Source organism: Festucalex cinctus, chromosome 2 (assembly GCF_051991245.1).
Source record: "Festucalex cinctus isolate MCC-2025b chromosome 2, RoL_Fcin_1.0, whole genome shotgun sequence".
NCBI lineage: Eukaryota > Metazoa > Chordata > Actinopteri > Syngnathiformes > Syngnathidae > Festucalex > Festucalex cinctus.
In genome coordinates, this window is record NC_135412.1 from 14,520,517 (window position 1) to 14,663,532 (window position 143,016).

The following is a 143,016-nucleotide window of genomic DNA, read 5'->3' on the forward strand; positions in this document are numbered from 1 at the left end:
TTGCAGGCAAATTCTGGGAATGAGCGGAATCCCGAATTACTGCAAGGCCTTTTCAGCGTTCCAGTTAATCTCCTCAAGGAGAAATGCAAGATGACAATGGCACAGCACCTCCAATAATTGGTTCCAACAGGCTTACCGTATTAAAACCTGAAATGAGTTCTTCCCCTTTTAAGTGTGATCCTTTATTTCAATCCGAGGGAGAAAATTCTGGCTTTGAGAATATTAATAACTCCCAAGCAACATGAAATAAACCCCTGCCCCTGCTAAAAGCTGTGTACCTGGCGCCCCGGCAAAGGTCCCACCAAGGACGGACACTTGAAAGCATCACTCTCTTCCTCTTGAGCTTCAGAACCATCTTGAAGAAGACCTTGAGGCCCCCTTTGTCATCTCCCCTTGAAAAAAATAAAAAAAAACAAATAGAATTCAGGTCTTTTGATTGGCTGTAGTGAGCGGCTCCTTGGTATCGTGTCAGCCAGAAGTTGTGACTTGAGGGGAGCCCCGGCGCTCCTGCTTCTGCATGGAAATGAGAGCGGCAGGTCTTGAGAGGATGTCTGCTAACTTTGTTCCACATCCAACCTTGTTGCAAAATAGAGAACGCAGTTAAAAGTTAATGCGCTGGCTGCTTTGACTTCACGGCGACAGGAGCTGGCTTGTTATAGCACTCCTGAAAAGTACACCTATCCCGCAGCATTCTCGCGGTGACTGCGGGAACGTTTGAATGTTTTTGATTACATCTTGCACAGAATATAGCACACAGTAGCACAATCCGCTCAACCATCCCCGGGGAAATTTGCAAGGCCGAGACAGAAAGAGCAGATGATACGTTTCAGTGCCGGAATTTTCCTTTGCAGCTCCGCAGGAGCAAAAACAAAGTTGCCCCTGTGTTTGGATCCATATGAGAAGGGCTGATGAGAAGCTGGAGGAGGGAACATTAATAAAAACATCAAGCGCCGGCATTTGTTGTTTGCCGTGTGCATCTTTACACAAGCTTGCATCATTACAGTTTGTTTAGTCTGCAGATCAAGCCAAAAATTGTTCTGATCACCAGGCATCTGAAAAGCTTTTAAGCACTTGATGCCGATAAGCCTTCCTGATAGAAGATCCATGCGTGGGCGCCGAGAAGAAACACCAAAACTGACATCTGCTAAACCAACTTTGGAGGTATTGTTGCCAGCATAAATTACTGTTTGTGAGGGGGGGAATGGGTAGCGCTGTGACTGCTATGATTGCAAACATGAAAACTTATCGGAGGTTAGCAATTGATTCTGAAACAACTTTGACAAAAAAAAAAAAAAAAAAAAAGAACATTTTGTATTATCTGATAATAGCATAAAATTCACTATGAGAGGATTTTAGGATTTTAGACTTATTGCATATACTTTTAAAAGACCCTTAGCTTTCCATCATAACCCACATCCCACATGCACTATTTTTTTTGAAGATGGATGAAGACTCACAAAATTGTTGAGACAAGAGCTGATTGATTAAAATGTAGAAATAGTGATCCATTCTGTGTCATTTGTAGAGGTGGGTAGTAACACACTATAGTTACTCAAGTAACTTTTTGGATAAATTGTACTTACACAGTAGCTTTAATGCAATATACTTTTTGCTTTTACTTGAGTATTTGCAGTACTTTTCGATGAAATGGTACTTTTATGAGACTACATTGAGCTAGATTCTGCTCGCCACATTTATTTATCATTTAACAATTAGGGCTGAGCAGCAACCGCTGCAAGATCGAGATGTTTTTGTAGAAATATTTGCAAAACCAAGTCCGCCATTTTGAATTATACTTTTAGATTTGCCATTACCTTGAAAACAAAAGGTGGTTTAATTACCCAAATTATTACATTTCATACATTTGATGAGTCCAGGCCTGAAGACATCTGCAAATGTATTTTACATTGTAGTGGTCGCACCATTCACTGGCTAAAGTAAATATATGTTTTAATCTAATCTTATGAGTTTTTCCTTACAGTTTAACCAGATCTACCACATATTTCTCAGAAAAGTATTTAGGTTTTCATGATGTTGGACCACGGAATTTGTGATTTTCTGTGAAACGCTGTTTCTGTGTGCGCTGTTAAAAAATAAAAATAAAAAATAAAAATAGAATGCTAATTTTGAGGGTCTAAACATGGACGGAAACGTGAAAATTGCACACACACATGCCAGGCCTGGTAAAATAAATAAACATTTTAATAGTTTATTGCGAGATGTTAAAAAAAAAATAAAAAATAAAAAAAAAGAAAGAAAAATGGCTCAGTAATGCCCCCTACAAGTTTTTAACAAAGCAGCCCCGGTTGTACGTTGAAAAGTTGGACTCATATATAACAGCCAAAGACCGACTCATGTTTACATCTCAGACTATTAATAACAAAAGTTTATCCTCCATTGCCTGTCTGTCTCTATCCAAAAGTACACGTTTCAGCAGCCCACTTCTAACTTGGGGGATATAAAAAATAAATTAAAAAAAATAAAAAACACCTTGTGGGAAGTTGTTTTGGCTGTGCTTAGCCTATTTTATGGTCATAAATAACTGTCAAGCAAGGTTCTTTTGGGCGAAATACTGTACCGTGGCCTCTGTCTCTCACTCTCACCACTCACTCCCACGTATGGCATGCACACACATGCACACTTACTGTTGTTTTGCAAGTACCATAAAACCTAGCTATTAAATATACCTAAACTTGATCAATAAATCTGGTCAACAAAGTAGCATGTGATTTGAACGTGATTGGTTACATCTGAGTACAGCAACACCCGAGTGTGTAGACTTTTTACATTCATCATGAGCCAATTGAGCAGTTTAACCAATGGAAACAAGATATTATTAACTAGACAATTTCTTGGGGCTAAATCCATCGTAATTTATCTTATTTTAGAAAGACTTAAAAGAAAGATGATTTGCTTATTTCATGAAGATTATTTATTAATTAATTTTATGTTACATTGTTCGACAATAGCTGAATCTGCAAATTTATATTTGATTTCATTATTTTTAAAAATGTTTGACTTTCATGCACTCATCAAAAAAGTAACTCACTACTTGAGTAGTTGTTTTTTTTCTCTGAGTACTTTTTTTTTTTTTTTTTTTTTTACTCTTACTCAAGTAATTATTTAGAGAAAGACTTTATGACAGTACTCATACTTGAGTACAATTTTTGTCTACTCTTCTCACCTCTGGTCATTTCCGAGTCTTCTTCACACGCAGCGCAGTGTTTACCCGCTTATTCCAGCCAAGACATTTCCAGAAAGTTTTGTTTTTGACCGCTCCCACCTGGCAGCTGGCTGCAGCATTCGTCACCATTTCACCAGGCACATGAAATTGAAACACTCCTAACGCAAGTGCATATTAACGCCCGGAGAGCAATTAAAAGCAACATGGCGGCACGCTATACGCTGCTGTTTGCCAGGTAGGGGATGAGACAGACGCCGGAGGGTAATCGGCCATGTTATGTGCAGACAAACACTGGGAATGTAACACGCTCAGGTGCCATCCTCGGCTGTCGCACATCTGAGCTGAGCAAACACGGTAGATGTGATCCTTCCCTGGGGCATGAAAAAGGTCTCCACCTCCCTAAACATCAACCCGCTCAACCAAAAACAGAAAGCCGAAAGTGTATAAACACGCTGCACCATCATCAGCAGGCCTCGGTTATCACAGAAACAGGACAAAAAACCCACTCGGCGGACAAAGCGTCTCCGATTGTGCTGAATTATCCGCCACCTTTCTTCTTTGACAATACACTCTTGAAGCGTGAATGTTGAGGAGGACGGAGCCGAGGCGGACGGGCTGTCATATCACATCAGCCCATCGCAGGAGCAAGATAATATGTCAGATTAAATATGTATGGGCGAATTAGGGCTATCTCCAGTATCACATCATTTAAATTCAAATCACTCCTCATTATGATGCTTGAGAAATTATAGCATAAAAACACTGTCATGTCAGGATGAAGTTTAAACCAAATTGGCCAACCTTCTTCAATTGATCCTTTATACCTCTCAGTTCAGAAAATAGATGCAAGGAGATCATTCTTTCTTCTCCAGCAACCTAAGTCAGATGAGAGCAGAAGAGGGAAAACTACACCGTCATTTGGTAGAATTCCTCAAGATCAATTTTTCTAGTTCAAACTAACTCAACTGACTCAGCCCATAATTTTAACAGACCATGCAGGCCCAATGTCAACAAGAATCATCATAACAAAGCAGGAAGGACAGTCACCTAACATTCCAAGAGTCTATTATGTTTTTGAGAACATTGATCCTCCTCGCTGAAGGTCAAACGGCATGTGTAATGGCTTAATAAGAAAGTCGGCAAACAGCCACCAAGGGGTTTGGCCATGGCTCCTTAAGGTGAGGTATTAGCCCAGCTTATTTATTTTCATTTCCGTGGATTTTATTTGCTTCTTTCCCCCGTGGTATCACCAGGGCTGATTTCTGCCATGATTCCCTCCTTAATTTTAATACGCTTTTTACACCCCACCTCCTTTGTTCTTCATCTGCAAAATAATCTAAGTTGGTCTCAAACAGGAACACAAGGCGACCACTGGGAGGACTGTAAACTAGCTCTCTTTTCCCTTTTCCCTGCTGCTTTGCAATTAATTGATGTACGGCCATGTGCTTATATGATAACAGTAGATTTCTTCCTGAAACAGTACACCCCCTTCCCCCAAATCACACCTCCCCAACAAGGAAAAAGGGAGGTTAATTAATGTAAGGGGCCGCATGTTCACAGAGATTCAGTTTACTATCCTGCCATTGCCACCCCTCCTTCTCCCCTCCATCACCCCCCTTCCCTCCCCAACATCTCAAACCCCGCATCCCCTGCCGCCTTAAGAGCCTTGATTCTTTGCTAATGACCTAGTTCTTTTAATGAGCGGTATTAACCCCTGGCTACAGTTGCCCAGGTCTTAATTGTCAAGCCAGGCTTAAAGGCGGTCCCTCGCCCATCAGCAGGTAGAGACGGCTCGCTATATTAGCACGCCTCGTCACCAGGACCCCAGGACTAAATGATGGGGAAAAAAACAGTTCATAAATACAGAGGTTGCTAGGACAACTGACGGCCAGCATCATCAACTATTTTACTCTTGATCTTATGATGACAGTGATGATCAGTATATATATATATATATATATATATATATATATATATATATATATATATATATATATATATATGAGACCTGTAAACTCATTAGGACAAAAAAAATTACAGACACAAAAAAAGAGAACGAAGGCACGCTGGGTCTTTTCATTTACAGACAATGTGATTAAAAATTCCCCTTTATGTTGCACCCAAGAGGTATGTTTTAAAATTCAAACACTATTTACTATTAAGCACAATATAAAATAAATCCAATAACGAGATATAGAAATATAGACACCCAATTAGCACAAGGATGCTGCGCCTCATGAAACACTAATGGCTTTAATGAAGAAAAGTCCAAAATAGATTCATTCACCACCGAGGCCTGCACACTGAGCTTTTATTGTAATACGCCCGAAAGTCAGAGCGATCATCAATAAATAGTAGCGTGATTTAACGCTTTCAATTATTTAAATTTTATGCAACGGGACATGATTCCAAAATCGAAAAAGTACTAAAATGAATTAAATGGAGTTTATTTGCACTTCCTGTGGCTACTGAGGGAGACGCCCTCTCTGGCCTCTGTTTAGTCCCATGAAATTAGCCCTTCTACAAGCGGAAACGGCGAAGAGCTCGACTCGAAAGAAATACCAGAAAGCCAAGGACAGACAGCGATGGCAGATTATGGTTGACCAAATGTGGGCGTGTGCCGCACCCTCATTGTGTTAGGAAATGAGTCAATTTCCCATTAGGATGCTGCCGCTCAGCCTCTACAGCTGCAAGCATTAGCAGCAATAAAGCTCGCTGTCAATCTACAAGAGGGGCGGGGGCTCATGTGCCGGAGAGCGCAGGCTTTACACGGAGACAGCGTGTGATTGTTGACGTGCACGCGCGTACTCGTGCACGAGGAAAAGCCTACGGACTGAGCCTGCTCCACCCGTTGACGTGACAGCCCGTCGGTCAGAGCAGGGGAGGGGAGACCTTGACCCGAGCTGTCCACCCGGCATCCAGCCCCGCAGCACTGGGACCAATATGACAAGGGCAGAGGGAAGGACACACATACACACTTGCATGTGCACACTTTGCCATGGTTGGAAAAGCCGCAAAATGTAACTTCTGAGAGCAGGCAACGGAACACAACTGTAAACCTATGGGATATTAAAACGGAATTGTTTGTGTGCCCTCGTAGCCACTTGACTCATGCAGAGCCACAAAACATCTTCATCACTCTAGAGTCATCCTCAAGGTGTTGGCAGGTCATCACTTCAAGCGAGCTTTTATATTAATGGTACTTGGCAGAAGAGGTGACATGCTGCAGGTGTGAAACATCCGCTCCTGATTACTTCATTCAAACATAAACAACCTTATGCATGGTTCGTTATGTTCTGCATCCACTTTCATTTTATTTTTCGTGAGCCCACACAATACAGGAGCTCTTAACACTCACATTCACTTCTTTGGGGGAAAATTCAGGTGACCTTTACGTAATAATGATGTCATAAAAACATGTTTTGGTTTCTTTTACTTTGAAAAGTACAATGATTGTATGCAGAGGTGGGCACGTCAATGAACTTTGATGGTCCATTGTCAACCTATCATTTTTTAAAGCTGACTCAAACTATAATTATCAATTTGTCAATCTGTCAACGTTATTTCTTCAACCGTTGATATATTGCAACCGCTATTTTAGGACCGTCAGTAAATTTCACCGGTTGCCGCTATTGTAAGGAAACGTTCTCGGTACCAGAGGTGATCGGCCTTCCAGATTGCATCGGGGTCACCAAAAAAAAACACGTAAAGCTACAGGATTTGCTGGGATTATCCAGTTGACCTCAAACATTGGAAAGAAACTATTAAAGATGTTTAATTTATGTTAAACTTTTACATTTTTACAATTTTAGTCAATACATTTTGTTATTTAAATGAAATCTTAATATTCTCTTTCCAATGTTTTGGTGTCAACCATCATTTTTTTTTTCCATATAACTTTATTGAACAATTGTAATCGGACAATTTCCAGGCAATCCTGTAGCGTGACGTCATCGGTAGGCAACCCCAGTAGGTGACCCCGATACATTCTAGCAATTTGATCACATCTGGTAGCAACAACATCAGTAAATTTCACCCTTCTGTTCGTCTGCCACTCCGTCATTATTATTATGTTGAACTGGCGAGTGGTAAAATAATGTTTTAAAATAAACATCCTTTTTTTTTTTTTTTTTTTTTTTTTTACAATTTCCAGTTCTTCTTCTTTGTGGTGTATGGCTTTAAGCCATTATTTATGGTCGCAGGGTTGTGATGTCACGGCGACCAGGCCCAAGTCAGGGTGATGAGAAAATAAAACGTTCAGTGAGCAAAGCCGTCGTCCGTTCGTTATTGGGGCATAACATTCTTTTTCTTCTTCTTCTTCTTCATCCCAATCTTCTTCTTCATCTCCTTCTTCTCTTTAGTTTATTGGCAAAAGTTGAGTGTTACAAAAGCAACACAAGATGGCCATGAGATTCAGCCACGAGAGACAACTAGCAGTCCAGTTTATTATTGTAGCGTTGCAGGTCATCAGGCCAAGTGGCGAGCTTGCAACAAACTATTTAATGAGAATACAGAAAAAATTACTGTCGCCCCTAACCACACCAAGACAACAGTCACGCTAATCTGTACATTGGTCTGCCTCTCTCTCTCTCTCTCTCTTCATCTGTGCTTGTCAACATCCTCACTCCCTCTGACCATAGGAAACTACACAACTTATGAACTACAGACAAAGTTGCTATACTATGTACGTCTGTGGTCCGCGAGTTTCAAATTCTTGTAGATGCACTGCGTGGGAAATGTGGGCAATGGGGATGCCGTGCGCAGGGGGGCGTGGTTGCTGAAATGACCTAATTTTGACGTGTGGACCTCCCGGACATGTCAAACATAAATCAAGCTTCAGTCATCAGTGAAGCGGGAGTCCATCAGATGGTACTGACCCGGTTATTGATTATTACGTTGATGGACGAAAACCCACTTCCGTTACCCATTATTCGTCAACAAAACGGGCGTCTGTCATTGACGGATTGATGGGCCTTCTGTCAATATTGATGGAATTCCCACCTCTGGTTTCAGTATAGACTGTAGGTGATGGCAATAAGCACTCTTTTTGTATATTCACGAAACAAAATGGGTAAACCATCTTAACCTGGATGGGCACCATCTTCAAACATTTTGGAAGGAACGTTTTAAATAGGCGGCCATTAAAAGTGGTATATTCTGCTCAGATAATTCTAAGATTATACCTACTTTGTTGCTTTTATACATAATTTTCATGCTGAAGGCATTTTCTATTGAGGTTTACAAAAGTTCAATTTCAAAGTAAAAGACACAAAAGCAAATTGATTCCATGCTCTGTTTTCATGCAGTGTCAGCGAGTGGAGCAAATATTTCGAGGTGAGAACATTTATTCACTTCTACAAACAGAGTAAAGCAACTTAAGAAACCTTTGAGAATGAGGCTTGGCTGCTTTCTGTGCAACATGGTACATAATAATTCCCGGCGGCAGAAAAAGCCTCAGTGTTGTGCTCTCCAGAAGCAATGACACTGTACTTTGTGAGCTTGGTCTTCTAAAAGCAATAAAGGAGAATATCCCGCCTGAATGGGACTCCAAGATCCTTCACGGTAAATTTAAGGAGGGGAGATCCGCGGATGCCTCAGGAGCCACCAAATGCCTTTCCTTAAGCTCTCGAGGAGGGAGAGGGGTAAGGGGGACATTGGGGAGGAAGAAGAGAACCATATTTCTTTTCATCACCCTTTCCTTACTTCCATCATTTCTTCCGTCCTTCGGATACCTTTTCATTTTAGTTCCACGAAGCCAAGCAAGTGTCCTCATTATGGCCATCATCATCGCCACTATCATCATCATCATCATCATCATCATCATCATCATCATCATCATAGATGCTGCAATATTCGCCGTCATTTACCCCCCGGTTGTCAGCGCAGGTTACAATCTGTAATCCATGAATGCTTCGGAATAAGAATGGCCCCTGCGAGTTTTATTTTTCGGCTCGTTTCTCTTCCTACGCGGCCCAATCTTCCTCCTCTTCTTCTTGTTTTTTTTTTTTTTTGTGTTGTTGTTGCCCTGCAGGCTTTACCGATGCTCCGCGGCCCCAACGTTTATTCCTCCTAATCTCAGCCTCATCTCCAGGCGAGCTGTGACAGATGGTTATAGGCACACAATAGTATTAAGACTTTTTCCTTTTCCTCACCCCTCTGCCTGTACCTCTCTCCCATACTGCCCCCCCCCCCCCCCCCCCCCCCCCCGTCCTCTTCTGTACAACACACAGCGATCAGTCGCCCCGGTCTGAATCCAATGTAGGTAAAGCAGGCATTAAATGCCTCCCCCTTGCCTATGCCTCCTTCATCTCCTGTCACTGCTGTTTATACTCCAAGGTAAAATATATTAACTCATTGACTATTATCAACTCATTCACTGCCATTGACGGAAAAAGGCGTCAAATGATGCATTTTTGCTGGGCTGGCAGTGAATGTGTTAATGTATTTCCATATATATGTTGCATTGAGGTTCACACATACACGCGCACACATACAGAACAGGCAAATGCTCATACAATATCATGAATACTCCATAGTGGTCTAATTTAAGTCCCACCTTCACTTGTGTCTGAAGAGACCATCTGGATGATGTATCGGGCTAAATAAGGAGGGTGAAATTACCTCGCCTATTCCCTTTCCCACCCCCGCTACTGTCACTCCTTACCTTTTGAACCACTCCCCCAGGCATCCTGGGAATTTGACTGATTCCTAGATTTGGAAAATTAGCCTCTTAATGTTGGTTGGGGCATGTCTCTCAGGTGCCACATACAATGGATTAATTTCCATTTTTCACCTCAATATTCACGCCTTTAGCCATAACACAAAGCTGGAGTGAGAGAATAATAATATATTCAGGTTGCATATTAACCTAAGGCTTTGCTATATTCACATTTTCATGAATCACCAATAAAAAAACAACAACAACAATCAGTGATGGCTAACATTGCATTAAACAGCAACCTTTCCACACAAATCAAATTCATAAGAACAGCAGTGACCAGCGGGAGTTAAACTCGCCCTCAGATGTTGTGAGACCTTTGTCATCCTTACTAACAGCATTGAAAGAAAGAAAATAGAAATAGGGGCACATTCAGAGACTGTTTTCTGTTCATTACTGAATCCGAAGATTTAGGGCTTATTTTTAAATTTTCGAAGGAATCTCTCTTTCCTAAATGGTAAAAAGCCCTCTATGACCAAAATTGCTCTCAAAGGTTCAGTCCTCTTCTACATAAGGCACGCACCATGAAGGTCCCTCAGAGAGTGTGCCCTTCCTTCGTATGTCAAAACACAACTTTGCCAACTATTCTGAAAACTTTGCTTTTCCTGCAATGGATCCAGGAGAAGAAGAAAAAGTGGTTAGAGAGTCGGAGGTTTGCAGGGGTCGCAGAGTCGGATGTGGGCCTGCCGGGACCCGGCGAGGATTAACACAAGCGCTGTGCTCAGGACATATGGTATTTGTCATCTCCCACTGGGGAAGAGACTCTCTTGGCCCCCCCGAATCATCACATCTCTTTCCCTCCCTCTTTCTCCCTCTTCCTGTCAGGATTTAAAGGCCTTAAGTGATTTTAGTTGTTTACTGTAAATTAAACGGTCCTCTTGTACATGCCCACCCCCATTACTACCACTACCTCTGCACCGCCCTCCCCCCCTAAATGTTATACGTGTGTAAATATTTGAAAAATATAATTAGCAAAGGAAAGACTGCTGACACCAGTGAGTCCAATCAGAAAGATTTTTTTTTCTTAATCCAGATAGAATAAGATTTATTTGCTAAGTATGTAAACACACACAAGGAACACAAAAATTAACAAAAAGCAGCAGACAATGGGGGCGTCATTTTCCGATAATTTATACGTGCCACATGCACACTATGCATACATCAACTTCGGAAAATATATTTGTAATAAATGATCGCACCAATAAGGGTGAGAAGCTCGGTCATCCGGGAGGGACTCAGAGTCGAGCTGCTGCTCCTCCGCATTGAGAGGAGCCAGCTGAGGTGGCTCGGGCATCTGGCTCGGATGCCTCCTGGACGCGTCCCTGGAGAGGTTTTCCGGGCATGTCCCACCGGCAGGAGGCCCCGGGGACGACGCAGGACACGCTGGAGAGACTATGTCTCTCAGCTGGACTCACCGCCGGAGGAGCTGGTTGAAGTGGCTGGGGAGAGGGAAGTCTGGGCTTCCCTGCTAAAGCTGCTGCCCCCGCGACCCGAACTCGGATAAGCGGTAGATGATGGATGGATGGATGGATGGATGGATGGATCGCACCAATAATTTGTACTTTATGAATGAATGATGCCGTTGTCGTCCTCCCTGCTCTGTACATCTTAATGGCGCTATGAACGCTTACTCTCGGTCCAACCTCACTTTCTGATGTCATCTTTCTCGCAACTGTTACTATAACAACCATGTTCTTGGCGCAAATCCATTGCCACGTGTGGTAAATCAGGCGCAAATTTGCTGCCAGCTGTCAGAATTTGTGGGCGTGATTGCGCCAGTATATGATTAGAGCAATATCCTTAGTGAATAGGTTGGTAACTGGGCGCAGACGGCGGGTGCAGTTGTGATGCAATATTTTGCGCTATTAGCGGATTCAGCGCATTCTTACTGAATATACCCCTGAGTTTCTTAGATAAAAAAAAAGGAGGCATGAGGAAAGAGGTAGGGGGGAAAAAAATCATGGGAAGTTGGCGGCACAATCCACCGTGGATTGTGACACTGTAAAACTTCTTGCGGAAAGGACCTATTGTTTTCATTTTGACAGAAACAGTTACAGAAACCTGTAACAACAATGCGTTTTCCTTTTTTTTTTTTTTTTTTTTTTTTTTTAAAGAGCTACGGTCGTTCAAACATATTCTTTACCAAATCCACTGTTAACATTAAGTGAACAACACTTTTGGTGCAACGTTTTGTTGTCACCGTTTTCCATGATTTCTGATTTCAAATTTGAATTTGTCGCTTAAAAAATACCAATAAAATGCGAGGCTAATGGTGTATATGTAATAATATGAAAATGTGATTATATACATTTATATGATTTTTGCAGTAATGTGAAGGGAAACCAGTGCGTCTTAACAGCCAGGTAAAAATATTTCTGGTGCATAATGACCCAGTCTGTCCTTGGAGCTATTAATCACAAATGCAGATCGACAGAGGCCCAACGAGTAAAACGCTTCAAATTTGTAAGACCATGCCCCTTATTCCATTAAAAGCAGGTACAAAAAGAGCCACATGGGAGCAGCACCTTGTTATGGCGTCCTGTATTGTGCCAGGAATCAAAGCAAGTCATTTGCGAGTTTATTATTGTTCGCAGCTTGATCAGCAGCATGTTGTAGCAGCAGCATAAAAAAAGAAGGCTCTGGTGGGAGCCTGCCAAAATAGACCCTCATTCAGCGCAGCTAGCGTGTGAAAATACCACCCCACCTCATATTTCACAGCCAGAACGAGCGGTTTGCCGAGAGGGCCCGGTGATGAATTACACCAAAGCGCGTTCCTTATGGGAAATGTGGATGGTGCAGGAGAAAGAAGGGGGAATGAGCTCCAGCGACAAATTGCCTTCACTGCCAGTTAGTCCGTCTTGCTTTCTTCTTAGTGTGTTGTCAGGCGAAGGTGGTTGGGGGCTTTATTGTGTTAGGTGGAGGTTATTTTGTCTTGTGTTAGACATTTGAAAATCCCTTCAGGTAGTAGAATCTCTGCATCGGGGGCCGCCTGACCAGGAATTTGAGCGCCTTGGGAGGAAAAACAAGCGAAGCAAGACTTAAAAAAACCCCTCTTAGATGATGATTCGCCCCATCAGCTCTGTCGATACCTGTTAGCAGCAGCAAGCAGACGGTGGGCTGGAGGCCAGATGAGCTACCCGGCCGCTTGGAATCTTGCCAGCTTGAATCTTTGGGATGAGTTCAACGGGAATCAGTGTACGCCATTTTTCATCCCACAGGCCGGAGCATCAGCGAAAGCCCAAGGCCACGAGGATGACTCGCAAACTGGAGGATGAACAGCGGAAGGACGAGTGAGAGGGAGACAGGCAAACCTTCTGACCAGGGAACTGTGATCTTTGACCTTTCCTGTCTACATTCTGCTCCATGAGCATTTCCATTAGATAAACACCAACATAAAAAAAAAAATATTCAGAGATTATTTCCTCTCAGCCTCAGTTGCATCATTCCTCGGTTCGCCAGCCGCCATTTTGCATGTTTACCACACACACGGATAAGACGCAGGGATTACCGGGCCTGAGCGCGTTTGCCTTCGATCTCAATTTACCTCTGAATAAATCCCAAACTCTGAGCATGTAGCAGGCGTAATCCGGCCTCCATTCTCGCATTCCAGGGACGGGAAGAAGAGCGAGATTACCAGCTCGGTTTTAACCAGAATAGGTAGACGACAAAGTGGTGGTCTGATTTACTGAGATCTTTCTGTATTAAGCTTTGTTTTCTGTCAGATGGCGGGGGGCAGAACATTGACAAATGCAGGGGAGTGGCTTTGGGTATGGCTGCTGATGGGGCATATTTTCTGTCAACAAGTGCTGGTATGTGCAATAATGCTGCACAATTTTACCTTTTCACCCTCTAGAAGATTAGTCTTGTCTCACTCCGGGTTAGTACCTCCTTCAAGCATTGTTTGAGCCTTGAATTTAGGCTCTGGAAATCAATAAAGGATTATTTTATTTTCAACCAGAGATTATGCTATATCATTTAATTTTTTAAATTCTGTCTGTAACTGAAAATTCCTGGATGTAGATCTTAAATAGACCATTTATGATGCTTTTTATTTTTATTCTCTAAATATTCTTTTTAGAGAACTGAGCTTAATGGGGTCTCTTGCTGCTTAGGACAAACAGCTGTAAAGTCTTTGATGAACTAACAAATATAAAACACAATCAGTGGAATCATGAGTTGACTAGTGTCCAGTGGATTGCACTTGAACTCCCTTTTTATTCACTCGTCTGATGCCGTTCACACCATAGAGATGTCCTGCAGATGCCGTCTATCCAGGGCAGTTTGTGAGTCTTTAGGAAAAAAAAAAAGACCATATAATGCTCGTCTCCTTGAGAGTTTGACCCGATTTGTTTGTGCTGAAGTAATTTCATTATGTCTGTGTGATTCCCAGGAGTAGTGCTTAAATGCACACCAGAGAGCGGATAAGTATTTGGCACAGCGTCAGCAAAGGCAAGCATAGTTGCGGAGCTCAATTTCACATGCTTTGGAATTCTATTAGGGCACAGAGGTTACTTAAATTCAGATCATCAAGTGTTGATGTGCCACCTAAAGAGCATGCAGCCACCCAGCCTGTTTTTTTTTTTTTTTTGCTGGATTTCATTTAGTTTAGTTTATTTATTTAAAGTACAGTATTAGTGTTTCCATGGATGCAAAGTGTTTCATGGATTTTTTTTTTTGTAACCAAATTTCAAAATACATGTTTAATGTGAATAAATGTTACTGGTGATGTTGTGGTTAGCTCAGATGGGTGCATTTTCCAATCACTGATGGTGCAACTATTAGTACAACTGGTTGTCTGTCTCTATATTTGACCTGTGATTGTCTGGTGACCAGTCAAGAGTGCAGTCTTCTTTTTGCCTGAAATCAGCTGAGGTAGGTTTCATCTCCCCGCGACCTGAAACTGGATACGTGGTTGTATAATATGGACAGATCTATGAGAACAACTTTGCAACAAGACTCGACTGTTATTCAAGGCCTGACTTTAGAATGTGACAGTTGTTCCCATTTGAAACCACAAGCCCAATTTTTCCACTAGTCAAGAGCGCATTTTAGAAATCGCAACAATTTAAACCTTAACCATGATTCCTAAACCAAAGGATCTTGATCATCAACATTGTTATTCTTTCAGTGGCCAATATCCCAGAGATGTCACATCAACAAAATTACAAGAAAATATGTTTTCTTGAAGGACATTGTATTTATTTATTTATTTATTTATTTATTTATTATGATTTAAATTAAGGGGCAGCATGGTGGCTGACTAGTTAGCACATCCGCTTCCCAGTACTGAGGACGCAAGATCGAGTCCAGGCTCCGGCCTTCCTGGGTGGAGTTTGCATGTTCTCCCCGTGCCTGCGTGGATCCCCTCCAGGTACTCCGGTCTCCTCCCACATTCCAAAGGCATGCGTGGCAGGTTAATTGGGCGCTCCGATTGGTTGGCAACCAGTTCAGGGTGTACCCCGCCTACTGTCCGAAGCCACCTGGAATAGGCTCCAGCACCCCCCCCCCCCCCGGACCCTTGGGAGGAGAAAGCGGTTAAGAATATGGATGGATGGATGTTTATGAGGGGGGGTTCGGATCTTTGGTGCATGCAAGCACTAATACCCCTCCCACCACATTACGTCGACATCATCAAACAATAAAGTGCGCTAAGTAGCTAATACAGTTAGCTTTTGCCATTGTGTGCGTCTAATGATATTAATTGCAGCTCTGCTTAACCTTTGGCTTTTGACAGTGCTCAGTGTAGTGCAGTCCAACCCAACTGCCAAGTTATTGCCAGAGAAACTTGGTGTCGAGACGGTATTATGTAAATTAGCTGAATTGTGTCATCACAATTGGGGACAACTTAGAACCGTTTGCTCTCAGACACATTTTCAATAAGCTCACAAAATATTTACTTGATTGTGTAATTTCACACTTACAGTCCAGAGCCCGATCAAATTTTCCATAAAGATATCCCATTTAAATTGACTTGCAAAGTGTTTAATTTGTAGAGAAAAGTCTTGCCTAGAAAGTTGTTGGCATCATAGCTCAAGAGGATGACGCCACATACTGTGAATATATAAATTAATTTGCTGTGGTGTGTACAGTTAAGTGCATTCGGACACACAACACTGAGGTTGGAAATATTGTGATGTCAAGAGAAAGAGAAAGGAATAGAAAACACATTTAAATCTCTGGCACTGCAAACGACGCTCGGGAGCCAAGGATCGCCGGGCCAGGCATTGCGTGTGACAGGCTGCATCGTGGGATGGCGCACAAAAGAGCAACTCAGCGAGGTACATCCTATCTTAGGGCAGGGAGTCAGCACAGGTTGTACCTATTAAAACAGCTTAGTAACTCAAGAAGCAGCAATTTAAGAGCGAGGGCGGAGGCGGGATTGAGGAAGAAAGCTCAGCTAATGCCATAACTCCGAGGGCTCCCAAAAGACAGCTTTGAGGATTGGACTGGATGACAGCGAGGCTCGTCATCACAGAGGTGGCTGGGAGTGCTGGTAATGAGAGGACGCGCTCCATGCCAGGCACGATCGTGCACAGATTGCACCCGGAGCAGGAGGGGACAGCCCCCTTTGTCTGTTTAAAAAGTGTCATCGGCACCAGTCGGAATGAAGACGGCCATCCTGAAACGCATATTTGGCACTGTCGTTTTTTTACTGACTTCTTGTGGTTAAAACCCAGCAGATTCTTTGTTGCCCCGCAGATGATGGGAGAGAATGCACCAACCTTCAGTAATTTTTCCCTCCTCTGTGGTTGGCAGCAGCAACCAAACCATGCACGAAACAGTATCCTATCACTTAAATGGTTAAGTATTTTATGAGTAAAATGCTTCCAAATGTCTCTGAGAAACCTTCCAGACCACACCAAAGACCAAATGAGGTAATATTACGTTTCTGAAAAGTCCCCGCGATGATACCCTGACTTTGGTGTAATTGCATCAGAAAAAAAACGCTGCACGAGTCTCGCTGCGTTACATGTCAGGCCATTTGACTTGGCAAAAGCCGAGCTCATTAAGCGAGTGGGAGAGAAAACTTTACAGTGTTTTGCCGGCCCAGGGCGTTGTGCACGTAGAGGCCAGCACAACATGCAGATGCACAATATCAAAAGAAATCATCCTGTGTGCTGTTGGCTCCTGTTTTTCTGCAACACGGGAAGAAGCTTGCACATAAAAAAACATGAGCCCTACTACACATGCTGCAATCATAGTATCGCCTCGCAGCTCCTAAATGAGAGCGAACATTTTTTTTTTTTTTTTAAAGGGCCGCTTATAAGTTGCACAGTGCTCCAATTCATTTATTATTTGAATCATGACGGTAGTTTTTGTAAATCAATGCTTCTTTCCATTTAATGTTTTTACCTCTGGAAAGCCAATTTATTTCCAGTTCAAATGATGCTTTATTAAAAAAAATAATAATAAAATAAAAAAAATAAAATAAAATAAAACATCAACATGTAATCGCAGGCCAACCATGGTGAAGTGCATGTCAAATTTCAACTATTTTTTTAAGTCTTGTTTTGCAGTTCCAGTAACCGAGTGTTGCCAATCAGCCTAATTATATATATATATATATATATATATATATATATATATATATATATATATATATTTATATATATAAGTGATGAGTCCATGACCCATGGAAGTTGGAACTTAGGGTCAGCTAATGTGGAGAGGATAGGAAGAACGATATTCTGATTGCTGCACGGCTAGAGATGATCTGTGACGATATATCAGTGACAGGAAAAATTGGGCTTGACATCAATGAAGACGATGTCAATGATTTTGTATCCTACAAGGTGACAACAGTGACCCCCACAACATTGTCTTGCCAACAGTTGTGACCTCAACCCAAATGTGGGACCAGAAGATGGTTTGGCTCTGCCACATTATACTAGGGGGCCTGAATTGTATCTTGTGTCTTGCGCTTTGCCTGGTCCCTCATCCAAGACCTGTTTGCCCGGGGTGGTCCCTTTTCCTTTTTTTTTTTTTTTTTTTTTTTTTTTCTCTGACAAAACTTTTTCTGTTGCTTTGCAGCTTCTGCCATGAAAGCAGCAATCGTGCATTGACATTCAAATTGACTTCCCATAAAGCACATTTGTAGTTTTTTTGTGTGGCAGTGTTCCTACATAAGCTACCATTCAACTAATTTTAAGTTGTCGCTTCATCAGAAGAGTTATGAAAATAATATTGTAAGGTTCAAAAGTTCCTTAGTGCTACTTTAAAGGGGAAGTCAACCTTAAGCATTTCTTGACAACAATATGTTATATGTGACCTCACTAGTCTAAACATGACATCCTGATTAATATTATATTTGTGGGATATAAGTTATGAAGCAAAATCCAGCCATTTTTATCCATCTCAGGGGGCGACCATTTTGCCACTTTGCTCAGGTCTCAGGTTGCAACCAATCACAGATCAGCTTCAGAAAACAGGTGAGCTGTGATTGGCCGTTGCCTGAGCTCTGAGTAACTTCGATGTCATCTTCAGTTGATAGCAAGTGGCAAAATGGCCGTCCCCAAAGATGGATAAAAACGGCTGGATTTTGCTTAATGATTAATTTTACACAAATTTAATATTAATCAGAATGGCATGTTTATACTAGTGAGATAACATATAACATGATCAAGAAATGTTTAAGGTTGACTTCCCCTTTAACTCCTCAGTTCACCGGGATACACAAACACCTCAACCATGATAAGGTGACGACTGAGGGAGGGGTCAACACAACTCTTTCAGGTTAGTTAAGGTGTTAGCATGTACATGCTAATATATATGTTATGTTCCAAGTCTTTGGAACAAAAATATCCAATGCTCATTTCAGATGGTCCTCCCGAGTGAGGGAACACTCACAATGTGTCTCGTGCTAATTTTGGCTGATACATGGACTCGCGGCCCTTAAACATGGTTATAGTATATGAAGCTTGAGAAACTGATTTGGGGGCTCTGCCCCCCGCCACCATCCGCGCTTCCCTCTCCTCAGCTGCCTAATCTTGTGCAGATTAAAACATTGTTATCATGAAACAGGCTTTCCCTGTAAGTAATCCCCTCCTTTTTGAAAGCGGGGGGAGGGAGTTGTGGTGGGGGAAGAGGTGTTATGAGGAATCTGCAGCAAAGAGCCTTTTTTTTTTGCTTCTTGTTATGTCAGGCTGTATTTTAAACAGCGTTAATCATATACCTTTGTGGACACTTAATTAAAATTACAAAACCAATTTTAATCGCGGGTCCAATTAATATGTAAATATATGCAAATGTGGTGAAACAAGGTGGTGATTAAGTTAAGGACACTCTATTTCATGTCGTCTTTAAGTGTAAAAACAAACCGTCTCCACCTTAGCCACCATGAACAAGTGCGTGATGATGTTTACTGAAAGAAAGAATAATTCCAGTCGGAAATCTGCGTTATTACATGCATCATTATTTGAATAGACTGTCGACAAAGTTTTCCAGGCTGAAGGTGAGAGTTGACAATTCTAAATGAGCAGATTCGCCCTTCTAATTAGGCCTTGGAGATATGCTAGTTGTTCAAAGTGCCGTCTGCAGGGAGGTCGGGCAGGAGCGTGAGCATTGTTGGGGGGGGGGTTAGTGAGCGGGGGGCAATCAGGTAATAATTAAGGGATATTATGCAACGTTGGGCTAAAAGACTATAGAGTAGAAATAGCGGTAAAGAAGATTAATTCCAGCCTCTGAGTAAAGCCTGTAGTGTCAGTGCTGTGGAGGTGAGGTCCTTATCACTTGGGTAACTTTATGATAAAATGTGGAATTACAGAGGTTTTTATCAATCTTGAGGCCTTTGACTATTTGTGAATACATTGTGTTGTCCCTTGCTTGTCAGGGGTGGACATATTTTTTTCTTCGCAAAGCCACATACAAGAAAATGTAACGATGCAATGGTCACTTTGACGTTCTTCACCTTTAATTTATTTATTGTTCCCTACTAAAAGTAATACATCCATGTCAGTAAAAATATGCTCAGCAATTATATATTTATTAAATAATGTTTGTATTTATTTAAAAAAAAAATCAGACTATCAGACTTTTTTTTTTTTAAGGATTTTTATTATTCAGGATTCACACTTTATGCTTTATAGCAACACATGTAGTGAATAGATACAATACAAATTGTGTTACTATTTTAATTGAGACTAGTCAGGGGGATAACAGTAAGCCAAGTGACACATCAATTGTAAATTTTAGTATGTGCCGAGAGCTACTAAAAAAAAAAAAAAATGGAGTTTGATCACCACAGCAATAGACATAACATGTGAGTCCAATTTCTGTGAACCTGTTAGCGATAGGGCAGCCTGCTGGGCAAGATTTTGGAAACAGTTGTGTGATCGGATGTTAGTAACCTGTAATCCCATCTGAGCCTCCAGAATGTCGAGAGCTGTGAAGCACTGACACCTCTGCTATATGCGCTTTCAGGTGACTTAACACGCACAAACCTCAGTAAGGAGTCAGAGTCACTCCCAACTATTAGGTAACACAAGCCCCGAAGTGGACGAGGATGATGAGCAAAATGGGCAGGAGCTGATTATTGCAGGTAGAACACAAACAGGTGGAAGGCAAAAAAACAAAAAACAAAAAACAAAACACCAACACAAAATTGTGTGCAATGAAACCCAATGGTAATGCAACTGTAGTGAAAAATAACGACATTGACAATTAAGACACTGGTTTTGCTTAGTTCATTGTCTCTATTGAATCTTTGCATCAGGATACTAGGACTGTTTCCATTTGCAAAAGAATCATTGAAATGTCTCACTTGGCATCATTTTCCCTAGCGTAAGCAATGAATTCCAGGCATGTGTCGCTTTTAAGACGTTTCTAATAAGATCAAATACTTTGACGACAAAGAATGTCTGAGTTAATGATCCGTCAAAATGCAGAGTCCCAGACAGAATTATCACCTGCTCAGAGATGTGTAGAATTGCTTTTTTTTTTTCTTCCTCCTGACAAGTGTTGAAATGTTTTTTGTTGCCTTTGAAAATTAAATATAAAATGACAACACTTTTTTTTTTTTTTTGCTGCAATGCTGTGAGCAATCGCACCTACCTGCTTTGTCTGTACAAATATCCACTTAGCTCACGTTCTGCATTCATTCCAGACATGCAACTGAGGGATGGATTTTATGTGCCTTGAGGTGCATACTGAGTGCCTACACTGGTGTGATTTGGATCTTTTGACAAATAAATTGCACAGAATGTTTTTAGCCGCCAAAGGACTAATGCGTGGCAGACAGGGGACACTGACACTTGCCCATACATGTCCGCAGAGATATCCACCAAATAGGCAATTTTATGGAAAGAGGTGGTTTGGCTAAGCAATACAATTGTTGCACTGACACAAGAGTGCCGGCGTGAGCCGCAGCAGCTGTACTCCCCAATTATCTTATTTATAAATCAACAGCAATTCCTTTGAAAACTTGATGTTAAATTTGATCAAGTTGCTGCCTTGGAAGTCGCCTAAATAAAATAAAAAAAAAAAAGCATTAATCTAATTCCCTTTATTGGTCATAATCAGGAGGTTGCATTTGGCCTCACTTAATCACAGTCACATTGATTTTCCACTGGTCCTCACCGGCCAGTGGTCTGCCGCACTGCTCAACGAGAGTCCTGGCAAGGCCGAGCTGACTGGCTGCTACTTCACAAATATTCACTTGTGATTGTTTAAAAAGGGTGTGGAATGACAACTATTTGCAGCTGTGGATGAACACACATTTAAGTGAGATAAAGTGGGACTAAATCATAATAAACTTGTTGTGGAGCTTTTATGGTTTGTCCATGTGACAAAATATACAAGAGCTAACTGGTATTTTGTAGCCCTGTGATTGACTGGCAAACAGTCCAGGGTGTACTTGCCTCTCACTAAAAGTAAATTGGGACACTTAAAGTCAATTGGGAAAGGTTACAGTAATCCCATGACACTGAATAGGAGAAGGTGTAGATCATGCATGTATGTATGTACGTATGTATGTATGTTATTTTGTATTAAGTAAACATCCTACATTGTGGTCCAAACCCAAGAAGAACCCCAGGTCAAAAAAGACCTTTGAATTACCGTAAAATTCCATCAATACAACACATTTTTTTTTCCATTAAAAAAAGATCCAAAATCATCTCGCAGTATTCAGATGCATAAAAATAAGATAAAATTCATATATTTTATAGACGTTACAGGTACCAAGGTGTTGTAAAATAAATAAATAAATAAATAAATAGTAATGGCATACTTTCATTCCAGTATAATATTTAATGTGTAATGTTACTAATTTGTATACCGCAATATAAAGTGCCTTGTTTCAAAAAATTGTTCAAAGTGGTGAGGCCAACCTCAAAATAAAATCTTTCCAAACACAGACATCTCTGCCTTGGTATGCTTTTATTTTGAAGTGGTTCTCGGCATCATGTTGTGGCGTAACGGCTGACTCATTTTCACGACTCATTGTCGCTGGTGAGTTTTATATATTGCCGTAACAAACTGTTGGCATCAACGTCAACAACATGTCTTCCCGAAATTAAGTTCAATCACTAATTAAGGATGCAAAAAAAAAAAAAAAAAAGCTGACATTGTAATACATTAACTTGTATTATATGGCGCCTGTTGCCAGAGTTTACCATTTAGCGTTAGTAGCTAGCAACTAAGCAAGTGCTCTTAGTGTCAGATATTTGTTAGCCAAAGTAATCAAGGATGTCAGTAAATCGGGCGACCACATTCTATACAAGCACTGAGATAAAAAAACAAAACAAAAAAAACCCAAGCTTTTGTAAGTGTGATTTTACGAGGGCATATTACACTAAGCTCTGTGTTCTTCTCTGAATTTTACAGCAAACTACCATCATAATAATTTTAAAAAATTAAAAACATGTTAAATAAATATTCAACTATAATTTAGGCTCTAACTAACTCCCAATAAATAAAATTAGGTTAGCGGGTTAGTGATGTCATCGCGGTGCAGTGGTGTGTCACTCCCTCCTATCATCAGGATTCTCATTAAAATGATCTCCTTCCCAGGTGAAGCACACGGCGGGTGAAACGTCCAGAATGAAGGCGTCCAACAAGACAAATAAGACATCATTAGAGCAAATTAAAATCCACATTATCACTTTTGCTGCCTCTTTAGAAGTCAAACGTGGTGGCTGAGTCACGGGCCAGTCCACTAGCTTGTCATCTTGTGGCCAATGGCAGGTCGTGTTCATGCCGGGGCAGCAGCGGCTATCTCAACTCAAGGAGATACTGAGATACTGAACATTGGACCGACAAGATAGGGCTTCTATCCTGAATTGACCCTGGCTCAGCAGTCATCAACTCATGTCAGAGCATGCAGAGCATCTCTGCTAAAAGGCGTGTTTTGATGCAGACAACTTCCTATATGTGGGGGAAGTTTTAAGTAAAGAATAATCCCACTATGCTTATTTACTTTGTGAATGTTAAAAGAAAATAACTATTCATACTTTGCTATCTTTTTGTCCAAAAAAACTTGCACCTTTTCAATGGAATTCAAAGAATAAAATGTATGGCTTATTCCTTGTGAACCTTGAGGGGGCTGATGGGGCCGCAAACAAACATTATGTAGCTTGTTAAACAAGCCAACTGGGACTTGTTTGGCTCACTTGCACTGCCAAACAGGAGAAGTACAGTTGCTAAAGGGTCAAAAAGGCTCAATACTGGACTGTTGGAAGACATCCAAGGACTGCTTCAGGTCCACGCATTAGGGGGCACAAAATACCCACGCTATGCCACAGCTTTTTACACACAAAGGTGAGATCATGAAATTGAGAAACTGTTCACTGCTGTTGCAGTGAAGTCATTACTGAAAGTCACAGCAGCTATTGGAATGATACGGAAACTGTAGGGACTGTCGGATATTGGACCCCAAAGCAGGCTTAATAAATAGAGCAGGTCAGCAAAGTTTATTCAAATAAAAGAGCACCAACCAAAACTACACACAGGTTGATGCAAATAAACAAGAAAAACAGTATACAGTGCCATAGCAGTAGGAAGATGCCAATTAAGAAGTACGCAAATGGGATCGAGACAGCACAAGGCTAGAAAACTAAAAGAACAAACTAATGAAAGTACTCAAGAAGAACAAACAAATGCTAAACAAAATTTGCGGTGCAAAAGTCCAAAAAGCATGAGCAGCAAACAAGACACCAAATAATGGTGGTATTCTGGAATGTTCCTTCCTTAAAAAGCAGGTGTGCGGACAAGGCACCACCCAGCAAAGCCGAAAATGTCCCTTAAACGTCATGACATCGTTTGTGGGGTTTTATCCAGTCTCTGTAATTCTCCACTGATTTCTTTTCTCTGTGTTCTTGCCGACCGAGAAATCGAGCCGCAGCAGCCAGGGGGATCTGTTTTGTTTTTGTTTTTTTTTCTATTGTTAACCGTGCCATCTTGTCTGTGGTTCAATAAAATAATAAACATGGTGCTTCAAAACACTGTTTCCTGATCGTTTTCAAATTTACTGTTAGACAAACATTGAAAACACAGTTAATTATTTAATTAGTTGTTCATTGGTAGTTAAATTAATTTGTCTGTATTCTTCAACGATAAAAAACAAAACTGGTATTTCATGTTACACTGGATTCACTTCTGATTTCAGAGAAGCTTCACTCCTGCTCAAAGTGTTAAAAAATATTGGGTATGGACTAAAATGGAAAGAGTCTACAAAAAGTACTTTGTGATGCTGGATTGTCTCTGTGACAAATACTGTACATGGTGCAGTGGGAAAATGTGTTAAGCACTGAAGCTGGATGAACAACATAACTTTAGTAAAACAAATTGTATGATGATTAAAATTCCATACAATTTTCAAAATTCTCAAGTAACAGTCAGTTGGCTAATTGATTTCCAAATTTTGTGATTATTTAACCCTCAGAGCGTCAGTCTTGTGAACAATACTTTTGTAACTTTGTTCACAAAGACACGTCCTTCATCTTTAGATTAACACAAGTAGAAATGTTTTTTTTTTTTTTGACAGCTCATAAAAGTGAAAATATAAACATGTGGGAGAGTTATAATACAACACCTCTCTGCAAAACACATACTCACCTCATTGACTCAAGCAACCAAAGTTTCCATAGATACCAAACATGTCACTTTGGTGCAAATATGTTGAGAAAAGATACACAAGACATTCCAAGAAAATTTCCATGTGATGTCACAGCACGACCGCAAAATGCACGAGGTCTTGGGTTGAGACATTTCACTTGACATCAACATCATAATGCTCAGAACTTTTGAGGTGAAACTTTGGGGTAAGGGCACTAAGGGATGGCTTCTTATGGCGTCTACTGTATAAATGCAGCTGAACTTAATTGCATTATGAGCTTGGGGCACGCTTAGCCCTCATCGCTGCACCAGGGGTAACTCCTGCAGCGGCAATCCGCGGATCAGAGGGAGCGGCTGCGCTCTCGCTCTCTTGTGATAAATGAGTTTGTATTGTCTGTCAGGCTGGCTTCCTGCCAGTGCAGGTCACTGCTTATTAAATTACCACTTGTCAATGTCCTAAATACGGATTGATGGATGAGCATGGCAAACCAAGGGCTGCTGTGACTTTTGCTCCCCCTCCGCCACAATTTTCTCATAGTGAGGGGAGGCCTCCATCACATTGTTATTGATATGTATTGAACTCGGGCTGGTGGCCGCCTTCTTGAATTCTTCTCACCAGTTTGGATAATGTTGAATTTTGTTGCATGATGTTTCACAGTCATCAAGGTGACCTTTAACGGTTTCCGTAGTGAAACATTTCCTGGAGTCAAAACTTCACCTTACAGGGAGTCCTCGAGTTACGGACGAGTCCCATTCCTACGCTGGCCGTGTAACCCGAAATTCGACTTAAGTCTGATTTCACCGTTAAAGGCGATATTTACATCAAAATACTTACTACATTAATTTAAAAAAAACTGTGTGAACCGGAAGATGCCGGAACCAATGTTTCGTGTTTCTGCATGGACATTCTTTTTTTTTTTTTTTTATTTCAAACATGTATAAAAACAAAGTAATTATAAGAATACATACAGAAAAAAGGAAAAAATACAAAACAGATAAAGCAACAAACACAACATTAGAGCCACAAAAATAACAATTTTGCAATAATTCATCCAGTCATTGGCTACACATTTACACATGTTCGAAAAGGAGTAGGAAGAAGTATAAACTTATCAAGTCCTACCCCCTTAACGTCCATTACACAATAAATAGTAGATACATATATACATACACATGCATATACACACATACACATATATATACCTACATACATATACACATAAAAGAAAAAAAAAACTGCTAATATACAGCTGATGTATATTTGCTGTCATTGCTGACGGACGGCAAAGCGGAGCTCATGGAAACTTAAACACGGAAATGTCACGCGCCTGATGGCGAGCCGACGTGCTTGATGGACATCCGTTGCTGGAGTAAACAACAACAACACAACTATAAATAGCTTTCAAATGTCGTGATTACCGTGGGAAATTAATGAAAAGAAGGTGTTATGGATGAGGCACAGGTGCCGTAAATTCAAAATGATGTAGGTCACGTATGGCTTAACTCGAAGTCCCTGTATTAGGTTTCCAGAGTTCAAGTCCACATCCTTCGTTTGAGACAAATTTAGCCTTGCTGGACCTTTTTTCCTAACTAGTGTTCCGATACCGATACTGGTATCGGCAGAGGTGCCGATACTGCATTAAAACAGTGGTATCGGTATCGGTGACTACTCACAAGTAACATGCCGATACCATTAATTCCAACGCTAATATAGGATTTTGGATGCAGCATCTTGTGTCTTGCTGGTGCACGACATTCACTGGTATGTGACATGTTCACTGCATGCTGATCTAAGATATCCTATTGGCCCTTGAATGCTCTGAACCAATGGCAGGACAGCTTTTTAATGTTGAGGAAAAAAAAAAACTTAAGTATCGGTATGGTATCGGTATCGGACGATACTGCAAAGCTGGGTATCGGTATCGTGAGCCAGAAAATGGTATCGGAACAACACTATTCCTAACCCACTGATCTTAAACAACCGGGTCATAAACTGGGCAAACAAAGTTCTGCTCATCGGCCACCGGTTAAATTAATGAATTGAATGTTCTCGTATCATCCTCCTCCAAGCATCGCTGTGCAGTCGTCCCTGAAAGCCGTGACGCCGGGCCAGTGGGCACTCATGTGCGTGTGTGCTTGTCTCTTGGGTGTGCTCAGGGTTGGGGGCATTGATGAGTCTGCACATGATATTTGAACGTGATTGAGGGTGAGAGCAGATCGTATAAATCACTGCATTGTTCCCGCTGTCACTGTGACCCGTCATCACTGCACTTTAGCACGTTGCCTAAGGAGCTAATAAGCAATTAAAAAGCAGCACCGAGGTGCTCAAACTTCTCTAAAAAGAAATGTTTGCAATGATTGTGTTTTTATTTGGCAGCCTTGCATTTGAAAACTTAGGGCACTTGCGCCTGTTTCTTAGCGGCTGTTAACTATGCTATGTTTGTGTCCAACGATAAGGTAAATGAAAGGATGTTTCAAAGGGAGGCGGCTTGTCTCAACACTTTCCTCACTCAAAGACCGGACAAACTAGAGCAGTTTGGAAAAAGACCGCAGGCGTGCCGAGTGATTGTCAGCCATGCAAATAATCACTTACTTACACTCAGTGAGTTTGCTTCGGATAAGGCAAATTACCATTTGAAAATGAGCTCAAAAACACTCTAGGCAAAAAGCTTGCATCATGATTCTTAGTAATATTATCAAGGATACGTAAGCACTCACACACACACACGCACACACGCACACAGACACACACGAGCAGGGGCAAACATGCAAAGCAGCCTCCCCTCCGCCGCCTCTCAACTGGCTGTAGGGACACAGTGCACTCACATCTGATTTGCTGTCTTGCTGCTGCATCCAGCACTAATTGGTTCTCAGCCAATCATGTGCCACCTTGGCTTTATTTCCTGCATGTTGATAGTTGAAGACATTTAGGAAACATTATATATAGTGGGATAAATCGTGGTGGCGACTGGGCAAGGCTGATATTGATGGAGGAGGCACTGAAGTCATCAAATGAGTCAAAGTGATTCAAAGAATTCAATGAATGTTAAATTCTTCTCTTATTTCATTGTTCTTAGAACATTGCAAAGAACATACTAACTTTCATTTGGTTGGTCAATGTAGTAAATTCCTCCCACTGTGGACATGTGAGCGAGTAGACTCGTGATGGCTTGTTCAGCAGCTATGGTTTTAGTGCAAAATCCTTAGTTTGAAGTCAGTAATTGAGCATTTACGGAGTATAGAAGCTTCTTGACTCTCAGGCAGGTGATGAGTGTATCAAAGTGAATAGCCAGGTTTGGAAAAATGACTGAACTTTAAGCTCATCTTATCCATTTAGTTGCTGAGTCTATGGTTGAATTCAGCAACAATATGAGGACTTCAGCTGGGATTGGGAGCCAAGTGAAGTTTAAGCTACAGTGTCAAACTAATACCAGTTTGATTAAATGCTGCACACACGAGCAGCGGGAGTTTCTGATCCTGAGCTCCATGGACTGTGCCACTCTCTTTCAGATGTTGTTTAATGGACTCCATGGCACGTGTGGTGGTTCTAGTGCCTTGAGTGAGGATTAATATTTATTAATCAGTTTAAACATTTTGGCGGTTTTTGACCTGTGACAGTACACAGGGTGGGCCACACATTTGCATACATAGGAACAATTCCCATATAAAAAAAAAATAACCATATCCAGGGTTTCCCCCAGTGCTATATAGGGCTGGCGGGTCGCCAGGCAGTTGTAACCCCCCTCCCCACCACCGCCAGTCTAATATTAATCGCCACATGTTGCTGGCGGCCTCGACGAACGACGAGTAGTCGTCCGCCGCCTGCCCCACCCCGTTGACAAATAGGATTTGGCATGTTGTTTGTGTTCTGTTTTTCATGTTACAAAACTGTTGCTGAGCAGATTTAGTTAATTTAATGTTTTAAAATCTTACAGCAAATCTATAACAACGTACACATTGCTCACAAGGAAGGAACAAAGGAGGGATGTCAGCGTGACGTGGAAACCCAACAATCTCACGGACGTTATCAGTTCGAATTGAATTTTTATATTAAGTCATTAGCTCCCAAAAACGTATAAATCCGTTCGATTTTAAATTTATTAAGTGCCCCAAAGATGTATTTATGTTTTTTTATGCTAGAGCATACAGAAGGCTTGGATGCAGCATCTCAACTGCAGGGAACAGGTGAAGCAATGGTATTATTACAAAAATGGCCAGCAGGTGCCAGCAGAGTATAAGAGATCAACCAGGGCCATGATGAAAACAAGCCGTTTCCCCACAATTCTCAGCAGATTTGTGAATGATGATGAAACTTAGCTATATTCTAATGCTAATTGCTGCAAAACGGAAACAGATACAAATACACTTTTTTTTTCCTGATGAAAGAAGACACTAATCTTTCTTTTGGTAGGTTCCATGTTTTTTATAGCAATCGAACAGAATATTCCGTGGGCCTCGCAAAATCAGTCAAAATCCAGTAAAAGCAGATGGGAGCGAAGCGGATTGCTTCAGTGAAAATGGCTGGGAGGGAATGAGTTAATGGCACAAACTTGACTCTCGTCTCTTCATGGGCGTTATCTTCTTACTTAATGAGTTGGGCATTTTTTTGTTCCTGCCAAGTTTTCATACTGCAAACAATGCAAATTCATTGGATCTTCTGCAAGAATCAAACAAAAGGCTGGAATGGCCTACTGACGATGACCTCAATGCTTGGGTCAAGAAATTATATTACATAAGTCAAACCATCACGGGGATATTGTGTTTTGAAGTAATAGACTTGCCTTGGTGGAGGTTTGGGCTCGTTCTTTTTCTGGACAAACAATGATCATGAATCACTGGCATGACTACATCAAGAAAATATATGTCTTTATGAGAAACGATTTTCAAATGCAAACCATTGTTCTTTGGTGGAGTGAGAGTAAAGACGAAACATGGCAATGAACTCCTCCACATGTGCTGCAGAAATATAAACTCTCAGTTGCCTTTTTGCAAGAATACATACCCTAAAGATAATAATCAGCACTATTCTAGATGGACACAGGTAGCAACCACAGCTGCAGCAACACAATAGAACAAAGGTCAATCTTCTCCATGATCGTTCTGCTACCTAACTCAACGTTGAATAGCCGGTTCACAGTGTTCCACAGTATTCCTGTCAGGGCTTATTACAAGCTTAGCAAGAAAAATGAGATACCGGTTGACCTATTTCTGAGCACTTTTTTCATGCCCGCTCACGCAGTCTCCCCTTCCTCCACGTCCATCGCTTTCTTGGACGTAAGTTTACCACTTCCTTTTCATTCCTGTGCCCACCGGTCCTTCCAGAGAGGAGGTCAGGTCAGAGGCCACCTGGCTCAACCACGTTGCCGAGCGTGAGCAACCTGGCAACAAAGGCCGCCACTGTTGGAGATCTGTCACCCGCTGCCAAACTTTCACCATCAGCCCCTCCCCGTGGAGCCTCTGTGTGAAGAAAACCCCTGCAGGGATGCTTCAATGGGGGCAGTGAGCACTTGAGACTTTGCAGCAGTAAAGTTTGGACGCTGTCACGAGGGGAGTCACACTGGGAACTCACTAGCCACGGGAAGGTGGAAAATAAAGGCAGTGATGTACCTCTGCTTTAGTGCGTGCACAAAGACACTTTTATAGCCGCCATTTTTGGTCAGGGCTTTTACATCATCAGCATCATTTGGCTGTCAGAACTCATTTTGTTCGTGGGCCCAGAAGCTGCTTGATTGGCTGTTTCAAAAACATCTTCAAGCAGCTATAAATGTGAAACAATACGCTATGAAACCAGATGAAAGAGTATTAGTTTCTCGCGCAACTGAAAATCCTGCACGTTGAGTTTTGCAGATAAGACTTGAAGGCGCTTCTCTTCTAAAATACACACCAAAGCAACATCGGAGACCAGGGGTTTGGTCTTAAGAAGAAGTTTGTTATTGCGCTGCCTTTGACTAAGGTCATACCAAATTAACAGATGAGTGACTGAATAAAAATAGCATGCCATTAATTCATTTTTTTTCCTCCTCTGCTCATAGATCTTAAAGGTTGACCTGATTTTTAATGCTAAACTATGTGGAGAAATAGGGGGGTTGGTAGGGTAGTTGGGGTGTTAAAATTGGAATAAGCAGCACTGATTCTTCCTAAACCATTTTTTCATGTGGAAACTAAAAGCAAGTTAAGTCTTTTGAAAAACAACTGACACAAGAGTGCAGTTTGGGTTTCCAAACTTTACAGACAATCAGTGCTGGCAACCATAATCAATTTTCAGGTGACAGAACGCATAAACAACCCGGGTTGGTGTGAGTCATTTAATTGGCAGCACAGTCGTTAACATGCTTAACTCCCAGCACTATGCGCCACACTCAGCATTCAAATAGATCCTAATTATTTCTTGTTGAAGGCCTTAAGATTGTCAACTCTTGTGCTGGCTGACGATAAAAAAAAAAAAACACAGCTCTTTCAAACTTAACCATCAAGTACATCCATTTGGCATGAATGGCTCAGAGGTTAGCGCGCCATTAAGTCTCCCGTCCATTTTGCTTGAATAGGCTGGCATGCACAAAAAGCAGATTACGTCCTCAAATCAAACTCAAACTGATAATCGTGCTCCTGAACAGTCAATTATGGAATGTTTACTGTAACACCATTTGTTTCTGCGTGCTTGATAAAATGCAAGACCGGCTGTAGATTGACAAGGATTTGTGGGAAATGGCATGAACACAAATTACAAACAAGTGAAGACTTTTTTTTTGTCTTTTTCTAAAAATGGACGATGAGATACCGGGTGTTTAATGAGGAGAGGCGATGATGGGCAGTCTTTACATCATAATATGCAAATCAGCCATCTATGAAACAGTGTCTAATGCACTTCTGCACAGCGTTGGATGCCAATGAAGACTATGCCTGCTTAGTTATTGGGATAATTAGCAAGCTTTTTTTTTTTTTTTTTTTTTTGAGAGAGAGGAAGAGTCAAAAGGGATTTAAAAAAATAATAATAATTAACAACCGAGCACTGGAGTAGATATGCACGTCCTGCTTTTTGGACAGATAAGTTCTTCATCAAATAAAAATACAGTATTTTTAAACTATAATTTCATCTCTTTTCCAGAATCCAAAATTCTCATCTGTCTTGGGCAAAATAAAGACTGGTCAACACATCTGTGTCAAAGCTCTCAGATTGTGGGTATGAGCAAAATACTTCCTGTATGTATGATATTTATTGTGGCATTTCTTTGATTAGGAAAAAAAGTTACTGTTGCCCATAGTCATGCTAAAAAAACAAAAACAATCTAGCTAATCAAACGTCTGCTCAACTCAACATACAGAAGGCAGAAGTCAACAATCAGACCGACAGTAAATTAGGTGGAACATCTCTGTAGCTGAGAATCAACTTTCTCAGCGCCCGATGAGAGATCCATTTCCAGGTCACAGGTGAATGGGCAAGCAGGGTTGCAAATAATGGACTTGAAGTCCACCTCTTCACAAGCATGGTGCACCTTTACTGCACCACTACCTAAAACAGTATGTCAAATTTTAAAAGTACACACACATTTGTTCCAGGAGGACAAACAGTTGGTGCAAACGTGTTTTAAAGCATTCTTATATGAGAAGACCCAAGTGAATTTAAAAACATCACACGTGAAAACAATCTCCAAAGACACGATAAACAAAAATATAAAGAAACTACGATTCAAAGAATGGATATGTGGATAGATGTGAGTAATGCAATCTTGCCAGTATAATGTGAGAATGACAGATACTGCACAGGTGTGAATAATGTAATTTATCTACATTCTGGTTTGACGTTCCTAATCTCTTTCAATTGAACTTTTTCGTTTTCTTTCTTAGGGTATGCAGATGGAGGGTTAGCTATAAAGCCGTAATCTGGCACAGAGAATCTCTATTCACGTTTACTCTTCTTTTTTTTTAATGCATATAGTCCCTGACAAATAAATGAATATACGAGATGAATAAACTGAAATGTTCCTTTTGAAAATGCTGAAATGTCGTTATGTGAAAACTTTCAAAAAGGCAAAGAATAAAAAAAAAATAAAAAAATCATTCCTGGCTTGGCTCGGTTGTTGTGTTGTACCCTTTTTCATGTTGCATCTTAGAACAATGGAACGATCAACTGCCATTAATGAAAGACATTTCTGGCCACAAACAGTGTGGCTGGCCAGCTTCGGTGTCTTTGAAGTCCCCCCCCCCCCCCTCTCGCTTAACTTATCCCACTCTGTTGGCTTTGTCCTTTAATGTGGCGGGCGGGCGATCTGGCCTCCTCAAACCGTCCCAACAATCACGTCAGTAAACGTCTTCAGAGCTGGGACTATTTGCATTTCCTGCTCCGTTTGAGCTTCAATCACACAAAGGGTCCAGGATTGCCGCACAAGAAAGAGCGGTGGGGGAAAAGGGGACCCCAACCTCAAAGTGATGTGGTGCTGCGGAACTCAAACCAGATGAATCTTATGTATTTTTACCTTCTCTTCTGCCAAAGAAACATCAGGCACATCCTGTTCGCTTCACCAAAGACGGACTGAGGGAACAATAATGCTTCGCTCCACACACGTATTTGATTGTGGTGTGTGTGTGAGATCACAAACATTCATGGTGGGAGTTACCAAACAGCCATCAGAATGCAGATGAACATTATTCCAAGGTGATTGTCAGTCCTGTAATGTGTGACGGATAACTTCAGGTGGATATGAATGTCCTATATGGGCAAACATATTATGACAGATGACAACCTTTGATCAGCCTGCACCAAATTGTAATTTCGTCATAATGTTGACATCGGTGAAGCTGACAAGGCATTAAAACTCAAAGAATTGTCAGTTTACTACTAACTTATCTGACAGATCCTTCTGTACCGTAGTGACAAGCAGGAGCAGAAACGCATATACTGTAGCCTGCTCGTAACCACCCCCCCCCTAAAAAACAAACAAACAAAAAACGACTTGAATCATATACTTTTTTTAGATTGACTTTGAACTTCCAAGAATACATCTGTCCACAAATTAAACTGGCTGCAAATTTTAAACATATCAACTAAATAAATTCCACAGTTATTCAAATGATCATTCCTTCAAAATGCCCACATTGCTTTGTCCATTTTTTTTTTTTTTTTTTGTATTTTTAAACAGTCCAGTGTAGCTTCCACATCCAGGGAATTTTACATCTAATTGTATTTACGCATAAAGAAACCAAAATTTAATGATTCATAGCTCATAAACCATAATATTTGGTCTCTTGAGCACACACCCACTAAAAAAAAAAAAAGAAAAAAAAATCCACACTTAAACCACACTAGTTTATAAGTCACTGTGACATCACAATTTGCTCATATTTGGAACTGCTTGACACATTTTCAGAAACAGGCAGATAACATAGGTCCTACGTTTGAATATCAGGTACTTTGTGGTGATCTGTTGAATTCAATGATATATTTCTTTTGGTCATAAGGAAGTTGTTTATCCTTCTGTTTACAAAACCACAAATTAATCCAGAAAATTGCTGGATAAAATAAACTTGTCTGCTGTGTCTGTTGAATTCCTCAAAAATCTACAGATACAACTTCGTTTACTGCAAATTAAAACTCATTCACTCCCAGCCATTTTCACAAAAGCAATCCCGTTCACTCCCGGCTGTTTTACTGAATTTTGACAGATTTTGCAAGGCCCACAGAATATTGTGCTCAATTGCTATACAAGCATGGAACCTATCAAAAGAAAGATTAAAGTCTCTTCTTTCATCAGGAAAAAAAAGTATGTTTCTATCTGTTTCAGTTTTGTAGCAATTAGCATTAGAAGAGAGCTAAGTTTCATCAGTTTTCACAAATCTATTTAAAATTCTAAGTAATTTAGCTTTTTTTCTAGATGGCCCTGGTTGATTTCCTTTGCTCTGCTGCCACTTGCTGGCCGTTTGTGTAATAACTACCATTTCTGCAACCGTTATTTGCAGTTGAGAGGCTGCATCAAAGCCTTCTGTATGCTCTAGCATAAAAAACACAAAAAACGTATAAATACGTCTTTGGGACACTTAAAACATTAAAAAACGTATTTACACGTTATTGGGAGCAAATGAGTTGTTAAGAAGAATCATTATTATTAGTATTACCCGTAAATAATGTGATACTGTTGCTCGCTGGTTTACCAAAATGCTGACATTGTCATAGTGTGGCAGTCAAAGAGTTAATACTGTCCTCCATCGCATTTTTGTGGTGACGCAGTGTTTCAGCTATTTCTCTGTTATCTGCAAGTGTTTGCCTCATTCTTTATTTGTTTATATCCTTGTGAACAGTTTGACACTGTGGAAAGACCACCTCAAAGTCATGTTGCCGACCTTTTGTTGCCTACTTCTGTCTGAATCCAGTTTTCACAAAACATATAAATGCAAAATTTCTCCAGAGAGTGCAGACAGTGGAAGCCCATTTTGGTATAAAGAGCTTGTCAGAATTTTAGAACATAACGAAGTGGGTGGGTGCACAGATAAGACAAACAAAATACAAAAATTCAACACAGGAAGGCCCAGATTCAGACCCTCAACCTCAGAATAGTGAGGCGGTGTGCCAGCTACTCAGCTAGTTTACAGCCATGCTGTGATTGCACATACAGAATGCATAACCATAGTTTTAAAAACCTGGATCAAAAATCCAAATCTGAAACCAGGACATCATCAAATTCAGTTTCCTCCCTGGAAAGGCGATTGCTGACAAAAGATCATGATCAGTGTTGCGCCCATTCATCCAAATGATAAAAACTAATTGAATGGTGGACCCAGGCACTATAAAAGCAACTACCGGTTGCTCTTCTCCGTGTGCTCTGCGATTGGCTGGCAACCAGTCCAGGGTGTCCCCCGCCTACTGCCCAGAACCAGCTGGGATAGGCGCCAGCACCCCCCGCGACCCTTGTGAGGAATGAGCGGTCAAGAAAATGGATGGATGGATGGATGGATGGATGTGTGAATACCTCTGAGACTTTTGTGGGCTGGACAAATAAACTTGAGTTGACTTGAAACTTTTTAGAGACAAAATGAATATTCAGCAATGGTCAAGTGGGCTGCCTTTTCTTGTGGAGACTCACAACTCAAACTCTAGTGATATCCCTATACTTTTGATTTTGATTTGATTTGATTGAACATATAAACAGGCAAACAGCAGAGAGAGAGAGAAAAAAGACAGAAATCAAAAGAAAAGAAAATCTCAATAAAATAATCAATCAATCATAACTTACATGTTCAATAGGGAGTACGAAGAAACTTATCTAGTCCTGCCCCTTTAACTTTATATAATTAAACTTATTTCATTATTAATAAAATACTAATTTACTATTTTTAAAATAAAATATATAAACCAAGTTATATATACTTCAGACTTTAAGCAGTCATTTATAGCAATTTATTTTAATACGTAATAAGTCAAATCCAGTCAACTGTTGACACCTATTTCCTTAAAAAAAGGCCCAATTTTAGTGAACTTTTTCAAATGAAAGATCAACTTTGAGCCCTCGTTCTCATTTTGCTTTATTTCAAATCCATTCTGGTGGCGTCAAGAGAAATCCTTACAAGTTTCTGTTTGCGTGAATACTTCAGAACTTAACTGTATGTAGTATTGCTGTAAGTTTGGGTCCTGGGTAGGAACCGCACTTCTAATTTGGGTCTTCAGCCGAAAGTAAGTTTGGGAAACTGCGGTCTATGGAGAGAGTGCTGAGGGAAACTCCACCCCCTCTGGCACCAATAGCAGCTTAAAGCAAACGCTATGAATTATTTGCAGCTCCTGCTTGTCCCCACTGCGGTGCACATCCAAAGTACTGTATGTACATGTGAGGTGCGAGGGTGTGGCCCGCTAATGAAAGCCAGCTGTGGTGAGCTGAACCGGAGAGAACGCCAACTCGGAGCCACATCGACAAAATACAAACACAACCAGGAATGATTTGCACACGAGACAAGCGAACCGAGCCGGGCCATCCACAATAGAGATGTTCATGTAAACAAGAGAGCCGTGCTAAAACAATACAGCTGCGTCTCCGCTCGGTAAGCGGTGATAGTCATCACTCAGTGTTTACTAAAACAGAACGCGCTCCGCACAAGCTCAAGAACGCAAACCAAGCTGCACGGCTGTGATGATGTACGTCTAAATGCTGGGCCGGCACAAGGCGATCTCACTGCTGTCCAAACACATCAGTGATTCACTTCTTCTTGATCAGAAATTGTCATTTTAGCACAAGGTCCTGCCCAAGTAATGCAAAGTGACAGTTTCTCCCTAATATCTGAGAGCCCGCAACACTTTTTTTCCACAGCAACATTTCCAAAACTAATCATTGCTCTTTATGGAAAAAGAGCTTATCATATGCAAAGTGCTCCACATCAATGTCTTCATATTCTCGTTTGAGAAATTCATTGCGCTGAGAACTCCCTCGGGAACGCCAAGTTTCTGCTTCGCTAAAGTTTTTTTTTTTTTTTTTTAATTCTCTCGCTTTAATTCAACTTGGCACGTTATTTCTCAGAAATACCGTCGGGCTCGGGGGAGACACACAGACGTGGTCGCACTTGTTAGTGCTGAATAAAGATCAGACAATGGCTGAGGGGAGAGGGGCCGCAGTCTAGTGAGGTATTGACACTGGAGATATTGCCTGAACAAAGTGGATCCGTGAGAAAAGGGAGCGAGCAAGCGTGAAGGAAGAAAAAAGAGAAAGATTATCTTAATTATCATTCAGGAGCTGCTTAGTGCAGCACCTGTGCATGAATAATGTCATTTATAGGCACATTGAGATGTGCATAATTCCCCCTTAAATCATACACATTAGCAGCATAACAAGGGATGAACAAGTCGGCCTCTCGCAGGCTCGACTCTGAGCTTCATTGTCAGCCGCTCACCTCCCTGCTAAGAATGTACTTCTTTATTCAAACACTTCGCTCTCCTCTCATTTAACATTTGCTATTCGGACCACAGAGGCTGTGAGGTTACATATCCTGCTTCATATTACCGAGCTCAATTTCATTTGTTCCCCGCACTACTTCAATATAGGGCTAATCTAGTGCTCGCAGTGTTGTAAACCAGTATGATTGCACTTGTTTTGAAAGCAGCGGCAAATACGAAACAGTTTGTCACTTCACGTTCAGTTATTGTTCACTTCAAAATGGCCACAAAACAGTCCGACATGGTCAAAATGAAATACTTGCATTTGGTGAAAGGTTACCTTGTTTAGCCGACATATAGCCTAGCTTAGTATAACATTTCACAAACAGATGGAATTTTCTCTAAATTGCCCATAAGTGTCTAAGTATGAATGAGCATGATATGTGAAATCAGTGTATATTCTGATTAGATTTGAAATGCACAAAGTTTGTACATTCCCTTTAATCCTTACTGCAGGCCATAATTATATAACCTCATACTAAACCTCAAAGAAACCACAATTTGTCTCTTTACTTAAAAAAAAAAAAAAAAAAAAAAAAAAAAGTTGCAAAAAAGTAAAATAAAATGAAAAAAGAGGAGTGTGACTCACCAAATTTACTTTTTCCATTGATACTTGTTGTAACAGCACAGTTTTTTTTTTTTCTTACAGGTTTATCCATTCTCTCTTCCTAACCAAACGAACAACACTACACATTCTTCTTCTTCTTCTTCTTCTTCTTCTTCTTATTATTATTATTATTATTATTATTATTATTATTATTATTGTTATTATTATTATTATTATTATTATTAAGCCACTTGTGCAGTATAAACCGCTACAACAAATACACACCTAATGCCTGTGATTGGCTGACAGGTGCCGTGCTTCGTAACATTTTAGCTGATCTAGGACCTTGTAGAGTGCGGTTTTCTGTGTTAAGCGCTGATTGTGAAACTTGCCAGCAAGCTAAATTCTCGCAGTATTTGTTCATAAATAGTACGAGAATACATCTTGTATTGCTCCCACTGATACGTTCGCAGCCGACGTATTAAGATCGACGTTTAGAATGTAGGCGACATGAAGCTGTGACGAAACCAGGAAGTGCCTCTCTCTCTCTCTCTCTCTCTAGTTGCCTCTCTTATCTCCACATAACGTCACACCCAGCGACTCATTTTATTGGCTATGAGCAACTTTCTTGTCACTTGTCAACCTACCGGAGCTGCATTTCGTGTTTACGGGACATAACAATATAACCCAAAAATACAGGGCGTCCCGGCTAATACGGGACAGTTTGCAACCCTATCTCAGATATACAGCTCACCCAAGAACCTGAACAGCTTAATGGTAAAAATGGATGGTAGTGTAACTCATATGCATACAAAATAACAATTAGTCAAGCATAACATTAAGGGGTCTGTATGCAATAATAATATTTAGAGATAAAGTATATACTCTAAAGCAGGAAATGCAAATCTTGGAGTGCCACTTTTTTTTTTTTTCCAGTGAGACAAGGATTCATTTATTACGATGGCCCTGAAGTGCAAAACACAACAACAAGTAATTAAAGACAACAGATAAAAAAAAATAAGAAAACTAAACACCCGTCTGTGTGTGCACTGAATTGGCTAGCAACCAGTTCACGGTGTACCCTGCCTACTGCCCGAAAAAGTGGTTCAGAAAATGGATGGATGGATGAAAACTAAACACCCTCCTCAGTACCATCATTTCCAGTTTTCACTTCAGGGCTGTCAAAAAAAAAAAAAAAAACTCCCAGAAGATGCAAGTACTAGTGGGGTAGATCAGACTTGTCACTGATTGGATGAAAGTACTACAGTACTCATCACTCAGTGGAGCACAGTGATGGTTGATAATCCAGTTCCTGGTATTAGGCAATCTGGACTGCAGCACCGCTGTCAAACCATACAGTATGCATATATTGTGTTTTACAACAATATCAAACCATATTTACAATTTCATATTGTTGGTGATAATTCTGAACTATTTGAAATGAAATGTCATTTTCATACAAAACCAACCGCTCGGATAACGAATATACGAATTGTGAATCTCTTAACCCCTGGAGTCATGGGGAACTGATTGAACACAAAACTAAGAAATGCTAAATTATAGAGATGAACATTTTCCCAAACAAAGAATGACATTATGGCATTTTTCGACAGTCTGTGTATTGTTGGCATGGACTCAGCCAAAACAAAAAGTGATGTGAAACATTTTTCCATTTGGGCGCACCCACCGAGTGGCAGGCACCTCATGTGCGCTGCCAACCTAATATACACAATAAAAGGGATGGTCGACTACATACTGCGCTGTGCCAGTCAAGTGTGGGCACAGCTATACTACGACAAGTACTCTGAGAATGGCTGATCTTGTCTGCTCTTCTTTCCCTCCAACAAAAAGAGCAGTAACAGTTTGGGTGCCACTTATTGAGAACTCCTGTATTCCACTTTAGGTCAATTAACTCTTTAACAGAGTTGTATAAATGAGTTCCTAGTTTCAACAAGTCATACCACCAATAACACAACATTGCAAGATTTTGTCACCTCCAATTTAGCAACAAAACTAAAAAAATAAATAAATAAAGGATGGTGTTAGCCACTGTCACAGTATTCTATATTTTTTGTTAATTTTGGTTAAACTAAAGAAGACAAAAACAAGAATTTGCATGAGTACAGGATACACAGGGTTAAACTCTCAGAGATTCTCTAACCATGGTATCTTTGTCCCAGCAGAATAAATTTACACCAAGAGTATGTCAAGCAGTTGAGAACAAGGCGGGTGGAGTTCCAACATGCCACAGTCACAGAAAGTGTTTGTCATCCACGTCAGGTTTTGTGTTGTCGCGGGAGACACGCACATTCACAAACATACACATGCGCGAATGTTCACGCAGACACACAGTAGCCTACAGTAGAAAACAAAAGTAGTTAATGACAGCGCCATCGCAGAAAAATGTCAACAATGTCTGCCCACACGGCCGACCGTGAAGCGTCCTACGCGGCCCAAAGTTCACAACAACAATGTACGACATTGTGGTGTGCCTATCATAAGGAGAGTCTTCCCGTTTACGGCAGGCGCGTTTGAATTTCAACTATGCTGGCAAAGATTTGGAGTAGGAGGAAGTTTAAGGGAGTGAGCTATACTGCCACATTTTATGGCACAAGCCGGCAAAGTAATCCACAGAATATTATAAATTTCTCAGCAAGAGCAATATTTCCAAGTTTTATGATTTCAATTTGACCTTTCCTTCAAAGGTACACTCACACGTGAATTTTCTTCCCTCTTTAAACGAAACAGTGCCTTCCCTTCCCTTTCCTTTCCTTTCCCGTCCTCGTGCACAGCAGCAGCAACATAATAATTCATATCGAGATCATTATTCTTAATCCCTCCGAGCATTCCGGTAATGTTGGATAATTGCAGTGGCGTGACCTCAGGACAAACGCCATTATGAGTGGAAAGGATGACAAGTCATCTAAAGGATGTAATTCCCCCTGAAAATTGGGTAGCTCCCGTCGACACCGGCCGTACTGTTTTGAACTCAGGTTTTATTTATCCATTTGATATGTTTAAGATAAGCAACACAAATAAATTATTCACATCAATTAACGTTTTATTCTGCAAGATGAGAACCTGTGTGATCCTTCTAACAACTATTTATTTCATACTGGAACAGCGCTCTTCCTGGAAGCCCACCGCTATTGCCTGAGGACATGTCTTTTAAATAAAACCATCAGAGCTTTACGTACCTACAATTTGCATATTAAAGGCTGGGTGAGACATGACGGTAGAATTGGGTAAAGCAATCTAATCATCGCACCACTCTGACTGGAATCCCAAACAGTTTTAGCCATAAGAGATGCAGCAGATTGGATTTTGTTTCCGTTTGACTCTAGTTTTGAGGACACTTTTAGTTTCATCATGTGGGCATCGCTTCCATGCTTCAGTCTTGAAAACTAGCCTTCATACACAAACTGCCCAATAAGAAAATATTTTTCAACTAAGATATTTTATGTATTTATTTACACTACCACCAGGAGATGCTAATAAAAGGCATATGAAACAAATTTGGACCTAACGTAGAGTAAACAGACACTTCAAACAGAGGCTGACTTTGCAACAAACACAGTGTGTGTACAACATTTGGGTGGGTGCGCGTGTGTATCATGCTGATCACCTCTGATAGTCTGCTGCCCCATGGCTACACATGCCCTGTTTAGGCAGAGACAAGAAGACACCGCTCATATCATGGTCAAAGACTTCCAGCACCGTGTTTCAGAGGCGAGTAGGCCGCACGACTGTGCTTCAATTAAAACGCAGAGACCGACACAGACGTGAGTTATAGTCTTGAGTCCGTTCGGCAGCTCGGGGAATTTCTATGGGCTGCAAAGATTGCAAACAAAAAGCATATGAAATAAGGAAACAAATTCTAAAAGGAAAAAAAATAAGGCAAAGAGGAAAAGAACTTAATGAGGATAGACAAGGAAATGAGGATACCGAAAAGAAAATGGGAAATAAATGAGGAAACAAAAACAAATTGGAAAGAGAATTAGGAAAGGATATAAGAATAGGGAAGGTGAAAGGAAACAAAAGGGAAAGAATGAGAAAAATGCAAACGAACTTAAAGGAGCTAAGAAATTAGAACAATAAAAAGGAAGTGAGGAAATAAAATGAGGAAATTATAGTAAATGAGACCGAAAAGGACATAAAGGATTGGATGAAGACATGAAGATGAGATGAGTAACTCGAAGTAGTTGCATAGTTTGTTGAGTGGACTCAAAGTGCAGAGCAGCAAACTTCTCAGCCAGCATCACTGTGACTTCCTCTGATTTGTTTGCCCCGTGGCAACCGGCGTCCTGCATCGGCCCGGCCAGAGAAGACGAGAGCTGCCCCGAGTCCATTTGCCTCACTGCTAACGGGTCACATCACACGCCGGCGTCACTTCCATGTCCACTCACTTCGGACCTGACCCACTTTGCCCAGTCCGACTGTACTGCCGTCATCCTGTCCGCCTTAGCCAATAGACCCTGACATGCGGTGATTAGATCCACACAGTTAATTAAAGCTTTCATGTGCACTCATCGCCGTCAGCAGATTGATGTTCGACCGCATCACGCAAATGAGAACAGCCAAGCATTTGGGAAGGACTGGAACTTTTGTGGACAGTTGCACAAAAACTTTTGACGAACACACAAAATAAGATAGGATGAAAGCCAAAGTCTGAATCAAGTGGATCTTTCTCCAACAGATTTAAGATGCTTTGCTGCCAGAAACAGTTAAGACTACACGTTTCACTATTCAATCATTTATCTAACAACGCTCTACTTTGAGAGAAAAATTATAAATGTTGGACACATTTGCTCTTACTTTGTTGGTTGTTTCTATATTATTCGTACAAGTGTTTGTGTGAATTGTGTGAATCTATATTAGCTGGAAGTCCTGGCAGCAGGTTCTAATTGGGCTTGAAGAATTGTAAACCCTAATTTGGATTTACATAATCTAGCTAGCGAGTGCATCTGGGTTCATCCCGCGCACCTGATGACAATCTGATGATATTTCAAATCATATTACGTATGAAGAAGCTGTCCGTGCCTCTATGACACCGGTTTCAACACATGGCACAGTTTACTAGTAGAAACCCCCCCCCAAAACAAAATACAGATCTTAAGATTTAATTGATCTGACGAAAATAAATAATAGATTAGCTCCAGTGACATCATGAGAGGTGGAAGATTTCCTCTCTGCTTTGTTTTGACTGTATAATGTTGGCATTGGCAACACTCTTAGGTCAGTTGCTTTATTGCTTCGGTGGCATTTGTTTTGCTGAAAAATCCTATTACCTTAAATCAGAGGTCTTGGAGTGCAGCAAGGGACATGATGCTCATTGACTGCAAAGTGTACAGTTGCTCCCACAGTTACCTGGTGTGATAGTCTCCAATTTTCCAATGGAACTGGAGGTCCTGGATTTGTTACTTCCTCCTAAATGGTTTGCTCCAGCATTTTATTTATAGTTAAATTAAATGTAGGCAGCAATAAGCTCAGGGTGGACATGACAACTTTCTAAAGCAAAAATAATGAAAATCAAACATATCTCTTATCTAACTCACAACAAACAAACATGACCAAAAAAAACACTGAAAACAAAATGGCTGCCCACCCCTACAACTAATTTCTTAACTCGCAAACCTGGACAACAATACAATGCGGTAATGAGCAAAACAGCTAAGTTGCCACTGAATCTAGCCACCTGGTGCAGTTTGGAGGACAGCCAGAGGCAAGCAGCCAGTTAATAGTCTACCACCAATCAGCTGTCAGCACTTGGACAATAAAATCGATGGACCGAGGGTGGCAGCACCACCCTCAGGCAGGGAGGAACAACAGCACAACAAAAAACACAGGGACATGAGACTTTTTCCTTAACTGACTCATACTTGACCTCCATCACAGACCTAAGTGCCTTAAGCATAGAGTATACATAGAGCTGAATTTTGAGATATACAAATAAGTACTCCTTTGTCGGAACAACACAACTGTTTGGACACAAAATCCATGAATTGAACAATATCTCCAATAGTGAAGTGCTCATCAGAACTGATGTCATATTTGGCTTACCAATTTCGGAGTTATAAATTCAAAATTCTGATTATTTTTATTACTATTAGAGTTATCAACTCAAAAGGGAAATATTAATTTTCCGCTGGCTACATTCTTTCATCCTTCTTCAATCTACTAAATCTTCAGACTATATCGCTTTCTTTCCTTCTTCTTTCTAAACTCTCCAAACTCTCTGAAGGTGTTCCAAATTTTAGTATCCAAAGAATCAAATCCATATCCAATCTACGAACTGACCCCAAATCTCTATCAAAAAGTCAAATTTTGAATAGGGTCGGAGGGGTTTATATTGCTGTCAAGTATACTATAAAATCGGAATGACTTCCTGAAGCCGGCACTTCCGAAACCGTTATTTTCGGCACCAATCTCAATATGTGCTTGGCGAAAACGCCCCGTCAATTACTTGAAACACTTCAAAATATCTGCATATCTCATAATATCATGAGTAATTTTGTTTTCTTTTATCGCCGAAATTCCACCGTCTTACCGTCTTGATTGTTCCTGCAAAAGCTTTTCGGTTTGAGGTCCACTACTTTAGTTTATCTATCATTTTATTAGAATTAGAGGTTTGTTGGGGTGGATCATATTCTCACAACTTGATGAAAACTTTTGGACGTCATTCGTTCCGAGCTGTTGTGCGTTTTATGCTTCTTTCCCAACCAGTGATCCACTTACCAAAATTTGTTCAATTAGGCTGCAGATATTTGTGAAGTGTTATAAAAATCTGAGAAACAGTTGATAATGCACATTTAGTTGTTAAATAAAACTCTTAAGTCAAGGTTCCACTGTACCTGACGACTCTCACAGATGTGAGTTTATCTACCATATGTCTAGCGTCATAACCAATGCAAAGACAAAGTTTGGATGATGCAATTGTATCAGCATCACCTTTTCTATGCTGACTGGCGAAGACATGCCCATACAATAAATTGCAAAAGGGAAAACAAAAACACTCACGCTGCTGTCAAGGTCACTGCGATCACATTCTTTGTCAAGTTGTTGTTGTTGTTTACTATTTACCTTTGAGGCTCGTCTTCAGCCCAGTCTCCCAGCCACATTCTATCTCATATTTCATCGCTTGTCACATGGCACATGGCCTGGGTCCAATGTAGCGAGTCAATCTGGACTTTTACTTAAAAAAAAAAGGATGGAGAGAAAAAAAATGTTTTTGAGCTTTGGGCCTCAGAAGTTGCTTTGGAACCTGGGCGTCCAAGATGTGTGTTTTTAACAGGAAAAAAAAGAAAAAAAAGAAACACCCACACAAGTTGACATCATTGCTAGTCTCCCCCCAACCCCCCCTGTGCAAATTTGGACATGATTACAAGTGAGAAAAGCAAAGGGGGGTCTAGCTTCATGGAAGCAATGGAAGATATTGCTCCCATGTGTGTGCGGCAGACACACATACACAAACACACTTCAGCCGCAAGTACATGCATGCCCAGCAAGTCGACTTAATATGCATAGTTGCACAAATGGCATGACTCGGAAAGTCTCCAAACCTCACTGGAGGTGAAAAGTGTCCAGGAAGAACTTGAACAATGGCCTTCTGTGGCTATAGTGTGGCGACCATATTACTTTTGCTTAAGTCTTTGATGTGCAAAAACCCACGCCAACCTAAATATTGCTAGATTAAGGGCTCCAACAACGACACCGGCTTCTCTGCTTTTAAATTGTCCAAGTGGAGCATCAACAGACTTCAAAAGTCCTTACTGGAAAAAGTCAGTGATTGAGTAAAAAGTCAGCTAATTACCAGCGGACAACGCACAGAATTATTATTTTTTTTTCTCTCTCTCCCATCGGGCTCGTATACTCAAAAGGGAATGTTGTCAACCATTTGGGGGATTATAGTGCACGACAGCTCAAGCACTTTTCACTTGAGGTGTCAAGGTTTCACCGGCTGGAGGAGGAGAGTTAATTCCTGCCAGGACAGGCGGCACTGGGGAATCTTTACAAATTCTGTGAGGGGCTCCTGAGTGTCTTGTCATGCCCTCCAGTGTTTGGAGCTAGTTAAATATGACATGTTTTAAACTCTCTCTCTCTCTCTCTCTCTCTCTCTCTCTCTCTCTCTCTCTCTCTCTCTCTCTCTCTCTCTCTCTCTCTCTCTCTCCCTTCCCCATATATACATATCTGTATAAATATATGTGTATCTATTTGAAAATGTAGGCTTTATGGCGATGGAGTACTGAATATGTGCTGTTAGCCTAGACGTCATATCTGCTTAATTGATTTAATCACAACGTACATTAATTCTGAAAATGTACCTTAATTTACGAATCTTCGAGTTACAAACAGTGACACAGAGCAAATTAAGTTTGTAAGCTGAAGTATATAGTTTGTCTTTACTTAAGCAACACATGGCTAATGTTGGTGTACCGTATTTTCCGCACTATAAGGCGCACCTAAAAGCCTTCAATTTTTTCAAAAGCTGACCATGCACCTTATAATCCGGTGCGCCTTATATATGATCAATATTGAGCCACAACAGGTCTCGCTGTCAAGACGCTATCGGTGACCCTGTACAATCAGTGACGCGCATGCGCAAAAGATCCCGCCATCTTGGATCGCTAGCTCATACTAATACTTTACCTCAGAGAAAATAATAAAACAGCTGTTTATTCATTCTGGGAGTGAATGAGTTGTCAGAAAGCTGGTTTGTAATCTAATAATAAAGTTTGACTGACCTATCTGACTGTTTTGTTGACATTCCCTTTAGCGCAGCACCCTCTAATGGATGCATAACGTAACCCCAGCCTCTACCTTATATATGGAAAAGGTTTTAAAATATGTCATTCATTGAAGGTGCGCCTTATAATACAGTGCGCCTTATAGTGCGGAAAATACGGTTGTCACGTCAAAATAGCAAACATAAAATAGACATTTTATGAAAAACATTTTAACTTCTAAGGTATGTTTTCATTCATCAAGTGTGAAATTAAACAAGTAAATATTTCATTCTGTCTATTTCAGAAAATTGTACGGTAGTCACAAAACAATGTGGCTATTTAGCATAATTCTCACCCTAACACCAAGTTTATCTGTCATTAACTTGTCAGCTGGACTAAGGGTCCAAAGAGAAAGAACCACTTTTACTTGTCATGTCAATTCAAAAGGTACGCAGAGTTACAGTATTGGCCCAGATTATCAGAGAGAGAGAGAGAGAGAGAGAGAGAGAGAGAGAGAGAGAGAGAGAGAGAGAGAGAGAGAGAGAGAGAGAGAGAGAGAGAGAGAATTCTGTCACAAGAACCACACAGTATAAATCTCTCCTTAGATGTGTGACAGCAACAGCATGACAGTGACAATTGCTTTCAACACAAAGGATCCTGCACATAGTACAATGTGACATTTAAAAAGGAGACAAGCCGTAATTTTCCTCAATGCAACTTATGTGTGGACAAAGAAAAAAAACACACAAAAGTTGCCTAAATACTTGTGGATGTGTGGACACAGGATAAATGTGATCAGTGAATTCTACAGGGGTTTGTTAACGACTGACCATGTAAAAGTTCCCTTCTGACATCCCTGCTGCACAACACGCTCATTTTCTTGAGATATTAGGCAATTTAATTACAGCTAAGAGCATTAAGGAGCAACTTTAACTATAATTTGCAGTTCATGAACTGTTTTTGAAAATGACTCTTAATATAATTAACTTCTGTCATTAGGCTTAATCCCTGCAGGCTGTGGAGGGAATGCTTCCTTAAAGACATTACATACATGCAAGGCCACATTCATCCTTCTGCAGCAGTAAGGTTGGACCAGGAAGTCCTCAATGGAATAATTAACTATTTCCATGGAGGGAGCACAACACGCAGTTAAGTCCATTAACAGCCCTAGAAATAAGGAACAATCACACACCAAGAAAAGTGGCAAAGAAAACTAAGGAACAATCACACATAAAGAAAACGGGGAAAGAAAACACGACATGTTTAAAATGATAAAAACGCGAAGTTTAAATTAATTTTCTTCCCAATGTTGCAGAAATAGCCAAATGAGGACAGGCAAATCACTGCTGATTTTTCCTGAAGACATTAACACTGTATTCACTCAAACTGTCACATTGTGCTCCACTGAAGAATGCTGCTTAATTACAGCAGATATTTTACATCAAAAATGCTGAGCTCTAATTAAACCAAGTTGCTAGTGATGTGAACGCCTAGGCCGCAAATGTGGCTTCATAAAAAATACATGCTGATCCCTGAGAAAAAAAAAAGAAAAAAGAAAGTGGTAATTTAAAAAAAAAAAGGAACGGGCACTGCACCTTGATGGCTAAGTGATGCTTTGCTTAACGTCTCCTACGATGAGGTTGAGGACGTGTCACTTTGTCGTTGGCGGCCTTTAATCAGGCTCCAGCCGCGCTGAACTGACCGCTGATTTTGCATGATATGATTACACCTACCATGCTGTGCGGCGTTGTGAATTAGCCTCCCTCCTCTAGAAAACGTGTAATGAGCGATGTACCCTGCGCCCAGCTGGGACCATGATCCAGCATCCTAATCAGCCGTCAGCCTAGAAAAATAAAAATACAAAAAAAAGATGCTGTTGCCGGCATGTTAGAATCTGTGTTTGTGCATATCAAAAGATTACCACTTTGGCAAAACACATAATCACTTACCCCTTAGTGAGAGGGAGGGGGAGAGAGGCTCTCCTTTGAATGTCAGAGGATACTACCATGGTCAGATGATCAGCTGCATGTTTGATTTGTGAGGCTGAATCTGCTAAAAAGCCAACAAAGTCCAGAGTATTATATATGTTTGGCACGCTTTCATCTGACAAGCAACAAAAAATTATACTCTATTTGGGGTCTAAGAATGTAAGAAATCTGATACCTATTTCATCCTAAATATGCTCATTGTTAAAACCAAACTCGCCACAAACCTATGCACTACAGAAAAAAAAAAAAAAACTAAAATAAATAAATAAATAAATAAATGCTTGGTTGGCCTTATATTTTATTCCCATGGCGTGGATGTTTACCATGTTAAAGCTGCAAACAGGATGGAGCAAAAAGCAAATAAATAATCCAGACGTACATCTACAAGTATACTGAATGGGAGCAAAATATCACAGTGGAATTTTAAAGATGTTTCTGTTTTTGCTTAACTCTTGCAGTCGGGATATATATAGAATGTAGATGACCAGAAGGACTTGAACTTCATGATTCAAATATTGCTGCGGACTGACAGAATTACAATTAGTTGGTGGTGTTGTGACAAATAATCTGTTTCACATTAAACAAGTCACGCATTTATTATTTAAACGAGCGAATTGAGTCTTCACACTTTTAGTTTTCAGTAAACACAACCACACCAAGTCAAGAGAGAAAACTAGAAACCAATGTTAGCAAACCTACCTTCAAAGTTGCAGAGGTATATTAAAAACTTAAAAGAAATAATAATAATAATTATTATTTTTTTGGGATAATCTATGATCAATGATTTTCATATAGATAATGGGTTATAAAACTGAGAATATGAATTTATATCGTGTATAGACTATATAATAATAGTTAATAATAATAATAATAATAATAATAATAATAATAATAATAATAATAATAATAATAATAATATATAACTATATATAAAATAATAATTATTTTACATATCAATTCCATCAGAACGCGAGTGAAGTTTTCCACGCATAACCAACCCGGACATATCAACACTGAACGTGAAAATGCACTGACATACTGTATACAGACATCCAAAGAAATTAGAGCTGTCAAACAATTTAATTTTTTAATCAAATTAATCACATCTTAAAATTTTGATTAATCACGATTAATCACTCTATTATAAAGGCTTTTGATCAACATTTTTTGCCCGCCAAATTTGAAGATGTAGATGTCTATGCAAAGACATCTATGGAGAGTGAGCGGCAACAGTCAGATGTGATTTCTGTGAGTCAAGATGCTAAAATGTAGCACCCCCAACTTGGCCCTAATTATATTTCATTGAAGAAGAGCTACTGTGTGTGGCCAACCTTTAATTAGAGTGAATGGAACAAAGATTTTTGCACCCCAGTGCAGTAACAGACATAAATAATGAATTAAACTGCTCATTTAAAACTATATGCATACACCGAAATATGTTTATTTTGGCTATGAATACTTATATCTTCAAGAAAAGTAACATGGTGATGAACAAGCATGGTGGGCAGCCGTCCTCGCACTTGTCCAGTACGTGTCTCTCATTGCGCGGCAGGCCTTATGGAAGAGTAAGTTGTGAAAAACCTACCCAATCACTCAACATTTGGACATGTGCATTCAAAAGGTCAAATTAGGTTCACCTGTAAAGGTTAAGGTTCATCCTAATATATCTGCCAATATTCCAACCGTTTTGTGAATAGTACAAGCAGAACGCATACACCATCCATTCATCCATTTTCTTGACCACTTATTCCTCACAAGGGTCGCGGGGGGTGCTGGCGCCTATCTCAGCTGGCTCTGGGCAGTACGCAGGGGCACAGAGACAAACAACCATCCACACTCACAAGCACACCTAGGGACAACTCGGAGCGCCCAATTAACCTGCCATGCATGTCTTTTGGAATGTGGGAGGAGACCGGAGTACCCGGAGAAGACCCACGCAGGCACGGGGAGAACATGCAAACTCCACCCAGGAAGGCCGGAGCATGGACTCGAACCGGAGTCCTCAGAACTGGGAGGCGGACGTGCTAACCACTCCGCAACCGTACCACCCAGAAAGCATACACCAACTAATGAAATACAAGTGTGAGTGGAAATTTTAGAAGGGAAGGTGTTGATTGGCTGACTTACAATAAGTGGACATGGGACACTTGTACATCAAAAAAACGTGAACACAAAACAACAGCAACAGGTAATAAACAATGTCTACTCACGGTCTGTTTATTGTGATTTACACCCCTTTTTGGTCCACACTGTTGCTTTGTTTTCTAGCATTGAGCAACAAAGTCAAGGTACTTTAATGACCTGCATGCTTGTTCACCTACATCCAAGTTGCTGAGAAGTCAAAAACCAACTTTACTGAAATTTAAACTTACAGGGAGTTGTCCTCCAGCAGGGGGCTCACCTGTCTGGTTTATAACAAACTCTCACCCGCCACTGTGTTAGGGCCTCTATTTAGGTGTGACCAAGGATGAAGGTGACTGAGTTAGTTATTAGTTTAGTGACCATTCTGACCTTGTTTTTTTATGGTTTACATTCGTGCCTTACGTTCTACCTTCTGTTTCCATCCTATCACACTTTGCTTTTATTTTGGAAAATGGCACATACATAGAGACTGAGCTTGGCTTATTTTTCAGATATTCCACGTTTGTAGAATATTTATTCATGATAATGCGGGCAGGGAGTCGGAGAGTGATGCCGAAACATTAGGCGAGTGTCTTTCATCAGCATCTTCCTCCTGGGCCCCCCCTCCTCTTCAACACCGCTGGCATCAGGCTGCACCACCTGCTCCAGGCCTCATTCCGCTCGGGCCAGAATGAACAGCTGGCCGCTCTTCTGACGCTCTGATTGGTTAATCCCTGCTGGTCACTTGTGCCTTCTCCTCCCTGCATCTCATTGAACTTTCTCTCGCCGAACGCCAAGGCCCTCCTCGATTCTTTGGCCGCGCCCGTCCTTGGTGTGCCCCACAAACAGCCCAGGTCAAATGTGGCGTTGCACATGTCTTTTAATGTGGTCAAAAGTCCGCGAGTCTCATTTCACTCATACCTTGTCAATAAGTGGTTAAATACAGATAGATTATGAGATTTTTTTTTTTTTAACGCAGTGAAGATCAATAGCAGCTTGGTTAGGATTAACACCACTGTATTTCTTGATAGACATGTTTCTGTTATATTCTTTATTTTTATTAATAGACAATTAGGCTTGATCATTTGTGGATGAGGTTTAAAATAGAAAATTCTAATTTATTTCGCAAAAAATATTTAAAACAAACAACAGATGTGTAATATATGTAAATTGCATAAAACTGCTTATTTGACTATTTTGTAAATTGGATTATTTGTAATAAATTAACCAATTATTTGACAAATTACCCAAAATGTTATATGCATACTGGGGCGGCACGGTAGTCGAGTGGTTAGCACGTCCGCTTCCCAGTTCTGAGGTCTCCGGTTCGAGTCCAGTCTCGGACCTTCCTGGGTGGAGTTTGCATGTTCTCCCCGTGCACGCGTGGGTCTTCTCCGGGTACTCCGGTCTCCTCCCACATTCCAAAGACATGCATGGCAGGTTAATTGGGCGCTCCGAATTGTCCCTAGGTGTGCTTGTGAGTGTGGATGGTTGTTCTTCTCTGTGTGCCCTGCGATTGGTTGGCAACCAGTCCAGGGTGTCCCCCGCCTACTGCCCAGAGCCAGCTGAGATAGGCGCCAGCAGCCCCCGCGACCCTTGTGAGGAATAAGCGGTCAAGAAAATGGATGGATGGATGGTTATATACATACTGTATGTAAAAACTTTTTATTTTTATTCATTATTGTCAATAAATGAATTAACCAATCATTTAATGAGTCAAATCAAACAGCAAAAATTAGGGACATTTGATAATTAAATGCTTGTTGGACCATGTTAAAAAATGAAGCAGGTCAAATGTGGGCCACAGGCCACATTTTACTTGCTTTAAAGCAAGGGTCACCAATATTTTTAAAAGTGAGAGCTACTTATTGGATAATGAATAATGCAAAGGGCTTTCAGGTTGATACGCACTTTTGAAATAAATTTGCTCAAATTACCATTATATGTTATTAAAAATTAACAGTATCAATTTACGTGAAGACACTGATCATGTTAATTATTTTCTCACCATAATTAGGAAACACTCTCAAATATCTGCCTGTCTATATTTTGAAATGATTGCCACATATAAAATTGCAATGTTGCATCCCATTTATTTTTTTTTTAAGAACACGCCCACAGGCGAATCATGTGGTCCTTTGGGCACCATGTTAGTGACCCATGTTTTAGGAAGCTTACAAACACTTCACTGCAGCTCTTTGCTAACATGTTAAAAATGATGATTATGTTTTGCTTTAGTTAAATTCCATTTCCAGCCTTAGTGATGTGCTTGGAGAGCATTTCCACAACACGAGCGTATCGCTGTCATTGAGCGTCGCACAGCCATATGCCCGGCCCAGATTGGCGGTTTGTTTTGGACAGCTGAGCTGCAATGATTCACTGTGGGGCTTCGTGGAGACTAAAGCTAAGTGTACATTTAGCCTGAGGCCATCGCGCTGCCTTTACGCACGCGCTCAGCGCCTCCATTGACTCCTTTACATCGAAAGCACCCTCACACACTGTCTTGCTCTCACTGTCGCTTGATTGTTTTTCTCTTCAGCGATGCATTGTTGCGTTGTGGGCATTTTTGGGTAGGTGGGTGAGTAGAAAGGTTACATTTTGAAAACCCTGTTGGGAGCGATGCAGGATCATACTTAATAACAGAGACAGTAATATAGCAATGTAAATATTTACCTACAATAATTACACAATAATTGTCTTAAATGCAGGGTCGCAAGTGAAAAGCAGAAATAATTGTTTTCTTGTTGAAATCAGTCAGTAAATTAAATGCACCAAAAATCAATTGTGTTCACGTTCATTGAGCTCAATTGCAATTAGAAGCGGCCTCTACTAATAGTGCCAGACGGTATTGATCATACATGTAAAAGCAGACTGGATCACTTTCAGCCAGTATTGCAGAATGACAGAAACACTTCACAGCGATGGTCCGTTTTCATTTGGGCTGGGGATCATTTCTGTCTTTCTAACTCAGCACTACGCTTTTGTGGCGCTCCCGGAATTGAAGATTCATTTCATCACACACATCCTGACCTTTGACCTGCTTATGTTCAATGCGGAAGTAGCAGACGGTAAGTTGATTTAATGATCCGGCCCTGAGAAAAATGCCGCGCTGAACCAACCGTCTCACTTCTTCAACACTCACCCCTTTTCCTCAACGTCACATATCAAATTCAACAGCTAATCAACATTTAGACCCCCTCACTGCCCCGCTTTCATCCATGAGATAGTCTGCGAATGATCCGGTGGCGACGCAATCGATGGGAAAACGCAAAGCTGGTTCTGATGTTTGGCATCGCTCAACCTTTGGTGCTTTCATCTGGGCCTTTTGATGTTGCCGCTCATCTGCATGAAGCGGAGTGAAGAGCGTGATGGAGTCCACCTGTCACCGCCAAGTACAAACGTGGGAGGAGGAAAACACACTTTGCCACTATTATTTCCTCCTGCTCAAATTAATTAATGTTTAAGGAAAAACTATTTTTTTGTTGTTGTTGCCGTAGCTAATGTTCATGTGTAGTAAAATATACACATTTGAAACAATAGGCCCAAAATATATATTTTTTTCAGTCAGCTACTTTTTAATATGAGGAATGCAGTTCTCATTTTAAATGTGCCAAACTGTGTAAATAATATTACAATGAGGCAAATATGTATTTTAAAATACAAGATTGGCAGTTATCTAATAAATTGCACCAGGAGGAAATATTACATTACAGTGATAGACAATCGGAATAAAAAATAAAAAATAAAAATGTATATATCATAATTAGCAGAGCCAGAGTTAAACTAAAATCAAACTGATCAAAATGCATTAAGAAGTAATACATTATAATTTGTCATCACCAAAACAAAGAGGACACGGCAAATGTTTGGTATTTTGTAATTTGGCTACTTTTATTCGAGCAGGGTCATTTTCAAGAGAAATTACAAATCAAGAATTCAATAATACTTTTACAAAGACATTTCAGGAAAGATTCTTCTTCAGTCATGATATCATACATAGTATTTAACAGTCCCTCTTCATTTTTTTAGCTTAAAAAAAGAAACAAAGATGAAGAAAGTGGAATTTTTTTCTGTTGAAAATACAGTGTTTTCACAATTGTATAAAAGTTCCCAAATTTGGAATTTTCCATTATGTGGAAAATAGAGGAAATAAAATAAAATAAGATTAAACTTCGCATTTCACAATGTTTCAAAACACAATAAATGCTCTCTTTACGTAAATTTTGCCCTATGATCAACACCATGTTCCTTTTTACTAAAATATATCTATATATTGAAGACCTATAGTACTGTACACAACAGTATGAAATAAATAAAATTAGGAAATATAAAATGGGCCACATAAATAGTTTTTTTTCCAACCTACAAATAAAATGAATGCAATTTGTTGTTTTCCAAAAAGGTTTGGTGTAATACTGACAAAGAAACATTGCACAACATAATGTAAACTAAGTAACTGCTGCCTAGAGTCTTAATACTGACACGGGTGCTGCAGAGAACAATGGTAAACCATCCCATAATACTGAAGCTGGTGAAAAAAAAAGTAACCTTCCTTTGACACAATACGAGGGTGGCACTTGCAGAAAACACACAGGTTAAAAGGTTTGCATATAAGGCTTCTTTTTCATAAAACACCTCAAAGGCTTCATCCTTCATTTAATCCCCCCCTCCCAAAGCGTCCAGAACCCACATTTTCCCTTAAGACGGAGGCGCCACAAGCTCATCTTCCTCCTCTTTGACCCATATCCTTCACAGTCTTAATGATTGGAGGCCTGACACAGTGTGGCTGCAGGTGGCGGAACCAAAGGAGGATGACGACAAACACCAAAGGGCTAAAGGGGTACGCAGACCCCGCTGCTCTTGTTCCAACCCCGTATAAATATATACATAGGCAACACTTTATCTTTTTTTTTCCTTCATGATTATAGAAGCGGAGTGCAATTTGTACAAGTCACTGTTTTGTGCTATAAATACTATGGAACACGGGCAGGGGGAGGTTAGCACCACACTCATGTTTAGGCCTTAGGACTGTACATTTTTTCCAAATGTATTTATTCTTTGTTGGGTTTGCATAATGCAGCTTCAGTCACAAACCCCTCCCCCTCCCTTCAATGCCGCTGCCTCATTGATTTAGCGGTCAAAGCTTCCCGGAAGCTTCAGGCACGTGCACGCACGGTTTAAAACGTCCCGTCTTAAACCTAGCAGGTAAGAATACCGAACCGCAAGAAACGTCAAACGTTTCCCGTGGAGGGACGACTACATGGCGTCCTCCATTGTGTCCTCCCGATCCGATTTGGTTTCCATTTTACCATCCAGCGAGCTATCGTCCATCGAGTGCTCTCCGTTCTCCTCTTCGTCCCTCAACGTGTCCGGGTCCGTGTCCATGCTCTTGCTTTCCTCCTCCTCCTCAAACTCAAACTCATCCTCCCTGCGTCCCATCTTCACATATTCTTCATCCACTTCCTTGCGTCCCTCTATGATCCCTCCGTTCACGCCATCGTGCCGTAAGATGGCCTCGCGCTCCGCCAGCTCCGGGTAACCCTGAGGAGTGATTCCCTGCAAGTAGGCCCGGCTCATCAACAGCTCCGTGGGCTCCAGGTGGCCCTTCTCGCGGGCCTCTCTCTCGGCCGCCTCGCGCTCCTCCGCCTCGCGCTTGCAGTACGAGTAGCGATGGTTCATGTGCTGCGAGTACGAGCCCGAGTGCGAGAACCTTTTGCCGCACTTGTCGCACTGGTAGGGCTTCTCGCCCGAGTGCAACCGTGAGTGCTCAATGAGATGGTGCTTGTGTTTGAAGGCCTTTTTGCAGATCTGGCATTGGTGCGGCCGCTTGCCTGCGGAAACACAAAACAAAGAGCGGAGGACGTGAGTGGTGTGACAACGGTTGGGACGCCACAACAAATCACACAAAGCAGGGGAAAGCAAAGAGTTTGATGGATTGGATGGCGTGGAGCAAAATGACATAACGGGACACCAAATCCAATGTTATTCAAATTGTGAGGCGAAAGTGCGTTCGCATTCGCTGGCTGACATTATGGAAGTCCCCTCCTGCGGTCCAAACAAAGAAACTCGTCTGCGCGTTGCACTCATCAATGCATCATAAATACGGTGGCTGAGGAGTAAAGAAATCTGAACTCAGTGGGAGGTGGGGGGACAAGCTTATCTGTAAATATAATTGAAGTTCATGTTGATAGCATGCCTGCCGCAGGAAGCCGGCATTTCTTTTCTTTTAAACTTTTGCAATGTACTCCTCAAACGAGGAGAAACAGTTTTTTAATCTCCAGTCCGACCACTTCCCTTCTGTGCAGGACCAGAACAACACAGCGACGTGAGCATGAAAGCATCACTGCCCCAGCCCCCGCTTTCATGTCCAAACAGATAAGACGCACAAAAGCGGCGAACACTAGACGAGAGATAGCGTCTGAAATGAATGATGCAACCCCATGAAAGAGGAACTTTGTATCGTAACAGTATTAAGAAAGACTCGTTAGTGGCGCTCTGAAGGTGCTGATGCGATCTATCGCCAATAACAGAGCTGATCGGGATAACGACTACCACAACTATGTCCACCCTGTTGATGAAGAAGCAAGTTACAAGATGTGCAACAGAGGAAGGAGGAAGAGGAGGGGACAAGTTAAAAGATTCACTGAGGATTTTCAATACAAACATTGACAAAAGGAAATATAATGGGGTTGGAAATAAGGGTCTTGAACAGTATATACCTGTGTGTTCATATTTGTGTCTGAGAAGGGAACTGCTCTTCTGGAATGTTTTGTCGCACAAGTCACACGCGTACATACCACTTTCAGTCTTCTTAATCTTCTTCCGCGACAGACAGGAGTCGGGGTCTGTCATGTCGTCCAGCCCTGACATGTAATCGGCTGTAGCGTCAAGCAGCTCGCCCTTTGCAACAACAAACAACAACAACAGAAACGAGAAAGAGGACAAAAAGACAACAATCAGTTTGGGCTCGTATTCAAAGCTGAATGTGGCTAGCACAAAAATACTAATCCAAACTGAGCAGTACAAAACAAAAAAAACTGACATAATTTACTCTTTTCAAATATATGGCATTTTTCGGACTATAAGGCATACCTTTTTTTCCCCGCAGTCGAGCTGGTCCCATGACTAATACTTAGGCGGTACATCAGAACTCGGACTCACACCCAAAAATCCCGTTCCCTAGTCGTGTTGACGCACGCACTCCATTTCAGAAGGTGGCAGTAATGCACCAAAACTATTTTCCAACCACCAAAAAAAGTAAAAAGAAGAAGAGGTAGCCATGGCAACGACTGTGAGACGTGTGACGTCAATTTTGCTGCCGCTAGAATGTGGCTATTTATTTAACTATTTACAGCACCAAAACGTGCGTTAACCATCTAGAATTTTACTTTTAACCGCAATGCAACGTGGGATAATAGTTAAGGTAAGCCATTATCAACTAAAAAGAACAACTTTCCCGTCATTAGTAGTGGAAGTTTCAAATCCAACAGGAACTCATTTTCGATTTGATTACGATTAGGGAACGGGAGTTAGCAATGAGTGAAGCACATTACGATTTGAAGCCAATCAGGATTAAAGGTGAAGATTTTCTTTTTTCATTCAATGTAAAACTTTGTATGCACATTTAGCCATTGTCTCTAATTTCATAGTGAGATGCAATGTTAGTTGGCCTGCCTCACAGCCAAGTGCTTTTGCTTGTCATTCTGCTTACATATTAATTTAAATATCATCTATACATCTTCTTAGGAGTAATAATGCTAATATTCTAGTCAGTCAGGCTCCATACATTTACATGATAATTTTAGTATAAAAACGTAATGCGGCCTTACAGAATGCATTGACAGGGACTTTGCGAGGCGGTCTATTGTTTCGCCTTTCACTCGAGTCAGTAGGAGTACCGTCCCTTGAAAAATCTCTTTTATGATGAAGACAAGTGTGGCGTGTGAATTGATGGAGAACAATGTTCCAGCGTGAGAGGAACATTCTGCCACAGCGATCACAATCAGAAGGTGTGACATGTTCTTTAATGAACTTGACAAAGCAAGGATGTTTTAAGATGGGTCCGCGCTATCACTCGGCAATCAATTTCAACTAAACGCCTGTAGCTGTATTTTTAAAAATCTAATTTAATAACTTAGAATGAGAAACATTATTAATACTTTTTTTCATCAAAATGGTTCATTCTAAGTTAAACAGCCCTCAGCATGCTGTGGTAATGAACATGGGGCCGGTGCATTATTAAACTGCACTTGGAAGCTAATCTCACTTTAAAATGCCAGTAGTGGAGTGGTGTGGGGGTGCTAAGGGGAAGCTCCACTGCGGGTTTTTGTCATTTTTGACAAATCCAAACATTCAGCGACTTCTGAAATTGGTACCAGAAAGATGATGACTCAACATTGTGTCCAGTGATGTAACACACTGTTTTTAAAATCCTCTGTTTAAAACAAAAAGTGTTCATTATTATTCAGTGCAGACGTGTCTAATTAGCAGAAATATGAATTCACATGGTGCCGCCTGGGGCTGTCACAGAACCACAGGTGGTTGACCTACCTGGAAACCATGTTTCCGCTGGTATTTTCTCCTCTGTTGCATCTCAGCAAAGGTAGCGGCGCCAGCTGCGTATGTGTAGGCCATGTGTGGTAGGAAACCCATCTGTTCCATGCCCGGGTAGGGCCTGAGTCCTGGGATGCTAGCCTGCATTGGTGGCATGAATGTGGCTGGTGGAAAAGCACTCTGGGGAGGCAGTGATGTGTACATGGGTTTAGCGGCAAAGGGGTTGATGCCAAAGATGGGGCTAGTGCTTTTCTCCAGGCTGCCATTGTTGGCAGAGGCGGAGAATTCCTTCTTGAGATAGGCCAGGTTCAAAGGCTCCTCGAAGTGCTCGCGTGGCGACGGGACACTGCTAAGCTCGACTGTAACACTGTTTACTTTTGGTCGGCTCTTCACGGTCAGCGCGTGCTTAGGTTCCTTGATGAGTCGTGGAAGGGAAAGGTCGAGCGGTTCAGCCTGCAGGTCCTCTGACACCAGGCTGTTGGGGGTGTATGAACTGCTGTGCGAATGTTTGGAGGACGTGGACGACAGGTTTAGTGGTGATGGAGTGTTGCTGCGGGAATGGTCCAACTTGTCACCTGCGGGCTTAGTCTCACCAAACTGGTGGTTTTTCAAATGTCTGAGGGAGTTGTCACAGTTGTTGTGGAGCTCAGCAATGGCTGGAGATGTGATGCAGTCGCCTGGTTTGATTAGGGATATTGGCGACCGCGCCACCAGAGGGTCTTTGGGGGGAGTGTGGTGGTTGTTTGTTCCGACAACCATTTCCGTGCTGTTCTTGTGGTCAAGCGGCGGCGTTCTGATGCTACCGTATGGAAACATTTTCCGCTGATCAAACCATTGCTTGACGAATTCCTGAGGAAGGCCAACGGCAATAGAGATCTTCAGCAGCTCTTCAGAGTTGGGCTCCATGTTCATAGCAAAATACGCCTTGAGCACAGACATGTGGTCCCTATAGGGGTGAAGGGAACCTGCCAGTCCCTTTTCAGCCAAGATTGAAGATGCCAGATGAGCACTCTTCTCCATGAATATGTGTTTGTTGGGCATCAGGTTCTCACTGGGTTGGAGCACAGCTTTGATCTCCTCGTTCATTTTGCACAGGTAGCGCTCATGTTGATGGAGAGGGATGGGACCCGGGAAGGTTTCTTTGCAATACTGACACGTGTATGGCGTGAACATGTTCTCTGATGCCTTTTCCTCCATGCCACCTTCTAGCATGTGGTTAGATTTCTCATTTTTGATATTGCTAATCTGTCTCTTTGAGTCTGTGGTTAAGCTCTGGAGACAGGCTTTGGCTTCGTTGACCTTCTCAAGTGTGTAGTCTATGATGCTTTTGGTGGCGCCATTGTGATTAACGAGTGGAAGACTGGCCTGTGGCCCACCTGCTGATATCAGGCCCTGTTTTTGCTCCTCCACCTGTGAGCCTAATTCCTTCATGTAGGCTGTGAGCTTGGACAGCTCCTCTGGTTTGCAGTCCATTTTCTGCCTGCACACTGTGTTGTCTACGATCTGTAGGACCTTTTGCACCTCACTCAAGTTGTTAATCAGTGGGCCCGGGTAGCCAATGAGTTGCGACTCTAGCCCGGCCATACCCAGGTGTTGCAGAGGGCTTTGGGCTGTTGAGTTGTGGTGAACCCCCAGTGGACTGTTGCCTCCGACTCCATTCATGAAAGGCCCGGGAGCACCGAATCCATGCGAGGCCATCATCAGCTTATAGTCGTTGAAGTCTAGCGGTTCTGTCTTGATGCTCAGGTGGTTGTTGTGGTCAGCGAGGCCCACTGGCTTGCCGTTCTCCAGCTTTTGCCGCAGCTGGGTGATGGCAGTGTTGGTGGGGGAGGAGGAGGCTGAGGTGGGTGAGGAGCCTGTCTTCATGCTGCCACGCATCCTGCCATTGACGGCGATCAAGCCAATGCACTTTTTGCTGCTGATGTGCGAACTGTAGGATCCAGAGTGTGAGAAGCGCTTCTTACAGTTGGGGCATTCATATGGTTTCTCACCTGGAACGTAAAAACAGACACAATAAGATGTTGGGTTCAAGAGTGGCATATTTGCAAGCACCTTTAATTGCTACACACCACTGTGGATGCGGAGATGTTCCTTCAGGTGGTGCTTGTACTTGAAGGCCTTGCCGCACTCGGTGCACTTGAACTTGCGGTTGCCGGCTGCTTGGTTCAACAGTTGGTGCTGTGGGAGAGAAATTTAGCGTTAAAATTCCTCACAGATGCCACCAGATTTAAGAACGTGACCATAAGTGGTCAAAATTAGAACTGTTTTAGCTTGCTGCTGAACGGCCACAAGCGGTGGCGATAACAGAGAGGATCCCACACCTTTTAATTTCCTGCCTGCTCGACTGTCTTTAGAATTTGGCAGCCCAGAAAATAATCTATATTTAGCGCATTTCCCTTCATTAGAAGCTGTGATATGATCTACTTTTCATTCATTTCACAGTAATAAGTCTTGTCTCACTCACCCAGCATACCTGCATTCACACCATTTTTGAAAGGTTAAAATTTAATGTAGGACAGAGAGTACATGAACATTTAATTAGCAATGTCTGAACCTGCTCATCACCCATGAAAACATTCACATTGAGTTGGAGAGGACACCTTATTCCGAACTCAGACGAGAGAAAATCTAATGCCCTGCTCCTACCGGCGCAGTCCTGACAAATGCTGGGGTGTATGAATTCCTGGGGAGACAGATGGTAGTGCACAGGACACTACGAAGAAAGGCTCCAACCTTCACAGATCAAGCGGGGAGACGGGGGCCCCCGCCAAGCGCTGGAGAGAACTGCGCCACTCGTATGTTGCTGAGTTGAATAAACAAACAGCAACAGCTGCTTCGGTGCCTCCGCCCCCTACCTCCCTCTCCCCTTCTCCCCCTGAGGACCTCTGCCCGCTAAAGTTTAGTCTCACTGCTAATAAGACACTCTGGGCCCTTAATTGTGAATGGCACCAGCAAAGTGCTTCATCTCGCCTTCATGCACTGGCGCCATCAATACCGCCACGCTTGTGGGCGGGGCACCGGCAGGATACTTGCATATGTATAAGATCTAATTAGTCATATTCCGGCTAATTGCTTAAAAGGAGGAGGAGCATTAAGACTTGTAAACATATGAGAGCACATGTTTACTGATGGCTACATTATTCCTTATGCTAATGTACGATGTTCTCAGGCATGCTAACACAGGACGGACAGGACGGAGATGAGAAACAACCAACTGCCAAAAAAACTGACTGCGGGCCACGCTGCAGCGGATTTTATAAGTTAACATAAGTGGTGTAGCAGAAGGAGCTGCGGTGCTTGAACAGGATTTGCCGGCCATTGAGAGCGGGAGCGGCGGCAGCATGGTAATGTGGGGATTGGGACAGCGAGGCATTCGGCCGGCCCATCTGCTCACGTTTACATCCAGCTGGTACATCAGGTAAGTGTGCTGGCTGATGACATCAAATTCAGCCTGAGGCTGTCATCCTGTCTCAGGAGACAAGTGAACACAGTGCGCGACATGGATATTTTTTTTTTTAAACCACTTTTTTTTTTATCCTCACTTTGCCTCCACCAAGTTTTCATTGGTGTGAATACACTTGAAGGGATGTTTATTTTGTAGTTCTACAGGTTTTATATAGCAACCTAGTTTTTTTAATGGTGTGTCTCCCCAGGATGTTTCTCTTAAAATTACGTGGAAAATGTGCACATTTTTGACATTTTAAAATAAATCTCTGTCCATTTTTATCTGATTTCTGTAAAAGGTGTGCTGTGTATGCAAGGTGAAAAGCTGAGTTTAGCCTGAATCCAAAAAATGTAATCACATCATCCACCGTGTTCAGAAATTATTACTCGACCAATTTTCATCAATGCACACAATAATTTTAGTTTACTTATTATTATTCATTGTACAAAGTTTCATATTGTGGCTCTAGACAATACTTTATTTATTTTACCTATTTTATCTATGTGACCAATTTAACATGATATTTAAAGTGTTATAATCAAGTGTCAAATTACGCTAAATTACATCTTCAATATTTATAATTATATAATTCATAATTTAACATCCATGACCAATGGAAGCGTTTCATCATCATAGTTCAACTCGACTCCACTGTCTAGAGACACTCATATAACTCTGATCTATGTTGTGTCAATGTTGCTACTGTTTATGCTGTGTAAATGTGCGTGTGCGCACATATTTGGTGAGGTTGTGTGTGTGCGTGTGTGTGTCACCAGAACAACATTAAAGACCAGGAGAAAAGTTAAGGAGCTGATAAAAATTTCCAAATTGGAAATTAACACAATCACTGGATCGTGAACACGAGGCTGCAAAATCATATCAAGGAAGGCCATCAAAAAACCATTTAGGGCCTCAATTAAAGTTATTACCATTAAAGGAGTCGCATCTTCAAAATGCCATGAAAAATTAATAATGATTGCCAATCAGAAAAAAAAGATCTCTCTTCTCAGAGGATCAGAGCACATTAGAGATAAGATGGAGGTTGTGTGTGTGCGTGCGTATTGATGAGGTGGCCGGGTGCGAGGAGAAGAAATAGCTAACCTGATCCCTCGCAGGCTTGTGCGTGGCCATATGTCGCTCGAGCTGAGTGCGGTAGGCGAACGTGTAGCTGCACAGCGGGCAGGCGAAGTTCTCCTCATTCTTCTCATGGCGGTACTTGATGTGCTCCTTCAGTGATGTCAAGCGCTTGTAGCCCCGGTCGCAGTAGGGGCAGGTCAACAGTTGGGCGAAGGCATCTGGCGTTCCAGGTGGCAGGTCTGCATGGGTGACGGTGGGGTAGGAGGGGAGAGGGGGTTGAAAGGGAAGGGAAAGCGGGCCAAAAGGTCAGCCAATCAATGGCAGCTAATGGGCAGGTTGCCCAGAGTGGTATGGGAGGTATCTACGCAATCTGCCGCACATGAGAGCCACAGTGTCGGGCTGGCACACGCACACGCAGACACGCACACGCACAGAAGGTCTTGTAATGTAATGCAGTACAAATACTTGGTTACTTTAGTCAAGTAGAATTAACTACATATTTGACTTTGTTAGTATTCATATTTGAGACAACTTTCACTTTTTTCACTTTTTTTTTTCATTATTTTTTGTTTGTTTGTTTTTTTAAAGGGGTTGTCTGCCGGATTCACTCAGGAAAATGCACTTTTTAAATACAGGATGTACACACTTTAACTTTCTCTCAGTCTACACATCTATGTTTTTGTTCATCTTTGGTGGTGATTTCATCCTAAACCCCCACCTCCCCAGCCTGTATTTTGCCATTTTGTGTTTGTTTTGTAAACAGCGGGACGTTTCTGTGGGAAGACAGTATTTACAACCCTCCAGCCAATCGCAGAGCGGGGAGGTGGCGTGTCGCAAACGGGGCCTGGCAAACGTGTCAGCTGCGTGACGTCACTCCCGCGGCAATTTGAAAGCACGCACGGATTTTGTTTTTTTCTTCACTCACTCATTCAAACACGTAAGCTTCTGTGAGTGAGTGGGTGCGGGTTTAGGACAAACTCACCAACAGAAATGAAGACAAGCCCTGATCTGTAAATTGAGAAGTAGTTTGGTTGTTTAAATCCTGTATTTAAAAAGTGCCTTTACCAGAAGTGAAACTGGCAGACAGCGCCTTTAAGTAAAATGTATCTTTTTCTTTGATTATTTTCCCTTTCCATCTTCCGTACCTGTTTTTATGAAAAAAATCCAAAGAAAGTTTGCATTGAATTAATGCCTGAACCAGAGACGACAAAGCTGAAGAAAAAGTCCTGCCTGTATTGACACAATGCGTATCAATGGAACTGAGGACGGAAACACCTGCTGCTCTCTTTACTGCTCATGCAATATTTCCAGCAAACGAAAATAACGGCAATGATGAAATCCGTGGCGGTGATTACGAGGATAATGTTACACACGTGTGGGAGTATCAAAAGGAATGCTTTTTCATACGTTGAATTAGGTTCCTGTTAATACCTACCTAAAATTTCAGATAAAGCCTACTGGCATTCAAAAATTCCCCATCCAACCTGGTAGGTTGAAACCATTTCTGATAATCAAGTGTAGTAAAAACGTCCATGATCTTTTAGTCATGAGCTTGTTCTGGCATATAATTAGCATGATGCCCAAGCTTATGTGTGCTAGCTAACTTCGCTCATTAGCCACACAGATCTGTAACTTCACCACTTAAGTAACTAAACAAATTACAACTAAATTAAAATAAATTAAAACATCATTAAGATTCTAAACACTATTTTTAAAATAGAACTTTAGTATTTGTAATATAGCATTCATTTTTATATTTACATAGGCTACATGAAATGTCAGATACTTGTTTTTTTTTTGTTTTTTTTACAGAAAATAAATAAATAAATAAATTGACTAACTTTAAAACTATTTTCTGTTAAGATACTTAAGACAACACACATGCACACACATTCACACAGCAGGATGGCAACTTCCTCACTGCTGTCACTTCTTAAAATCTTTCCCACTCATATGCTTGCCATGTCTGCAGCTTGACCCCCTCCCTCAATCCTCCTCTGCCTGCTGGGACCTTCAGAGGTGAACTATCTGGTTTCTGCCCAGCTGTTGCTTTAGACTGTAGGTAAACACTGTGGCATCCGGCAAATCTGTGGGACCAACAGCTGTCTGCTCACGTCGGGCAAGAGAGCTGCTGCAGCTTCTCATCTCTCATTTGGAACTTTTTTTTTTTTTTTTTTTTCCAAGCGCACGAGCCCTGAGCCAAACTGAGCAGGCACCATCTTGACAAAGCTTATCTCCAGCCCTTTGGGGTCTGTAATTGCCATTTGTCCACCTTGCTTACTCATGAAAACCATTTTAGCCATGTTAATGCAAATGTAAAGACACCTTCCAACTGCTTTTGTTATTTCCAACATCAGCTCTTTAAATACATCCACAATAAGCTGCTTTCATCAAATTGTACCCATTGCCTCTATCATAGCCACGATTGAAACACATACAATTTGGGTAAAATTCAATTTACACTGAAATATTTTTGTTTTATGTTTGCTACCAGATGACATAATTTATCCATTTTTAGAAAAGGTAGCAAGTCCATGTAATATCCTCTATTCTTTCCAAAATAGAGAGAAAAAAAAACTTGTAAAATATATATATATAAGTTCCGTACCGTTTTCCTCCGGCCCTGCTGCCTCTGGCGTCCCAAGTCGGGACAGCTCCTCTGGGGCTTCTGGGTAGATGATGGCGGTATCGCCTCGTTGGAGATACTCAGCGATGCTCACCACGTGGCTGTCACTGTCGCCCAGCTTCCTCTTAGCAAAAAAGTCCTCGAACTCTGAAGTGCAATTGACGCTTTTGACTAAGGGGAAGAAGGGATGACAAACGATAATCCATTTGATTCCTTTTTTTTTCTCCAGAGAAATGTCCTATGCAAAGATTTGGGGAATATCCTGATGCAAATGTGAGGAGACACACAAAGAATAGAGCAACGCTTCAGAGAGAATATGTCTAAATTATGGGCTCTGCGTGTCATGCTGCACTGCTAAAATAAGAATTGTAACCGAATCCAACTTCAAATCACAGAATAAGCAACAGGCAGAAAAATTTGACCAATTTAATGGACTCATGACTGCCAAAACACGCAACTGTGCGCACTCTTGAATTCATCAATAGCAGAGCATGGATGTCACGTTTAAAGATCAGCGGACGAATTGTGGCTTTGTTGGTTCGAGCCAAACCAAAATATATTACAGCGCTGGCTTGTGGTGCCAAGATGACCAACCTCGCTAAGAAACTAAAATAAAATTGGCGACCTTCATTAGTCCTCGCATGAGTGACGTCTCATTGAGGATCGATTGTGGCTAACGAGCCTTTTGGGTGGCAAGTCAAGGTGAGCTTTAAAGCTAACTTCACTGTCCAATTTGTAAAAGGTCAAGGTAGCAAATATTTGGTTGTCTAGAGAAAAAAAAAAAAAGCAAATGTCATCCGTACCAAAGAATCCCTTTTAGCAGCCATGATTGCATCATTTACTGTGTTCATTAGACATGTCCTTCTGAGCTAATTGCTGGAATTGCGCTTACGCTGATTAAACCGGCTCGTTATTTGTGAAAATGATAAATGTGATATATTTTAACCCTGCCCAGGAGGAAATTACCTTCTTCACAATGACAAATGCTTGTCATCAGTTTAAAAAGCATTTGTTCCCCATATAGCCTGAATGATGTTGTGTGTGGGGGGGTTACATTATAGACAGGTGGGCTTTGTGGTGAGCATTTTATTTGTTATTCATAGATACATGGACACAAGAAAAAAGGTTTTAATAGCAGGAGACAATAAGCAACAATCTGACTCACCTGTACCATTTCCAGCTATTTGCAAAGTGGTGTCAGGGCCCAAAGTGTCGAAATCTTTGATTTCATCTGCACAGAAGAGTGATGCAAGTGGGGTAGGGGTTGTGGAGGAAATGGACAAAGGGGGTGGAGTGAGTCCAAGCCAACCAAGATGAGACATAGAAGGTGTGGGAGAAATGCTGTGCATCACTGATTTGCCTATCGTTGCTCAATGAATACTATCATCCGGCCCAGACAGTGACTTATTTACCTTTAACGTCTCAACAAGCTGCGATTAAACACGATATCCACCTGAGCAATTGTTGAGCTTCAGCCAACATGCAGTTTGAGCTCATTACGCCCCGGCTGTGATTCCCCGCACTCCTCCTCACGCGCATTATGCCTCCTTTATCACATGTGAACATTTTCATTTAAAGCTGTGACACACAGTAGTGCACGCGCGCTCGCACTCAAAATAACACACCCCTGCGCCACAAATTAAGAGTTGCAGTCAATGACGTTGTCCAGTCAGATTCTGGCAATGTTCAAAGATTACAGATTCTTCCAGTCAATCGGGTTAATGGCCCCGCAGCCAGCCAGAGTATTGCTGGCACAGGTGATGTGGTTGTAAACTCAGGGACAAGCTCGTAAACAGTGTCTCCACGTTGTTTTCTGGTCACAATTAAAATCAACATGCTTCCAAGAACATGGAGGCCATTTTTGCGTCTTAGTTTTACTGGGTGTCACGAGGCGGCACCGTCCGATGTCACTCGGCACGCCACAGGAAGAGGTGGAGCACGTTGCGCTGATCAAAATGTTTCCTGCACAAAAGCCGCACAAAAGCCAGAGGCAAAATGACTTTTTTTATTTTTAGCTGACAATGGACTTGATGGCAGTGTAGGCTGTGAACACCCCCACTCTCTGGCTTTTGGAATGATTTTTTTTTTTTTTTTTAGGGATTGCATGTCTGCCAAGCGGCATCAGAACCGCAGCTTGAGAATAAACGTTTTTTTAGTCGCATAAATCATGAGCAACAGATTGAAATGTACCCACACAGCTCAGATTTCAGCACATGTGCGTGTCCTCACAGGCCATGTTTGCTTTGGCTAATCAAATTTGGCGGCATTCTTTTGCCCTGACGCAAGGGGGATGACCAGTGGGATTTACTGGTCCTCCTCTCTGCCCTGTTAGTGTTTACCTTGGAAAACATGTGTTATCTGCGGTCTGAAGGCGAGACCAGTGGTTCCAGCAGGAGGCAGGTCCACCTCTGGCACCGGGTAATGTGTCACTGCGGTGAACGAGGAAAGAGGGCAGTTCTCTCACAAAGTGAGTGTTTATGTCCTGACATGGCACCCAACACTTTTACATGGCATAAAAGCTGTCACAAGAGATGCGTGTGGGCCACAAAAATGCGCGGCTGCGGGTCACGGGGTAGCCAGAGGTGCGTTGCGTCAGCGTTAAATCACAGAAGGCCCACACCTCGTGGAAGACCGAGACTATAGCACACATCATCACACTGCACTGGAGCTGTTTGTTATGAAAACATTCCTATTTTAATGGACGTTCTGCCTCAGAGCTTTGGGCCACATATAATGCAATGTGGCTGTTATCAAGGAAAAAGAATTCAGAGAGGCGGTGATGTAGATCATTTTAAACATGCTAAGGTTATGTTTTTAAATCGACATGGAAACAGCTTCCATAGAACGTCGGTGTTTTTAGCTTATCAACAATTTATTCATGGTTTAATTCAAAACGTGCTTTGTGAATTGTACTTGTCTGCTGCCTGTCTTGGCCCGGTTTTGAAAAAGAGTTTCTTAATCTCAATGGGACCACCCTGTGGTTAAATGAAGGCTAACAAAAACTGTCTCAGTTTCTAAAAAATGTGGGTTATGTATTCCTAACTAGCCTAATGCTGCGGTCGCCGGTTCGACCCGACGCAAACTGAGCTTTTCGGTTGACATATTTTCAATGTTAGGCTGCAATGTGGGACCGGACCGGTGTGAGGTAAATGACAGATTCCAATAGGACTGAGGAAAAATGGTTGAATAATGGTGATTTCACTTCTTTATTTACAGCTGTTGAACTGTGAACCAAGATAGCATTTATCACCAAAGAACTAATTTTCAAACTTTTTTTCCGTCTGTCTGTTCAAAGCAAATCTCGTGTTGCTGCATGAACAAAAGAAAGCCTGATATAGCCTAGCATAACAGCGCCAAATCTATCAAATGAACATATAGTATAATATTGAATAAACTATTTGCTTCACAAAAATAATGGGCCTTATAACCTGGAGTGCTTTATGTATGATAATATTTTAAAATAGACCCGTTTATTGGTATTTTGCCTAATAATAAAATGTGGTAAATAAAATAAAACCTTATTCATGATGGAGCCAAGTAGGCTAACAGTTTGAAATTTAGACCTGGCAAAATGGAGGGGACAAAATGATTTTATTCAACATTACTAGAGAAACTTCTGCAATGACATGTTCGGTGGCAATGAAAATATGGCGCTGTGTCACAATGCTAACTCGCGCACAGGTGATTTATGTGCAAATGCCTGTCAGTGACTATGAAGTCATGCTTTCCAGAAGACTGCATCCAGCCGCACTGTGGGATGGAGGAATGTCAAGGACAAGGCCAGAAATAATGGTCTGATTGTCTCCTGGACTCACAGGAGCTTCCTGTCTTGCATGAAGTCGCCGTTAAAAGTACAATAAAAGAACCAAAAGTGATTTTTCGCTGACATTTAAGCAAGATTTCTGCGAGGCCAAACTCTCCAAGAAGGCCACATTCAGCCTTCCAGAGACTTCCAAGCCCAGTATGAAGTTCCTGATAGGACTCCAAATCAGCAGGACAGTGATGTGTGTGTATGTATGCGTGTGTGTGTGGGGGGGCTGTTAGCTTATCTCAGGACTCAGTTATGTGTTGAGGTATCTGCACAGACACTCAGGCACCGCCAAAGTAAGAGTAGGCTGGGAAACACAGCAGCCACAAGATTGGGAAAGAGACTCTAATGAACTTGACTTGCTCTCCCAAATATGTCAGACACTTTATCACAGCAGAAGGAGATTATGTGGGAATTGCAACATGGCTGATTTACAGACATTATGGCACCGCGGGTCTTTATCAAATAAACAATTACCGTACGCAACGACAGCTTGTTTATCCTTTATCTTGATTTATTTACCTAACTGTCTTCTTCCCTCTATCCCTTAAGGATATGAACTGTTATTTAGGCTTTTTCCCCTCCCCTAATAAATGTGCCACCTCCCCACCTCCAGTATTAAAATTTAAGCCCGCTGAACGTTCCTGGGTTCTTGGGTGCCGTGCATGGCTAGTTCATTAGCAGAAATGAATAGCAAAGCCAAGCTCATTTAAAAAGGAGCTGTCTTACATGACTTCTCGCCGCACTCTGTTCCTGTCACTCGCTTCCAAGAATCATTGACTCTTATTATACATGTAAATGGCTATCATAAAAATAAAAATTTCATTTAAGATTGCTAATGACTTTTTTTTTCAGCAGTCTGGCTTCCTTTAATGGTTCTACCCTGCCCCCTAATTAAAAGTATTTATCTTTCAAGCATCCGTGACTGGCGCCCCGGCAATCAGCGCCATTCAACAAAAGAGCATAAGTCAAGTTTGGGGGGGGGGGGTGGGGGGTTTCACCTGGGAGGAGCCACAACATGATACGCTTCGATCAGAGGTGTAAAACTATATTTGGGCATGGGCCACATCGCAGTTTTGGTTTCACTTAAAGGGCTGATATGTCAAACCATCTGCAGTATATTTCACTTCATTTAGGTTAAGATAGGATTTGGTGAAAAATAATTCTTGGAATATCAGTTAAAAGTAAAGAAAATTTGCAATTTTGGTACAGTCAAAATGAAATACTGAGAAAGTTTATTTGCTTTAGTGTGCCACTGAAATTGATGTGTTGGGCCAGACAGACCCTGAGCTTGGAATACAACACCTGCGGCATAGATAGTTAAAGCACAATAAAATGGCAAGTGAGGTTCTGAAACGCATCAATATTGCATTTCACTGTACGTCCTCCTTGTGAGGTCAATAATGTCATAGCTCCCATTTTCTTAGCCTCACTTTACCTCACTTTACTTTTTTAGCGCCTGCCAGCCAGGGGAGTGCCATGGAGGCCTCACCATCAGACCTGGCTTCAACCTTGTTTGCTCGACACTTGGCTGCATTTGTTTAAGTCTACACCAGCACCAGATGGGAGGGGTTTACGGTATAAGATGATACCACAAGCGGCAGCATGTGCACATAAAGAATCTGCCAGTCAGATTAGGGGAGTTGGGTGATTAACAGCTCACCTGAACGCCACACATCTGGCGGCTCAAATTGAACCAAATTCTGCTCCAGCCTCAGATGTTTGATATAAACCTCAAACTGGCATCAGGTGTCACATTTTAATTAAAAAGTGAGCAAAATGGCTTTAGGAGCCAAGTGTGACGTGCGCCTCTGTTGCTCCCCCGCCCTCCAATGAGATGACATCAGCTGACACTCACCGGTACCATCCACGGATGCGCTCAGCATGTCGCTGTCGGGCCAGATGTGCTCCACTCCGCTGTCCCTCATCTCGTCGTCCTCCTCCTCTTTGGTGGGCAGCCCGTGGCTCTCGCCGCACGGTGAGGCGTCCGCGTTGACCAGGCTAGCCGGGCTACCGGTGCCGTTGATCAGCGGGTCTTCCTCAGACACCTGCAGCTTGTCCTCCTCCTCTGTCTCCGAGCTGGTCTCCACCACATTCTCATAGTTGAGAGCTGTGAAATAGAGGACATTAGGATTAGTGGGCCGGGCCGCTCGTTCCTGAGACATACACTGTCACTGCTGCACAGGCAGAACATTCTACAAGGATTTCAACATCTTTTGGAAGCTATAAAGTTCCCGCATGGCTGTTTGGCCCAAGGCATGGGTTACGCCCCAATTACAGCACTGGAATCTGCGACTGAACCACAGCGACGGGCAGACAGCTGCCAGTGCGATGTGGGCCAAAATAGCTGCTAATTTCTAGTCCCGCTCGCATGCCTCACATGCCAGCGTGCTGCACCTTTCACGGCGGCTCTACGCCTCAGCGTCTCTGTCACATTTCAGATGCTTCACATAGCACAAAGTCGCGTCAACCGCGGTCGCCCTGATTACTCTTTGCATGCAGCCAACCATGAACATAAATACAATTGTTTCCTAACATGTAAAAACAGTGAGACACGGCAGGCCTCAAGGCTTTTGTCTGTACGCATGCTCTATTTTTGGGACACCTGCGTAAAAGAAAGAAAACACAAAAGTAAGTATATATATATATATATATATATATATATATATATATATATATATATATATATATATATATATATATATATATATATATATATATACAATTCAAAGTAATGAAACTGCCCTGGACAACAATGATGGTACAATTAACTAAAAAAATTATTGTTGACTATTCTGATGTGGCCTTCAATGACCTTGGATTTTTAAATGATATTAAATATCTCTGAAGCTGTCGTCACTATGATCACATGACCAAACCGAGTTAGAAGCTGAGCCGTGATTGGTGGTTACCTGAACCCTGAGCAACTGTGATGTCATTCTCAGTCGACAGCAAGTGGCAAATTGGCTGCCCGCTGAGATGGTTAAAAACAGGTGGATTTTGCTGCTTAATTCATATTCCACAGACACAATATTAATCAGAACACCGTGTTAAGACTATAGAGGGTGCTCATAGAACAATTTAAAGCAAAGAATCTTTTTTTTACTTGACTTCTGTAGGCATTGCATTGTCCAGGCACATTTCATTTTGTTAGTTTCCCGAAGTTAATTTCAGTACATTTTGTTTATTGTTACTTTTTTTCAATTTCAAGTTATTTCAGTGCCCATTGTGTGGTTGTCTATAACACAAAACAACCAACAACACAGCCTTACAGGGATATCTCTTCTGACCAAGCTTTGAACTCACTCAAAAACTGCATTCATGTAAATTAGAGACAAGGTTATGCTAAAGGTGGACAAGCTGGGGGTGGGGGTGGGGTGTTCAGGAGTTGGATTCAGTCACGAAGAGGCACCATGTTGTGTTGGATCTCACATTTTGAAGGCTTTAATAAATCTATAAGAGGCTGCCTCTTCCCACGGTGAGGTCCGTGCATGACATTTGTGTTCACGTTCTACATATGAAAGGCTAAACCTCCCACAGCCCCCTCCAGGCACGTATGACTGGCTGGTCCACACTTGCCTGCATCGAACAACTGCACAACAGGTGCAAATTAAAATGAAAACGGGGCTTTGAGGCGGGGTCGGGGGTGCGGGCGTCTGGGATTGCGGTGACCTGCTTCGAATACCAATCGGTGGAGGAAACAAAACCCTTTCAAGAGGTGTGATCACAAGGGTTTAGGCAAGTTCAGACTCAGTAATGCTGCTTGTGATGACAAAAAGGGCAATGGTGACCTGCTAGGGAGGGAGACGGGGCCAGTTGCGGGGGATTGGTGCCGGGATGAGGGGAGGTTGGGCTGGTCAGGGTTCTCCTGGGTGGTCCAAATCTACCTTGGCATAGTTGATACTGAGCCTTTGCCGCACACTGCTCCAAAACAACACTATTATATTGAAGGAATTCAACTATTTAAAATGGAATTCACTGCCCAACACGAACGAAAGGACCGGAAGGCTCGATCATGTTGCTGCTGCAGACCCCATCTACAGATGCAGATTCAAGGACAGCTTGTGAATGACATTATCTAAGGGCGGATAGGTTATAAAGGTTCTGAAGGGGCTATTGTGTGGCGCTAAAAGGAACGAGGGAGCATCTCTTTGTTGCACAACTGACTTCTACTCCCACGTGAGGAAGGTGGGGCACCTCCCACCTTCTACACAACAAACTTTCACAGCAGAGAAGAAAAGTGGTGCTTTCATTTATTTTTGTCACCACTTTGTGTCTCCTGCTGCATGGGGGCGGCCAACTGTCTTGTGAAACTACAGCCAATGCCATCTTCCCCGAGCGTCAGCTGTCTGTTGGCGTCAAGGGAGCTTGTCAAGGCACGACGTGCGCCGCTAACGTGCAGAAAGACGCCTTTGTTAAGGTGCCACTGCTGACGAGTCGCTCATCCACCGCCATTGTGCTGCGCAACAAAGTAATTCTAACCTACGAACAGTTCACAGGCCGTCATTTTGTCACCCTCTTCATCATCCCTTTGTGGCGCAGGCGAACAAGGAAGACAATGATGTTTACTTCTCCGCCCGCTCGTCTTACCTTGGTGTCAAAACACCATGTTTGCTGCATAAAGTGTTACCTGTGCCGCTAATTCATTTGACGTGTAACCGTTTTGTTGCGGTTGTACTGCTTTGACAGTGGTATATCAGACACAGGGCTTTCAGAAGTCCACCATTAGTGACTCTCTTGTAAGTGGAGTGGTGCTGCTCTATTGATTAGGGCGTTGAGATGGATGGCAAGTGACAGCCTATTTCATTTTTTCATCATTTCTTAAATAAAGATATATAAAGGAGAAACAGAAAAGGCAGCAAATACTCCTCAACAGTTGTGATGTCACATGCTGCATTCAAAGATCTGTCACTGGCAGTAATCTACAGCCATCAACACACATTGTATTTGTTTGACCAAGCCAAAAGAACAGCATCACATGTGGAATGTTGACACAAGAAAGAGTCAGAAAACAACTTTTTTTGAAAGCCAAAGATCAGCAAGCTTCATCGTCAGGTGAGCGGTTTCCTCCCAGGCGTCGAGTTCAGAGGTGGTGCACCTGCACTCTGCAGCGCTAACAATGATAATCACATTCATTTAAGCATCCCAAGGTGCCGGTAAGTGCCGCAAGGAGACTGCATTTCCTGCTCTGGAGCCAGCCGGAGAGAGAAAGCGAGTGAGAGCGCTCTTCCTTCTCATGGGGCGGTGGTAAGAGGTGATGGCCGCGAGGTGGAATGACTAACACCCACGCTGTAATGCTAACCCCGGCTGACTCTTTAGCCGAGTGTCGAGGCTTAGCTTCGGGTGACACACTTGGCCTCCTACGCCGATAATGAGCCCGGACATTCTCCCTATTGGGCCGTAACTGCTCGCGCTCGCTGGCTGTCTCATGAATGTGAGCCAAGCGGATCACCTGGATAGCTAAGAGCGAGATGTGGGGGGCGGGTGTAGCGTGGCATTAGTCAGTCCTGGTGTGTGGGGGAGGGCACCAAGGTGGAGGCGAGGTCGCTGCCTCGTGGCTACAACTGGCAGAAGTGGATTTTTGCTTTGACCTTTTGTCTGCCACAGCTCCTTGGCTACTTCTCACTCTGCTGCGGTACAAAGCAAATACTGTAACATGTATTTTGAAGGAGAGACGCGGCAACCTGGCAAGAGGGAAACGCCAGATAAAGAAACAAGCCGCCAAACTTTCTCAGATTACAATTTAGAGAATAAGGAATTGTCAAGTCGCCGACAAAAGTGAGTGTTTGGATGTTTGCTGTTATCTGGTCTGGGAATGAGGGCACGACAGAGCACGGGGGCCACGAGGGGGCCAAGCCGGTGAAAGGGAGGAGGTCGCGGGCAAACAAAGACCCTGAAAGGAGACAGCGAGAGTAAAGGGAGGAACGGGGAGGTGGGGCGGTGGCGTGCGATGAATGGTGAAAACTCAGCGGAGTGTAAATGCAACCTGGGAGCGTGTGTGTCAGCAGTGTGCGTGTGTGTGTGAGAGAGAGAGAGAATATTCTTAAAGAGAGGGGGAGCCGCATCTCTGGAAAGTGGAGTCAATTCAATTTAGAAACTTTATATAACATTGAGATAAAACCAGCAAAAAAAGTGATTGTAATGGTTTATTTCAGCATTTATTTGTGATGTGGCGGAGCCCATCCCAAAGCCAAACAACATTAACATAAAAGAACTTTCTGGATGTTCAGACTGGTCTGAAAGAAAGGCACCAGCGACCAATTCCATTAAAGTTCCATTAATGTGCCAAGCAACAGGCACGGGGTGTGTTTGGGGGGGGGTTTGTGTATATATGATTCGTGTGTGTGTCGGGGGGAGGGAGGCAAATAAGAACTAAGCTTTGCTAACAGCTCAGTCGTACCACCTTCGCATCGACCAACCATCTGTGACCCGCCTTCCATAACTACAATCAACCCCCCCTTCAACCCCGCCACCCCCACAACACTGCACGCCTACTGACACCCCCTTGCCAGCCCCCCCCACACCGCACATGAACCCCTTTCCTCCTCCCCCGGTTCATGGATGTTCCCGCCTCAGACAAATGTCCCCCAACCCATTTCCAGCCCCACCTCCTCGTCCTGCTGGTCACACAAGGAAAAGAATAAAAAAAAAAAAAAAGGAGACACAAAAGCTTCCCTGGCTGCCCTCAGGACCCCAAAGGCCTGCGGAGAGGAGGAGGAAAAGGAGCAGGCTGGCGTCGTAGGGGGGCGTCAGGCTGGCCAACCTTTTCATTCCTGCTCAGGTAAGACCCACTCCACCTCCTGACTGTACTATTACATGCATCAAGCAACAACACGAGGGGGTTCAAATGAGAAAATTTAATTTATTTGATAATTTCCCAGAATAATTAGAGTTAATGTGGGTTAATTAATATGCAAATCTCTCAGCAGATGTTCGTCAGGGAGGCCAAGAAAAAACAGCCCCCGTCTACCTTCGCCTGGCCGCCTTATTGGCCCATAATTACTGTAACTAACCAAATGTACACACGGCAAGAAAACAACAAGCTGGAAATGGCAGATTCACATGAAAGGAAGCAAGTACCATTTTTTTTCCTCGTCACACTAAAAGCTCTTTCTCCTCATTGAGCCAGTAAACAGCAGATTTTGTAAAGTTTGAAAGTTCAAGCAATCCATTGACTGACAATGTGTCTTCCTCTACGCACTCCATATATTCTCAAAGACATAAGTTCCGGCACAGCTTTTGAAAAATACAACGCTTGGAAAAAAAGAAAAGAAAAAAAACACTGGGGAGGCGGAATCTGCTGACGCGGACCCAGCTCAGGTTGAGGGGGTGTCAAATTGATGGCCACTGCCCTGTTATCATGTTTAGTATAAAACCTGTGTGTGTCCCAGGAGAGCTGGTGTAGCCTTGCAGCACTTTGAGCCACCCTGATAACACATCTGCTTCAACTGTGTGTTTATGAATCATGCTTATCTGTGCGCCGATTGCTACGACGCGCCAGTGCGAGTGTGCACGTTTGGGAGTGGACATCTTTGTATGTGTGTGTGAGCGCATGCATGTGTGCGTGTGTGCGTGTCACTTTGTGTATTTACTCGGGAGGGAAGCAACGAGCCAATGACAAAAGGGAAAAAATCTCAAGGAACTTGCAGCCAGAGACATAAAAATAAAAATCACTGTCCATGTCAGATGTTAGCTTTTTTGAATTCCCAGGAATCAACGGTGATGAATCTTTGTACTAGTCTATGCGAAAGCTTCCAAATTTCCATTTAATTAAATACAAATGAATCCATATAAAGATACTGCGATATGCATTTCTTATAAGAGACTCAGGACACACTCACCAGCCATGTTAGGTACTCTTGCATAATCAAATAAAATGCTTTCCAAAGATAAAAATGCTGAATATTGATTGAAACTGTCACAGAGGTACTAATTTAGCAATTTGTGGATCGCTGTAGCTATAATTTGCAGTGGTGTACATCCCTTCATCATCATATTAAACAAATTACTGCACATTAGATTGTGTTTCTGACCCGAATGTTTATTTTTGTTAAATAGACTCTCAACAAAATCTAACAACCACAGTGCCTGTTTTGTACAGAAAACACTGTAATCTACAAAAATAAATGACATGCAAGTATATGCAAATTCAAACATAAGCAATCATTGTGAAATTAATTTTTGCCAAGACTGATTACAAGCTTTAATAAATCTATATACAGTGTTGCAGCAATCTGATATTGTAAATATATTAGGCTCCCGTAAAATTAATTATACATCTGTGGTAACATATTGCACTGTCAAGACAGATTATTGTATATTTTTTCCATGAGCAGAACCTGGACAGTAATTACAGGCTTAGAGCAGCGTTTGATGTTATGTTCCTTCAGCCGTAGCACACAAAATAAGACACAAACAAATGAAGTTTCTCACACATACGACGCATCCATTTTGGAAGAATTAATGGTGGCTTGAAGTTCATCTTTGCGTGATGCCAAAATCCAGCAAATGCGTACAGGAGCCATGAATCAAAATCTCATTTGAGCTTGAGCAAGGCACATACAATGCCAAGTTTACGGGTTGGGTTCTCGCTGAGAGGGAAGACCATTAACATGTACAAGCATCCTTCGCCTTTTTTCCTCAGACACCAAAACTGTTGATCTGGTTTGATCTGACCAAGGCCGGCCTGCATTCCTGTCTGACGCCACAAGGCCGCTGCTTATCTCTGCATAAATAACCTGAGTGCGAAAAACAGTGTTCCTGTCCACACGACCTGTTGTTTTGAAGTGAGAAAGAGAACTGAAAATTTTCTTTCAACGTGGATGACAGCGATGTGAAAAACATGGGACAGTGAGGCTGCTCACTAACATTAAACGAAGTTACCAGGTTAATCTGTGCACTGTTGTGGAGGACGGAAAGTTGAGCGGGGACCTCGGATAGACTAAAAATATCAGACACAATCAACCAGTTGTGGGGTGGGGAGCAAGGTTCCAGGTGAGGGGCCACATGATGGGGGGGGATCTTCTGTTTCCTCTCTAGATTGACCGAGCCAAACTGGCGGCCCAGGGCCTCATTCACATGGTAATGAGAGTGTAAAATCACATCTGTTACTCACACACACACGCACACGCACACATTTGGTGGTATGGACCCTCTTATCCAACCTCCAAATTAGCTGTCCGGCAACTAGACGTTAATGTTTCGCAATAGCTCAATCTTAACTGCAAAAAAATGCTTAATAACGACTGTGTTTGTTTCTGGCTAACCAAACATCTCCATCATCAGCACTGGAGGGGATTTTATTTTTATTTTTTTTAAACAATGCAAACTAGATTGATTTTTTTTTGCTGAAATTTACTGCTTTAATAACTCAACTGTGTGTGCGTGCTAGCGGCAAGGTGCGCCAGGTGCAGGCCGACGGCAATGTGACACGACTTAACCTCTCTCGCCATCTCTGTTAACAGCATGAAGAAGACCCGCCAAGGCCCGGGCCCCAGAGCCTGCAATGTGTGAGTGGGAGGAAACGAGCCGTGTTTTTTCTTTTCCTTTTCCCAATCATGCACCTGTCTTTCCTTTGTAGCTGCAGAAGGGCGAAAAGTACACTTTTAATGACACTGTGGTGCACCCGGGGCTCTTTGAGTCTACCGTAATAAGACAACCAGCATGTTTAAGGTCGTGACCCCTAATATGTATTTGATCAAATTGCAAAAGCAGTTGCTACATTGGATGTTTATCCCTATGCAAGGTGCCCTTTGTGCACATGCATTTATTGTTATCATACGTGCCAGTCCGGTGTCACAGTCTGAGAAACTCACTGCTTGCTCAGATGAGCGCTTACATAATTGAGCAGCTGCACTGGTGTGATGTTCTGCAAAACAAACGCTCTCTCTCTCTCTCTCTCTCTCTCTCTCTCTCTCTCTCTCTCACAGCTACCCCAGGGTTCAGCCTCACCGTGTTCCTGTCAATCCTGCTGTTTTTGATCAGCGGATTGAACGTGGCGCTCAGGTACTCGGGTGACGGCGAGGCGCTAATTAGCTTGGCAGCCTAATTAACGTGTAGATTACACCACTGAACAAATATTCAGACTTATTTGTTTGTGCCACTCTTTGGTCCCCCGTAACTCGGCCCTAATGAACAATTTACCTGCCAAGTTAAAGGAGGCGCTTACGTAAACAAAACAGGTTTCACCGGAGTTCCGTTGCCACATGCGGAGCGAGCATCTCTGGGATTCCCGGGCGGGAGGAATCATGCTTTTCCACACCCTGAAGGAGAGGATGGCGAGCGTACATAATTCCAAAGGGTAAACAATTCAGTAATGAAAGAGCATGCCATTAAGAGCGTGGTTTGGCATCCACCACCACCTCCCTACACTAAAATGCTATTTCCTACATCTTTTGTCTTCAGGATACTATTATTAGTATAGCACGTGAACAACCTTGTTTCCCCCCCACCTGCATCCGTTCTTTAACAACAATGATTGCATAAAAATACTGGCCTGAGCTTTCGTTGATAGACTACCGTAATTACAACTGCTTGAAGACGAACCAGAAAGGTGGAGGCCATTTGCAGGATATCAGCAAAAACTGAATGTTCGAGTTTGTGGAATCTTGCTTCGCTGTTGGATGACCTGTGATGTATCACGGTAAAAGTTCACCGGTTAAACATGTGACTAAGATTGCTGAGCCTCTTTTGCAGGATGCATGGCACAATCTGGTGCTCCATCCTCTTCTTTGCCATATACTTGTGGACCTTCTAGCGCTTGTAGACCAAAGTAATATTTGGTTTGGTATTTTTTCATTACTGATTTTTTTTTATTTATTTTTTTAAATATACGTTTTGTTTTGTAGTTTGTTTTAGAACAAGTTAGTTTGAATTTGTTAGAATAGGCTTAGTTTTAATTATGTTATTAAGGTGTTTCTGGGCTTTGAATGGTTTAAGATTTAAAAAAAAAAAAAAAAGGTCACCGTGACTATTGTGTTATAAAAAAAAAATAAAAAATCAATACAAATATGCATACTGATCATCAACTTGTGTATGTTTACTTTTACATAAATTTTTACTATATTGGGCTGAAGTTTGAAGCAAGAGATTATCAATATAAAAAATATTCTGATTTTCATATAGTAGAGGCCAAAATTTATTATTCACTTAAACACTTTCTTATTCAATGCATTTGCTTTATTCTCATGACTGGTTACTTTGTAGATTCTCACTGAAGGTATCAACACTATGTATGAACTGCTGTGGTGTTATGAAATGACAAATAAAAGGTGAACTAGCTGAAAACACATTTTATATTCTAGATTCTTCAAAATAGCCATCCTTTTCTTTGGTTACTTTTTTCCATACTCTGAAGCTCATTAACAGAATGCCAAGAATGTGCAAAAAAAAGTAATCAGAGAAAAGGGTGGGTATTTATTTATGTATTTATTTTATTATTTTCACCGTTTTTCATAAAGTACACAACTCCAAATGTGTTTGATAGTTGTCATGTTGTCATAGTTTTGTTTCATTCAGTGAGAATCTACAAGTCCTGAAAATAAAGCAAATGTATTGAATAATAGGTGTGTCCAAACTATATTAAATCTGGAAATATACTGGTCGCATATGTGTGCAAATTTATTGATGAAATAATTATTTGTATTCTCTCAGTCTTTTAGCACAAAATGCTATTCTGATAAGGAGGCAATACAGCAGTGAATAGTGTCTCATCATTGTTGATATTGAAGTCCAAGCCCCCCCCACACACAAAAAAAAAAAAAAAAAAAAAAAAATCATACTGCCACCATTTGTTGTGAGAAGGGCAAAAATGTACTTCGTCGTTTAAAAAAGTGAGACCTTCAATTTGGAACAGAAGTGTTATGAAGACTATTGTAATTCTCCTTTGCTGGATGCACTCTGTATCCAAAGGGACAAAAAACCTCTCGCATAATAAAAGGTCAAACCTGTGACCCCCGCCTACAGCTTGAACCTCCCACCTGTCTTTTTCCCATCATAATATGTATATAATCTACCAAGGAAAGTCTTTAGGGGCCGAAAACTGGGAGAAAGTAAACCCGGCACTCAGTCAGAGAGCAACATAGAAGTCCGGGTGAGACAGGAAACCTGGGCTGAGCGCTTTTTTATCTTTCTCTCTTGGTCTCCGTAGGCAGAAGGCAGCGAGTGGATGGATCTTTTTAAGCACATACCTGATAAGGAAACATGCATGAAGGAAAATTACCACCCTCCCTCCCAGCATGGTGAAGACCCTCTCATCTTTTGAACACCAGATACAGTCCCTTTCATCCCCGCCAAACGGGTTTCCAATGGTGATTAACACCTTAAAATGGGTCATTACGGAGGGCAACAGAGATGGATCAGAGGGCGCCACTCCGCCTTTGCAATCAAATCCGACTGTGTTCGTACGTGGATGGTAACGCTTTGAATTTCCTTTTGCTCATCATAAGAGAAAAAACTCCATTATAAACAAACAGTGCCCCCCCGCCAGCACGATCCACTATGCGAGCAGAATTAGCTCACGCACAACTGGACCAACAACCCTCTCAGAGTTCCCAGGCCTTCCTTTGCTATCACCTCATCTGCATGAGAAGTAAATGAAACACCAGGGGAGCACTTTCCCTTTCCTTCCTCATCTCATTTTTCTTCTGCCACTGTTTGTTGTTTCAGGTAATGCAAACAGAGCATCTCACAACAACATTCTCATGTTGTTGACTTGACCCCGACACGGCCACCTCCCTCAGACATCCAGAGGTGAAGTTTGAAAAGATTTGAAACTCCTCCCCTTCCTGTGCTCAAATTGGAGTATGCTGTTGCATAACTACTCAGTCTCCATAGTAACAGGCAATTAATTGATCCTAGGGGGTTGTCTGATGTGCGGGGATCTTATTTATTAATATGACCTGCTCCAACATGCCCCTTTCCTTCTTTCATCCTTTTTATGTCAGATGTGACAAAACCCACCAAGAGGGGCCAATCAGGCTTTAACACCTTGACGTGCTCTCTTAATGTGCCCACTGCCGCCTCATCACTGTGCCTCCTGCCTGTCCACTGCTACAAATTGGCTTCCAACAGAAATATGGGGTGTCACAGAGCCATTAGAAGGATGGAGACTTGAAGTCATGATAAAATGCAACAATCAGCCTGTCATTAGCTCTGGCAGCAAAGTCACATCTTCAGCTCACATCAACATTAACTATTTTTACTCACTCCCTTGAACAAAGCGTTTTCATCACACGATTCAAGTAGACATTTTTATTATGCTGGCTAGTTCTCACTGTGCACCACCATCAGGGTGGTGGATGCATTGTGCAGTAAGTTCAAGTGTGTGTCGACTTCCTGCTCGAAAACATAAACTGGAGCAGAAACATTTTCTATGAAGTCAAAGTTTGGACACTGGAACCTTGCTCCCGAGAAACAAAACACTGTGAAAGCAGGCATCTGGCCGTCACAGCTGCTTCCTTTTGGGATTCCTCGAGTTGCAACACGATAACTCCGCCTCCTTTTTCTGGCCGGACAGGAAGCACGCTTCAACCATGGAACTGTGGAACAGTTGCGACATGGCACAAAGATGACATCCAGGGTAACGCTCCCTCACCAAGCAACTTTAGCAGATGCTTCACCTCCCCTGTCCATCCAATGCCCCCCTCAAAAGTCTTACAAAGGTCAACTGTTTTGAAAGCATCTTAAGCGAGAGTAATCATCACGCTGACAGAAACCTTGCGCCTGTGAAGACATTTCAATGTGCGCAAGCATTTGCAAGGACGACACAATTGATGCGCTGGCTGGCACTGAGAGGTGCACCCACGCCTCATCGGCCATACTTAATGGCATTATGCATAGATTTCCACAACACAACGTCACCGCCGGACACCCAACCAATGTGGCAATTTCTCTTAAAAAGGCAGCATCCTATTTGATTAGCAATGCTCAATTAACGACAATTTAGACGGCAAAGAGGAAGTCGGACCTGAGAGGAGATCAGGTGGCTCGGCGGTGGCGTCGTGCTGAGTCTGTGCGCGGGAGATAAGAGCGATGTGCATGCAGACGGGCCCGAGGCCCATTCCAGAGTGTGTGTGAGTGGGGGAGGACATGTGCTTGTACAAAGATTTGTGTGTGTGTTGGCGTGGACGACACATGAGAAAGGTGCTTGACGACGTGAAGCGACTTATCTCTCATTACGGCAAACAGAGCAGGAAGATGCTCTCTTCCAAACAATTAGAGGACACGCTGTTGTGGTGGACACGATGCCTGCATGCTAGCTCGAACAGCTAACAAGCTGAGCGGCTCACACTTCAACCATAACACGCGACTAGTATTGAAGCTTTTTCAGGATTGCAGAATTAACTCATTTGCTCCCAATAACGTGTAAATAATTTTTTTTAATGTTGTAAGTGTCCCAAAGACGTATTTATACGATTTTTTGTTTTGTTTTTTATGCTAGAGGATACAGAAGGCTTTGATGCAGCCTCTCAGCTGCAAAGAACGGTTGCAGAAATGGTAGTTATTACACAAACGGCCAGCAGGTGGCAGCAGAGCAAAGGAGATCAACCAGGGCCATCTAGAAAAAAAGCTAAATTACAATTTTAAATAGATTTGTGAAAACTGATGAAACTTAGCTCTCTTCTAATGCTAATTGCTGCAAAACGGAAACAGATAGAAACATACTTTTTTTTTCCTGATGAAAGAAGAGACTTTAATCTTTCTTTTGGTAGGTTCCATGCTTTTATAGCAATTGAACACAATATTCTGTGGGCCTTGCAAAATCGGCCAAAATCCAGTAAAACAGCCGGGATTGCTTCTGTGAAAATGGCTGGGAGTGAATGAGTTAAGAATTAGGAAAAATTGATGTGTGGTTGAAACCAGACACAATGAAGCAACTCTGGCCTCCAGAAACGGAATGCAGCAAGAACGATGATGAAATGGGAGTAAAGGTAGGTGGCAGGAGGGTAAAGGAAGTGACAACACGTGAAACAGAACCAAAGCCGCTCTTTTGTCCTCTGCGTGCGCGTGTGCGCGAGCATATGAGCATCCAGGTTGACTTTCACTTTGCATGTCGCTGCGCATCAACGTGTCGGCTGAATGGCTGAAAGGCAAATGTCGAGTGACAGGCCCTGGAGAGCTCGCTGCCCTGGATGTTGGTGCTCGCCCTTGATGGCGGCGAGAAGAAGATAAATATGTTTGTGGCCAAAGAGGAAGAGGGAAAAGAGGATTTGGCGGCACCGGAGTGTGTCTGACAGCTTGAAGGGCTGGAACGGCGCGCAAGCCGACACCTTGGTGGCTCCCGGGTGGATACGGGAGCCTTGTTCGGGAGGAGGAGCAGGAATAGAATTTTGCAGCCAGTGTATTTGTATTTATTGTGTCACACCTTCCCGTTGACAATCTGGGTTCCCTCTGGGGTAAACGGAACCGGCGTCACACACGGAGACACTTCCAGGTACAAGTCCCCGCTGATGCTTCCAACCACTTCCAGCTGATGCAATGAAATACTTAATGATGTGCTCACACCCCACTTGGAGTGTGGAGCTGCGCTACTCATTCCTCTAGCCTGCCCAACGAAGGCAGGATGATGTTTGTAAGTGAAAGTAAAAATAAAATCAATAAAGACGAGACCGAACAACAACCACCTGGCCAAAGGCCTGCAGTGTTTGCAGATGCTGAGCCCAAGCGCAGGGAGAAGGGTCCATAGTCACCAGGGCAACAAGTGGACATTCATACCACAAGTGCATTTAAACAAGCTCTGCTGAGCTGTGTAACGTGTGGGCGATCCGCCTGAATTTGATAAACTGTGGTGAGGCGGAGGATCAAGTCCAAGTGAATCAAATACCAAGAAGTGAAGGTAGCAAGCTGACTTTCATGATTCAACAGCACTCGTTGCCCTCATGCATACTATTTTACTGTTTGCCACTCTGACAACATCCAAAATTATAGCTGGGTTTCCAGTTTTTCGCTAAATAAAAACGATATATCTATAAATTCAAAAAAGTACTATTTTTACTTGAAGGTTTGTCCATTGAGGAGTGTTTGGCTTCGGATGCGCAATTCTCGCAAGGTCCCGTCTCGCCATATCTTGCAATTTTTGTAAAATCTTATGACATGTTTTCACAAGATGATGAGACCCAGAGTTGTTAAGTTGTTGTTACTTCACAGACATCTCTCCCCTCATCAGACAGGATCGGAGAGTTGGTGTTGGTGTTGCGTATGTGTATGAACTCATGTATGCTTTCTGATCCCCATTTAACCCTATAGCTAAATTATTTTCTGATTAAAAAGACTTGTTATCACCTCGGGAGGCAGTTCCGACACAAAAGCGAGTGACTATTGGCCCTTTACTTCGTTTACTTCCCATGCACGTGACTGGGCGGTGTCACACGTTTAACTCTTTGACTGCCAAACGTTATCCAAAAAAACCCCAATGGTGCCAACAGATTTGGAGCATTTTCACTCATCTTTCAAAGCAAACAAAATATTGTGCGGTATGACGACATAAATATGGTGGATACCATACGAAAGATTGGATTCCATTCTTTCATGAGAAAAAAAAAAGTATGTTTCTGCCTTATTCCGTTCTTTAGTAATCACCATTTGAAATTAGGTCATTTGAGTGACGTAAGCGGAAATACAAAAATATTAAGAGAAAAACAAGCTTTTTGTGAAAAGATACATTTTTTTGCACAACAGTGACTTTGACACTAATATTTTTTGTTTAGTGACAAGGCAGAGCTGCACGATACATTGTGCTGCCCATTGAGAGAAAAAAAAAAAACAACAAAAAAACGAAATAAACGTAAATTACGTTTTTTGCCGGCATTCATTAGGATTTTAGAATACGTCATTAAACGTTTTTGGCGATCAAAAAGTTAATGGTAATTCGATTAATGTGTTTCCATTCCACTTTAGCACACATTTCCATATCGACACATCTCAAAAACCACCTCATGAGAGTATAAATACTTTTTTTGTTATTTGATATTTGAGAGATTTTTCAAACTTTAGGTGTTTCTGTTACTAGTTTGCTATTGTGCAATTTGCATTTTGCACATTTCTGTAGGCAACGGAAACCCAGCTAATGATGCCCTCGTCCACTGAATAAGCTCACAGCTAGCTTACCAACCACTCTTACCTGCCCCCACTCAACTGCACAGAAGCATAAGGAGAAGAGAGGAGGGCTTCTTCAGGATGATTTCTTGGGTTTTAAACAAACATGACCCTCCTGGTTTCTTCAGAAGAGAAGTGGACAAAGCCATGGCTGAGTGGCAGAGAAAGCAAAGAGCCCTCAATGGTGGCGATAACTCCTTGCCTTTTGTTTAAGCATAGGTATGATGGTGGTGGCAAGGGGGAAACAGGGAAGGGTAGGTCTTGGTGAAGTACCATCCAACACCACTTAAAGCTGCACCCTCACCACTAAAAATAGCTACCGTTACTCTGAGAGGAGGGAGAATTAGGAAAATAAAGTCTGCGCGTGAGAGGGCCATGCACAAGTGCGTGCACGTACAGCGAATCTACGCTGAGACAAAACAGTGGCGGAGTTTGACACCAGAAAGCAAAACTTTGTTTGACTGTGTGCTTCGGTGTTGAACATCTTATCTGGCGCTCAGGGACGTCTGTTGGAAACTCAGTTCAGGATTGCACCACTTCCTGACATTCCATGATGGAGAGTAGAGGGAGGGAGGGCAAAGAGGAAGTAGGGGGAGGGACGGCCATGTTGAGGTCTTCCAATAAGGGATTATGACACCGATCATAAATATACTCAACCTTATAAATATTTGAGCGTGGCTACTCCTCTTGCTTAATGTGCTATACAGCCCTAATTAAGCTGCCATCTGATAGATGCCACAGCGTAATGATGGGGTGGTGGGTTGGGGGTGTGCATGGTACGTTGAGGGAGGGACTGATGTGATGTAGCAGTGGTGGCTGGGGACAGAAATATCATCCATATTGCTAGCTTTATAATAATGATAGTAATGGTAATGATGTGCTGCTACTTCAATTAAAAAGGCTTAATGTGAGGGCGACCCAAGAAAAGACCCCCCCAATCCACCTGTTTGAAATTTAATTGGAAGTTTAACTTTCCACCACATAGTGGGACCTCGTCTCTCTTGACCCGACAACCCGCCAGTGAAAGATTCTAATTCAAGCTCTTTATTTTGGAGGGTGATGACAGCTGCCAACAATAGGCATAAAGAGAGGAAAGCCGGCCTCTTCGTCACACTTTTATTAAGAAGAAAAACAATCTATGCTGAGAAGTAAAATCTTTACAGCGCACCACAGAGTGAACCCGTTGATTCTTGTGAGACCCGACACTGACTTTTGCCCCCAAGTTCCACACGTGAACCCATTGTCCAGTGAGAAGCCCGCGTTGAACCATCGAGAGGGAGCTGGAGACGTCCTGACTCAATGATTTCGCCATAACCAGATGATCGATGCGGATTAATTACGTGATAGTGGTTCTGGCCGGCTGCCACAAAGAGATCGTGACTCTCAGCTTGAAGGGGCAGAGGCAAAAGTCAGGCTCGTTCAGGTACTTTATTCAATTAGTGCGCTGCAGAGCTGCGCTGGAAGCATAATTTCACACACAAACACACACATACACGCACGGCTGACCCGACACGCTCATATTGCTGAGCAAACACGCATGCCAAGTAGCCATGAGCCTAATGAGCCCATTATTGTATTTACCTTAGATAAGGTGAACGATGCCTGTCGATAAGAGCCAGATAACGTGGAGTATAAAGTGGGGACGGGGGGGGGGGGGGGGGGGGCGTACATAGAGCTTCACAATTCAACACTCCTGTCAAAACATGCAGGCGGATCAGAACAGCAGAATATGCACTATGCAGACACCAAAGCAATTTAATGTCGGCTATAATTTGAATTTGGGTGACTTGAGTGGTCCACATGGGGTTCAACAGTGACTATGTTTACATGCAGTTAATATTCGGATTAAGGTCAAAATTCCAGGTTCTGAAACAGTCGGGATAACCTGTTTATATGCTTGAGTGGGCAATTACTCCCATATACATGGTCATTGTGCTCATTTGAAATACCCCATTCGAAAGTGTGGCGCATGGACAATGTTACGTAGATAGAAATTTCTGCTTTTAACATGATACGTTCAACAAAACATTATATTTATGTCAATCATCATGGTTTCCTATCGGTTTCCTCCTTGCTTTAAAAGTATGCGTCTTTGCTGCGTCATCATGTTTGTTTACATATTTGAGTATTTCCGGTGGGTTGCATGCTAGAAGCATGAAATTATATACACGTATATTAGTGTTGTTCCGATACCGTTTTTTTGGCCCCCGATACAGATTCCGATACGCAGCTTTGCCATATCAGCCAATACTGATACCATACCGATACCTGTTTTTTTTTTCCTTCAACATGAAAAAGCTGTCCTGCCATTGGTTCAGAGCATCCAAGGGCCAATAGGATATCTTAGATCGGCTTGCAGTGAACATGTCACATATCAGTGAAGACACAAGATGCTGCATCCAAAGTCCTATATTAGTGTTGGAATAAATGATATCGGCATGTTACTTGTGAGTACTCACCGATATCGATACCACTGTTTTAATTAATGCAGTATCGGCACCTCTGCCGATGTGTATGTTTTCATACACAGTTTGGCATTTTTGCCATAGCGACAGAAAATAACGCAGACATTTGCCGACAAATCAATGCATTTTTCTGAGACTCGTTCAGCATGAGCCGCACACAGAAGTCGTTCCAGTACTACAAAGACCAAGATTCTTTGCGAATAGAAAGAAGAAGACCGAGAAAGAAGAAGAAGAAGAAGAAGAAGAAGAAGAGCATGTACAAAAGGCAAACCAATGCCCCGTTCAATCAAGGTATTCTGAATGTGTTTATATGAACAAGAATTCCGGTTACGAAGGTGGCAGGCAACAGAGGGGTCTTATTCGGGTTTTTAAAAACCTATATAAGAGTATATTTGGGTTTTTCCGCATGTTTACATCCCCTTTCAAAACCCGAATATTGCCAATATTCTCCTTTTAAAAGGGTTACTGACTGCATGTAAATGTACTCAGTGGGTTGTTTGACATTCCCAGGAGAACTCCGCAATCTGAGCGTTGCTGGCGTGTGAGAAGGTATCCACCGCTATCAATCCAGCATACTTGCCACATATGTAATGTTCCACCCCCACCCCTCTTACTCCTGCATGCGACCTGAGACGGGCCCCCAGCAGAATTGTGGGTGATTTTTCGCTCACATGCTACGCCGTCGATGGCGGCGCTTTTTTGAGGTGAGAGAAAGTGACAGCGCCGACTCTCCAGGGCAAAGCTTCCCAGTCGAGTGGATCGGCATAGTGAAAATCACTTATGAATAGTCATTAAGCCTTCGTTACTGAGCGCCTGCGAGCCCGCCACTTCCTGCCTGGCGTCCTCGCAAGGTGCATCATTTAATTGCCCGATGAGCCCCCCCCCAATGTATGACTACACATCACACGGCAAGACACAGCCTCAGTTAGCCTTGGGCCTCCACATATTCTGGCCATCTGCTGGATGTTCAGAAGGAGAACTCAGAGTAAAAACCAAGTAAAGAAATTGGTTTTGTATTCAGTGGTATTCTCTTGCTGCGACTGCAAAGCTCTCCCAGTCATGGCAACATTTCCTTGCATTTTTTCCTTCTGCTTTTCATTTCATCGGTGCCATGAGCGAACTTGTATCGTGCCAAATAAAAAGGTCCATGCCATGACCTCACAGTGCCACAAACGTGCCACCAAGTTTTTTGTGCATTCGCACAGCCATGTTTTCGGTGTAACAACATTCAAATCAGCGGGGTTATCCGTCAGGTGCACTTTGCTTCGGGCGGGGCGAGCATTGTGTGCCAGCTACGTGGGGCATTTATACGCTGCCTTTATTTGCAGAGCAATTTCATCCTGCCTGCGTGCGTGGAGGATTGAGCTCGCAGTCTCGTCTCGCCTTCAAATGTGGCAAATCAGTACAGTCACCCCCTTTGACACCAAATGCAGCACGATTATAGAGTCGATGCAGCCTTAATAAGCTAAATAATGAGGGAATTGCAGAACTACCCCAGTGCCATTATGGCCCAACAATAACGCAAGGAGAACGTAAACCAGTGTAGGGCAGAAGGTAGGCGGTGAGGAAATAATGAGGCTACTGTGGAAGTAATGTTGTCTCTATTGTACGCCTGTGTAAAAGGCTGATTCTTAACACGCACAGCAATAAGCCAGTCGGAGGCATCTGGAAGAATGGTGCACAGAGCGCTGCTCTCTCTCGCTACTTCACCCCGCTCGCCGCCTTTCTTTCTGTGCTCGTCTCAGTGACAGCCAGCGACGGCGGCGGCTGGCAGCGCCAGGCGTCTTCAAGGCGAGGGATGAGCTGCAGGTGTGCCAAACTTGTAAACATGCGCAAATTACACATTTTTCCAACCCATGGCAATGAGGTCACAGAATAATTGCTGTTTTGTCCTGGGCGATGCGTCACCATTGAGGCGGAGGAGGATTTGGCTTAACGTGATCACAAACATATTTTGGCTGCACAAGCCCGTAGCTCTGCAGCTGATATTTCGCCGAGCATCTGATGTTGGCACATCCAGCTGTTCGAACAGCGGTGAAGGAAAGAGTAGGAAGTATCTAAAAGCAATCATAATTTCCATTTAAACTCGTAGATAGAGACAATAATGTCTGTGCCTGCTGTGTGGAAGGTAGACATCAATCATTATTGGGGAACTATTTGAACGAAAAAAAAAAAAAAGTCTGTTGAGTTAGATTTTTATGCTGCTGAAATCTAAAATTGACATTCCGAATCTAAAATTGAAGTTTTTTTTTCTCCATGGCTTACCCTCCAGATTCCACTGATTCGCTGTAGTAAGACTGGAGTAAGAAGAGCTGATTGCAATGGGACTCAGCTACAGCATGTACCTTGAAAGGGCCATCAAGGGCTTGACTGCGGTCACACATTAAAACTAAGAAACTGTCCGGCTGTGCTTGCAACACAACACAGGTGCATAATTCAACACTCGTGCATGTGTGGCACTGAAAGAGCGCTCGTCGTTGTCCCTTGGCAGGATTGCATCCAGGTGGCAAGCTATGAATGTGGACCTCTGTGAGGCTCCATAGAGACACGAGTGTCTGCAAACAATTAAATACATTCTTCCAAACGAATGCTTTTCATCGTGCAGTTGTTTAATAGATGCTGAATCCTTGCAGACCTTTGACCCTTTCCAAGCATCTTCAGCTACTTCCTTCAATATGTTCCACTTTGTTTAAGTAGGCCAAGCATCGTCCGTATTTTTTTTTTATTTTTTTTTTTACGAGCCGTTAATATTGATTGGCGCCGGCGCCGAGAGCAGCCTGGCTCAATCTCCGTAACAGCGTTCCATTATATGGCGGACGACAGCCGCGTTAGCCGCGTGTCTTCTATACAGCGGCGTATACAGCGAGTTATCAAATTGATGGTGACTCAAATTGATTTGGATAATGAAGGTCGCTGCACCTTGAAATATAACGGCCACTTATTGTAATTACTGTCGCAATTACCAAGGTCATCGCCACCGAGACAAAGGCCTGAAATACTCCTGCCAAAGATGAGCCTTTTATTTACTGGTGAGTGCAGTTCAGCGTGGGTAAACATCTAAAAGTCATGTCAGACATACAACAAATAACTTCATCCCCTCGTCCCTCCCACCTCCCCCCTTCTCCTGGCTTCCTCTCTGATGCCTGTCAACAAGGAATGACATCCTGATTCAAACGTACTCAACACCTTGGCTGCGGAGCTCGCGGGCACAAAAAGGTTTGACACAGAGCATCTTAGAAAAAAGCAAAAGTGACTTATGCTCTGCTGTCAGGTGCAGCGGCTGTTTCCTTGCCGCGCTGCCTGCTCGCTATCTGTCAGAATCAAGCACTATTGGAGCGTGTTTCCTTTCACACAGTTGAGCCTGCAATGAAACCCGTGGCCTTTGTTTGGCCCGCACCAAGCAGGAGGATGACCTCAGCTCTGAAACAATAAAGGGCCTGTAATGGTCCCTCCAGAGGCATGCCGGGGGGAGGGGCTATAAACTTTTCTCTTCTTTAACACACTGTGCAAATTGATGCTGTGTAGTCGCCATCTCATTTGGGAGATACACCACTTATAAAACAAGTGAATGCGAAGACAACTTTGTTTCTTGCTGCAAAGAGACAAAGACTTAAGTTGATGTTGTGGGAAACTAAATAATTTGCTTTTGACGGCGACTTGTGGCTTTAAAGGTTGCACGAACGGTGGCGGAGGGTAGTAGTAAAGGGACTGAGGCATGGCAAACTGCTAAGAGGATCAAATATGGACGCACAACAAAAGCTGTGTCACAAGACCCCCCCCCCCCTCCTCCCCACCCACCGCCTTTACCTCTAACCTCCTGTTACCACGACAGCACCACAAAGGCAGCCCATATTAATACAAAGAACAAAACGGCGGACAGATGTAGGTATTGTCATGCAGAGTATACACCACCCCTCCGAAGGCTCCCACCCCAGCCTGCCCTTGTCTGAAAAAGAGCAACTGCGGCACTGCCACCGAGATGGCCATGACGGTCAGTGACCACGGTGTCTTGAGTCAACAACAGTCCGATTTGTACGTGTCCGCAAGGGTTTTACTTTGAAAGGGTGTGCTGAAATGCAGATGCAAATGAGCGGCCGGCTACTGCTCGGCCCACTTTGACATTGTCAGGCTTTAATAAACACGCTAAAACCAATCAATCAAACAGTTACCGTATGTATTATTCATTCATTCATTCATTCATTCATTCATTCATTCATTCATTCATTCATTCATTCATTCATGTATTTATTTATTTTTTCAGCCAAACTGTTTGGAACTTTGGGGTGGCCCAAACAGTTACCGTATGTATTACATTCATTCATTCATTCATTCATTCATTCATTCATTCATTCATTCATTCATTCATTCATTCATTCATGTATTTATTTATTTTTCAGCCAAACTGTTTGGAATTTTGGGGTGGCCCAAACAGTTACCGTATGTATTTCATTCATTCATTCATTCATTCATTCATTCATTCATTCATATATTTATTTATTTTTCAGCCAAACTGTTTGGAATTTTGGGGTGGCCCAAAGCCTTCTATCCCACTCGAATATAGCTGCTTGAATAGATCTGCACATTCAGAACCAAAACAACAGAAATCGGTCAGAAGAATACAAAAGAAGATGAAGAAGAATATGTTTTCAAATCTGATCAGCCAATAGAAAGTGGAGGAAAATATTTTTGCTTCTTAAACAGGCATATCTTAATTCACGTGGCATTATCAAGTGAAATGTTGTATTAGTTTATTGTCATATATAGAAAAGCTCTATAATTCAAATTTCTTAGTATTAGTTGTCAGGTGCATCATACTGACGGGAGATGTGAATGTTGCAACAGAGTATATTTTTATGGGGTATATGCCACGGAAGAGGCGGGACTGTTTTTTGCACATCAGTCTGTTTCCGGTTCGATTTGCGACATGTGGGCTGCGTCAAAAATACTTGTGCTTCCGACTTTGTGCCCCTGGGTTGCGCGTTCGCAACCCGGACCGGAAATGAACTGTTGTGCAAATTCACGTCCCGCCTCTTCCGTGGAATATACCCCATAAAGTATAGGCCGCTAGAAAATGGATGGCCACAAATGGTCCCCGTGCTATAGTTTGGACGCCACTGCATTAGAACATGTTTATTATTATCTTATCAGCTGGCTACTCTCACTTGGTACTGAGCTTTCCGTGTTTCTATTTGAAAGGCCCAAATTGATGTTACCTCACATTTAAGTCTGCAATCCGGATAGATCTGTGCTGCACCTTTACTTATTTGGACCAGTGTGTTATGGGACATCAATGTTAGACCACTCGGGGTATAATTGCCTTGTCGTGGTAATGACTCAAGAGTGGGGGCGTCGCAGAGCTGCCTTAAATTAGCAGAGGTTTTAATCTAATTGGTGAAAGTCATCTGCTCCAACCATCCTCATGCTAAATCCCCTTGCTTGACAGTCTAGACGGAATTCTTGACAGCCTACATCCTGGTGGCAGTGGAACAAATGTAGAGAGGATGACCACTTTGAGGCTTATGTGTGTGAGGGGTTAATTTGTAACGACAGTGTGGAGCTTTTTTATTTTCTTTTTTTTTTTCAAAGGAATCAATACGATTTAAGGTGATTCCTGGTTGTAGAGTTAGGATTTGCCCTGGGGAGGGAGGGGGAAGGACCAGAGCAGGTTAAATAGAAACAACACATTTAATGGCACATTTCAAGCACTCATGTCAGCAAACCACACAAATGCCTCACCGAAAAGTGGGCCATTGCTCGGGTAATTTGCTCGTCATCTTCCTACACTTCTCTTCAATAAACCTGTTGATAGCCTGCGGCACTGCAACAATTTCCGGAGAACACCCGTAGGGAATGCCGTGTATCAAAGCAAGACAATTTTTACCGACACAAAGGCTCTGCTACACCTTAATGTTGACTTTAATCTTCACCCCCAGGTGTCAGAAAAACTGTTCATCTATTGGTATAGCTGTAACACCTTGAATAAAATGTGGAAATCATCTTACGACTTGATATTTTATGAGCGCTTCTGTGTACATTGCAAGGTGAGACGTGCGCGCAATTGTGTTCTATTAAATATGAACCTCCTGCACACACACACACTTACACGCAGGCAGAAGGGCTGAGTGCATAACTCTTTTTTTATGTCATTCAATTTAGCTGCCGCTGGTCTTCATGATCAATGACAAACCTGAAGGCGTGTGCGGCATATGCAGTGTGTCAGGGCTCAACCTACCACCTCGGAGGATTCCTCAAAGTGGATCATTTTCCTGCTTTTACCGAGCATTTGTTTACACAGTCCCATTGGGAGTAAACCGTTACCTACACCTTGCATGCAAATAGCAGGCTCATCTGAGTGCTTGTGAGAGATTAGTTTCTAGCACAAAATGTGTTAAAATAAAACTAAAATTAATATATGCAGGGCATGTGCTTATCTCTAAATTTGAACTCATTTGATGTGGCACTTTGATTTCTAACAGCCTAACTGGTTGTGTATTATTTCGTGTTGCCTATAAAACAATAGGTAAAACAAAAACATCCACTTTTAACCAAAAAAAAGCACATAACATTCGTGCACTCGATTCTGATTCCAAATTTTATGAGATGTCGCACACGCCTCAAGGGGTTGCGCAGGCTTCCCGCAGCCTTGACCATCCCTGCTCATACAGTATGTGTGGAAATTTCATTTCAATATTCATCCCCATGAATATTTTCCTGTGTTTTGTGTGAGAAATAAGGTGGAAATCACAAACAGGTTCTGGGAGTGGATGAGTGTTGGTGGGGGTGGCTGCCTGGAAATTGTGTGTGGTGGGAAGACAAATCATGGCGTTACCTCAGGTGAAAAATATTGTTGCTTTGTTTAAAAGTGCATGGAAGGCGAGCCACGTTATTAGAATGTTTAAATATTAATTCTTCTGCCGGCTCGTAAAGACGATGGAAGCGAATGCTTTCACTACTTTGTTTTCCCTACGCCGCTGCAGTAATCTCACTGTGCTCGCCCTCCTGCGGGGGGGACAGGACGCTGTTTGCACTTGGGGGGTAACACGATGGCATGCAGGTTAAGGTGTTTGAGGAGGAAACTCAGCCATATTACAGCAAGTTGTCACATGGCCGGTACTGATGGGAGAGTTAACACCTGACACCCTAACAACCTGCAGCAGCGAGTCACATGCTGAGAGTTGGCTAATTGCTATCCACACGCACTGCCGTGCATGTGTGACACACGGGTGTTGCTATGGAAACGTCACAAATTATTAAATTGCCGAGATTTAAGAAAGTGAGCACTCATCCAAAAACAGAGTGGGAAAAGTATACAACTCTGAAGTGAATTGAAGTACAGGTATAGTACTAAAGTGGTGATGATAGGATTACTGATTAAACTAATTTACTTCAGAGTCTGAAATGTAACAAAGTACTTTATATTTATATACAATTCATACTTTCAATTTCAAAGTGCTCATGTAGAAGAACAAAATAAAGGTAGTTTTCTTTTGCCGCCCAACATCCATCCATTTTCTGAACCGCCTGCTCCTCACTAGGGTCACGGGGGGTGCTGGAGCCTATCTCAGCTGACTATGGGCAGTAGGCAGGGTACACCCTGAACTGGTTGCCAGCCAATCGCAGTTGCCGTCCAACAATACAATACAATACAATACAATACAGTGTAATTGCTCATCCGCTACAGTAGTTGGCAATGGTGCTATCATTATTTTTTTTCAACTTTCAAGCAAATTGATGCTCTTCAAATATTTTTTTGTGACAGACTGAAAAAAAACAGACAAAAAAAAACAAAAAAACAAAACAGAAAATAATTCGGCTTCAAAATGATTTGCTCCCAAAGATTTGCAAATAAATGCAGTTCAGACAATCAGTTAATGACAATTTCCCTTTATCTATTTCAGTATCTTTTTATGTTGAGTTGTCATCCACTGAGAAAATAGAAATTATTGATATGTTTTCAAATCAGTAAAAATAAAGTTGTCGGAAAAATAAATGTGTACACTAAATGTAATATGTAAAAAAAAATCTACTTGAGTATGTTAAGTCTAGTATTTGTACTTTGTGACTTCCCACCGCTGGATATACACAAGCCAGTGAGTCACTAACAGGTGGCAGTGTGGCTGCCAATGTGTGGCAAAGGATCCACGTTACCTCTGACACCGAGAAGACAACAAATGGCAACCGAGGCCTGTGCGCGTGAATGTGAGGGCATCGTCATTTTCACTTGTTCCTGCCAAGCCCCACTGCCACATGTTGAAGTCACTGATGCGGGAGCGGCGATACACAAGTTGGGTGTAGAGCCACTTTAAAAGCTCATCAGGCACGGCCTTTGCTGGTCGGAAATAGCTTATTCATGACACGGCGAAGGTAATTACTGACATCAAGGTGGCCTCGCAAATGTTTAAACCTACAAGTGCTGCCGGAGCACATGAATAATGCAGCGTCATTTGCATCTACATCTTTTAAGTGTGCTTTATTCGGGGAAAAAAATGTAACATGGGCAGCGATTAAACTTTGATGAGCGAAAGCTGAGCGTGTGTGTGTGCGTGTGTAAGTATATGCGCATGTTTGCTGCATCCTTGTTTCTAGAAATTATTTAAACAGGTGATAAAGGGGACAGAGGAGGTGAGAGGAATGGCCAATAAATAATAATAAAGCAAGAGTGGTACAGCGGTGGCAGCGGTGCCATCAAACAGGTTTGATGCCGCGGAGCGCCTTGTTTTCGACAACAAACACATGTTTTTACAGCGCTTTGAATAATAATGAGGGAAAAGAAAAAGCTGAATGTGAAAAGTGCCGGTGAAGGCTCTTTTTTGAAAGAAGATTGATTCAAAGGCTTACCTGCTTTGGACCCAGCAGGTGCACAAGGAGCAGGACCCGAAAAAAGAAGAGGAGAGTGAAATTAGTGAACACAGTAGCTTCATGTCACTCAAACGTTTATTGCAAAAAACATGATGCCATGGCATGATAATGTCTTCACAATCCTGTGTTTGGCTGATAAATGGACCTGACCCCTCCCTCTTTGTTAAACAAACCATACATCACTGGCTCGCTCTGCTCCGCCGAGCCGGGGGCCGCAGAGGTGACACGGAGCAGGGGCTGAGGGGGAGGTGCATGGTGGGTATTTTTAAACTGAGGTTGCAAACAAAGAGCCCCCCCTCCCACACTTCTGCCCGGAGGATCACCTAGCACCCCCCTGCCCCACTTTTCCCACGCTAACCTCCGGCCTCATTTGCATCCCCCACCCCACCCACCGCCGCCGCCATTATTTTCAGGTGAGCTGCTCCGTATAAAAGCGGCGGCTTAAGGATGTGTCACTGTGCACATTAATGTGCATGCGAGGTGATGTCTCCAGGTCCATCAGTGTGTGTATACACCCCTGCCCATTATTCGCCCCCTCCTCCCGCCCCGGGCTCTTAATTACGACTGACTGGCACCAGACACAATCGCCCCCTTGATTCGTCTGCTTCCCACTGCCTCCCCCCCGCCACCGCCATCGCCACCCAGCAGCCCGCGGTTACCCGATTCATTTCCCAGCAGCCGCCTGCTTCATCGTAACTCTTACAAACACCTTGGTAAACTTAACGGGTGGGCAAACGTTTGCACCGGATTGGATGAAGCTGGTCACAACTAGAAATGATAAAAATCCTCAACTAGTACTAGTGTTGTTCCGATACCGATACTGGTATCGGCAGAGGTGCCGATACTGCATTAAAACAGTGGTATCGGTATCGGTGACTACTCACAAGTAACATGCTGATACCATTAATTCCAACGCTAATATAGGATTTTGGATGCAGCATCTTGTGTCTTGCTGGTGCACGACATTCACTGATATATGACATGTTCACTGCATGCCGATCTAAGATATCCTATTGGCCCTTGAATGCTCTGAACCAATGGCAGGACAGCTTTTTCATGTTGGGGAAAAATAATCGTAAGTATCGGTATGGTATCGGTATCGGCCGATACTGCAAAGCTGAATATCAGTATCGGTATTGGTAGCCAAAAAACAGTATCGGAACAACACTAACTAGTACCCACATTTGGAAAAGAGATGCTCAATACCACTTTTTTTTTTTTTTAAACCGATACCAGTAAGGGTACTCAACTCTTGAGTTGTCACATGACCAAACTCAGAAAACAGGTGAGCCGTGATTGATTATTAGCTCAGCCCTAAGCAACTGTTATGGCATTTTCAGTCGATAGTGAGTGGAAAAATATGGCCTCCTGATATGGATAAAAACGGGACTGGATTTTGCTCCTTAATTCATATTCCACAAATGCAATATTATTGAGAATGTTGTTTTTTTACTAGTGGATTCATATACAATTTATTGTAAAGAACATTTTTGGATAGACTTCCTCTGTATATTAATTACATGATATTAATGAAAAATTTCTATTAATCTAATTTCAAATTTCTCGTTCTGATTGTAAAGGTGGCTAAAACTGGTATTGGCCACTGTTGCGAGTACAATACCTTGAAATATGGCCGGGGGACGTCGGCTCGTTACCAATATATGATATCAGTACTCACCCTTTCATACACATTAAGACTTAATGAAACTGTGCAAGCTTGCCATGAACACCCCAATGGCCACCACTGCACTTCCTCAAAGAGACGTCACAAGCATCTCTTTTCTCCACCTTCACTTGACCTCCCGAGAGTTCCCTGGCAGCACCCCGCCCTCGCTCAGACACCGAGAGAAAAGATAGTGGCACTTCCTTTAGCGCACATGAAAAAAATTAACCAACTTAATGTGGTGAGCGCCTTTGAAGTTAAAGGGAAGGAAGTGGGACGCCACTTGAGACGCCAGAGGTAATCGTCCAAGGCGGCGACAAGCGTGATGTCATGGCAAAGTGAAGAAAGAGGGAGCGCGTGCATAGGCCTCATTTAGCAAATAAATGAGCTCCAAACCAAAAAAGATGAGAAGAAGTAAAGCTCCGCGAGTTAACACATCGTGGAAGACGATCGAATCCATTTCGTCGGAGAGGGTGGGCGAGGGGAGGGGGGGGGGGGCTTCTTATCAGCGGATACACCTCCATTTTATTTCATTTATGAATTACAAGCAAAGATGCCATTATATATTATTAATTCTCTGCTGTTGCTTTGGCTCCGGCTGCTGCAGCGGCGGCGAGCTGCGGATGTTGGTGGCGGTGTAATTACGTTCTAGCCGGGCAGCCATCCGTTTCCTTTCAAAAATTTACAGGATTCTTAATCACGTTGCTCATTTGGGTGCACGGTGGCGGTGATGGCGAAACACAAACAGGGGGGCATGTCTGCTTGCACGGGAACACCTGCTTAGCATTGATAGCAGATGTCACCCAGTGAACTGAGGAAGGGGAAAGTGCGGCGAGGAGGGGGGAGGCGGAATTAAAAACGCAAGCCTCACCAACTTCTTATTATTTACTGACTCTGAAAATGAACTACTGGAATGGGAAAAGGAGAATCCTGGCAAACGTCGGGGAAGCGGGGCCTCCTAATTGTGCCGCCGCTTGCCACCGCCAAGTGGAGGGCGGCATCGGGAGGCTTCTCGTAACCTTTTCTCTTTGCTACATCGCTAGCGTCTTATATTTCTATCCGTTTGCATCAGTCTTTGCTGCATTATTCATTTGCATTACAGCTCTGGATGCTAATTAAGCCTTGCCAGGGATGCCGTTGCCTTTATATGAAACGTGCATATTTTAGACCGGGAAATGCAGAATGCTTCATTTGGAAGCCATCACAAGTCACTATGGCACTTTGCTATGAGCTCAGCTTGGTGGCTGTTTGCAATAGCAGCATGTAGAGTCGGAAAAACATCCACAGAGATATTTGATACACCCACAAAGGTCTTGGTGACAAACTGAAGACCTTGATGCACCCACCTATCAGTAAGATAACAAAAGGCGAGCGAGTCAAGGAATTAGGGAGGAAGAGAACAGGAGGCGGTGAGGTGACCTATGTAACATATTTACACACACACACTCACAAGAAAGTGAATAAAAAGAGAGGAAACTGGCCATGCGAAAACCAAATATGCCCTGGGAAAGAAACACTATTATTGACTACGTCTACATGCAGTCAATGTTGGTGGGAAGGTCAAAATTCCGATTTCTGGAACATTCGGAATAGCTTGTTTACATGTGTGAGCGGGCATGACTTAAGGATAAACTGCCCAAAACAGAAAATAATGTGAAAAGGCCACTGTATTCAAGTCAAGCTCACATGGTGAGGGGCAATGTAAGATGGCCCCGACACATACCAGTAGTTCTTGTACTCAAAAGACTTAGATTCCTTGAGAAACCAATGATCCTTTAAAATGAGGCACAGCATTCCGATCACGTCTATATGGCCAAATATTTGTGGTAGAAAAGGGGTAACTCAGTGGTGTTATTCGGGTTTTTAAAAATTCAGGTCATGAAAGGGTTATTGACTACACATAAACAAGCCATGACATGAATGAAGAAATCATTTTTTATTTTTAAGCAAACTGTCTCGTGTATATGGTCAACCAAAATATAATAGCGAGTGTGACTGTGAACAACATTGCTTTGGCTAAGCCCAATAGTCCAACATAGTTGTTGAGTGAACAAAGCAACTGCAACAAACAGCCATCGAGAAGCACGGTGACGTTGCGTGAAAGGATGTGAGCTTTTCGTACGTTAACGTACATTAATGTGCCAACGCTGCAAGAAAAGCAAGAAAGACAAAAGATGGTGAGGTGTGATGGAGAGGTCGGGAAGGATGAGCGCTGCCTTTAACGCCCATCTGGCTCGGAGATGTAATAAAACTGACGTATTGATTCCTTTGAATTTACGAATGCCTGTTTCATAAACTGCATTTCCAAAGCCGTGGCCTCTTTAGAGGCCCGTCATTTCTCCCCCGAATGGATCAATTATGTGCCCACGTAATCCTGTTACCTGAGGAACCCTGGCATACTTCACAGGTCGCGCTCACATTATGCGCACATAAATTCACTCAAGCTTTTTTTTTGTGTATTTGCTTTTTGTGTGTGAGTGTATTCCACAAACCCCATCCACCCCCATGCCCCGCTCTAATGCTGTACTAATTTTAGCGATGCCCCCGCCCCCGGTTTTACTGCTCCATCTCCCTCAGTGGCTTTCCCCTACACGTCTCTGCTTTGTTGTCACTGTGCACATCTCTTTCACCTAAGCACCATCATCCCATCACATCAGACATGTGAACTCCCGCAGAAAAAATATGTTTGAGTCATAGGGAGACACTTAGGGTACCATTTTGTCTGATAAATCCACGGTTGTCTCCACACTGCGCCTCAGGCCATAAACAAGGTACAGTTTTTAATACGACACACGAGAGGCTTCCTCCATCTGCTGCAAGATAAACGCCGCTGTGTGCGAGGCAAAGCGCAGCTACACATCTGTTACACGGGGCAGGCAGCTACTGCCATTATAATAATATTATCTCTTATATCCAGTTGGCAGAAACACTTATAATAATAAAATCACAACAAGTACTCGACAATCAGAAGAAGAATTTAAAAATCAAAAATAGAAAGCACTAAAAGTGACAGATGTTAATTTGTATCAGTCATCAATGTATTAAAACAAAATTAGGAACGTGACTCACACCTCGAAAACGTTTAACTGTATTACAACAACCATTCGTGTTCATGTGTAATAGTAATCTCAGTTCAACCGACACATTTCATTTGAACGTTTGTGTCACAACTCATAATAAATTGGCTTCTGTTGCAATATTAGGTCATATTCAATTTAAAGTGAATGTTTTCAGTGAGTTAAATTGATTTTGTGTAATCACAACATCCAAACATAATTTAAAAAAATAATAATAATTCCAAAGCCTGAAAACAACACAATTAATTAATTATGTTTTGTACACCTTATGAGACACTTGAAAGCTTGGCTACTGCATTCGGAAGAAGAGCTTTTGACCTGTGCTATGTCGACAGGCCAGGCATGACTCAACACATAACTGCGGCAGGACAGGAAAGGCCTGCATGGCCAAAAGCGGTCACGGATCATTGCGGCATAAGTGTAAATGTTGGACGAAAATGGCGGCATGTCAGGTGGAACAGAAATATATGTACGAGTGTAAGCTCAACCTCTGAATATTTGTTTTACTATCTAACCAAGAGTGGTGCAGCAGTGAGAGTAAGTGCTAGGGTGGTGGGGGGTGTGCAATGGTGGTGAAAGCAAAAAAAAAAATCAGTCCTCGATCTTATTTTCCACACTTGGGCGAGCTACAAGCAGCTCAGTTACACTACACTTGCAGTGAACAATCAGTCTGGCAAAGGTTCACAAAACAGCGAAATACCTTGTCACTTACTGGCTGACCTGCTCCAAGGATGAGGAGGGAGGGTGGAGGGGTGGGGGAGCGGCCTAGCAGAGGGGCTGACAACATGAAATAATCGTCAAGGAACTCTGCTGCGGCTGAAGGAAAACGGGCCAGTCCTACTTTCACACATGGAAGATATCCTCTCCCCAAAGTTACACTTTGGTGAGGAACTCTATACTGAAGCGTGGAACTGCCAATGTGGAGTAAAACGGTTAAACATATTTGCAATTATGTATGAATGTGTTTGCAAGTACGTTCAAACAAACTTGCAAATATGTTTAAATGTATTTGTCGGCTAAATGCTAATGTAAGTCAATACCCCTAGCAAATACATATTTGCAAGTACATATAAACATATCAGGTCTAAAAGTATTTGCAAATACGTTCAACTGTATTTCCATGCATTTAAACATTTGCAAATGCAGTTGAACATCTTTACCAGCCGAAAAACCTTTTAATTGTTTTTAAAACGTTCTTAATACTGATTACAATCCCTCAAAGGGAAATTCAATTTACGCGCTACTGCAGTGGTGTCCAAACTACGGCCCGGGGGCCATTTGCGGCCCGCTGTCCATTTTTTAGTGGCCCGCGACATATACTAAAAATAGCATTTGACTCAGTTCAAATAAAATAAAAACAAAAATGTTTGGAGATGGTCAAAGTAAGAAGGGAGGGTGTCGAAAACACAGGTGCTATTAAATGTTATTTTAGTTAAGTAAAACTAACGAAAAAACTAAAATTCAAAAAACAACTTCATTAACGAGGTAAAATAAAAACGAGGATAAATAAATAAAAACTAACTGCAACTACATTTTACGTTTACAAATAAAACTAACTATAATTATAGCAAAACTGTCCTTCGTTTTAGTCTTTGATAATTAATTTAATGCATGAGCCTTTGGAGATGATTTTAAATGTGATTTTTAGTAGATTTATTCTGATATAACCCAGAATAATGACATCACACCCATGGTGTTTTTTTAAATATTGCGCACAAGTAATACACATAAAAAAACTAAAACTAATACTGAATCTAACTCAACTAAAACTAAGCATTTATTAAAGAACTAAAACTAATACAAAAACTAACATTGCCCCCCTGAAAACTAATAAAAAATAACTAAATAAAAAAAAAAAACTCAAAACAAAAATAAAAAAAATAAAAAATAAAATTAAAAATTCCAAAACTATAATAACCCTACTGCCATATTACAAATAAATTGATTTATATACTGTAGCATTTTTCTAAATATGCAAAATCACAAATAAATTATTTGTACAATTTTTAGAACTAAACACAATTTCTCTTCATAACATTATGTGGCCCTTGCGTCATTCGGATTTTCTGGATGTGGCCCTCAAATGAAAAAGTTTGGACACAACCTGCTCTACTGTATATATTTTGTATTGCACAATACACACAAATTACAAACATGCCTCTTCAAAAGGGGGGCAGGGGACGGTGCCTTGCTCAAGGGCATCTCGATAGTAGCCAGCCCGCCCACCCCCAACATTATTTTATTTAGCTCACAACAAACTTCCTTTACATGCTTGTTAATAAATTTCATAACAACAAAAGTGAAGATGAGGAGGCTCAGGTTGCACTCATGAAGGAGTTTCCAATTCTCATTCTTTCCCGCCACACTTTGCCGTAACGTCTACTCCCACTGGACGAGCAATACCACACTATAAACACGAGCGCCATGTTGCCGGCACAAACACCCGTCATAAGAAGCGTGGCTCTAGCAGGACTTTCTGAAGCCAGTTTTTTTTTTTTTTTTCCGCCCCAAGATGGTGGAAAGGTTTGGCTCGCCGTCTCGTTCCAGATCCGACATTCCAGCGCCGCCAACTATAATGATGTACAATGACAGGTAATTACTAGGGGTAGTGAACATGAGAGGTCCAGATCAGCAGTATCTGTGAAGGTTCTGGAAAGTCTGAGTGGGAGCGAGGACCGCGGCCAACATCCCGAGCGGAGCTCCCATCACACAGGCCGGGCGGAGAAAAAAATAAAAAATAAAAATAAAAATTCCGAGCCACCAGCTTAATGTTGTGTTTTCCTTTACTTGGATTGCAATGTGAAGGAGTTAACATTTGGGTCGTGTGCGAGCCACGTGCACGAAAGTCAAATTTCGAAATAACTTCCAAGTTTTGTGCGTGTGTGCGTGAGTAGTCTGTATTTAGCCAACAGCTTCACCTGCGTGCCGTGTGTGTGCTGCTGTAATCATCCTTACGTTACCCCCCCCCCCCCCCCCCCCCCCCCCCCCACACACACACACACACCATAAATTACCTCATCAGTGACTGAAATTAACACAAATTCTTGCAGGCAATTTGACAATTTCTCATGCTAATTAGCTTCTTCCCTTTACTTTTAAACTGTGTAGCACCTGTTTAGGTGGTGGCGTGTGTGCGTACGCAGTGCGTGTGCATGCGTGTGTCTTCGCAGGCACTGCAGCCGCATTTAATCACAATTTTAATTAAGCATGTTGGTAGATGTGTGAGAGAGAGGCAATTATAATGCAGATGAATGATGATTTTGCCGCATTAAATTGTTTTGTTTCTTCGTTAGCTTGATTGCATAAACACTGCTCACTTCTTATCTGCTGTAATTTTGTAACTGTTTTGCCAAAGGAGGGGGGAAAAAAACCAAGTTCTTTGCATTCTTTGATCCAGTTAACCCTTTAATTACCACAGCAAGACGGAGAGGATTTTCTATCTTTCTTCCTAAAAACAATTAGAGTCCCGGCTTGTCAATCATTGTGAGGGTTTTGTTGCGGGGTGTGTGGGGCTTTGACCTTAAAACAAGCTCTGTTAACCAATCAAAGTCTTCCACTCTCCAGCACAGATGGGTTCTGCTGGCACCGGCTCCCAATCTTTATGTGCTCGTCAAAGTGACATTGGGTTCCACAACGGCGCCTTTGCCCGCTTTTACTGCTCTGGAACCTTGCTTTGAAATTAATGTAAAAACAAAGGCAAACCACTATGGCGTGTTTCCTGAAGACGCCAGCGCCTTTTTTTTTTTTTTTTTTAGTTTATATGGGATCGTTTTTCCCTGAAGAGCGGCGTGGCAGCCATACATTTTTTTCTTTCTCTTTTTTTTAACACATTCACTGCCAGCCCAGCAAAAATGCATTATTTGACGTTTTTTTCCGTCAATGGCAGTTAATGAGTTAAGAAGAGATGTAACCAAAATTGACGGATTTTTAAGCTAAATTTGCCTTAAAAAAAGAAAAAAGGGAAAAAAAAGGATGCTGCAATATAATCACAAAATATATTGGCACATTGTGTTTAACACATTCACTGCCAGCCCAGCAAAAATGCATTATTTGACGTCTTTTTCCGTCAATGTCAGTCAATGAGTTAAGGGACAATTTTACACAATAGGAGAGTGTGTAAACTGTAAGTGGACTTGCCTGAAAACATGGTCAGGAAAAAAAAACTCCCAGAATCCCTCTGTGCTCTGTCCAATGACCCCACCCCACCACAACCCCCCAAAACAACACTCATTCGCTAATCCCACTGAGCACTGCTTTCAGTTTGTCCAGAGAGCATGTAGGGGACAGTCCAGACACACACACGCGCACGCGGACGCACACACCATATAAAACTTTCCCTTCCCTTCAGTCACCCCGAAGTGCATCTAACAGGACGGCGCTCCTCTCTGAATATTAGCGGTGACTGGCTGGAGGTAAACAGAGCATTAAATCCTGCAAAAGAGGCCAATATGCACGCGGGACAATGGCCCGGCCCGGCATCTCCAAGCCTTTGTTCTGAGCTTAACAAAACTCTGCCGTCACACTGCTTTACCTCAATGCTGGCCTGTCGAAACGGCCATCAAGCCGTCAGCCTGCAAAGCTGAGGGCGGGGTTGGGGACAGTGGGGGGAGGCGGGCAATTTGGGGAAGAAGAGGATGATGAAGACAGGAGAGGATGAAGGTGGGCCGCAGTCGTGAGAAGATGAAGCAGCCGAAGACACGGAAACCGTTAAGTTATTTGCAAACAGGTGGCGGGAGGAGCGGGTGGGGGTTGAAATTAAAAACATAATCACCCTCGCCTCTCCCACGCATACGTTAATAACAATATATGGCAGCAAGTAGGGTGCGTGTGTGTGTAGGTTAGGGGAGTTTTGGGGGTGGGGGGTGATCTCTGTGACAAGGAACTGGAGCAGCCAGATTCACTAAAAGTTTCATCACAAAGTCCTTATCTGCTTTCCTCTGAGGGCCATGGTGAGGTTCAGGCGGAGTGTGTGTGTCTGAGAGAGAGAGAGAGAGAGAGAGAGAGAGAGAGAGAGAGAGAGAGAGAGAGAGAGAGAGAGAGAGAGAGAGAGAGAGAGAGACCGACCTGGCGAACACACGGTAAATAAACTAAATAAGTGTCTGCCATTTTGTAACTGATAAAAAAAGAACTATACTGTGAATGCTTGTCAGTCCTTTGACTGTGTCTGGTGACCACGATCAAGCTGAACAGGATCAAGGTATAAAACAAATGAATGGATATTTCAATATATCTAGAAAGCTGAAATATTTTCTTATTTTATATTCACCCTATGAAATGTGTCACTGTATACCAATGCATGGTAATGATTAACATATAGACACACATATTGAGTGACATCATAACCAATTAGTGTCGTTGCATATAATGATTGACACGGCAAGTTGACAGAGGTAAAGAAATCTGTGATGGTTTAAAGCCTGAAAATTGAGAAAGTTTATGTCTTGGAAATGGCAGCCAACATTGTGTAATGTAAATGGCTATTAATTGCCAGTACACCATCACAATTAAAGAAGGCTGCTGCAAAGGTAGAACAAATGAATATTTCATGACTTTAATTACTGAAAAGTCATTGGCAGTCACTGCAACTAATTAGCAAACATAATAACATTAGCCAAACTGTGATTGGTGCTTCAGGAGGTTGCAGCCAAATTGACGAAAACAGGAACATCAGGAAGCAGATCAACGCTACCTGCATCTTGCATCTCCATTCACGTCTGTGTACCTTGAGCAGTTTTGTGGGTGGACGGAAAGCTAGTTTGGTTCAAGGTAAGAGGCCTATAGGTAAAAGGTTAAAAATAATAATTATAATAATTATAATAAAAAAATAAAAAATAAAAAAATTAAAAAAACATATATATATATATATATATACTAAAAAATATAATATATAATATAATATAAATTAATAAAAATGGAAAAAAAATAATAATAATCTATAGTCTTACCGAAATGCCTGTCTCAGCCAAAGTGTTTTAAAAAATATATATATCCATGAAGAGGCGGCACTTAGCGGAAAAGGAAGTACATTCTTCCATTTGGGTCAACGGACTGCAAGCTCTATCACCTTCAGTTTGTTACTTTGTGTGAGGGACATGAAATAAAAGGCGGTCATCAGAACCCAGCGACCTAACAGCACAATAAAATGACCCCAAATCCAGTATGTATAGAGGAGCCTGACCACTGAGAGGTAGTAAAGTAAAAAGCATAACACAGTGTAATTTATCTGAGGAATGCCGGACGATAAGGATGTGGCTTCCCTTGGTGGGGGGTGCATACGGACTGGGGGTAGCAGCAATTAGCTGCTGAGAAGCACGGAAGTCAAACTTTTTCATCTGGACTGTTTAGAAAGCAAACATCTAGATCAGTTGGCTGAGGTGCATTAGTTTGTCGTGAAAGATCATCAGGTGTGTCACAGGAAATTATCAAAATTCCCTTTAATGGTCCAAAAAATATTTATTTGCTACAGTTTGTTTGGTCAGTGACGAGCAGATTAATGAAATGTTTCACCACTACATGGCAATGAATCTGCTTTTACACATTTTTTTTTGTGAATTTTGTGTTTGTATGTTTCTTCTAATGTAAAACACGTGCCTTGGCTCAATCACATTTGGGAAACACTGGTCTCTGTGGCATCCATATCTGACCTGATCTTGGCCATACCTTTGCCAACTCACGCAACCTACTTCCCGTACATGAGACATCAAAGTGACTAATAGCAGATAAGTCTGCGTCGCACAAACATCAAACGGCGGCCTCACAGCATTGAACATGTTGCATTGAAAGACTTCCTGCGAGGTGCAACCTGAAAGTGCAGACGTCTCCTCCGCGGTGTCGGCTTGAGCTGCCTGTCAGGACGGCGGCGGACAGGCCTGTCGGCGTGATTATCCCCCCGCTACCTGAGGAGGTGTTTGTTTGACATCTGCCTTTGACAGCAGCGGGACATGCGGCGTTCAGGGGAGGGGGCTCCCTATCCAGTCAGAACCTATTAACACGTAAATTCACCTCTCAGACTTTTTACCGCGCTCGACTTTGCTCCACATGTCCATGTGCTGCGCCGCTGCTGACATTTAAAGCAAAGGGTGCTGCCTCCCCCACCTCTACGTTTCATCTCTCCTTGACTCACTCTTGCCAGAGGTTAAATGTATGTTTGAATAACAGAGAGGCCGCGTGTAATTTCTGACCATTTCCTCTTTAGGCTGCAACCTCCGGTTAGCGGGCCGCTTGATCAGTGGCGAGATGAAAGCACGAGAAATGTGTGCAGCCGCAAAACGACCTAATTTTGTTTAATCTCACTTGGCAATCGGCCGCAATTAAAGCGAGATAACACATCTGAATTCCATGCGAGGGCACGGAGCAGCGCAGGCGAGTCCTCGTTAGAGAAAGGTAACGAGAGGGTCCGCGCTGAGGTGGCTCGCAAGCGGGGTGCCGGTGAATAATGGAGCAAAGTGATCCCGCTTCAAATAGCATGTTCTATTAACGTGTTAAAGGTAGCTTGTGGGGAAAGGAGCAGACTCCCGCATATCACTATGCTTTCATTTGAAACATCGCTTATTGATTGGCACATGTGCTGCTGACCTTGCCTCCAGACAATCAAATATTGTGTATTGGTGTGTATGTAAGCAAATCTGACACACGGTGAACGACTTTCCAAATGTGTTTGCACAAAGGTGTCATCTCTACAGAGGCCAGCGAGACAGCGCTGGGAAAAAAAAAATAATAATTATTTCTAATGGGCAATTGTGGCGATTACGTTTTCGTCAGAACATTGTGACGGCACATGCACATACACAATATACCGTCTCAGTCGATGGGAATTTGTTACAGAAGCTTCAGAATCAGGTTGTGCTACATGTTCAGACAAAATATTACAGTTGACTTTTTCTTTTAATGACATTAATTTCATAAGTCCAACAGCACTCAAAAAAGTAGTTGCACAAACGTGATGAGAATCGCATGTGCCACAGGAGCAGCGCAAAAACAAACAGCAGGATGAGACGGGCCGGATGAGCCCCATAAAGACTTGTCACTTGCCTCAAATGAGGCGTGATATTTCCGAATGCATCGTGGTGCCGCGGCGAGGCATTAAAGACGACGTGCGTACACAAGCATGCAGGTATTTGCCGGACCATTGAGGTCTACGACTGTGTTTGCTTTTGTTTCAAGGAAAGAAAGGTGTGAAGGGAAGGAAAGAAGAAGGCATGAAATGAAATCAGGAGGGCAAGGAGGACACGTCGATAACATGTCAAGTGGCTCAAGAGTCAAAACATGAGAAACGTCAAAAAAAAAAAAAAACGTGGTGGGAGCGAGCAACTGAAAAAGTCCTGCCTGCATCTCGAGTGGTTGTTTCTCACCCAGGCGCTACTTTCCTCATTTTTGGCACTGTCTCCAAATGTGTGTGTGCGTTTGAAGACCCTCACACCCCCTTTTCAAGAGCACTGCCCCCCCCTCGACACCAGCCACCCTGTCCCTCCAAAGCAGGGGTTAATATCATGGCTGCCTGGTAAGGCATTATCCGAACCGCTCAGAACAAAAGGCCCCTTTTGCAAACAGACTCTTTCTCCTTCAACCCCCCCATCACACCCCCCCTCAGTGTCCAAAGGTGTTTGCTGAAGTAAATCTGCCTAAATCCTGCGCAGCTTGGCCAGGAGGAGGAGGAGGGGGAGGGAAGGTGTACCGATAATCCTTCTTCTTAACCAAAAAGAAAAAAAAAAGTTCTGTGTGAGGAAAAGAAAGGGTAAAAAGAAATCCATATCACATGATGCCCCCCCCGCCCCAATCCCACCTCTCCCCATCTTTGCTTAAGATTTGCATCCATCCCGCCTGGGAGGTGCGCGATAAAGATATCAGTTACACAAGGAGCTTGTGAGACACCTGCCTGTGTTTGCAGGTCACAACTTTTCCAGGCAAGAAAGCGACGACACCTGCTCGCGGATGCACAAGCCCGCCGCTTCTTCTTAAGAAGCGCGAGCGTCCACGAATAGTGCGAGCACGCCATCTCGTAACACTATCTGTGTGTCAGGAGGGGCCCGGGCCCCCGCTAAAGGAGGGAGGCTATAAAAGGCTTGTAACCAGGGGACCGGCAACAAACAAGCACAAACAGCCCAGTTATTTCTCTCCAGCAGCCACCCCTTCCTCCCTCATCTTCCTCCCTCGCCCCCCCTTTTCATCTCGGCCCCCTTTCTGATGCTGAATGCAAATGTGCAGCCCTGCTGCTGGCGGCGAGAGGGGCTGAATTGTGATTAAGAGGGAGAAGAAGAAGCAGCAGAAGAGGAGCTCCTTTCTTTGTTCTCCCCCCGGGGGATGTTTACCAGGAGAGACGCGGCGGATCAGATATGAAAGGCATTCAGGTCAGCATTGATGTGAGCCAAAGTGAAATGGTACCTAAGGCATTCCAAAGACCCGCCGTGTCAGGGGTCTGGCCCGGCGGTGCCTCTGCGAGTGTGTGTTCTCTGGCCGCCAGGCGGAGGGGGGAATAAAAAAAGAAAAAAAAGAAACTGAACATCCTCACACAAGCGGTGGTCGAGGATGCAACAAATAAATAAATAAAAATGGGAAATGAGTGAAAAAAATAAAATATGTCAGAAAATGTTTTTCTCTGCTATTTTGGGGAATGATGATGAGAGGGGGGATGAAATGGTTCTGTCCAATGTCCAGGATGGAGGAGATGATCATTAGTGTGTAGGCGTGTGTGCGTGTGTGTGTGTTTGCGTGTTCCCGCAGCCACAAGCCACACTATTTCCTTTTATGTCTTATCAAAGGTGCAAGCAACTCTGTGCACGTCTGTGTACACATGCTGCTGAACTAGGACACATATCAGAGACGATGACGACAAAGACAAAACGTCTCATCAGAAAATGAGAAAATGACTAAATATTGAATTTTTAAAACTGGTTTGGATTTTCAAATGACAAAAAAGAAGCACGGGAAAAAAAAGGGGACATGGAAGAAAACATAGTCACTCGTGTGCACTAAACTCACCAAGCACATGTATTCATAAATATGTATACATTTTTATATTTATATTTATAGGCCACAGCCGAGGGAAGAACAAATCCAAAGGTGTCACGACGGTAGTGATGGGACAAATCTGACCTCTTTATTGCGCTTGTGGCTGTCATGCACACACTACACGAGGCTGAGGTGTGAGAACGAGCGAGCCGCCGCGCCGCAGCACGGCGGCCCCCGGAACATCTCGCCGTAATTATTTCACTTGCTCAAACAGAATAATCCCTTCAACGTGGACGCGCCGTGAAATAGTTGCATGCACAGAAGAAGCCATCAGGAGTGGAAGGCTGCACACAATTGGCGACCCGTATGGGAATGGCGGCGCTGAATGGCGCGGCGGACAACCCCCCGCCATTATTGACGGTATAAACATGTAAATGAAACACATTACCGCTGACAATCAATTGTCCGCGAGCGGCCTGCGAAACCTCCTCCTTCCCTCCCCCTGTACCTTGAGGAGGAGGGGGAGCACCTTGTCTCACTCCCACATGCGCCCCCATACCTCCCCTCCCTCGCCAAACGCTCACGGTTCTCTCCCACAGAACTTTAAAAAGACTGCGGAATAATAGTAATGGACAAATTGTTTGGACTGGCACAAATGTGGCATTGTGTTATACTCAATGCATGCATAGACACACACACACTAATTCAGACTACATGTAAAGTGCTTTACTGAGCTGCAGCTGTTATGAAATCTGAGCACAGTTCCGTGGGGACATCCTGACGTGCAAAGGTCAGAGGTCACGTAGGGAAATCAGAAATGATTCAGATGATGGTAATGCAGGATTTAGAAGGGGAAAAAAACATATTTCCTGTCTTATCACAAGATTTGCTGCTGCCGCTTGTCTGGTGGGAAAATCCGACGAGATTACAAGCAAACTATGGTTCACAGCTGGATCGGAGGAGCCACACCTGGCCCGGGCCAAACTTTCACGTTGCATGTGACATCAGAATATTAATGTTGTTGTGCAGACGTGCAGGAGGAAGTGATGAGCTGTGGTTAAATATCACATGACACGCTGGCCAGAGAGCGCTACCGTGTGCCACCTCCAGCCCTGAAGGCCAACAGTCATCTGGATGAGAATGTCATCGCTTGGACAACTTAGTGAGCAAAGGCCTCATTAATACTAATTGGCCGGATGACTGAGAAAAAAAAAAACATCACGTTCGCCGCAAACAAGCCAAAAGAAATTTAAAAAGAACTCATGAAGTCGCCTCCAAATTGCTGCAAGATTTCGCATTCACGTTTGGGTCTGATTAGTAAGTGAAGTCTGCCAGTGGGCCTCGCCGAACGTTTGGGCCCGGCTCGGTTAGCCCTCTGCAGCGGCCGGGGAGAGGACAGTGAGGCGGACAGTGAAGGGAGAGCGGCCAAGCCTCAATAAGACTATATTCCCAGGGGGGTGTGGTGGTGGTGGTGGTGGTGGGGGGGGTAAGAGGAGGAGGGCGAGGACATCATGCAGGGAACTTACATGTCATATAATATTCAAAGTGCTGGATGTTCCGATTCAAATATGTGAGCAACTCCATGATGTGTGAAAATTAATTTTAATTAATATTGTTGTGTTTTAAGAAAAAAAACAAAGTGTATTTTTTTAACAAAACAGGTGTTGACAAACATTCTCTCTCTCTCGCTCTCTTTTTTTTATTTATTTTTTTATTATTATTAATGAATATTTTAAACCCAGCTACTGCTCTACAGAACAGCAATATTATGTTTGCCCACCATCGATCCAGCAAATCAATAAATGAAATCTGATCCAGATAAAGAATCCGTGGGCGCACTGCTTTAAAAAATATATATACAAATACAACTCTGTCGTAGATTAAGCATAAGTGCAAATCTTGTCTGAGCAGCTGCATGGCAGCCTTCATGTTTCACACACACGCGCGCGCGCGCAAAATACTCACGCAAGCACGTACACACGCACTGCGTGTATGTGTGGAATAATCAGGAATAACGGGGCCAGGAAATGTCACAGCACATTTGCCTCTTGTGGGAAAGTGTGCACTCAAATGGATAAAGAAAAGCAATAAATGTGCACCTCCAGCGCGCCAATTAGTGTCCGAGTTTCGACGACAAGTCCTTTATTTCTAACCGTCACGTCCACGCGTACACGCGACGCGCTGCGTGGCTTTCTGTGTCAGATTTTTATTTTAAATAATAATAATAAAATAAAATAAAATAAATGACAAAAGCACTATATAATACCAATACGACAACATCAACATTGAAGCCAAAATGAATAAATAAATAATAATGGAGTCCCAGGTCGCGCGTGTCCTGGGATCAGCCACAGCCGGGTGACCGTTGGACACCCCCACTCGTCCAGTCCACCCCACGACGGGTTCGACCCAGCCAGGAAGGCCCGTCGGCACCGACAAAACTTTCCAACATCCCAAAGTTTTCTCCTCGCTCGCTCAACACCCCCCAAAAGACACAAACGCACTCAAGACTGACGACTTGACTGTCCCCGAGTAACGGTCCCGACAGTGCAGCAGACATGCGTGCAAGGGACTCGAACAGCAGAGGCAAAGGCGAAAGGATTCGGCGGACCATCCTCTTACCGTTTTTCCTTCTCGGGTTGGCCTGTTTTCGCCGCTTGCACCGGGGCCCATCCGCCATCATCTCCTGCCTCATTTAGAAGTGTGCGCGTGGGCTCAGACGGCAGCTCGCATGGACCCCAACGCTCGGATTCAGCTCGTCGTCTGACTCTGACGGGACACACACACCAAACGCACACGCACACAGACAAGAGCCGCGAAAAGTGTTAGCGAAGATATACCAACTTTGATGCACACATGACAAAAAATAAAAAATACAAATACTTTGAATAATTTACAGGTCATCGTGACAACATAAATTATGAGACTCACATCTTTGTCTAAAGTTGTGCTCAATTTTCAAATAATTTGATTTAAAAGTTCCTCTTTTTTTGTTTGTTTTATACTTCTTATTTTAACGTTGCTTCAAACTCGACAATGAGAGGGAAAAGAAACTTAATAAATCACATTTGAGGCCATTTTTAAACTGAGCGTGCACACACATCACAATCCCCAGTAAGGAAAAAGTATAACGGGAACTTTGAGCAAATTGCTGCCGCTGCATTTGTTACACCGCACTCAGCTTTCGGAAATATAGCAGATCAATTATTAACATAAGATGTTGCGGACGCGCACAAAGAAAAGCTCAAAGATTGTTGTGGGACCAGCTGATCAAACGTGTGCGAATAAGTTTAAAACGACAAGAGGTGGTGTGAGTTGTTTTGCAGCATGTTGCGAGTGGGCACAAAGTGGACCGACTGGGCGGACCAGCTTCGAGCATAGCCGGGCTGCGCTCAGCAAAACGCCGGGCAAAGAGCGCCTGGTGCCGGCTACGAGGAGAGTCCACTGCTCGCCTCTGCGCATGCATGTTTTTTTTCTTTTCTTTTCTTTTTTTTTCCCCCTTCCTCGCTCCGAACCAACTCATCCACCTGCGCAGGTAAGTTCCAAGTGAGGCGCGAGCGCGTTGAATATCAGTTTGGAGTGAGAAAGGAAAAAGTGCGTGGAACGTACCTGCTTGCTGTGAGGGGAACAAACAGTGGTGTTGGTCCGATGACACCGGAGCGCGGCGGTGAGCGGATTCCTGTCCAGCGGTGATAATAAAGCCTTAGAAATAAAGCCTGCTAGTGGTTGGGAGGAGGGAGGGAGCGCGCGTCCTGCTCGGGCAGGTTTACAACTGATGTCTTACACCCACTCCAGGAAACAAACCTGGGTCGGGACTGACGTGTTCCGCCTCTTCTAATGACATTTTTTTTCTTTCCACCTCCTTTTCTTTGCAGTGCACACGGAGGAGAAGCCCCCTGAAACGCACGCCACCTATCTTCACGGGAGGGGATAATTGAGGGGAGCCAAACGTGAGCATCTTCTGGCTTCAACTTATTATTATTTTTTTTATTTCCTCTATCCCAACCAACCCCCCACCCACCCCGACACGCTCTTGTTGCCCCCTCCTGCTCCTCTCGCTTTCTCCATCCTTCTCTTTTGCACAGTGAAAGCAACTATATGTCCACGCGGAGTTTGCGTGTGTGTGCGTGTGTGAGCGAGTGTGCGCGGGGAGAAACTTGAAGCACGTCCACGCCAGCCGCAATTGCACGTAAGGATTCTTATTTCAAAAATTGTATTTACGTTTGGTGTTTTTGGCAGAAATGTGCATGTTCTTAGTCCGCTTCATTGACCTCAAACTGTTGGATGGTCGCCAAAATCGGCAGTAATTCAATGTATTTTTTTTTCTGTAAAATGGAATATAGTAGCAATTAGTACGCTTATTTATTGAACTGAGCACCAACAGATGCGCGGTCTGCTTGTGAGTGAATGTTTGTGAAAATTATTGAGGAAAACTATAACAGTTGTGCACTCTCATTTTTTCCCCCCGTCATGATACCAATCGACTAAAACAAATAATGAAATTTTTATGTCAATATTTGTGGTATTCGCGCGTTACAATTGTAACTTGTAATTTTATCATTTTTATCTGAAAGTATACAGAACATCATCGCACTGCATGCATGCAAGTAACTCATGTAAATGTAACAAGAGGGGAATAATTTGCATTTTACTGATTTGCAAATTTTTTTTAGAGCTAGATAATAAACAATAAAAATCAAGCAAAAATCTACATTTATGATTCTGCACTAAAATCACCAACTATATTCCAACAGTGACACATACAACTGCTATTTTAGAAGAGCTCTGTGGCACTAAAAGATAAGAAAAAAAGAGAGTGGAGAAAAGCATAAAGTGACATATAAAGAGACGTAAAGTGTCCGCGGAGCTGCACGAGTCCCTGCAGGAATATTATGAGAATATCATCGACATTTTCCAGGTTTATTAGAGTGATTCTCGCTTCTGGAGGCCACTTAAGAGGATGAACCCCACATTTATTAAAGAAGTCAACCATCTCATACGCTCATCTCTCTCTCTCTCTCTCTCTCTCGCTCTCTCTCTCTCACGACGCACACACACACACTTCCATACACACTGAGACAGAGAGAGGGAGGGAGCAAGCCCCGCCCATGCAGCGACTTGATTGGCTATGCAAATAACGGGGTTATTTTGTGTCCCTTCCTCTTGCAGGTCGCTACTGGATGGCTAATTAAATCATCAATCAGTCCCCCTCCTCATTTTTTTACATCAACGAAAACTCAGATGCATGATTAGGCCTTACTGTAACACAGAAAAAAAAAAAAGTATAATTAAGCTTCAGTCAATCGGCATTTATTATTATTATTATTATTATTATTATTATTATTATTATTATTATTATTATTATTATTATTATTATTATTATTATTATTATTATTGTTATTATTATTATTATTATTATTATTGTTATTATACGTTTTACCGGACGAATTTATAAACTGGATTTTATTTGAGCCAACTTCTCTCGTGGGAAGGAAGTGACGTGAGGCCGCTCCGCTTCGCGTCTTTCCCGGGTAGAAAGTGAATGAGGTCCTGGGTGGATTATTGCCACGCGTAATTTGCAGTTGGGGTATTTGCATGTATAAACCAAGCGGCGCAGTTGTCGCGGTCCTTCTCGCGCGCGCGCGCACGCGCACTTGAACACAACACGGTTCCAGATCCATTCATCCAAGCGGGCCTGAAGTGGTACCTCTTTTTCTCCACGCACGCAGGCTCTTGTGCGTGGGGCCGCATATTCAGCGTGTAAACGGATTAAGTGCGTGTGTGACCTTTTGGGGGGTGGTTTAATGCATATATGTTGTTAATTGAGAGGGGCGTTACTGTCTTAATATTTATTCTGCATGTAAATTTGATAATAAAACTGTGATTACAAGATGAATTGCTGGTCTGTTTGTTTAATACAACGTCGCAGCAAAGAAATCTGATGGGGTTTATTTGATCAAATTTAATCAATATATGCTCTGTTCGTTTGGATTAAAAAAAAAAAATGCCCCTAGGCAGATAACCGTGAATATAATCCTAATTTGTGTGTGTGTCAGACGCAGCCACACACTTTTAGGTGTTGATCAAGTTGAACTTGCAGCACGAGATGTCCGGCAAGGAAACAACTTGTGAATATCAAAAAGGTCATAGGTCAAAAATGCACAACAAGTGCTCAGAATAACATGTGGATTGCTGTTTTAATGCAGATTTTTTTTCCTTCTTGTCAAAGCTGCACTCAGCCGAGCGAAATGTACAAATATGAGCGTGTGATGCCGGATGATTCTCTTATGAATACATTCATGCGAGGGTTTGTGTTGCTATATGTACGGCGGCTGCACGCCAAATGAAGACGCTGCAGTAGCCACAGCCCCAAGACAGGGCTCAGCTACCACACAGCTACCAATACAGGCCCGAATTAGATATGTGGGAGTTACATAAAAATCACAGAAATTTTGTAATACAAAAGTGCATAATGGCGACTTTATAACTGGATGTCTCATTATTGTGTGGTGGTCAAAATATCAAATTATGATATCATGGGTCTTGAGCTATTTAGGTTAGAGTTGTGCTTCCCAACCAGTGTGTCTTAACAGTTCAAGGAAACTATTCAATTTCGTTTAATTTGTTTGAAAAAAAAAAATATATTTTTTTATAACAAATAATATATCTTTGTTTATCTGCATCCATACAAATGATGTATAGTTTCAGGCAGATTAATCACTCAATGGCAGAAGGTATACAGTGAACCTGTTTATCCACTTTTTGTGACTTTTTTTGTTTGGTGGTGTGTCATGAGATTTTTATTCTTATGCAAAATGTGTGCCTTGGTGCAATAAAGGCTGGAAAACAGTCTTAAAGTAAAGCACTATTATGTGGACCATTATGTCAGCTCAGGTACACAGCAAAATCGGCAGTGTTAATTCAACACCTACAGAGTTAAATTTAACACTTCAAAAGTGTCTATGTTGGTCTACACTAAATAACAGTTTGGAAAGTGTTATATTTTTTGAGATTTCTGAGATAGAGTTAAAACAACTCTGACAGTAGTCAACACTGGTCAGTGTGAGTCACACAAATAGGTGATCTACTTTCTAATATCACATACTATTGACACCATTTAACTCTGAAAATGCGAAGATTACACTTAAGGTGTTAAAATAAATTCCCCCAAATGTAACCCTCAAGTTTTAACGCTCCAGTTTTTCTGTGTAGTTTCTCAGTGAGAGTTTGACCTGTGACATGCTGATTCCCCTCCAAGGCCACGTCTCTTTTTTTTTTTGATGACAAGAGTGGCCGGAGTAACGAGCATTTGAATGCACCGCAGCAAGGCTCCAGCATCCCACGTCTCATCTCCCTCCTGTGCTTGTTTGCGTCTCTTCCAGCTTTGCGACATCAAACTGAGCATCTCTCGTCTGACTTGGGCTCTGATAGACGCCAACACCACGCCGCGGAGATTGACGGACAATTAAAGAGCGGGAGGCGACGGCCGGGCCGTGTGATGTGTAAGGGCTCCTCCAACATGTGAAACGAAGAGTTTACATTTGTTTCTGATCTCTCTCGCTCGGACAAGAAGGAGAACAAGCTAGCCGAGGCACAAACAAATGTTTGCACTGAGAGCTATTGATTTTGCATCTTCTCAAGCTATTCACTTATACACACTGTGCTGCCACTTGCAAGCACATACACAGATGCAAACAGCTGCATGTGAAATGAGGCTGCTAATGTTGGCTTGAGTAAATAAAGAATTCAAGACAATTGTGCACTCTGCAGACCTTTTAATGACAACTTCGCTTCACTTTGTTAGGGACACTTTGCTGTTTATTATAACATAAGCAGTCGCGTGCACTGAATGTCACAAATAATCAATTTGATTTTTTTGTGCTTGACAAATAAAAGGCTTCTAATCCGAGATCTGATGGATCCCACAAGGAAACTTTTTACTTGCTGAGAAAAAAAAAAGCACAACTTTATCGCTTGCCCCAATGAATAATTGACAGTGTCTCCGCTGAATAATTAATCAAACATTTGAATAATTGTTGTATCTCTCATCTCAACATTCATTTGCATATTGCCATCCTCTTAATACGAGTGCACATCCTCTCAGGACACAAAGACACCATGAAAAGTACAAATGTACATTTGCGAGAACCTTGTCCCACATTCCTACTCAACGGCCGCAAAAAGATACTTAGCGAGGATACGGAAAAGATCAGGACGATTTTTCAGAGTGAGATGTGTTGCATTGTGTATATTCCACTGAATTAATCTTAATATCCCGCGAGGGAACAACATGGTCAAAGACATTTGCAAAACTAGAATAGCACTCAGTGGATCACAGACCTCAACCAAGGCCGAACAATCCTAATTTGGATCACGTCTGTTGCAGAAGAATGTGTGCAACACAAACAAGGAATGTGCATCAAGGCATAAAGAGAACATGCATTAAAAATTAAAATACTGCACTGATGAAAAAAAACAAAAAAAAAACAGACAATAATCCAAATGTGAGAATAATAACAACAGCCATAGAAAGAAAACAGCAATAAACTGCATACGTATACTGTACATGTGCAATGTAGGTGAAACAATGGAAGGGACATTTTAATTGTGCAAAGAAAATATTTTTTGAGTCTATGTTGGCAGATACCCAACTCATAAATTTTGTTATCATCAAGAAACAAAATCTTCATCATGCACTTATATTGCAACCTAATAAAAATATTTGCCTCAACCTGCAGAATAGAAAAAAAAAAAAAAGTAGGGGGAGAGGGGGGGGCTAAAGACCCACATAGCAATAAACCACAGGTGTAAAAATCAGGTTGGAGTTAGATGATGACTCCACCCCCTACAAAGGCATGCATACATTCCAAGGCTCAAAATAAACTGTTTCACATCCCACTTTACATGCAAAATTAGCATTTTGCGTTTCATCAAAATACATTGAGAATCGAAGATCTTTAAGATTTTCCGTTCTACGGAGACTCACATCACCTACAGTAGTTGGGTAGTTGGAGGTTGAGGGAAATCTCTGTGCTACTTATGTCACAACAGCTAGCTAGCAACACGTTTCAGCTGGCTACTAGTGCACATAAACACGGTGGTGACTCGCTCCTAAGTCAGGTAATCACGGCCTTGAATAAACTGTGCTTCTGAAAAGTATCTTTCTCATGAAGGGAGACGACAAAGACGAAGAAGCCATGCTAATTGCTAAACTAATCTAAGATTGATACGGCTAGCGTGTTTAAGACCAGATGATGGAGTAGACTTTTCACACAACAGATGCGCTAAAGTGGAGAACAACCAACTTTGAACAGCATAATAGCAGACACATTTTCTGGAGTGAGAATCGGAACCGGAAATGAAATAACTTCCATTAGGGTTTATCTCAGCTAGGAGCGGCCAATGAGTTTAAAATATATTAATATAGTATAAAGCATTGATAATATCAGTAATGTTACTTGTTAGTTTTTACAATGTAGTGCCAAGTTTGGATTTTGATTTGTGGGGTCTGCACAATAAATGTACTCAAAATTACTTTATCTACAGAGTAGTTTAGCTTCTTCTTCTTCTTCTTCTTCTTCTTCTTCTTCTTCTTCTTCTTCTTCTTCTTCATCTTCTTCTTCTTCTTCTTCTTCAATTTAGCTTTGCTTCTAGACAAAAAAAAAGATTGTTTGTTGCAATCTGAATTTAAGAAATACAAACTGTTGATTCTATCAAACAGGAAAAACAATTGTTCATTCATAATATTGGCATATCTGTATTGTTTATTAAAAAAAAAAAAAAAAAAAAACAAGCTGCAAAAATATTGCTCCACAAAATTAGCAAGTTGCACAAATGAAGTCAATGATTATATATATATATATATATATATATATATATATATATATATATATATATATATATATATATATATATATATATATATAGTTTGTATTTTTTTTGTATATCATTATTTGAATGACTGACTATTGGTAGGTTGCAGCATAAAGATTAACATTTCGATTATCATTTTTTTGGTTTTAGTGTAGCAAACCAAAGTTCAGTCAGCAAATAGAGCTGAAACAAGTGTGTGCGTGTGTGTGTGTGTGTGTGTGTGTATGTGTGTGTGTGTGTGTGCTACTCGCAGACTATGAACAAACAAGCTGCAAACAAACGTCTTTTCATGAACTCTGCAGAAAAGTCAACTTTCAACTTGTGACCTCTCTGACAAGCCTCGGGAGTCTTGGACATGTCGACATTTTATATTCTTCTTCTTTTTTTTTGTTTTTCTAAATATATTTTTCAGCAGTGCTTCACTCGCCTCATCTGTCCGCCGCTAAAGTTTACCAACTCGGGGGGAAAGTCACGGTCGGCTGGACGCCCGTTTGTTTTCTTGACACTCAAAGGATTTGGAGGGATGTTGATAGAAATGGGTTGACCACTTCCTGCCGAGCAAAGCTATTGCACCGAGCTTTTTAGAACAGAGCACGTGGCCGAGGTGCGTCCGTGACGCCTCTTTTGATGGCGGCCTTGTTGTCACAGGCTAGGCTGACTGAAGAGATTGTTGGCCACAATTGACTGTGACAATTAGGGCGCCATCAGCGTCCTGAGTGGCGCTCTTAAAGCTAATTTACATGTCACTTTGTTCTAAAAAAGAGAAAAATATCCCGCTCACTCCGGCTGTCTCCAATCCATCCCAGATCGCCTTGTAAACTGTCATTTGTGCACCGCTCAGGGGAACCTGGCGGACGAGAGGCGGCTGCCATTTCCATGTGAAAAGAGGCAATCACCAGGGCACTGCTGAGCCTATTGTTGGCGGCAAAGGTGGGAGGAGGGGGGGGCGAGTGGGTGACGGCAATTTACAGGCAGAGAAGTTAACCTTCTGGCGAGGTGCGTTTCACACCCATTAGGCGCGTATGTCTGTCTGGTGTTTGCCGATTTTCTGCTCTTTTGTCAAACACCTTATTAAGCCCCTTAAGTTCGGTTCGGTACAAATTGTGTGTGTATTGTCAAATCTGTGAAGAGAAATAACAGCGTAGCCATTTTTTCAACCCCTTCATAGAGGTACCAACCGCAGTCGTGGAGTCATCACAGCGGAGAACAGGAATAGGAAGAAAACTCAAAACCAAACAGAGGCCAACAATTAGAGAATCTTAATTGCGACGTTGTTTACTGTGCAGTATTCGTCCCTGTTGAATTCATTTTGTTCTATGGTTAGGATATTTTTTGTAACTGATGAGGCAGCTCGCCTTCAGCCTACACAAGTTCAGGTGCAAACATGTGACTACATCACAAAACCATGCTGTGGCAAGCTCAACTTGAAATTGAAAAAAAAAAAAAAATCACTCTCATTCACACAACTGGAACGCTCTCACAAACACTACTAAAACACTTTCACACTTATTACTGTATTTTGTTTGCCTTCACACACACTACTGAAATGCTCTCACCCACACGACTGAAATACTCTCATACAGATTACCCAAATTCTTTCAAACAATAATGATTTTTCCTCTCTCACACCAAAACAACTGAATATTCTCACTCTCATTGCAGAAATGCGCTCTCACATGTTATATATTTTTTGTTACATACACACCACTGAAATGGTCTCAAGTACTAATGAAATACTCTCATGAAACACCAATGAAACACTCCCAAAGAAATGACTGACTTTTTTTCACTCATATACACCAACAAAACTGATTTTTTTTTTTTTTGCTCATTCTGATGCTCTCTCACACACACTACTGGAATGCTGTTCCACCCTAATGAAACATTGTCACACACACCACTGAGTACCAATACAAAGATCTTATAGACTCTATTGAAATGTCTTATTGATGCTACTCTAACATGCTCACACACATTACCATATTTACGCTGACAAAAAAAAAAAAAACTAGTGACTTTTTTTCTCTCATTTGCAAATACAAAACAGCCTCACAACCACAAATGATTATTTTTTTATAGCTCACATTCACTACCCTTCACTGCTCTCACACACACTACTAAAATGTTGTCTTCCACACTACTGAAACAATCTAATGGGCACTAGTGAAACACTCATACACACCACCAAAATGCTTTCACAACTTGGGATTTTTTTCCTCTCACACAAAACAAACTGAAACCCTTTCATGCTCAATTCTGAAATGCTTTCTCCCATTGTATTAAATTGTTTTCCACTTACATACTGTACACACCATTGAAACTGTCTTTCGCACTACTGAAACACTCCCATCCAGACTATTGGAATGTGTCATTGATGCTACTGAAATACTTTGACTTCCACTTTCACTACTGAATTTGTTTTAATCACAATCAAATTAATTGCCCTATTTCACACTACTGAAATACTCTTATACATACTACCAAAATGCTTTCACAAATTAAAGATTTTTCTTCTCACATTCAAACAACTGAAATACTCTCACACTTATTACTGAAATGTTCTCTCCCACAGTATTATTTTTTCTACTAACATACACATAACTGAAATGTGTCGCGCTAATGAAATGCTCTCATCCACACTATTGAAAAGCTCTCACATTCATTAATAAATCCCTTCCTATTACCACCATTTCTCACATGTACAGTATACTGTAACGCACATACACTACTGAAACATTTTCACGCTCACACTATTGAACCACTTTTACACAATACTGTGACGCTCTCACACACTACTGAAACACTCAAACATGAATAAATCATTTCGCATTTCAGTTTATTAAATGTGAATATTTCAGTATGAAATGTGAGAGCGAAGAATGATTCAGTAGTGTGTGTAGGGGTGTGTTTCAATAGTGTGAATAAAAGCATTTTAGTAGTTTTCATGAGTGCATATCAGTCTGTGTGAGAGATAAACCTGAATTAGGTCCCTGATGGCCTCTCATGGTTATGTGTTAATATCAGAAAAATTGTGACAGACAGACTGTCCAAGTTTTCCTTGTTATGAGAGGCGGTGTGTGGCAGGTGCAGTGTGTGTGTGAGTTCGTGGGCGTGAGCGTGCGTGAGTGCCAGAGTGTGTGAAAGCCCTCCCAGCCCCTCCCACTTTTACCCACTCCACACACACACACACACACACATATGCGCGCACACACCGGCAGTCCTTTCAAAGGGAGCACAGAGTGTGTGGAGAAACAGCAGGTTGATGGGATAATGCCCATCATCTGTTGCACCGTGTCATTTGTGCACCGCCGTAACCTGCTTTTGTAACGGCCGCGTACACACACGAATGCAGCCACTCACGCACTTTTTGCCAGCATTGATTTTGATATTTTTTTTCCAAGTGCGTTTACATACAAGTCTGAACAGAAACACAATCAGATGGTGCATGTCTACATGTGTGCAAAGGTGGTGTTACATCACCCTGCACTGCGGTCATTGTGCAGCTCACAATAATCATTTGTATAAATTCCCTCTTGTGATGCGAATAACCTAATCCAGATTTGCTGCTCATTATTTCCATTCTGCCGCAAACATACAGATATAATCTCGATAATTCTTAATCTCAATAATTCCGTTGAAAACGTTGACAAGGCGCTTTCGTTCTCACGGACAAAATTTTGTTGATCTTTTTACACATACAGTTGATCTTGAAGCATTTTTGTTTGTTTTCAAACATACTAGAGTAGCAAATATCGGTGTGGATGTAGGTTACTAATCATAGCCTTTTAATTAATTGTGTAGCATGAGACAGGCTGGATTAGTGTGTGGACAGGTGGGCAGATTTAAACCGCCCCTCTCGGACACATGTTGGGACTAAAAGCGAGCCATCATCCCAAACAAAGAGGCTTTTTTTTCATGGATACACGCCAAATGTGTCTGTATATGCGTGCGCATGTGTGTGCATCCATGTGGTGACTCTACTGAAGTATCATGGTACAATAATTGATCAGCTAATCAATGTTTTCTTATCAGCTCAAAATCATCTGCTATGTTTAGGTTTTCTTTCAAATGTTACTCGAGTATTTTTAAGACCATATCTGCAAATATCATTATTAAACGCTGCAAAGTCCCTCGAACGTGAGTCATTGACATGCCACCTTCGCACATCACGTGACCCACTAACTGGCTCACTTGAACACAAACCAAAACCAAACACATACATGTAGAAATACCGTGGCACCTTGACTTGTAACTCACTTTACTTTTGACACTTGGAAATAAATAAAAATGCGCCAAACTTAAAAAAAAACAAAACAAAAAAAACAAGAAAAAGTGCATGATGTGCACCATTAATGGGTGTGGCTTAGTGACTGACATCATGAACATGGCTAGTTTTTCTTTGTGTGAGCACTGAGAGATGAGTTTTGGCTCAGTTGAGCTCCTTCCCATTCCATATCTGTGTGTTTGAATGCTTGTCTCATTTATTAAACATTTTGAAAGTGCTACTCATATTTTGACTTGCAACACAAAGACAAAAAAAAAGTGATTTGACAAACCCAGATACTGTTGCATTTGTAAATGTATTTTTTAAGTAAATGTAAACGACCTTTATAATTAAGATTATAGCTCGCTGTAAGATTTAGCTTTGTTGACATTTTGCTTTTTTATTGGAATATGATACTGACACTGTGTTGATTTTGTGATTCCCTGAAACAAATAAAAATTAAATCCTAAGAATTAATAATGTTATTTTTACATGTGTGGTTATTTTGACTCCTAATATGTTCCTTAAAACAAACCTTGTAAGTTTAATAAAGGTTTTATCAAGGAGACAAATTGACCCTGCAGCAAATACTTTTTATTTCCATTATTTCCAGTCACATCTGGAAAGGAGCTTATTTACTTTTGAAGTTTTTAACCAAACTCCATACCCGCAAGAAAATTAAAACATGCGAATGTGGTTAAACTGCGCTAAATTTATCCTTTTTTTGCAGTCTCGTCAGGTATGGATAGGTCTGTCAGTGTGGAATGAAACCGGGCGTCAGTAGTTTCATTTGGACTTGAAAAAAAAAATAAAAAATACACACAGTGTTTGGGTCTCATTACGAGCAGCCTCCAGTGGCACAACAACATTTTGTCCTTCATGCTTGCGGGGAGCCATACAGGCTTAGTGGCCCCCAACGCTTTCACAGTACATCGTTGGTTTGATCTCCAGTTGGAGGTATAATGATGCTGTGTGGCTGAGCAGATGAAGAGCAGCAACAGAAGGTAAGTTGTCCATGTTTTTGTCTGGTGGACACCTCATTAACTTTCAGCCCCACTTAATTGGATAAAAAATTTATAACAACTTCACAGAAACTGCATCAAGACAATCTGTCAAACTTTAAGAAGCTAACTTTGATTTCAACTTTTGGAACAACTTGCTTGCATTCACCTTTAAATCAATGAATCAGCTTTGTTTACACAGGTCCAAGCACAGATAAAACAAGAAACACAAGTTACAAACATGCAGATGCACCAAAATAATCACGCAAATAATAATAATAATAATAATAATAATAATAATATATATATATATATATATATATATATATATATATATATATATATATATATATGCCCTGCGATTGGTTGGCAACCAGTCCAGGGTGTCCCCCGCCTACTGCCTAGAGCCAGCTGAGATAGGCGCCAGCAGCCCCCGCGACCCTTGTGAGGAATATATATATATATATATATATATATATATATATATATATATATATATATATATATATATATATATATATATATATATATATATATATATATATATATATATATATATGAAAGCCTCACACAACAGCCAATGGTACAATGGCTCCAAATCTGGGATTGAACTTTGTACTTCTTTCAAAATTGATGTTCAAGTTTCCTTAAAATATCAAGCACCCAAGCTCGAATCAAAGCTTCTGGCAACAGGAGCTGGTACTGCAGCGCTCCAATCACATTTTGCCACTTACCTTTGTAGCAAAAGGGGGAGCAAAGGGAGGGAAAAAAGTGGGAGGAGCCTCAACTTTCAGCCTCTGTCTTTACAGAGCCGTCTGTCAATAGGTGCAGCCAGTGTCAGTAGTCCTTCCCATCAAACGGTGCCTGACAAAGAGGCGGCGGCGCATGGGAAAGGGGCAGCAAGGTGAAACTAATGCCATGGATGTTTGATTCATCAGGGCCTCATTGTTGGCGGCCACAGCTGATTGTGAAGGTGCAGTCAAGCAAAAGGGCTGCGGAGTAATCAGTCGGATTTATGGTGCCGAGGGCCTCGGAGGGAGGAGGAAAAAAGCTGGATGGAAGCTGTGTGCACGGCTGCTAGAACACACTTTCACGTCATGTTCTAATGCTTGTCTTTGTTCATGTTCTTGTGCATAATGCATGTTCTTGTACTCTCAGTGATGCAGGTGAACATGAACTACAACCAGCCAATCTGTAAACAAAATGCACACTCTTTAAGATAGAATCAATAATTCTCTTTAAAACAAAACTAGCGAGAAACATCTGTAATCTAAAACTTGAACATTATGAACCATCTGTAAGGAAAATCCCAACAACAGTCTGTAAGCAACAAAAATTCCTATGACAATACATCGACATTCTGAAAACGATGACAACCTTTGGACATGTAAACACGTAAAGAACAACCAGAACTATTGGCAAAGAAGTGGAACGTGCCTGAAAAGCACGGCAAGCATTTATAAACAACAACATCTGTGTACGTGTTGTGTATAAAGAAGCAGATTGGAAGTCAGTGTAAGCACGTGAGAGGTGCCACATCATCATATTTTCGTTCCCTCCCGTCTTCACTTTAACCATGTTCTCCATTCTTCTCTCTAATTCTCAGCTGTCCTGCATCATGTCGGACCACCCCTCCCCCCCTTCAATGCACCTTCCTGATTGGTGGCGGCGACAGGAAGACAGATGTAGGGCGAGCAGCCGCTAAGCCGTTGTACTCTTAAGCCTAATGTGGAAGTTTTATATGCAGAGAGGTGAAGCGGGGAGGAGGCAGTTGCGACTGATTATGATAATTCCTGCTTTTAATACAGCTGTCCCTCCAGCTTAAGGTAAACCAAATGTTGCCATGGGAGATTAGTGTACCTTGCTTGGCTATTAGTGAATCCCTCGTTTCCCCCACCCCAACTCAGCCCCTCACGCACACGTCAGAAATGCCACTAAAGCCGCTCATGCTGGCATTGATTCGAGAAGCAGAGAGGCAGGAAGCACAACGTGAGGGTGTGGGGTGTGAAAGGCTGCAGGAGGAAAAATGTTGCAACTTGATCAACTGCTGCACCTGTTGGTGAAAAATTATGCACAGCCTCAACTTGCTCACGAGGATGTTCCTGTCGTGACTTTTGGATACTTTTTGCGCCTGTAATCTGTAAAGTAATGCATTTTATTGTTTGTTTACATACATGTCATCTTTGGCCTGATGTTGTGTCATGGTGAAAAGGTCTGTAAGAAGAGAAAACCGAGCATATGTGTGCGTGTACACCTGTGCGCTGGCCCATTTGTCAGTGAGTGGTCTGATTGCTTTAATGCCTTCACACCCACAAGAGAACCCAAACACAGTTTGACAGACTTGGCATCATATGTCAAACAAGATGTCAAGCGCTCCCCGTGGAAGTGGCTCAACACAAACACTCACAAACTTTCAGTGTTCAAATAGCCGAGCAGGAAGTCCAGGCGGTGGCCAGATCTCTAATTTGCCTTTGCTTACAAAGAAATGATGGTGCCACTTATTCCATGGCAAATAAAGTGGCACTTCCTTGCCTGGTACTTTGCAGTGTTACTCACGCAACATTCTCCCACATTGTGGGTTTGGGAAGGCTGTTTTCTGTTCCAGCATGACTGTGTCCAGTGCACAAAAACTCGGTCCACTCAGGCATGCTTTCATGAGCATGGTGAGGATGAATCATATTTTCTTAAAATTTTGACTTGCAGTTGTTCGAATGGCTTTGCATGTAAATACTGCATCTACACCTATAGTGTGTTTTCAACCAGGCCTGTCATGCATGAATGTACAGTATGTGCCTGAATATGCTGCTTCCGTGCCGTCATGGACATGTTAACGAGTAAATCCGAGCCGACACACGTTTGCAGACGAGCAGCAAAGCAGCAGAAGTGTGATGCTGCAGGCAGGCGGGTCAGTGGGTTAATGACATCCCGCTCAACCTGACAATTGGAGCAGGATTCAGGTTCAATGGAAGCTTCCGGCCAAGCGTCAAGATCTCTCTTCAACATTTGTGTGAAGTGAACCTCACTTGCTGCTCATCACTCAAGCAAACAAAGGTAACAGTGAGATGCTTCATTACTTGCCTCACACATCCTCTTGCAATGATGCAGCTCTCTATACAGGTAGAGGTACTGAGTTGTGTTAAATCCAAAGCGTTAATACATATTTGAGTTCATCTTTACACATCACTCATCATTTAATCAGAGCGCATCAACTTTATCTAAGAGCTGCTGGATCACAAAGAGCCATTAAATGTCTCCCTTGCGATGGGCAATATTGATGGAGTCCGTCAATCCATCAATGACAGATGCTCATTTTGTGATTAACAATTGACCAGAAACTTTGACGGACGAAGCATTGCCGGAAATAGTTTTTTTTTTTTGTCAATGTAATCATTAATAACCGGATACTAACAGATTCGGGTATTTCATCATTGATTTTTGAATTCTGCTGACGAATGACGGAAACATTGACGGACGCCCATTTCGATGAGAAATGATGAATGGCGTATTGATGATTATAATGCAATTCGGTTTGAAATATTGACAGATTGATGCTGACGGAAGGGTGATGACACATGCTCAAAATGAATTGACAAGCCCACCTCTGATTACACCAGTATCATCTGTGTTATTGCTAACAAATAGGCTTTATATATAAGGTACAGTACTTCCAAATTGACCCCTGAACATGTACCGTATTTTCCGCACTATAAGGCGCACCTCATTATAAGGCGCACCTTCAATATATAACATTTTTTCAAACTTTTTCCATATATAAGGCGCACCACACTATAAGGCGCACTGCATTATAAGGAGCACCTTCAATGAAAGACATATTTGAAAACTTTTTTCATATATAAGGCGCTAGATTACAAACCAGCTTTCTGACAACTCATTCACTCCCAAAATGAATAAACAGCTGTTTTATTATTTTCTCTGAGGTAAAGTATTAGTATTAGCTAGCGATCCAAGATGGCGGGATCTTCTGCGCATGTGCGTCACCGATCGTGCAGGGTCACCGATAGCGTCTTGACAGCGAGACCTGTTGCGGCCCAATATTGATCCATTTATAAGGCGCACTGGATTATAAGGCGCACAGTCAGCTTTTGAAAAAATTGAAGGCTTTTAGGTGCGCCTTATAGTGCGTAAAATACGGTACATGTGAACAATGCAGCACAATCTATTGGCTACTGATCCCCTAATGTTGAATGCCAGTCTCCATCCATTCATTTTCTTAGCCACATTTCCTCACAAGGGTCGCTGGGGTGCTGGAGCCTATCCCAGCTGGCTTCGGGCTGTACACCCTGAACTGGTTGCCAGCCAATCCAATTGAATGCCAATCTGCTGCTATCAGCTTTTTCATGACACACAAGTCATGATAAACGCAGAGAGGAAAATGACAGTTGGGACAGGGAAGACGTTTGGGTGCAGCCTCAACTCACTTTGCGTTGGGGATTTTGTCACACAGATCCCCAGACATCCAGCAAAAAAGATTGAAGTCTTATGTTTTGGTCTCACATCGAGTGCACTTGCAAATGTATCTTGTGCACACGATGAAAATACACTAATCAATCTAAATTTGTTAGTTGGTTGTCAAAATACATTCACCTGTAATCCACAGTTTCACACACAGTGACGGAGGATATGTTTTGCAATGGATATTGTCGATGAACTCAGCAAAATGTCTTGGCAGCAAGGCCTGAATGTGCAGCGTGGAGATAAACCAGCATTTTGACTGAGCAGGACACATTCCAGCAGGAACAGCCTGCAAGTGTAAGGCTGCAAGTTCTCAGGAGGGTTATGACTGGAACAGAGACCAACACAGTGACCGTCGTGACATGGCCGCCATCTATGTTTTGACATCCCTGACAAGCACAGTGAATGAACTTCAACCTGAGATGCCGCCACCAGGAAGCAGCCTAATCACGGCGAGGAAGCGATAAGGCTGGCCTGTTGCAGGAAGTGACCACTCAGCTTAAACATGCAAACCTGCCAAGATTCAATCAGACCTCAGAAGAAATAGAATTCAATTTGTATTATTTTACCATTTTATATTCGAAACAATTTTGAATGACAAGGACAACATGGTGAGGGAGATGTGAAGGTTTGTGCGATTGGCCCAGAGAATGACATCAGTAGGATTAGCAGCACCTGGAAAGGCTGTCAATTAGATTACAGGCAGAGCAACAAACACACTCTCTTACACATCCATCTTTGATTTTTGTTATTACATCAGTCATGATTGCATGTTTCCCATTGCGTCACCAAGAGGTAACTTGGCTGTTTGATGTGCGTTTCTGTTTCAAACGTTGAAAGGCATGTCCCAGGATTGTTCTGAGAAGGCTCCTTCAATGACTCGAGCAGCAGTCCCCAATTAATTCAAATGTCCTGGATCTAGTACCGGTCTCTGGTCTGGTGGTTTGCGACCGCTGCACTAGAATGTATGTTCATTCTTCAACAACGGTTGAGCCCTGGACATGAATTCCAGCCCGTACGGTATTAACGCACAAACATTCTTGCTGATCCCAGCAAGCCACGCCTACATTCTTCCCATCCTTCCTGCTGGAACGCGACTCTGGCAAAAGTCACCTGGGCCTGAAACAGTCGCTGAGCTCATGTGAATCAGTGACAAGCTGCTGAGAAAAGGCAGCTCTGGCAGTGAGCTCTGGGGTGTGTCTGTTCCCGGCCGGCTGTACACAGATGACAGGGCAGGCGAGCACAGATCCGAAAGGAGGGAGGGCTGACAGTGGGTCGGGTCTTTACAGTTCCCTGATTCGGGGAGCATCTTTGTGGGAGAGTACTGTAGATTATGAAACTCTCACCTTTTCTTCTGACTGATAACTGTTTTTTTCTACTATGCTTTGACCTATTCACTGCTTCCTTGACAAAAAGAAAGAGGACTTCTTGGTTTGACCAGAAACTTTTGCAGTTTCTGTACCACGGATTGAGCCCATTTAATCCTAAAATAGTTGCTCACCCAGAGATGTCATGTAAGTGCATCGAGCTGCAGGTGGAGAATGGACAAGGGACCGAAGAAAACGATCACGATCGGAGCTCACAGTTCTGGCTTCCAACAATAATTTTATTGCTGTCAGCTTTGCAACATTAGTGTGTTCGCTGGGCGTTTTTGCAAGCTTTTGTCATCGCCGCCACCAACGCCAAAACGTGACGTCTCATTCTTACAGGTTTCAGATTTATTTCTGCTCCATTGGTGAAGATCCATACATGCATGACTTTAACCTCACTTAATACTGTAAATTATTATCTACTAGATATCATTAAAGCTGTTTACGTTACCATATATTCCTATTATGTTACATAAGTACATTTGCAATGTCACTTTATGTGGTGCACTTATTAACATTACTCTCAGGTGGCCGGAGTACTGTGTATAAGTAATTAAAAAAATAATAATACAATAATAATCCTAATAATACTTTATGCTTTGCTAGCATTGTGACAGGACAAGCAATGCTACATTAGTATGATAATAACTAGGGATGTTCGACACCACTTTTTTTTTTTTTCAGACCGATACCGATACTCAGACCCTCAGTACTCACTGATACCGATACCAACTGCCGATACCAGTAGTACATTTTGACAAGTAAAAAAATCACTAAAAGATATTTTTAAACAAATATATTTCCTTTAATTTTGACCAAAAAAAAAAAAAAAACAGCACAGTCCCTCTTCAATAGTCTTAACGCTCAAAATAAAACACAAAAATGCTCTTTTAGTTTAAGATTCACAATTTGGTGAAAAACTGCTGCAAGCTAGCGCCAGTTACAGGCAAGGAGGACTCACTTAACGTCTTCCCCCTCTGCCATCGGTCGCTTGTACTCGTCTGCGTCAAGAGGACTAGAGTACTTGAAAAAAGGCTGGTATCGGCCCGATACCGATACCTGGTATCGGTACTCGCCCATCCCTAATAATAACTGAAAAATGCACTTTGAATGTATGTTTTTCCCACATTGATAGAATTTTTGAATGCCAGAAGATGGTGTTTTCAGGCTGGTACAGAACAACACATCTGCCACAAATCATTCTTATAGTCAACACAAATCTTCTTCCTCTGCTTCTCTGAAATACTTCCTGGTTCACATTCCGCGAAATCAGCTCTCACTGTTTTTACACCTTCAACTGTCAGTCCCCAATATTTCAGCCGCAGTTGATTTCATCACTACTATTTACGTCTTCTTACTTACCGTAAGTGCGGTAACCAAGTATTTGTGTTTTTGTGACTTCCCACCGCTGCCTTCAACCCAGGCTGTTTTGTGGCATGAATGTGGGAGTCTTGACCTCACCACCAACCAGAGTTCCAGGTCTCATCACTCACCAGGGCCGAGCCGGCCCGCCAGTGTCAATCAAATGTGCACTGCAAAGACAAAAGCCAGTTGTTGAACATTGTGATGTCGCTAACAGCAACCAGCAAACACTAAGATGAGACACTCGTCTGAACGGTGCCACTCGCCCAGTAGAGCATCTTGCCGTGAATAGTCACTTTTCGGCAGTGGCGACACAGCGGTGAGTCCTCCAGAGTATCGCTACCCCACCACTTTCTTGTCAGCGCTATAATGTTGATCCATATTCCCTGCTGGCGTGCAGTATTATATATCTGCAAGAGGTAATGTTTTTCAGAGCCATGACCAAATGTGTTTGGTTTGGCCCAGATGGCTCAGTGAGATTTAACACAGGTTACATGGGCTGATAGCTGGTCCAAAATAAATTAATTCCAGCAGCACAAAAAAAAAAGAGGTGAACTTAATGAATATTTACACAAGGCTGTGCACATGTCAAACTTCACGGAGGCGGGACAGAGATCACTCACTATGGCGCCATGCGAAGGTGAAGTAACCACATTGTGATGATTTATTTAAACAAGTCGAGCGTTCCGGCAGACAAGCGCTGAACCGGTGGTGATTAAAGCAGAAATGGAGGATGAATAGAACTCAAAGTGTACGAGAATTAAGGCACTAAATGCAGGTCTACGTCGGACCGAAATGCTTCAGCTAAATTTCTCATGGCGAGACTGTCTCAACACTCACTCCAAAGTACTACCTGAAGGCTGAAGCAGATAGTTTCACCTGGAGTGATTATTTTCATCGTCATGTGTCTGCTCTACCCACTCGCTGCCATATATAGCGTACATACAAACTGCAGGACAAACATGGCTGAATCATGGCAATTGGCTTAACTCAATTACCTCAAACCATAACATGTATTCACTTTTTACTCGTGCCCGGACTGTCACTCACAATCAGTACTCACGATTCCCGTTCACGTTAATGAGTTTCGTTTGTTGCTAGGACGGCGTGAGAGGCCAAACAGCGAGGCGTTAGGGAAGGCATGCCAGGTTAATTAAGTCAATAAATTTGCCCAAGGTGTGAATGATTGTGACCTGAGATTGATTGGCAAGCAGTATAGGGTGTGCCCTGTCTTTCGCCCAAAGTCAGCTGAGATAGGCACAAGCTCACCCGTGACACTAATGATTAGGGATGTTCGATACCACTTTTTTTCAGAGCAATACCGATACTCAGACCCTCAGTACTCACCGATACTGATACCAACTGCCGATACCAGTAGTACATCGACAAATAAAAAAAAAAAATCACTAAAAGATAATTTTAAACAAATATATTTCCTTTAATTCTGCCCAAAAAAAAAAAACAGCACGGTCACTCTTCAATAGTCTTAACGTTCAAAATAAAACACAAAAATGCTCTTTTAGTTTAAGATTCACAATTTTGAAGTATTTCCAAACCGGTGAAGTTTTGGTGAAAAACTGCTGCAAGCTAGCGTCAGTTACAGGCAAGGAGGACTCACTTAACGTCTTCCCCCTCTGCCATCGGTCGCTTGTACTCGTCTGCGTCACTAGTACTCGAGTACTTGAAAAAAGGCAGGTATCGGCCCGATACCGATACCTGGTATCGGTACTCGCCCATCCCTACTAATGATGATAAGTGCTATACAAAAGGGATGGATTGGTTTCTTATAATTGCATTCTATAAATTGTTCCTCAATGTATTTCAATGGCATCAATTATATGCAGATTTTCACTAATCTCAAATCCCTATCCCCTTCGAAAAGCAGGGTTCCACTGTATCATCCATCCATCCATCCATCCATCCATCCATTTTCTTGACTGCTTATTCCTCACAAGGGTCGCGGGGGGTGCTGGTGCCTATCTCAGCTGGCTCTGGGCAGTAGGCTCCACTGTATAATATTGAGTTGTAATATCACCATTCATCATGAGATAGCAGACTAGTTTAACTTGCATAATACTACAACATAAGTGTTATTTTTGGTCTTTTTTTTTTATGCAGGAGAGCCTTTTGTACTGGGGGGAAAAAAATCACAGTGCATTTATGTGGTTATTTTGCTGTTGGCTTGAAACCCTTTATTGGTGAATAGCAAATCTTTTATACATGCATTGAGAAATGTATTATAAAGAATTTAAATATATTAAGAGTATGTATTTTGCATGCGTGCATATATTTTGTCCTTATTTAAAATGAATTTTTTTTTCCATACGTTTGGTTAGGAAGTGCTTGGACCTATGTGGCCCCCAAGTAGCACTGATGAAAATTTGTGGCCCCTCCAGCATTTAAGTTGGGCTAAGCGTAAAATGGCAAAATATCACCGATGCATGAAAGACCTTAGAAAAAAAATATTAACACTGCAATACAGCTAGGTCATACTAAGTTTGATGGTCTATGTGACGTTTAATAGGGTTTTATTGTGATGTTGAAAAACTCACTAATTTAGACACTTTTGTGTTGGATATATGCTGGTGTCTTATTTGCCATAGACGCCCATTTATCTCCTGACACTATTGCAGCTCACTGTGCCTATTTTGTGTTTGTCTGCCATATGCCCCTCCCCCTCCCTCATAATTCACCGTGAAATACTCGCAGCCATTTGACACAATTAGGCGCACTCTTCCCACCACATCGCATCCCGCTGGATGGCCCTCATTATCACGAGCGCTTGCCTTTTAGATAACTTATAATGAGGCCGAAAATGTTTCACGTTTTGCTTTTGCGCGACACCGATAGTTCAAAGAGATCCACTTCCAGCTAATTAGGAGCTCCAACACCGCTCTCACACGCTTTTCCTGCTTCTTACGGGGTTAACAGCACCGACATATGGATGTACGCTAGACAGGATCCAGAGCCATTATGTCAAGGCGGTGACAAATATCCCTGAAGTCTGCGTCTCACAGTAATGCGCTGAACTACGGAGGAGATGTTGGAAGTCAGTGTAGGGAGATTTTTTTTTTCCCCTTCTTATTCCCCTGATGGAGCTGACATCTGCACGTCAAACACCTGCTCTACCACCTCGTCCTGCCCCGGCAGTCTGAGGTCGGAGCAGCGGCTCAATCTTGACTGTTCCCATGTAATCCGCCTGGGACCTCAGATCCAGCACCTGTTTGGACACGCAAGTGATCCCGCTCGGATTCTTTTGGAAGCTGCAGGAAGAGGAAGTTTTCCCACCGAGCAAGTAAAACGACGGAACACATTATTGGAAAGGATATTTTATTAAGCATGCACTGATTTATGCACAGAAAATATACCATAAAAAAAACTAAGTTCCACTCCCACTTGCAAGGTCATGAACTTCATGGATGAGCTTTGACCTTACTTGACCATCAACATGGCTGTGTTCCACTCGAGCCGGCTGGAGGTCACGAGGCACCAGCTAGTTCCCGTTTACAATGTGAGCACTGAACCTTGGCCCTCACCTGACTGGAGCAAGCAGGACAACAGAAAAATTGTGTGTGGTGCAGGCAGGGCTCTTCCTTTCTCATTCTCCACTTCCCTCACAGCATTGATCCAACAAGTTGTCACTGAGCATTCAACAAGCCGAAATGGCATATACATGCTCCATTTTGCTCTCCAGAAACCTGTTGGCAGAGAATTGCACATGTTGATGACAACTGACGGCTGCATTCTGAAGTCATCCGGTTGCTCCGAAGCACACATGTCGTACTGAGCTCTGATGTCGCAACGCTGCCTTCTTCCCGCCACGCTACCTTGGCAGGAAGGTTAATAGCCAACAGGTGCTGGTTTATGTGCTGCTGCCCCAGCTGCTTACCTTGGTGGCAAATGTATTGCAGCGGTCGTCATGGTGGGATTTTACTCACACACTGATTTGTCAACCACTCAACAGTTTGAAAGATCTGCGTGTGTGTGTGTGTGAGTTGTTCATTCATCAACAATTGCATCCTGAGCTGCTGAAAAAAATGAAACCTTTTCAAATGCAGCTGAACAACTATCCTGTACTTGTGAAACTCCTGTTTATAATTTGAAGGCTGCAAATAAGTGTAAGTCATCTGTTTCTCATAATCCTCCTGTCAAACCAGAAGCGTTCCTGCCCCCAAAATACGCACCGGGACAGCACACATGTTGTGATGGCTCACACACAAACAACACGTACACACGCGCGCAAACAAATGCACAATTGCTGTCATTTACAGTATGCAAATGCAGCATACACAAATTTAAATGTTCACTTTGTTGCACTGAAATGCCACCAGATTTAAAAAAACATAATTGTGTCGTTCACAAATTCACCATTTAGTGTCAAATAATTATGCTTTGTAACAATTTACCCAAAAATATCTTTACAAAAGCCTTTTCATTTGCAGATTAACACCTTAGCTGTTCATAATGGGAACTTCTGCGCATTGTCCATGTGAAGAAGGGAAAATGCAGTTTCATTTTTCGGCCACAGGATACGCTGAATGACATTCTTTCACTCTCAAAATTGATGACTTCTCCTCAAGTGATCCAAAATACATAAAACTGATTACCGTATTTTCCACACTATAAGGCGCACCACATTATAAGGCACACCTTCAAGGAATGACATATTTTACACATTTTTCCATATATAAGGCGCTACAGTAGAGGCTGGGGTTACGTTATGCATCCATTAGATGGTGCTGCGCTAAAGGGAATGTCAACAAAACAGTCAGATAGGTCAGTCAAACTTTATTAATAGATTACAAACCAGCTTTCTGACAACTCCATTCACTCCCAAAATGAATAAACAACTGTTTTATTATTTTCTCTGAGGTAAAATATTAGTATTAGCTAGCGATCCAAGATGGCGGGATCTTCTGCGCATGCGCGTCACCGATCGTGCAGGATCAACGATAGCGTCTTGACAGTGAGACCTGTTGCGGCTCAATATTGATCATATATAAGGCGCACTGGATTATAAGGCGCATGGTCAGCTTTTGAAAAAATTGAAGGCTTTTAGGTGCACCTTTTAGTGCGGAAAATACGATATATTTCAAAGTCGGATTCTTTATGTATAACTAAAACTGATATTAGATTTACAGTATCAATGTATGTGAAGAGGGAAAGGGTATTCATTAGGGAAGTTCGATACTGTTCCATTTTTTTTTTTTTTTTTTCAGACTGATAACCAGTATTCAATTTTTGAGTAGTCACCAATGCCAAGTACCGATAACAGTACAACTAGTACTTTTGACACATAAAATTTCCACAGTTGACAGATGATTTTGACTAAAGACCTACCGGTATATATTCAAATTTCACATTTTCCTTAACATTGCAAGAAATTAATGGCAATTTTCTTTTTCTCTGATTTTTATTTCCTGAATGTAAAACAGACACAAGTCGGGAGTGCCGATGCCTTAAGATAAGGCTGGTATTGGTACCATCCCTAGTATTAATTAGTGTTGTTTCGATACCGATACTGGTATCGGCAGAGGTGCCGATACTGCATTAAAACAGTGGTATCAGTATCGGTGACTACTCACAAGTAACATGCCGATACCATTAATTCCAACGTTAATATAGGATTTTGAATGCAGAATCTTGTGTCTTGCTGGTGCACGACATTCACTGGTATGTGACATGTTCACTGCATACGATCTAAGATATCCTATTGGCCCTTGAATGCTCGGAACCAATGGCAGGACAGCTTTTTCATGTTGAGGAAAAAAAACCTTAAGTATCGGTATGGTATCGGTATCGGCCGATACTGCAAACCTGGGTATCGGTATCGGTATCGGGAGCCAAAAAAACAGTATTGGAACAACACTAGTATTAATGGTGGGAATCTTAAAACTGTGAAACTATAGATGTCAAAAATGTATGTATCCACCAAATTTCTACTACTTCCTGCAGAAACGTACGGGAAGGGTCATTGGGTAATCACAAAATGTGAAGTCGTATAAGATTAGTCATGAATAAATAGGACATCACTCTAAAAAAAAAAAAACCTGTAAAATATGAAAATGCACTTGACCTTTTCATTGAAACAATTAATACATTTTGAAAAGATCTTTAGTTCATAATGAGCTCGAGACAGTTATCAGGATATTCGTGATCCAAGTCAAAAGTGACCTGCAACAAAATGTGTGTATGTAAAATGAAAAGTAAGTTAGGGTCAAAAAGGCAAAGGTCAGCTACCGCTCAAGTGAAAGATGTTTTCATTCAGATTCCGAAAGCACAGGTCGGGGTCATGGGTAGACGAGTGCGAGGGTCTCACCGTCTTGGCACGGCTCCGCAATAAGTAGGCCATGCAAAGTGTTTCTAAGAAGTCTGCGGCTGCTTTGTCTTTCTAAACGAGGTCAGCTAATCACCTGGCGAGGGCGCAAAAGGTTCCAAAGTGGGAAGGCTTTGTTTGGAGGATGGCGAACCTTTTCCCTGTCGCCTTTCCAGGGAAGATCGAGTATACAGTATATGGGAGGATGGAGATGTATTTACTCCCCCCTTTTTTTGTTGTTCAACCCATAGTCATTAGTGGGCTACATTGAGGAGGAGGGGGGGAAAGAAACGTGAGGCCCTTTGCGGGACCTGAACCTTTTCAAATGAGAGCGCGCCTTTTGTTTTTGCAAGCCTGTCAAGAACGGTCACCTAATTAGAGCTGATATCTCTGGCCAGAGAGAAGCCGTTTGTTAATGGCTCTTTACTGAATGTTCTTAATGAGTTTAGATGGCCATTGTGCGACACAGAGCTCCTCTAAGACAAGAGCACACGCACGCA

General features: G+C 42.3%; 1 protein-coding gene and 2 long non-coding RNA genes across 6 annotated transcripts; 2 read left to right on the top strand and 1 right to left on the bottom strand.

The window, feature by feature from the left end:
* Nucleotides 1–55,107: 55,107 nt before the first annotated feature.
* On the bottom strand, nucleotides 55,108–117,854 carry zeb2b (zinc finger E-box binding homeobox 2b). Of its 3 annotated transcripts, none has more exons than XM_077513091.1 (10): nucleotides 117,467–117,854; nucleotides 116,480–116,626; nucleotides 72,610–72,861; nucleotides 68,109–68,174; nucleotides 66,926–67,114; nucleotides 64,342–64,556; nucleotides 61,865–61,973; nucleotides 59,793–61,786; nucleotides 57,962–58,142; nucleotides 55,108–57,073 (listed from the first exon to the last, which is right to left on the bottom strand). In XM_077513091.1, exons 2-10 carry the CDS (start codon nucleotides 116,550–116,552, stop codon nucleotides 56,499–56,501), a joined length of 3,654 nt encoding a protein of 1,217 aa, XP_077369217.1. In that variant the 5' UTR covers nucleotides 116,553–116,626; nucleotides 117,467–117,854; the 3' UTR covers nucleotides 55,108–56,498. The 3 variants fall into 3 exon arrangements, with proteins under 3 accessions (XP_077369217.1, XP_077369218.1, XP_077369216.1); XM_077513092.1 differs by having other exon boundaries at nucleotides 58,040–58,142; nucleotides 72,610–72,864; XM_077513090.1 differs by having other exon boundaries at nucleotides 72,610–72,864.
* On the top strand, nucleotides 58,545–71,461 carry LOC144013831 (uncharacterized). The gene is made up of 3 exons (XR_013282339.1): nucleotides 58,545–58,665; nucleotides 62,965–63,213; nucleotides 70,675–71,461. It is a non-coding gene; the product is annotated as an uncharacterized LOC144013831 (long non-coding RNA).
* LOC144013830 (uncharacterized) lies at nucleotides 116,310–121,612 on the top strand. Of its 2 annotated transcripts, XR_013282338.1 has the most exons (4): nucleotides 116,310–117,392; nucleotides 117,733–117,807; nucleotides 117,943–118,046; nucleotides 121,240–121,612. It is a non-coding gene; the product is annotated as an uncharacterized LOC144013830 (long non-coding RNA). The 2 variants fall into 2 exon arrangements; XR_013282337.1 differs by lacking the exon at nucleotides 116,310–117,392 and having other exon boundaries at nucleotides 117,406–117,807.
* Nucleotides 121,613–143,016: the final 21,404 nt, after the last annotated feature.

Bases quoted from the DNA above. Each gene is read 5' to 3' on its own strand.
- zeb2b (XM_077513090.1), bottom strand. From the start codon at position 116,552: ATGAGGCAGGAGATGATGGCGGATGGGCCCCGGTGCAAGCGGCGAAAA. The intron at 72,865-116,479 runs GTAAGAGGATGG...TCCTCTATTTCA, and splicing joins CAACCCGAGAAGGAAAAACG to CAGCTCTCAACTATGAGAAT. The intron at 61,787-61,864 runs GTGTGTAGCAAT...TTTACGTTCCAG, and splicing joins ACATCTCCGCATCCACAGTG to GTGAGAAACCATATGAATGC.